Raw genomic sequence first — 101,345 nt, forward strand, 5'->3', positions numbered from 1 at the left:
AGCTGTGTGGCACAGTTGTTTACAGAGAGACCTGGACAGGTTGGAGAGGTGGGCCCAGGCCAACTTCCTGACATTTAAGAAGGCCAAGTATGAGGTGCTGCACCTGGGTCAGCACAATCCCAAGCACAAATACAGGCCCGGTGGTGAATGGCTGGAACACAGCCCTGAGGAAAGGGACCTGGGTGTCTGGGTTGATGAAAAGCTCAACATGATCCAGCAATGTGCATGTGCAGCCCACACAGCCAACCATGTACTCAGCACTGGTCAGACCACACCTTGAGTACTGTGTCCAGTTCTGGGCTTCTGGGCCTCTCAATTCAAGAAGGATGTTGAGGTGCTGGAACATGTCCAGAGAAGGGCAACAAAGCTGGTGACGGGCCTGGAACACAAATCCTATGAGGAGAGGTTGAGGGAGCTGGGGTTGTTTAGCCTGGAGAAGAGGAGGCTCAGGGGTGATCTTATTACTGTCTACAACTACCTGAAGGGGCATTGTAGCCAGGTGGGGGGTGGCCTCTTCTCCCAGGCAACCAGCAATAGAACAAGGGGACACAGTCTCAAGTTGTGCCAGTGTAGGTATAGGCTGGATATTAGGAAGAAGTTCTTCACAGAGAGAGTGATTTCCCATTGGAATGGGCTGCCCAGGGAGGTGGTGGAGGCACCGTCCCTGGGGGTCTTCAAGAGAAGACTGGATGAGGCACTTAGTGCCATGGTCTAGTTGACTGGTTAGGGCTGGGTGCTAGGTTGGACTGGATGATCTTGGAGGTCTTTTCCAACCTGGTTGATTCTATGATTCTATGTGCTGGGCTGCATCAAGAGCAGCATGGCCAGCAAGGCAAGGGAGAGGATTCTACCCCTTTACTCTGATCTTGTCAGACCTCACCTGGAATACTGGGAGCCCCCAATACAGGAAGGACATCGAACTGTTGGAGCAAGTCCAGAGAAGTGTCATGAAGATGATTGGAGGGTTGGAGCACTTCTGCTATGAAGATAGGCTATGAGACTTGAGGCTCTTCAGTGGTGCAGCAGACACGCTGGAGGGAAGGGATGCCATCCAGAGGGACCTGGGCAGGCTGGAGAGGTGGACACGAGCCAAACTCATGAGGTTCAACAAGACCAAATGCAGGGTCCTGCATATGAATGGGGGCAATGCCAAGCACAAATCCAGGCTGAGCAGTGAGTGGCTGGAGAGCAGCCCTGAGAAGAGGGACCTGGGGGTGCTGGTGGAAAAGAAGCTCAACATGAGCCAGCAATGTGCACTTGTAGCCTGGAGGGCCAACCAGATCCTGGGATGCATCAGGAGAAGTGTGGCCAACAGATTGATGGAGGTGATTCTCCCTCTCTGCTCTACCCCACCTGGAGTACTGCATCCAGTTCTGAAGCCATTATTACAAGAAGGATGTGGAGAAGGGCCACTGGGATGATCAGAGGGCTGGAGCACCTCTGCTATGAGGACAGACTGAATGAGTTGGGGTTGTTCAGTCTGGAGAAGAGGAGACTCCGAGGTGACCTTATTGTGGCCTTCCAGTATCTGAAGAGGGCATACAAAAAATCTGGAGATAGACTTTTTAGGCTCTCAGGGAGTGACAGGACTAGGGGGAACGGAGCAAAGCTGGAGATGGGTAGGTTCAGGCTGGACGTGAGGAGGAAGTTGTTCATCATGGGAGTGGTGAGAGCCTGGAATGGGTTGCCCAGGGAGGTGGATGAGGCCCCATCCCTGAAGGTGTTTAAGGCCAGGATGTATGAGGCTCTGGCCAGCTTGATCGAGGGTAGGGTGACCCTGCCCCTGGCAGGGGAGGTTGGAGCTAGATGATCCTTGTGGTCCCTTCCAACCCTGACTGATTCTATGATTCAGTCATTTTAGGATTCTTTAGGCTTCATAATATGCAAGATGCTTCTTCTGGTACTTTCTGCTGAGTTTCCAAGGATACAAGAAATGACATTCTATAGAATAGACAATGTGTACCACCCTACTAGCTGCACTAGCAATTTTTATTTCCATACAGTAACATACAGTAAAAAATAAAGTGCTTTCCCAATGTTTATCTATATTAATTAACAGCTATTACTGTTCACAGTTCAATAGAAAAAAAAAAACAACAGAGCTTTTTTTTTTAAAGGAAGAAAATAGTGCAAAAGGAGAGAATATATCTGTACCTTTATATGTTCTATCATTGACTGGAAACACAAGGCCTCATTTTCACCTAGTGTGAGTCAGCTCAGCTCTGTTAAACACTGATCCATGAGGAAAAGTGGCCTGTGAGTGCCGGTCTCATATATTTGCAATACTGTGGGTCTTTAGAAGGAAAAATCAGTACAACCATGAAAATTGTCTTTTTCTACAGCTTATAAAAGACATAAGAGAAGGTCTAAATTTCACCATTATTAAGAACTTAAATTTTGGTAACACTTGCAAGTAGCTAACTAAATAAAAAAAAAAAAAAAACAACATAAAATTATGTTAGTGTGAAGTAGAAGAATAGTATGGAAACGCACATGACCTACTCAGTCTGGGATATCCTCTACCAGAGAAAGTAGTCCCCAGTCTTACAAGCGCTATCTTTTTAATGTAAAACTAGCCTGTTGCTCAAATATCTACCTATGCATCTATAGAAGAGAGATGTAGAAGAATGAAGAAGCTATTTTATTTAGCATTTCAAGAGAGAAATAAGGAAGGAAAATTTACGAAGGAAAACTTACCTTCCTTTTCTTCAAGGACACTGAGCTGTGTTTAAAATAAAAAAAGAAACTAAACCAAGCCAATCAGCTTGTTTATTTGGCTTTTCTTCATTATACTATTTATTGTACTAGACACAAATCTTATAAATGCAGTCTTAATCAAACAATTCTTACTCTTGTGGCTGCAGAAATGCGTTGTTCAGATGCACAGCAGGTGAAACTTGCATTACAGCCTTCACTTACTGAGTGGGCTGCCCAGGGAGGTGGTGGAGTCACCACTCCTGGAGGTGCTCAAGAAAAGACTGGATGAGCCACTTAGTGCCATGGTCTAGTTGACTGGATAGGGCTGGGTGATAGGTTGGACTGGATGATCTTGGAGGACTCTTCCAACCTGGTTGATTCTATAATTCTAGTGGGAAATAAGGCATATAGTTTGCATGGAAAGAGGTGAAAAGCTTACTCTCCTCTGTTCCTTCTTCTTGTTACTGAAACTCCAGATTCTTAATCAGATTGTTGTAATTAAGGCCTTTAAATGGGTTAGGAAGTCTGCAGCCAGATCTTGACATGACAGAAATTGCCATAGCCTTTGAGCCCAAGGCAACAGTTACTGTGAGAGAACAACTTAATAGCTGAAATAACTAGCTGAAAGACAACTAACTGTGCAGGCCACTCTATTAAAAGGTGCAGAGTGGATCTCAGTTTAGTCTCCCTACAGAGTCCTTGAGATCTGTTGCCATGGTGAAACTAAACTTTCAAATTCTTCATTAGAAATCTCATAAGGTCTTCAACAAAATACTTTAGTGACAGGCAGAATCATAGGGCTAGTAAAGTATGCTATTTTGTATCCTTTGCATTGAAATCATCTCTCTGTGACTTTTTATAAGACAGTTTGTAGTGTGTTAAGCAGAAAGCTATTAAAAGTCTTTCTTTTTCTGGAGGTAAAAGCAAGTAACTTGTGGGGATTGGTTAGGGACAGCAAAAATAATTGCTTCTAAGTGAAACATGCAATTTCATAAGTTTAAACAGAAAATATGAAAAAAAAAATCAAACCAGGCCCAAAAACACTGATTATAATAACATGGGCAAGCCCCATGGACTTGTGCATGTTCAGATTCTTCAGGTGCTTACAAACATGATCTTCAATTATAGTGGGCAGGTCTTCCTTCTCCCAGTCCTTACTTTACCCTCTGGGACTTAGGCATTGTGTTTGGAGCCCTTGCCATTGAAGACTGAAGCAAAGAAGTCATTGAGCACCTTAGCCTTATCCATATCCTTTGTCACCAGTTCTCCCTTTCCCTTCTGGAAAGGTCCCTCATTCTCCCTAGTCTTCCTCTTCTCACTAATAATCCCAAAGGAATTCTTCTTGTTCCCCTTAATGTCCCTAACCAGACATTCCAGGGTTTTTTTCCATGTCACCCAGCCAAGGAGGTCCCTGAAGAGGTTGAAGTCTGCTCTTCTGATGTTCAGAGCAGTGACTTTGCTATGGACCCTCCTTGATGCCTTGAGGATCTTAAACACTACCATTTCATGATAAAGTTGACCCTTTCAATCATTGCTGCTTCCAATGCACATTTCAATTATTGCACTATTTTTGAAGTACATTTCAATTATTGCACTATTTTTGAAGTACAATTCATGTCATTATTAAGGAATAGACAGAAGGACCAACTCCTAAATGTTTCAGCCTTGTCACACTGCACAGTCAATGAAAAATCTCAGCTAAGCACTGTCCCAGTTTATGGCCCCAAGCTACCTGGGACTGAAGGATAGAAATGATACTTATTCTGGGAAGTAAAACTGAAAATACTGCACACTGATTGGAAATTTAAAGAAAGGAACTTTAAAGTTACAGACGTACAGAAGGCAATCAGGTACAATGATTCACACACTAGCCCAAGTCTATCAGACTAAAACCTTGTAGAATCCTCCACCCCATCCAACTGCAGCATGTCTGAGAGTAGGTCAAAACTGCCCTTCCCATCTCAGGCCTACAAGGCCTGAGCAGCCCTCATGACACATCTCAAAATCTCTTGCCAGCTACGAATCATCTCCCCTACATAAACCATGTCATAAGTAGAGATGCTCATAAAATCATAGAATCAGTCAGGGTTGGAAGGGACCACAAGGATCATCTAGCTCCAACCCCCCCTGCCAGGGGCAGGGTCACCCTACCCTCGATCAGGCTGGCCAGAGACCAACATCTCCACATCCTTCTTGTAATAGGGGCTCTAGAATTGGATGCAGTACTCTGGGTGGGGTAGAGCAGAGGGGGAGAATTGCCTCTCGACCTGCTGGCCACACTTCTCCTGATGCAGCCCAAAGTCTCTTTCAACCTGATTGATTCTATGATTCTATCATTCTATGATTTTTTTATTTGCTGTAATTTTCACAATTGGCATGGTCCAAACAGTGGACTCCTGGCAGTTCATCAACATGATCTCAAAATGCAAAACACAGGTGCCTCACATCAAAGGGTTTTACTTCAATCAACAATAAAACTTTATTGTTCAGCCATAAGAGGCAGAGAAAAGTAAGAGAAGAAAGGGGAAAAGTGAAGGGGGGAAAGGGAAAGAGGTGCTTTAGCTACCAAAAATGCAAGGGTCCCAAAAGACATCTCTTTGGTCTCAGTGTCCAGTCCTGCTCTCCTTCTGTTCTTCTTGTTGTTGTAGCCTTCTTTCTTCTTGTGCTGGGAAAGACCTATTCTGTTGTTTTTGTTGAGAAAGAGGGGAGGGAGGGAGGGAGGGAGAGAGAGAGAGAGAGAGAGAGAGAGAAGATCACCTGTTGCTAGGGAGACATCTTTTATATTTTACTTCATACATGCTGATGACTGAACTCCACCTCTCTCTGCCCCTCTTGCCCCCACGATGTTAGGTTTCCATGCATGCTCAAGAAGGAGTGACTAAGGCATTATCTGGGCCTAAGAAGGCATGCCCATGCCATGGTCTGTCTTGGAGGTGGGTAGCCTGAGTCCAGGAGGTGTGTTTTGGTATTGTAATGACATTATAATGAACAAAGTTCACTTGAGTTCATGGTTTCCTTAGCAACGCTAGAACATTAGTCTCTTACAATGGCAGCTCCATTCTTAGGATCTGAGACAATGATCCTAAACAGTGGAATTGTCCATCGTAGGTGGCAGGTATGGATTGTTGGTACCAGACCGGTTTCTTTCCATAGAGGCTTGCATCTGTATTAAATTCCATTGTGTGGGACCAGCAACTAAATCAGTAACTTATTATAGGGTAGCCCACTGCAGACTCAAGCTAAGATGCTAGCATGACTTCTAGTCAAATCCTTGAAGGTAAGGGGGTCCCAATTCTTGATGACAATGATGAAACAGATAATGCTCTTGAGATCCACCAGTGATTCCAGAAATAGTTATAGAATCTGTCCCTTTGCAATTCGATGGAAATTGGTCACACTTAGCTCCTGTGTCAGCTAAAGCCCTGTGTTTCTGAACTTCTGAACTGCCAGGCCACCTAATGAATACAGTCCAATAAATTTGGTTTTCTCCACTATCCCTTTCCTCCTCCTGGCTGGAGGAAGGGCATCCCTAATGCTGAACATGGCATGTGGGGTGTTGTTGTGAGAGAAACTGCAACTATTAGAATAATTGCAATTGCTCTGGGGAGATGAAGAAGTGACAGCTAACTTTCTGGCATTCTAGCTTCTGTTTCTGCCACTCTGCAATTCCCTAATTCTTTTCAAAAGAACTGAAGGAGATTGACCATCCCACTTGTTCATATTCTCACCAAATTGGTCATGCAGGATAATCCACAGTGACCCACATGATTGCTGATGTCTATGTGGAATTTGTCTCCTGAGTCAGAATTGCCTTGCAGGGGTGGGCATCTGTTCCCGATGGCAGAAACATGCACCCATTTAGATAATGAAGGAATGGTATCCTTCACCAGGTTGTATACGGAAGGTTTAGGTTCCTTCTTCAGTTCTTTCATTGTATCTTTTATCCCTGTATCCAGAGCTTTTATGGCAAAGATGTCAAGGAGGGGTATTCTGCCACCTATGCCAATTGTGGCGGAGGGGAGAAAATAATTGCTGTGAGATATCATTCTATAAAAATATATATTTATTAAATTCAATATTCTGAACTCTCACCACCCCCAACCACTGTATTGTAATATTAAAAAGATCTACACAGTTATGAAAGACGTTCTAGGATTAGTACCAAACCATATTAACTTTAGTTAATAACTTTAGTTAATTAGTACCAAACCATTAATTAACTTATTAATAACTAGCAAACAATTCAAACTATAAGCAGAGAGAGGAATTTTCCCTGTGGCAAACATCTCTTGGGGTCAATATGCTGCTTGCCCAGCATGTGGGCTGAAAGCTCTTTCTGCTCTATGGCAGGAGGCAATAGAAATTACAGAGGCATTAAAGCATTTACTCACAAATTCTTATTAATTATCAATCACCCTCTGGGGCTACATCACAGCCCATGTAAGTGTTCAAACTTTGGGGAAGTCTGCCCATGGACTTTGAGGTTGGAATCCTCCTGGCTTCAGGGCAAAGGGAATCCTCCTGGCTTCTGAGGAAAGGATAGTCTTTGACCTTGTTCTCCTGGCAACAGATGCAATCTCTGCCCTTGTCTCCTGGCTTCTTTTGGACGCTCTGTCCAGGGATTCTTAGGCAGGACCTCAGGTGCAGAAGGAGTACAGTGCTGTGCAGTGTCAGCACGGTCTCACGCTGGCTACAGAGGCCGATAGCGTGCAGACTATCGGGATCTGCTCCTGGTACCTCAGTGGCAGTGATGCGCACCAAGCAATAATAAGGCAGCAGGCATGCAATAGTGTATGCGGCTACACAGGAGTCTGAGCTCTGTAGGTAAAGGCAGGCAATACATAATCTAGCCCTGATAACTCACCACAGTGGCGTGCAGGTTTGCATGGCTGCCTGGGAGACTGAGCTCCGTAAAGGCAGATGCACTGCAGGTGAGCACACAGGCAGGCATAAGCAGAAAGCAGTGCTGGTGAGTCTAAGCGAGTGAGTGGGGGAACCCGAGCACTTTGTTTACCTGCGTGCCTCTATTTATCAAATGTGAGCTGAGATTAATGGCCCTTTGGACACCGGACACCAAAATGACCAATCAGCTTTTGGCAGTCAGCCAAACATACCATAACAGGCAAAAGCCACAGGCCTGGACCTTCCAAATATGGGAATCACACAGGCCTTACACTAGGCAGGCACAAGCTGGACGTGTGGATTTACACAAACATGTTTACACAATCAGGGGTCCTGAGGAGGCCGGACTTTATGGCACCAGGTTTGTTATGCTCCCTTTATCCATTTAATGTGTTTACCTCTGGTTTGGTAGAAAAACATGTCCAGGCAAGGCAAGGCATATGTAAGCCTATTTTTGGGCCTACGGGCCCTCCACAACAAAAGATTAGGGCAGAATGCGACAAGCTGTCCTCTGTCTCAGCTGGTCAGTGAATTCACCGGAAGTCAGAGGCCTTCCATTATCACTCCTTGATAGAAACCTGCTTGCCAAGATGTTAGCTTAGGATGAAGAAGCAAGCTTAGTAAGCTTCTTTGTAAGACCTGTTCCAAGAGGAATGTCACCAGGCTCATGTGTACCATGATCTCCATAAAGCACTCCCTACAGAAGCTTAATTCCTTGGTCAGTTGTGATCCATTTCCTAGGGGCCCATGGCAAATCATCTCAGGAAGAATATCTTATTGCCACAGACAATAGGAGGCACGTCTGCAAGCTAACCTTACTGAGAGTGGTTGCCAGGTATTTGTCCATTACAGCTTTGCACATTTGTCTTTGCACCGATAGCACAGCATCTCACCAGCCAGCTTAGGATTGGCTCTCCTGATTCCTTTGAATATTCCTTTCTAACTTCCCTGATCTCTTGGAGGGGATGGCTGGAATCTTGGATGTCATTCTCCTCATCTTCCTCTGGTTGTCCTACTTGTCCTTGGCCTAGAAATATAGATTTCCTAAGAGCACTCTTAAACTCCTCTGAGCCATCCTTCTTCTTGGCAACCAATATCATATAGCTCTTTTCATTGCTGTACTGCAATCTGAGTTAGTTGGTCAAATCTCTAAGGCTGTATTTCTCCTCTTCTTCCTCTTGTGTACTAGAGGTCCCCTCCCCTAAATCCTCTCTTGAATCACTCTTTGTCAAATACTTGGTCTTAGTTTGCACCTTGGCTGGAGCCAAAGAGGCTGTGGATGTTCCTTCTAACAGGTCTGAATCTCTGAGGGTCTGAACTGCTGCCTGTGGATTTTGGTCATTTTGGTGGCCAAAGCTCAGCCCATATTTGATAAATAGAGGTACACAGGTAAACAAAGTGCTTAGATTCACCACGCTGCTTTTTGTTTATGCCTGCCTGTGTGCCTACCTGAAGCCTCACCCACAGGGCTCACCTGCAGTGCATCTACTATTCTCTACGGAGACAATCTCCCATGGGCTCTTAGCCAGCTGTGCACACTTGCATGCCACTGTGGTGAGTTACCATGACTAGATCCTGGATTGCCTGTCTGTATCTACGGAGCTCAGTCTCCTGTGCAGCCATGCACCCTATTGCACACCCGCTGCTTTATCACTGCCTGGTAAACTGCACTGCTGCCAAGTTACCAAGAAGCAGACCCTGGATTGTCTGCATGCAACCAGCCTGTGTGGCCAGTGTGAGACTGTGCTGAGACTGCACGGCATTGTACTCCTTCTGCACCCTGAGGTCCTGCCTAAGAATCCCTGGACAGAGCATCCAGAAGAAGCCAGGAGAACAAGGTCAGAGACTGTCCTTTCCTCAGAAGCCAGAAAGATTCTCCTTTCCCCTGAAGCCAGGAGGATTCCAGCCTCAAAGTCCATGGGCAGACTCCTCTGAAGACTGGACACTTGTATAGGCTGTGATGTATCCCCGGAGAGTGATTGATAATTAATAAGAATTTGTGAGTAAATGCTTTAATGCTCTGTAATCCTCTATTGCCTCCTGACATAGAGCAGAAAGAGCTTGGGCTCACCTACTGGGCAAGCAGCATATTGACACCAAGTGGTGTTTGCTGTGGGGAAACTCCTCTTTCTGTTTAACAGTTTGAATATTTGCTAGTTATTAACAAGTTATTGTTTGATATTTTTCCTAGAATGTCTTCTGAGGTGAGATGTCAAAAAAAGAGATGACAAGGAAGTTAGAGGGAAAAGGGTTAGTTCAGATTCAAGTCAAGGCAGAGGCAGGCACAAAGACCAGATTGCCAGAAAGGCACAGCCCAGAAGTGAGAGTTGAGCAGTGTGTGAGAAGTGACCATCTTTTCTGTATTTTGACTAGTTGCATTTCTCAGCAGAAGAATGAGTGATATTCATTCCATGTTGGGTTTTTTTCTTTCTTCTCACAACTAAGGATTTCTCTCAGTAAAATATTTCAATTATCCTCAAACCAGCACAACAGCCTATAATCTATTTTTTTCTCATTAATATATTCCAATTAAACTCAAACTGGCACAAAGGCGATTTTTTGTTCTCAGTTTTACTGATTATGGATGCCATATAGTGTTTACACTCAAGAGTATACAGTAGAGAAGCTTTCACTGCTGTTTGTCCTGTGGTCAAGAAATAGTTTTGTGAATTGTTATATATTAGAGTATCACAGTATCACAGTATCACAGTATCATCAGGGTTGAAAGAGACCTCACAGATCATCAAGTCCAACCCTTTACCACAATTCTCAAGGCTAGACCATGGCACCAAGTGCCACGTCCAATCTTACCTTGAACAGCTCCAGGGATGGCGACTCCACCACCTCCCCGGGCAGCCCATTCCAGTGTCCAATGACTCTCTCAGTGAAGAACTTTCTCCTCACCTTGAGCCTAAATTTCCCCTGGTGCAGCCTGAGGCTGTGTTCTCTTGTTCTGGTGCTGGCCACCTGAGAGAAGAGAGCAACCTCCTCCTGGCCACAACCACCCCTCAGGTAGTTGTAGGCAGCAATAAGGTCACCCCTGAGCCTCCTCTTCTCCAGGCTAAACAATCCCAGCTCCCTCAGCCTCTCATCGTAGGGCTGTGCTCGAGGCCTCTCACCAGCCTCGTCGCCCTTCTCTGGACACACTCAAGCATCTCAATGTCCCTCCTAAACTGGGGGGCCCAGAACTGAACACAGTACTCAAGGTGTGGTCTAACCAGAGCAGAGTACAGGGGCAGAATGACCTCCCTGCTCCTGCTGACCACACCATTCCTGATGCAGGCCAGGATGCCATTGGCTCCCTTGGCCACCTGGGCACACTGCTGGCTCATGTTCAGGCGGGTGTCAATCAGTACCCCCAGATCCCTCTCTGTCTGGCTGCTCTCCAGCCACTCCGACCCTAGCCTGTATCTCTGCATGGGGTTGTTGTGGCCAAAGTGCAGCACCCTGCACTTGGAGCTATTGAACCCCATCCCATTGGACTCTGCCCATCTGTCCAGGTGGTCAAGGTCCCGCTGCAGAGCCCTTCTGCCTTCCAACTCAGTCACATCTGCCCCCAGCTTAGTGTCATCTGCAAACTTGCTGATGACTGATTCCATGCTCTCATCCAGATCATCAATGAAGATGTTAAAGAGGATGGGGCCCAGCACTGATCCCTGAGGGACACCACTAGTGACTGGCTGCCAGCTGGATGTGGCACCATTCACCACCACTCTCTGGGCTCAGCCCTCCAGCCAGTTCCTAACCCAGCACAGAGTGTTGCCATCCAAGCCATGGGCTGATAGCTTAGCCAGCAGCTTGCTGTGGGGGACGGTGTCAAAGGCCTTGCTGAAGTCCAGATAGACCACATCCACAGGCCTCCCCACATCCACCAAGCGTCTCACCTGATCATAGAAGGAGATCAGGTTGGAGAGGCAGGATCTGCCCTTCCTAAATCCATGTTGGCTGGACCTGAGCCCTTGGCCATCCCTCAGGTGCACAGTTATTGCCCCCAAGATAATCTGCTCCATCAGTTTCCCTGGCACTGAGGTCAGGCTGACGGGTCTGTAGTTCCCAGGTTCCTCCATCCGACCCTTCTTGTGGATGGGGATCACGTTGGCCATTTTCCAGTCTCCTGGGACCTCTCTGGTGAGCCAGGACTGCTGGAAAATGATGGAGAGTGGCTTGGCCAGCTCATCTGCCAGCTCTCTCAGCACCCTGGGATGGATCCCATCTGGTCCCATGGACTTGTGGATCCCCAGTCACGTACCAGTCATGTAAATGCTTTAGAAACTCTTACCCCATGTGGAGAACGTCCTTTGGACTTGTTTGATCAGGTTTTTTTTCCAGTTTGCCATGAGAATTGCGAAGTAGATATGAGATTAGAAACAATCTGCTGCATGACAAAATCACAGCAGTTTAAATTGAGACTGACTTATAAGAACTGCTGCTATTAGTATTACATTATAGAGCAGTGGAGCTATTTTGGCAAAGTACTCTTTTTGGGGGTAATTAAGGAAGGAATGAAGCTGTGAGAGTTAATTGCAGAATCTGCAGAAGTTAAACTTCTGCAGTCACCAGGGCTACTTCTAAACTAGAAGTGGGGAGGGAAAGTAGAATTTACTTCTTGACACTGGCATGCCCTATTGAAACTATATTGCACTCTGAGTTCACAGAATCAGAGAAAGTTAGGGGTTGGAAAGGACTTCCAGATATCAGCGAGTCCAGCCCTTCTGCCAGATCAGGACCATAATCTAGTGCAGGTCACAGGAATGCATCCAGACAGAATTTGAAAGTCTCCAGAGAAGGAGGCTCCACAACCTCCCTAGAAAGCCAGTTACAGTGCTTTGTGATCCTTACACTAAAGAAGGTCCCCCTCATGTTAAGGTAGAACTTCCTGTGCCCCGCATCCTATCACAGGGCACAACTGAGAAGAGTATGTCCCCTCCCTCTTGACACCCAGCCCTCATATATTTATAAACTTTATTAGATGCCCTCTCAGTCTTGTCTTCACCAGACCTTTAAAAAGCCCCAGGTCCCTAAGCCTCTCCTCATAGGGCACATTCACCAGTCCCTTAATCATCTTAGCCCTCTGTTGGACTCTTTTGAGTATATCCCTGTCCCTGCTGAACTGGGGAGCCCGAAACTAATGCAATATTCCAGGTGAGGTCTCAACAGGGTAGAGTAGAGGGGGAAGAGGACCTCCCTCAATCTATTGGACACACTCTTCTTAATGTGCCTTAGGATCCCGTTGGCCTTCTTGGCCACAAGGGCACATTGCTGTCCCATGGATAGCTTGCTGTCCACCAGGTCCTTCTCCACAGGGCTGCTTTCCAGCAGTTCACCTCCCAACCTGTACTGGTGCAGTTTATTGTTCTTTCCCAGGTGCAGGACTCTGCACTTACCCTTGTTGAACCTCATTAGGTTCCTCTGTGCTCAGCTCTCCAGTCTGTCTGAATGGTTGCATAGCCTCCAGGTGTGTCAGCCAAGCCTCCCAGTTTGGTATCGTCAGCAAATTTGTTGAGCAGACTGTCCCCTCATCAATGACATTGATGAAGATGTTGAACAGGACTGGACCCAGTACTGATCCCTGAGGGACTCCACTAGTTACAGGTCTGCAGCTGGACTTGGCACCATTGATCACCACTCTTTGCACTCTGTTGTGTAAGCAGTTCCTGATCCACTTCAGTGTCTACTCTTCTATCCCACACTTCCTGAGCTTGCTCACAAGGATGTTATGGGAGACAGTGTCAAAAGCCTTGAAAAGGTCAAGGTAGACTACATCCATGATTCTCTCTGCACCTACCCATTCAATTATGACATCATAGAATGCTATCAGATTAGTCAAGAATGCTTTCCTCTTGGTAAGTTGTTATGAAAGGGTAAGTAATTCTTGTGAGATTATATTTTTCCAAAATTAATATTGCTTATTAATTTTGAAAATCAGAACTCTCACCATCCCCAACTACTAATTTTAATAATTGGTTCTTCGCATGGTCATGGAAACGTCATACAAAGGAGTAACTGGATCTAGAAATAACTTGCAAAAATATACAAATATTAATTGAACTGGAAGAGAAGGTTCCTGCAGTCAAATACCTCTTGTCCACTAGATGGACTCAAGGAGCTCCTTTCTGCTTATAGAATCATAGAATCAACCAGGTTGGAAAAGACCTCCAAGATTATCCAGTCCAACCTATCACCTAGTCCTAAGCAGTCAACTAGACCATGGCACTAAGTGCCTCATCCAGTCTTTTCTTGAACACCTCCAGGGATGGCGACTCCACCACCTCCCTGGGTAGCCCATTCCAATGACAAATCAGTCTCTTAGAAGAACTTCCTCCTAATATCCAGCCTATGCCTCTCCCAGCACAACTTGAGACTGTGTCCCCTTGTTCTGTTGCTGGTTGCCTGGAAGAAGAGACCAACTCCCACCTGGCTACAGCCTCCCTTCAAGTAGTTGTGGACACCAATGAGGTCACCCCTGGTCTCCTCTCCAGGCTAAACAACCCCAGTTCCCTCAGCCTCTCCTCACAGTGCTTGTGTTCCAGGTCCCTCACCAGCTTAGTCGCCCTTCTCTGGACACGTTCCAGTATCTCAACATCTCTCTTGAATTGAGGAACCCAGAACTTATGACACAAGGCTATGGTGAATTACAAGAGGCTTTAAGTATTTACTCACAAAATATTATCTCCCAATTTGCAGGGCTAGCTACAGCTTCAGACAGTACCCAAACACTTTCAGGGAATTCTGTTACTGTCTTGTCTCTGAGGCTTCTGATTCTTCCCAGGCTTCACAGGCTGGGGAAGGGAGATAGAGAATTTCTGACCTCATCTCTTGGCTCCTCTGGATGATCTGTGTATCCAGGACTTCCCATCTTGGCAGAAGACTTTCAGCTGTAGGCAGAATTTCTTGAGATGTGCAGTCTTGGCACAATGTCATGCTGCCTATGCAGGCTGACCACATGGAGGCATTTAAAGCCTATTCCTGGTAAACTTGATGCAGGCAGATTCCAGGCAATTCAGGATGCACTGAGGCAGTAAGCAATAGCAGCAGGCAACAGCAGACATGAATACAGGCAGAACACATTGTGTTTACCTGCGTATCTCTTTTAACAATGTAGCCCGAGACTAATGGACCTTTGGACACAGAATAGCCAATCAGAATGATGAGAATGGCAGTTAGCCAAGCTTGACCATATCAGGTGAAACCATAGGGTTGCCTTACCCAAATTTGGGAAAAGCACAGGCCTTGTGCAAGGCAGGCACAAGCTAAGCATGTGTACCTTGTTTACCACCAGAGCAAAATAAGTCTGGACAGGCCAGAGTCCTTAGACTCAGTGGCTCCAGGTTCTTTGTCCTCTTTCCCACTGTTGCTTCTCCCCAAAACAGAAGAAAGAAAAGCAGAAAAACATGCCTGGGCAAGCCAGGACATATATAAGCCTGGTTTGGGCTATCAGGCCTCCTACGACATAAGTCCATACTGGCTACTACTGATAATCTTCTTCTCTTCCAAGTGTCTAGAGATGCCCTCCAGAATGAGCCACTCCATCATTTTTCCAGGGCTGGAGGTGAGCCTGACTGGTCTATATTTACATGGAACCTCTTTCTTTCAGGGTTATCTCTGTTTCAGTAAAATTGTTCAAAGGAATGGAGTTACTTTAGATGTACAACACCACAGGCATTAATAAGTGTTCCAGCATTCTGCAAACAGCTGTTATAAAAGAAAGAAACTGGTACAAGGAACAAAAGAAAATTAACCTACCAAGTCAAGCTTTTTTGTTTTCATTTGCTTGTTTGTTTTAAAGTGGCACAAAAATATATTTCATTTTTGTTCAGAAGGTGAAATTGCACTCCACTTGTTGTGGCAAGGTAAAGAGGACTGTTTAGGCTTTTAAAGCAAATTATGGTACATAAAATGCTTTCAAGGCCTCCTGCATTTGTTCTTCTATTTCACTTCTGCTTCAAGAAAATAAATTGCTAGTAAGGTAGTGTCTGGAAAATATGATTAAGATAATATTAATGAAAACATAATTTGTGTTTATTAATTTCTGTTTACTGGCTGAAGGAAGGAGTTTCTCTTCTTGCACGCTTGCTCAAATTCTCATCACTCATAATCAGAAAGAAAAAGAATTTTTCCACTTTTAATCTCATTGAACTTAAATTCTTCAAGTTCAATTCTTCAGTAGCTGCTTAATTAAATGGGAAATACCCATCTGAAAATTAAAACTTCGCTGGCCATTCCAACTAACTTATGGAAGCAGCAATTCTCCATATTGTACTTTCATGACCAGTCTATTAGCATGCCATTTGGTTACCTTGCCATTATAAACGTGACACTTATTGTTGAACAACATTGTCATCTTGCTGTATATTTACTTATTTAACTAAGAAACAATCTGGAAAGAAGAACAAAGTTTTCTTTTACTATTTCTCAGAAAACCCTTCAATACTTCCAGAATAAAAACCTTATGCAGTATTAACTATACAGACCTTTAATTCTACCTAAAGCAACATGCTGGTGTGGATCTGTATGCGTATAGCTAACTGTCAGAGATCACCCAGTAGATTATGAAACATACCATGCAGAGAATTAAAAAAGAGCTTTGTTTTCAGGAATGGCAAATAGTTTCCAGATTTCTATTCCTAAGCATTTATGATTCTGTTTTGCCCTGTTCGTGATCACCCTTATATTGGAATTCTTCCAGATCACACACATCCACGACATGAAGTGATCCAGGAGGAAAATACAAACCACCTACTCCCCACAAACTCAAATACCACTCTTTGATTCCAGATATTCAAATCTAAACCATAAAGCACCTAACATGTATTTTTTACAGAGTCTTCATATACCAAACAAATGAAGAAGACATTGGTTTGTTGTATTTTTAAATGTAAGTTCAGGTCTTTCTTTTAAAAAAAGATAAATTTAAACCCCCAAACAGTTACTTATCATGCATTTTACTTCTTACTGAATACAGCAACTCACTCGTAGTGAGAGGCAAACATGTCACCAGACTGATTCATATGGACTGCCATGTGCATGCACATAAATTTTCTCACAAATTTGTTCAATCCATTCCTAGAAAGGTCTCTATTAATTTTACAACTATTTATATTTTTAGGTCTGAGTCTTGAGACTGTTGTAACATTGAGCAATTTATAAAGCACACTCTGCTCATAAGTGCATAACTGCACATAGCTGCCTCTGGTTGGGATGGACTAGACTTTCTCCACAGCAGCCCAACTGGTGTCAAGCCTAGTGTCTGTGACCAAAGTAATGTTGACAGCATGCTCACTTTTCAACCATTGCAAAATGTGGTGGAGGGTCACATTGTCCTGGAGTCCTGTACCCCTAAATTCCTCTCCTGCCCAGACTTCGGGGGGAAAGGGGAAAAGCCGCCTGGTTTCCCCCCCTCCTCGCCTGCCCTGCAGCCGTGAAGGGGGCGGCGACTGCCCCGTGAGTTCCCGCGCTGGAGCCAGGCTGGGATTGGCCGTGCGCTTTCGCGCCTAAAGTGTGGTAACTCTGCCCTTTGTCTAGCCAAGGTTATAAATATTGGGGGTCTTCCCGCCTTTGGGGTTCCCGCTTTGGATTTTGCGTGTGTCTGGACGCATGTCTCTGCCTGAGTTTGTTCACTCCCTTGTGCCTGGACTGCAGAGAGACTAAGGACTTGCTTTGGTGTTAGGCACACCTTTGTCTGCCTAACGACCCTTAACGACCCTTAACGACTCCTGCAGCCGCTGGAGGAGGAAGACAGACCGCACGAGCCAGCCTGAGTGAGTTATTTGGCTTAGCTTAATTTAGTAAGAAACCGCTATTAATTAATAGCTGAGTCCTTTTCCAAAAACTGACTTCCAAATATATATAGTCAGATTATTAATGGTATCCTTGTAGATTTCTCACGCAACTTAACCTGTTTATCAAACGAAATTAATCTTTGTATATATAGTTGTGGGGGCGGGTTTTTGTAAAAATAAAAAAATATCTATTTTTGATAAATTCTCGACTCGGCCACGAATTATTACTGCCCTCCGCAACATTATGGCGCAGTGTATGCTGGGTAGTTCAATCATAGAATTTCTACAAGAAAAGGGATGCCTAATCACAGGTCTTGATTTAATTTGGGCTCAGAAAAATTGTAAAAATCCGGAGAAAATCCTGGAGAAATTAGCTGAGCGCTCAGACCCTGTGATTCCTGAGTCTCCAACGGAGCATTTCTCTGTTGTTCTGGGGTCAGTCGTGACCCAGACTCTGGCCGAATTTGAAAATTATGAAAAAAGAATTCAGGCCTTGGAAAAGGATTTATTAGCCGAAAAAGCTAAATGCCAAAGTATCTGGGAAAGCATGCTGGCGCAGACAAAGAGCCTGACCGCGGCACTGACTGCCCGGATGAAAGAAAGGCTTGTAACACCTGCAGACACTACCTCTTCAGTCTCCGTGTCTGAATTTGAATGGAGTGATTCGCAGGAATCGGGGAGAAAGGCAGAGAATGCCCCAAGGGGCTCTTCAGGGGAGAGGAGTTCCCCGCAACCAGGCACAAAAGACTCTGCAAGAGACTCAGAGAATTCCTCTGCACATGCCTCTGCACGGCAGAAAGCCTCAAAGCCACGCAGAAAGCGCAGGTCCCGACCGGACTTCCCCGTAGCTAGCGGTGAAGAGAGCTCCGGTGAGGAGGGCGCCACGGTGCACAAGCACGTGCTGCCTGTGATAAGAACTCAGTCCATGAAGGGCAGGAAAGGCGGTGCAGGGACCACCGTGATCAAAAAGCAGTTCACAGATGCACAGCTCAGTGACTTACAAGTCAAATATGCGAGAGATCCTGGGGACTCAGTCGCTGACTATGTGTATCGAGTGTCCCGAGCCGGTGGGGACCGGGTCCTTCTAGACTCGCAGGAAGCTGCTGGAGACTGGGGGGACGATGTGTTCCTGACACGTGAACCCGAGGGGACACACAGCCTCACCGCTCGGATAGCCTACTGGGCAAGCAGTGTCCGCCCAGCCTACCGGGGGGAGCCGACGGAACTAAAGGTCACCAGCTCCTCTGAGCTCATCACTGCTCTCCGCAGACTTGCCTGTGTCCAGGCTATCTATGATAAGGGATATTACGATTGCCCGTTTTATGCCCCTGTGGACCCGGAGAGACTGCACCCTATTATGAAGGGTTTGCCAGCAACTCTGCAAATCCAAGTAATGAAGAACGATGAGAAAATTGAACGTGTGATTGCAAAGAATGCAGAGGGTGATGCTACAGAGCATGTAATGACTTGGGCTGAACTGTTAACTGACTTGAATGCCCACGGGCTGCAGTTTGGGTTTGGGTCTCCTGAAGGAAAAGGGGCTGGGGAGAGACAGTCTCGTGCTTCTCCCCCAGAAAATCCCAGGACTCTGCGCAGGCAGGTCCAGCCAGTGCAGGACTGCCCCCCCAGGGGGACGGGTCTTGCAGGCTTCTCCCCGAGGGGAAGGGGCAGAGACCCACAGAGTGACTGGAGACCCAGAGGAAAGAACAGTTGGTATCTACAAGCCCTGACTTTAGGGGTACCAAAAACTGTTTTAAGGCAGCTGGCAGACTGGCAGCTGAAGGATCTAGTGCGGTGCCTTCAGAAGTCGGCTGCAAAATCCAGAGGCAGCCGCGAGAAGCCCAGGGCCAGCGACAGCGGCACGCCCAGCGGTGGCTCCCAGAGCGGCTCGCCCAGAAGCAGCAGCCCCCCCCGCTGGGAACTGCAGCTCATCCCCAGACAGGAAGGTTAACCCTTTCTCGTCTCCCATACGGGAGGCAAAACACTGAATTAGTGTAATAGTGGCTCGGCAGCTTTTAATGGTCAGCAGTCACGGGGAGAGCTACAGAAGCCCCCAGAATAAAGACCTGCTGCCTAGGTGAGCCACGTGGTCACTGACCACCTGCCCCAGTACAAAAGGCCAACCTATAGGGGTAGTGCCAATGACACGGGGTAAACCCAAAGGCTTATATGCCTGGGAAGCCCTAGATGCAAATGGAAAAGGCCACCGGATCAGTACACGATGGATCGTCCCCAATTATTAATTGTCAAGCCTGGCCTTTATAGGCCGAGGCAGGTCTTGTCTCCTTACAGGTTAAGGTCGAGGCAGAGGACCAGTTCCTGACCACCTGACCAGCACCTGGGAAAGGGAGAGCCAGCTACACGAGAGATGGAGTCATATCACCGGGGTGGCCAGTGGATGATGGCTTCAGGACCCACAGACTGTGACCTCCAGCCATGGACTCAGAGCATCTAAGGCTCTGCCATGAACTTGGTTGCTCTACCAGGAACAGAGCAATCTTCAAATTGACTGTGTAGCTTTATTAATACTGTTTGGGCTATTGTTAAGCCTTGTTAAATATTGTTAAATATTGTTGGGGCGATTAATGTATTACCTATTGTTAATGTTGGAAAAGGCTAAGCCATATATATATATTAATAGGTTCCTAAATTGAAGGGGGATCACTTCTCACTCAAGTTCTAGACAAAGATGCTCATTACCACCGGGGTGGGATGTCCTGGAGTCCTGTACCCCTAAATTCCTCTCCTGCCCGGACTTCGGGGGGAAAGGGGAAAAGCCGCCTGGTTTCCCCCCCCCTCGCCTGCCCTGCAGCCGTGAAGGGGGCGGCGACTGCACCGTGAGTTCCCGCGCTGGAGCCAGGCTGGGATTGGCCGTGTGCTTTCGCGCCTAAAGTGTGGTAACTCTGCCCTTTGTCTAGCCAAGGTTATAAATATTGGGGGTCTTCCCGCCTTTGGGGTTCCCGCTTTGGATTTTGCGTGTGTCTGGACGCATGTCTCTGCCTGAGTTTGTTCACTCCCTTGTGCCTGGACTGCAGAGAGACTAAGGACTTGCTTTGGTGTTAGGCACACACCTTTGTCTGCCTAACGACCCTTAACGACCCTTAACGTCTCCTGCAGCCGCTGGAGGAGGAAGACAGACCGCACGAGCCAGCCTGAGTGAGTTATTTGGCTTAGCTTAATTTAGTAAGAAACCGCTATTAATTAATAGCTGAGTCCTTTTCCAAAAACTGACTTCCAAATATATATAGTCAGATTATTAATGGTATCCTTGTAGATTTCTCATGCAACTTAACCTGTTTATCAAACGAAATTAATCTTTGTATATATAGTTGTGGGGGCGGGTTTTTGTAAAAATAAAAAAATATCTATTTTTGATAAATTCTCGACTCGGCCACGAATTATTACTGCCCTCCGCAACACACATACAGGCCCCAAACGGCCGTGTTTACAAATCTACTCATGCCCGGACATGTTGTCCCCGCGAAAGGTCCCCTGCCCAAACTTGGGGAAAACAAGTTAAGGGGGACAAAGGAGCACAATAAGCCTGGTGCCTTCGAGTCTGGCCTGCCGGTTTGCAAGGTTGAAGCAAACACGTTGTGTAAGCTCATGCGCCTAGGGTGGGGATCCACCTGACCCCTCTCCATATCTGGGGGTACCGGACCCATGGATTTCACCTTATTTGGTATGTTTTGGCCTGCCGCCAGACCCTTATTGGACAGCATTGTGGCCAAGGACCATCAATCTGGGGGTTGGACCTCATAAAAGGGACAATTCAGTGTTCCTGCCACCCTTCTCCACCCACTGCTTCCAGCCGCTTTTGGTGACCACCGCCACTGCATGATTCTGACCCACGGCACCTCGCACCAGCCCAGGGAAATTGACTAAGGTGCTCCTGGCCAGCCGCTGCTCCAGGCTGCTGTTCCCAGCGTGATCGTGCCCGTGGAATCCTCAGACAGTGCACCCCAATAATACCTGAACTGAACTATTCAGATCCACGAGGGTTAACAACGTGGCTTTGCCGCACATATTCGGGATCACCGAAACTGACTCCAGCCAGTGAGCAACTGAGCAAACTCGATTTAAACCAGCATAGACTTTCAGTAACTTTACCCATGGCACCTTTATTTATACCACAGAACTCTCTATCTAAACCTCTCCATAACCTTTGCTAAATTCCCAATTTTGCTGTAGATAGACATTCTGTAATATAATTTCACAGCCGCATACAAAGAACTTGTGTGGGGTAGATGTAAATAAGTTTGGGGAAGGGGGGGTTCCTTGTGTATATAATATTAAATTATTTAAACCCTTTTAAATTCGGCCTCATATTTCTTGCCTCCAAAACCCAGACAAACCCCCTTCACAACACCAAACAGATTCCAGGCTCTCCCATTCACATTCTGACCCTCCCTAGGAAGTAGGCCAGGGGTGTGAGGAGAAAGAACTGTGGCAGGTGACCCAAATTTGATGGAGAAATACCCCATAGAATGTTCTTATTATTGCTGAATGGTGCTTACTCGAGTCAAGGCCTTTTCTGCTTCTCACACCACTCCACCAGGAAGTAGGATGGAAGTGCTCAAGAAGTTGGGAGGGGACATAGATGACCTCAACTCACCAAATAGGTATTTCATACCATATGACATTATGCTCACCATATGAAACTGGAAGGAAGGGGGTATGTTTGCAGTGATGACCAATTAACTGTTACAAGTGACAGAGCTCTGTTCTGCTTAGCTGGAGATGGCTGAATACCTCTCTGTGGATGGGAAGTAGTGAAGATGTTTTGCTTTGTTTGCACAGATGTCTTTTGCTTCACCTATTAAAGTGTCTTTATCTCAGTCCCTGAGTTTTCTCATTTTTGCACTTCCATTTCTCTTCTCTATTCCACCAGACAGGAGCGTGTGAGCATCTGGATGAGGATTAATTACAAGCTAGGGTTAAACCACAAGGACGGCATTTTTAGCTTTCCAGAACAGACTCCAAGCTAAAAGCAGCATTCGCACCTCATTTGATCCCTGCCTCGTCTTCTGAGCAGCTTAGTGGAATCGTAGATGGAGTCACAGCTCGTTGCACGGATCACGCAGAGTTGCACCCCTGTGAAGTAAAAGTTGGCCACCCAGCTTCAGGGTATAAAACCAAAGCACTTTCGAGAAACCTAGCCTGGAAACTTGAAAACGATGGTGGTTTTCAAAAGCTATTACCACGATGTAGTGTGAGCAGCTGCCAAGCGATTTTTTTCACTTTGCTATAGTGACACCTGGTGTTCCAAGGGAGGGTTTTCCAGAGAGAAACGAGGATTCCAGCAAAAGCAACACTGGAAAGTCTCGCTGCTTTGCTCAACTATTTACCGTTGTTAAATTTGCCGATTTTAGAACAAACTTTTTTTATAAAGAGCTATTTCTTTTCTTTTCTCTTTTCTTTTCTTTTCTTTTCTTTTCTTTTCTTTTCTTTTCTTTTCTTTTCTTTTCTTTTCTTTTCTTTTCTTTTCTTTTCTTTTCTTTTCTTTTCTTTTCTTTTCTTTTCTTTTCTTTTCTTTTCTTTTCTTTTCTTTTCTTTTCTTTTCTTTTCTTTTCTTTTCTTTTCTCTTCTCTTTTCTCTTCTCTTTTCTTTTCTTTTCTTTTCTTTTCTTTTCTTTTCTTTTCTTTTCTTTTCTCTTTTCTCTTTTCTTTTCTTTTCTTTTCTTTTCTTTTCTTTTCTTTTCTTTTCTTTTCTTTTCTTTTCTTTTCTTTTCTTTTCTTTTCTTTTCTTTTCTTTTCTTCTCTTCTCTTCTCTTTTCTTTTCTTTTCTTTTCTTTTCTTTTCTTTTCTTTTCTTTTCTTTTCTTTTCTTTTCTTTTCTTTTCTTTTCTTTTCTTTTCTTTTCTTTTCTTTTCTTTTCTTTTCTTTTCTTTTCTTTTCTTTTCTTTTCTTTTCTTTTCTTTTCTTTTTACCTTTCCTTTCCTCTCCTCTTCTCTCCTCTCCTCTCCTCTCCTCTCCTCTCCTCTCCTCTCCTCTCCTCTCCTCTCCTCTCCTCTCCTCTCCTCTCCTCTCCTCTCCTCTCCTCTCCTCTCCTCTCCTCTCCTCTCCTCTCCTCTCCTCTCCTCTCCTCTCCTCTCCTCTCCTCTCCTCTCCTCTCTTCTCACCCCGCAATCTATGCAGCATCAAACCTTCCTGTCAAGAAGGCACCCACAAAACAGACAGCAACAGCCACCCAAAATGTGGATTTATTAATTACTCAGCACTTCTTCTGACACAGTTAAACTATAGGTTTGAATGTCACTCAGAGTACACTGCTGCACAACCAGTTAAGCTTATTAGAGAGAAATGAACTAAAATGTGTGCTCACACACACAGAAAGGGAAAATCTCTCACCCAGGGTACTCAAAATATATACCGTCCTCGAATAGCAGGGGTGAGGATTCCTCAGACAATGCCTCGTTTCAATGGGAGAGGATCCAACAGCCAGGCTGCTCCCTGCACAGAGACCAACTGAAAATATCTCCAAAGGAGGACTCCATTTACTAGAACTCTCTGGTCTGTTCTAATTATTTGGAGGGCTGAGGCCTCACAACCACACAAAAGCAGGGTGGGAGCTTTTGGGCTCAGAGGCACCAAGTAAGGACTGTGAGGCTCCAAGCTTGTGTTCATTGTCTGCGAGCAAGCCTCAGGCCTTTGTGCATGGCTCTGTCAGTTTTTGTGTTTGTCAGGACAGCAGTGCCTGCCACACTCTCGTTTGTACCTCGTGTACTGAAATAGCTCAGTGGGCAGCAATATCAATGGGTAAGGCACCAGCACAGGATTTTAGCGTCTATTGCAAGTCTTTTGCTGACTTTGTGTCTCCTGTATCTGTAGACCTCATGCATCTATGTTAGCTGATCTATGCAATATACTCTGGAACACCAACTGCCACACAGATTTGGAGTCCTTCTCCCTAATGGTGGAGAAAAGCACCTCAGTAAATAAAAACACAATCCCCTGCCCAACCTTCATTTGAATGACAAGTCAAACATGAAGCCCAGGGGACAATCTTAATGTGATCATGAGATAGTGGAGTTTTCAATATGCAGGGAGATAGGGAGGAACTACAACAAAACCTACACCTTGGACTTTAGGAGGGCAAACTTCAATTTGCTTAAGAAACTTATTTCCAAAGTCCCCTGGGCAGCAGTCCTTGAGAACAAAGGGGTCCAGGATAGTTGGACCTACTTTAAACAGGAGCTCTTGAAGGCTCAGGAACTGGCAGTTCCCATGTGCCGAAAGATGAGCCGCAGGGGGAGGCGACCAGCCTGGATGAGTAAACAGCTCCTGAAGGAATTGGGGGAAAAAAAGAGGGTGTATCACCTCTGGAAGGAGGGGAAGGCTTCTCCTGATGTGTTTAAGATGTAGCCAGATTATGCAGGAGAAAAATTAGAGAGGCTAAGGCCCAGCTAGAACTTAGGCTGCCACCTCTGTGAAGGATAATAAAAAGCACTTTTATAAATTTATCAATGCTAAAAAGAAGGGCAAGAAGAGCCTCCACTCCTTACTGGACCAGGAGGGGAACACTATAACTGATGATGAGGAAAAGGCTGAGGTCCTGAATGCCTTCTTTGCCTCAGTTTTCAACAGTAAGGAGGGAGGAGTTCAGGGCAAGTGGCCTCTTGAACTGGGGGATGGGGTCGGGGAGCGGTGTGTTCCCCTGGAAATTAATGAAGAATTAGTTCAGGACCTGCTTGAACCACCTGGACACCCACAAGTCCATGGGACCAGATGGGATCCATCCCAGGGTGCTGAGAGAGCTGGCAGATGAGCTGGCCAAGCCACTCTCCATCATTTTCCAGCATTCCTGGCTCACCAGAGAGGACCCAGGAGACTGGAAAATGGCCAACATGGTCCCCATCCACAAGAAAGGTCGGATGGAGGAACCTGGGAACTACAGACCTGTCAGCCTGACCTCAGTGCCAGGGAAACTGATGGAGCAGGTTATCTTGGGGGTGATAAGAGCGCACCTGAGGGATGGCCAAGGGCTCAGGTCCAGCCAACATGGATTTAGGAAGGGCAGATCCTGCCTTTCTAACCTGATCTCCTTCTATGACCAGGTGACCCGCTTGGTGGATGTGGGGAGGCCTGTGGATGTGGTCTATCTGGACTTCAGCAAGGCCTTTGACACTGTCCCCCACAGCAAACTGCAGGCTAAGCTGTCAGCCCATGGCTTGGATGGCAACACTCTGTGCTGGGTTAGGAACTGGCTGGAGGGCCAGACCCAGAAGGTGGTGGTGAATGGTGCCACATCCAGCTGGCAGCCAGTCACTAGTGGTGTCCCTCAGGGATCAGTGCTGGGCCCCATCCTCTTTAACATCTTCATAGATGATCTGGATGAGGGCATGGAGTCAGTTATCAGCAAGTTTGCAGATGACACTAAGCTGGGGGCAGATGTGGCTGGGTTGGAGAGCAGAAGGGCTCTGCAGAGGGACCTTGACCACCTGGACAGATGGGCAGAGTCCAATGGGATGGGGTTCAATAGCTCCAAGTGCAGGGTGCTGCACTTTGGCCACAACAACCCCATGCAGAGATACAGGCTGAGGTTGGAGTGGCTGGAGAGCAGCCAAACAGAGAGGGATCTGGAGGTGCTGATTGATACCCGCCTGAACATGAGCCAGCAGTGTGCCCAGGTGGCCAAGGGAGCCAGTGGCATCCTGGCCTGCATCAGGAATGGTGTGGTCAGCAGGAGCAGGGAGGTCATTCTGCCCCCGTACTCTGCACTGGTTAGACCACACCTTGAGTACTGCGTTCAGTTCTGGGCCCCCCAGTTTAGGAAGGACACTTGAGATGCTTGAGCGTGTCCAGAGAAGGGCGACGAGGCTGGTGAGAGGCCTTGAGCACAAGCCCTACGAGGAGAGGCTGAGGGAGCTGGGATTGTTTAGCCTGGAGAAGAGGAGGCTCAGGGGTGACCTTATTGCTGTCTACAACTACCTGAGGGGTGGTTGTGGCCAGGAGGAGGTTGCTCTCTTCTCTCAGGTGGCCAGCTCCAGAACGAGAGGACACAGCCTCAGACTGCGCCAGGGGAAATTTAGGCTGGAGGTGAGGAGAAAGTTCTTCACTGAGAGAGTCATTGGACACTGGAATGGGCTGCCCGGGGAGGTGGTGGAGTCGTCGTCCCTGGGGCAGTTCAAGGCAAGGTTGGACGTGGCACTTGGTGCCATGGTCTAGCCTTGGGCACTGTGGTAAAGGGTTGGACTTGATGATCTGTGAGGTCTCTTCCAATCTTGGTGATACTGTGATACTGTGATACTGTGATGTACTAATTGCCAATACAGCTTTAATATGGAAACAAGAGAAGCAAAACCAAACACAAAAGCCTCATTAAAAAGCTTATGAAATTACAGAGACAAAGTGGCATTAACTGTATTTTGTCACTGTGAAGGCAGCATTTCAGTTCCAGGAACATGATTCTTATTCTGAGTTATTCTTTTTAGGCAATTTCCATGTAGGCCTCAGGAGATGAAATCTGTCACAGAATAGTTACTGTCCATTAGAAAATTTCCTTAAGTTACTTGTAATATTAAAAAGACTCCAAAAATAACAAGGTGTTTCATTCCTTGGAGCCTGCTTGCAGATCTCATTTAACATGGTAGAGAGCAATAAACACTAACTTGTCACAGTAAAATCGGAAATTCATTACTTGGATTAAACATCATGCACAATGCAGTGTCAGCTGGAGACTGCAAAGAGAGGCAGTTGCAGGCCATGTGGACCTCTGTATTTCCATATTCATGACATTTAGAACAAACTTGGCTTGGACACCCTGCCTGACACACTTAAATACTTGTCAAAGACCCTCCTCTTGATTTAAACACTACCTTTCCTTTTGCATCATACACTGTGTTCTTATTAATGGCAAGGAAAATACTTCTGGTGGGGGAACAATGCACACTTTTAAATCAGTCTTTATAGTAGAGAGAGATCTGGAATGCCACATGCTTCCAGTGGTTGGGGATAAGAATGCCCAATGGAATGCATTTCTGCAAAGCACTGGCTGAGGTTACTTTTTTTTTTTTTTTTTTTAAGGTCAGCTGCTCTTGTGATTCCTTGAAGCAATTGTGGTGGTTTCGCTGTTACCCTCCCCGCCACACTTTAGAAAGTACCTCAGCTAACTAAGATGGGCTCTGGGAATATAAATGAAGCTATTTATTTACAGCTAGCACAATATACAAGCAGCTATTTACAGTATATACAGTTATAGACAGAAACATACGTAAAAATAATACAGAAACACAACTCCCCTCCCAGAAACCTGAGTCCCCAGAGGGGGCTCTCAACCACCCCTGCACCTTCCCCCTGCCCCTCTCAACCTTAACCCAGTCCTGAGAAAGAATAGAGGTTCAGCCAAGAGGTTAAGAAGCAAGGTTAGTGGCAGTGAGGTTAGGGAGCTGCAGCTGAGTCCAGAAGCCAGCCAGAAAGTGAAGTCAAAATGGCGAAAGTGTTATCTAATGTTTACTTTCTTGTTCCCATACCTCTCAGCGAGACTGTGAGGGAAGGAGACATAACCATTGTTTTCCTTTCACAGCCAATTATCTACTTTCTATCACCAAAACATTCTAGCCTGCTTCAAACTAGCACAGCAATGTAGACAGCCATCATCTTTGGTCTCCACAGATCTTAAAAAGTTGCAAGAATATAAAAGGGGCAACTAGTTGAAAGTGGTGATCCAAAGTGCAATTCTTTCTTGGTGGAGAGAGAGCTCATAATGTCGTTGCTACTTATACCCACACTAATACAAAAAAATGTCAAGAGTAGAAAACTTTCTGCTGAAACACAGTAAGAGAACAGCTCTGAAGTTGCAGTCACTATGCAGTCAAGTTGCATAGTTTTGAGATGGCTTAATCCTTCATGTAACACTTTCCTAATATAGGAAGATTTTGGCATTATGGCAACAGTTTTTCTAGATATTTATGCCACATTCCTTATGTCCTTTTTGGATCATAGGATTATGTTTTATAACATGTGAAGATATTACGCCTTTTCTCAAAATAATGCAGGCACAAGCTTATTTCTGAGAGGTTCTATGACTAACTTGTAAGAATGACCGAGCCACTACTGAAGAGTTATTACCTTTTGGGCATGAGATATTAGCTATTCCCAGAGAAAGATTTTTTAATTCTTGGGCCATGTAAGCAGTAGTAAATCTGCTGATGTTAAAAGAATAGATGTAGCCTGATTTTATGTGGTATATTTTTCTTGATTATTCTTCATTTCTCTACTATAACAAAAAATAATGTAGGGTGCTTTTATCCTTTCCTCCAAAACCTGCAGCTTCATTTCACTTCATACATCTCAAAACATTAAGACTTTGAAGCACACAGTTTGTTTTATGATTCTGGCATCAAATCTCCTGCTACTACTGGGAATTACCCAGAGTAACATATTGGTGCTGTCGGTCAGAGGCTGTTCAGCACTCATTCAAGCTAGCGGCTTCTAGACTGTCAAAGGAATAAAATAGTCAGAAGTTGAGTAAAGTCTACGAGAAATAAAGACAGAAATGGTTACAGATATACTAGTAATTACTGATTTAATGAATGCTCTATGTTTCATTGCTGCTACATATACTAATATGCAAGCTACAGGTAGTCTTTACAGATTTTTTTTTGCTCATTATGTGATACTTGACCACATAGGATTTAGGAAATAGCAAACCAAATGCACAGAGCATAGCTGTGACAAAACTGCAACTCAGAAATGCAAGCTGCTCTAAAAAAAAGTGGTTTCCGGCAAGTGTTGCCATTCAAGAACACACATAATCCATACTTTTTTTTTCTTTTTACAAAAAGTAAGTCTTCTGTGTTGCAGTTTTTAAGAAAAATATTAAAATATTTGGTTCCGTTCTCAAAGAACTTTTAGTTATGAGATTGTCGCGGAGGGGTATTCTGCCACCTACACTGATTGTGGCAGAGGGGAGAAATTAATTGGTGTGAGATAATATTCTATAAAAATATATATATTTATTAAGTTCAATATTCTGAACTCTTGCCACCCCCAACCACTGTATTTTAATATTAAAAGTATCTACATGGTCATGAAAACATTCTAGGATTAGTATCAACAGTAACTACTATAATAACTAGCATACAGTCAAACTATAAACAGAGAGAGGATTTTTCCCAGCGGCAAATACCGCTTGAGGTCTATATATTATTTGCCCAGCAGTTGGGCTGAAAGCTCTTTCTGCTCTAGGGCAGAGGCAATAGATTATTACAGAGGCATTAAAGCATTTGCTCACAATCCTTATTAGTTATCAATCGCCCTCCAGGGCTACATCACAGCCTATTACTAGTGTCCAAACTTCAGGGGAGTCTTTGCCTGTGGACTTTGAAGATGGAATCCTCCTGGCTTCAAGGGAAAGGATAGTCTCTTCCCAGCTTCTGGGGAAATGATGGTCTCTGACCTTGTTCTCCTGATGAAGGATGCAATCTCTGCCCTTGTCTCCTGGCTTCTCCTGGATGCTCTGTCCAGGGATTCTTAGGCAGGACCTTCAGATGCACAGGCAGGATGTCATGCTGTCTCAGCATGATGTAACACTGGCCAGACAGGCCAATTGCATGCAGACAATTCAGAGTCTGCTTCCTGGTTAACTCAGTGGCAGGGGCACTTACCAGCCAACGATAAGGCAGAGGGCGTGCAATAGAGTACAAAACTACATGGGAGTCTGAGCTCTGTAGGTGAAGGCAGGCAATACAGGATCTGGTCCTGATAACTCACCACAGTGGCATGCAGGTGTGCACAGCTGGCTGGGAGACTGTAGGAGATTCTGTCTCCGTAATTACAGCAAAGCAATTAGGCTTAAGCAGTGCTGGTGAGTCTAAGTCTAATAATGAGTGAGTGAGCAAGCAAGGCAGCCTGTGCTAGCAAGTGAGTGTGAGCAAGAGAGTCTGAGCACGCTGTTTACCTGTGTACCCCTATTTATTAAATGTGGGCCAAGATTAATGGCTCTTTGGCCACTAGAATGACCAATCAGGGTCCGGCAGTTAGCCAAACAATACCATAATAGGCAAAAGCCACCGGCCTGGACTTTCCAAATATGGTAATCACGGGCCTTACACTAGGCAGGCACGAGCTGGGTGTGTGGGGGCTTACACAACATGTTTACAACCACATTATACAACATAGACCCTGGGCAGGCCAGACTTTGTGACATTAGGTCTGTTGTGCCCCTTTGTGCTTGTTATGTGTTTACCTCCGGTTTGGGCAGAAAAACATGTCCAGGCAGAGCAAGGCATAAATAAGCCATTTAAACGAGGAGCGGCAGAGGCGAAGCCACAGCCTGGTTCGGCAAGAGTGCAGGACCCAGGCTAGCTCAGCTGAAACGCGCTTTCTCGCAGCCTTTTTTCTCCTCTTTTCTTGAGGCTCTCTCGCTCTGAGGAGCCCAGAGGGAGGCAGGGAGCGGCAAGCAGGCGCTAAGTGCTCGCAGGAAGGTGAGTCAGAGGGCGGTGCCTGGCGAGCGGCACATTTAAACGAGGAGCTCACTGCTGTCTCTGCTGAGCGCAGCGCGCGCCGCTGGGAAAAAAAAAAAAAAAAAAAAAAAAAAAAAAAAAAAAAACAAAAAAAAAACACCACACCTAACAACTCACACCGGACCTTCAGGATTGCAGACATGGTTCGAACTAGGTCCAAGCTGTATAATACTTGTAAAACTGTGGGCACCCAAACAGAGCCCACCTGTAGGAGTGCAGGCGTCCAGACGTCTGGATGTGAGGAGTGCTGGAGCCGGGCACTCGACACAGGCAATGGCTGCATTAGGTGTGAGCAGATTGATTGTCTGCTTAACCTGGTGGCTGAACTCAAGGGAGAGGTGGAACGACTGAAGGCTGAAAGGGAAGGTACAAAAGAGCAACATGCTCTGCAGTCCCCCTTGCCAGAGGGAGATGAACAGAGCAACCAAGAAGAATGGATGCAGGTGCCTGCCAGAAGGGGCAAGGGAAAACCCTTCCAGCCATCTTCACATCCCCAGCTGCCCTTACATAACAGATATAGGGCACTAGAGGTTGAGGATGAGGTGATCCTGGAGCAGGCAGAAGCATCACCGGCTGGGAGGGCAACTGAGACAAATCAGTTGCCCCCTCGCATCAGAACAAGTACCCAGAAGAAAGGGAGGAGGGTAATTGTTATTGGTGATTCCCTTCTGCAGGGAACAGAGGGCCCCATATGCCGGCCAGACCCCTTCCACAGGGAGCTCTGATGCCTCCCTGGAGCCCGGGTCAGGGATGTTACAAGGAGGCTGCCTACTGTAGTGCAGCCCTCTGATTACTATCCCTTATTAGTTATACAGGCAGGGAATGATGAGATTAATAACAGAGGGCTAAAAGCCATCAAAAGGACTTTAAGACACTGGGGAAAGCAGTTGAGGGAGCAGGGGCACAGGTAATCTTTTCATCTATACCCTTAGTCACAGGCTGGAATACAGAGAAGAATAGGAAAGCATATTTGATGAACAAGTGGCTCAGAGGTTGGTGCATCCAACATAACTTTGGATTCTTTGATATTGGGGAACTTCATCTTGCCACAGGTCTGCAATCAGCAGATGGGACACAACTATCACAGAAGGGGAGAAGGACCCTGGCACATAAGCTGGCTGGGCTTGTTGAGAGGGCTTTAAACTAGAATGGAAGGGGGAGGGGGTTAAACATGACAGCACCAGAGATAAATCAAAGGGAATTGAGGACGGTAGGCTAGAGCTAGGAGTAAAAGCAGCAGCCCAGCTGAAGTGCATGTACACTAATGCACGCAGTATGGGTAACAAACAAGAGGAGCTGGAAGCTCTGGTGCTGGAGGAAAACTATGATATTGTCGCCATCACTGAAACGTGGTGGGATAGCTCACATGATTGGAGTGCTGTAATCAATGGCTACAGACTCTTCAGGAGAGACAGGCAAGGGAGAAAGGGCGGGGGAGTGGCTCTGTATATTAGGGATGCTCTGGATGTCATGGAGGTAGAAATCAAAGATGATCAAGTTGAGTCATTATGGGTGAGACTTAAGGCGAAGGCCAACAAGGCTGATATCCTGGTTGGAGTCTGTTACAGACCACCCAACCAGGAAGAAGAGGTTGATTTATTACTCTTTAAGCAACTGGAGGCTGCCTCAAGATCACCTGCCCTTGTTCTGGTGGGCAACTTTAACCTACCAGACATCTGCTGGGACTTAAACACTGCAGAGAAGCAGCAGTCTAGAAGGTTTCTGCAATGTGTGGAAGACAACTTCCTATCCCAGCTGTTACGTGAGCCTACCAGGGGGGCAGCCCTGCTTGACCTGCTGCTCACAAATAGAGAGGGGCTGGTAGGGGATGTGGTGGTTGGAGGCTGCCTGGGGTCCAGTGACCATGAAATTATAGAGTTTACAATACGTGGAGAAACCAGGAGGGGCATCAACAGAACCTCCACACTGGACTTCCGAAGGGCAGACTTCAGCCTATTTAAGGAACTAATTCAGAAAGTTCCTTGGGAACTAGCCCTTAGAAACAAAGGGGTCCAGGAAGGTTGGACCTGCTTCAAGAAAGAACTCCTGAAGGCACAGGAGCAGGCAGTGCCACTGAGCCGGAAGATGAGCCGACGAGGGAGGCAGCCAGGCTGGATGGGCAGGGAGCTACTGAAGGAATTAAAGATTAAAAAGAGAGTGTATCACCTTTGGAAAAGAGGGGAGGTGTCCCAGGAGAAGATCAAGGAGGTTGCTAGGTCTTGTAGAGGAAAAATTAGAGAGGCAAAAGCCCACTTGGAGCTCAGGCTGGCCACGGCTGCCAAGGAAAATAAAAAGTGTTTCTTTAAATATATGAATGGCAAGAGAAGGGCCAAGGACAACCTCCAGTCCTAGAGATGGGAACATAGTGACAAAGGATGAGGAAAAGGCAGAGGTGCTTAACACCTTCTTTGCCTCAATCTTCACTAGTGGGACAGGTTGTCTCCAGGACAGCTGGACTCCTGAAGTGGTGGATGGAGTCAGGGACCAGTACAGTCCCCCTCTAATCCATGAGGAAGCAGTAAGGGATCTGCTAAGTCACTTGGATCCTCACAAGTCCATGGGACCGGATGGGATCCACCCTAGGGTGCTGAGAGAGCTGGCAGCTGAGCTGGCCAAGCCACTCTCCATCATTTGTCAGCAGTCCTGGCTCACTGGAGAGGTCCCTGAAGACTGGAAGCTGGCCAATGTGATTCCCATACACAAGAAGGGTCGTAAGGAGGAACCAGAAAACTACAGACCTGTGAGCCTGACCTCAGTGCCAGGCAAGGTCATGGAACAGGTCATCTTGGGTGCCATCACAAAGCACCTACAGGATAGCCAAGGGATCAGGCCCAGACAGCATGGGTTTAGGAAGGGCAGGTCCTGCCTCACCAACCTGATCTCCTTTTATGATCAGGTTACCTGCCTGGTGAATGTGGGGAAGGCTGTGGGTGTAGTCTACTTGGACTTCAGCAAAGCCTTTGACACTGTCTGCCACAAGAAGCTCCTAGCCAAGCTGGCAGCTCATGGTTTGGACAGATTCACTCTGTGCTGGATCAAGAACTGGCTGGATGGCAGAGCTCAGAGAGTGGTGGTGAATGGTGCCACATCCAGTTGGCAGCCAGTCACTAGTGGTGTTCCCCAAGGATCAGTACTGGGCCCAGTCCTGTTCAATATCTTTATTGATGACCTGGACGAGGGCATTGAGTCCAGCATCAGTAAGTTTGCAGATGACACCCAGCTAGGAGCAGGTGTGGATCTGTTGGAAGGTAGGAGAGCCCTGCAGAGGGACCTGGCCAGGCTGGATGGGTGGGCAGAGGCCAATGGGATGAGATTTAACAAGGCCAAGTGCAGGGTTCTGCACTTTGGCCACAATAACCCCAAGCAGCGCTATAGGCTGGGGACTGAGTGGCTGGAGAGCAGCCAGGAGGAAAGGGACCTGGGGGTACTGATAGATAGTAAGCTGAAGATGAGCCAGCAGTGTGCCCAGGTGGCCAAGAGAGCCAATGGCATCCTGGCCTGCATCAGGAACAGTGTGGCCAGTAGGACAAGGGAGGTTATTCTTCCCCTGTACTCAGCACTGGTCAGGCCACACCTTGAGTACTGTGTCCAGTTCTGGGCCTCTCAATTCAAGAAGGATGTTGAGGTGCTGGAACATGTCCAGAGAAGGGCAACAAAGCTGGTGAGGGGCCTGGAGCACAAATCCTATGAGGAGAGGTTGAGGGAGCTGGGGTTGTTTAGCCTGGAGAAGAGGAGGCTCAGGGGTGTTCTTATTACTGTCTACAACTACCTGAAGGGGCATTGTAGCCAGGTGGGGGTTGGCCTCTTCTCCCAGGTAACCAGCAATAGAACAAGGGGACACAGTCTCAAGTTGTGCCAGGGTAGGTATAGGCTGGATGTTAGGAAGAAGTTCTTCACAGAGAGAGTGATTTCCCATTGGAATGGGCTGCCCAGGGAGGTGGTGGAGGCACCGTCCCTGGGGGTCTTCAAGAAAAGACTGGATGAGGCACTTAGTGCCATGGTCTAGTTGACTGGCTAGGGCTGGGTGATAGGTTGGACTCGATGATCTTGGAGGTCTCTTCCAACCTGGTTGATTCTATGATTCTAAGCCTATTTTCGGGCCTACAGGCCCTCCACAACAGAGATTACACAAGATTCTTTTAACTTGAGTTTCCAAAGCTATATCAAAGGTGAATGAAAGTACACGCTACCCATACATGAAATTCAGGTCAAATTATAATGTGCTGGATGTCTCTGGCCCCTGTTTTCAGATCCTCAACTTTAAGATTCTTATAGGTGGCTGAATTATGAGTGTTATGCCTGTTACTAGAAGTAGTTGTTTTCCCAGTGACTTCAGTAGGAAAAAATACAACTCCTGTATGATACCTTCCTAACTATTTTAGAGGCTCTGACAGGAACATTTGTTAGAGAAAATATGCCAACTGTTTAATTTCTAGTCTATCACAGGTAACATGTCTGAGAACCTGTTAAATGTGTTGCCAGCCCTTAGACAGAGCTATCTCACTTCACATAAGTATATTTTCAAGCATTTTGAGGTTTCGGAACCCTGCTTTACACACTGTATGTGATGAGAGCATGTATAGAAAGCACATACTTTCTTTCTCATACACAGTTTTGTCTTTCACAGCTTTCAGATAGAGTGAATGAAGAGAAGCAGATACTAATAGTGTGCATGATTAGCTCTCTAAACATCTGAGCATTGAGAATGTCTCTCAATGCTGCTTACACATCTTTCCTCATTAACTCTGCAAGTCAGCCTGATGTTTCCTATACGTAGAGGCAGTTTTGCATTTTCTACCAGTAACCATTTACTTGTGAGAACACCTAAACAGAGAAAACACATCTAATTACAGGGCTAGAGGGTTACAAGGTGGCTCACATTTGACTGCCTGATGTATTTTCCTCTATTTTACTTGCTAATGTTACGATTTGCATTGCGTTATCCAAGCATATGCCCATTACAGGGAGAAAACAAGCCAACTTTTTCCTAATTAACCTTTAGCCCTATAAACTTTCAGAGGCTGGTATTATTTTAGTACTTTAGGTAGATACAGATTAACCAGTAGTGAAGACAAAAATAAAAGAACTCAGCTCATGCAAAACTAGAAGTAAATAATCAGGCAATGTTTTTTGTCCAAATGGATACTTCAAAACATCCGATGACAGGATATCTCAGAGATGCCTGTGAACTTTGATAGACAAGACTGTTAAGGAATTATGTTATGAGGCAGTATTACATTCATACTGGACTCTCCTCACAATGCAATAAGCCCAGATTGTCCTAGGAAATCGTTATATATGGTAATTTGGTTTTCTGGAAACCTTACAGATCTACAATGACAAGTTCCAACAGCTCAAGTCTATGAGAAGCATTTCCTCTTGTGAAGTAAGAATCATCTTGCATGTCTTGTCTTACATATGCCAACAGTTAATTATCTAATTAATTACTGTCAGTGTTGAGTCACACCAAATGAGAATTAGTAACTCTCTTAAGAACAATCACAGTTACCAGGAATCCAACTGTGTCAGCAGCATCACTGTATCGCCTTTATTCTTCAGATGGCTATGACTAATTATCAACATCTGTCATTCTCTTCTCCAGTAATGTGTTCCATAAGAACCCATGATGTTCAGTTAAATTCCTTGAACTCCAAATCAGTCATCTGAGGTAGATCATTTAAACTGCTTCTCAATATCCTGCAGGCACAATGGTACTGTTATTTCCCCTCTTTGGGAGTTTACAATCACAAATTCATCATTCTATTCAAACCTGGAAATTTGAAAATGCTACTTAAGTCTTAGAAAAAAGTACCTTCCTGTAATTGCACATATATTCTAACTTCAGTAAAAAAAAAAAAGAAATCTAAAAATGCTTTTATTCCTGTTGATGTTTTCACTAAAATAATCCTAATATAGGAAGTATGCCCCAATTCAACATTAGATATTCTGCAATCTGGCTCACAAGCATCATTCCACGTGGGTTTAGATGCAGCAATATTTTCCAGCAGTTCATTGTTTAAGGGGAGTTATAACCAAAGACAAGCATGTTTGCCAGAACCAAAAGCTGTCTTCACAGAAGCTAACACACCAGCAAGCCATCACTGCACTGTGCTCACTCAGAGCAAATTTCATCAACTGCAGTATCAACTGCCCACCTAAATTCCAAACAAAGCACTAGCAGCATGACACAAATACACTAATTTCAGTGTTCTCCCTAAGTCGTGCTTTGTTTGCTACACATCACTTACTTGTGTGGCAGTCTTCTTCCTGAGTACTGAGAGGTTGTGTCTCCAGTTTTGAAAAGAGAATCCTTTACCCTATTTTATCATTATACAGCTCCCGTCAGTTTCATGACACACTTCCCTGTATTTTCAGGATTTCATCTTACTTTTGGGAAAAGGGCTAGGCCATGACCAACGTTTCCCATACACATGTCACTTTTGATGACATTTATGGTTTCCCTTTCAGAGACACTCTCTCTAAAGCTAATTCAAATTACTTATTAACTCCTCTTTAGCCCCTAGAACAGTAATGTGCAGTGTGTGAGTCAGATATTCCATATTTACTGTCTTTATTGACAACAACTGTCAGGACAACAGGTGATGTCACACGTAGTCAATTTCCAGTCATTTCTAAACACACCAGATGTCTTTTTCCACCACCAAGCACTTTTTGGTGCTTTGCAGCTTCACTCTTCCAAAATAAACCATTGCCTTACCACAAATGTTACACTTCTGTATTTCTTGGGGTTTATTCATTGCAGTTAAAAGAAAAAACAAGCATTTTTAATCCATAAACTAGTGGTTTATCTTATAACAGGTTTCTAAAGTGAGTGAAGAAAGGAGCTGGGTTGTTTGGGTCATCAATCCTAGTCCTTTATGACTGGAAACAACAGTGTAATGAGGAACACCAGAAGGAAATAGAATAGCAGCAGAATACTTAGTAAACTTTAGACTTTGTCTCAGTGAAAAGTCACAAGAATCACCATGCATCGCTGGAAGAGAGAAGCCCAGCAGAATGTTTTTACAATAATTTGCTGCTAGTGGTTATCACAAAACACTTAGCAAAACTCAGCTATGTAACAGACCTCAATGAGACAGAAAAAAAAAATAGTTCTGAGATCATTACAAAAGCATGGTTGGGACAAATACAAATAAAATCCTAACCAGAGATCAGAACATTAAAACTTCTTCAGGTATATTAATGACAAAAGGAGGAGTAGAGACAATATGGGACTCTTCCAGAAGGGAAATGGAGAGCTGGTGACAAAGGATATGGATAAGGCTAAGGTGCACAATGACTTCTTTGCCCCAGTCTTCAATGGCAAGGGCTCCAAACACAATGCCCAAGTTCCAGAAGGCAAAAGTAAGGACTGGGAAAAGGAAGATCTGCCCACTATAATTGAAGATCATGTTTGTGAGCACATAAGGAATCAGAACATGCACAAGTCCATGGGGCCTGACAAGATCCACCCACCAGTCCTAGTCCTGAGGGAACTGGCAGATAAAGTTGCTAAACCACTGCCCATCTTATTTGAAAGGTCATGGCAGACTGGTGAAGTTCCTGCTGACTGGAAAAAAGGCAAACCTAACACCCATCTTCATGAAGGGAAAAAAGGAAGACCCTGGGAACTACAGACCAGTCAGTCTCACCTCTGTGCCTGGCAAGATCATGGAGCAGATCCTCCTGAAGGCTCTGCTAAGACAAATGGAAATCAAAGCAGAGGTGATTGGTGGTAACCAGCATGACTTCACCAAGGGCAAATCATACCTGATAGATTTAGTTGCCTTTTATGATGGAGTCACATCAACAGTGGACAAGGGAAGTGCAACTGACATCATCTACCTGGACCTGAGTAAGGCATTTGACTCTCTCCCACATGACATCCTGGTCACCAAACTGGAAAAACATGGACTTAATAGGTGGAGCATTGCTGGGTAAGGACTTGGCTGGATGATTGTATGCAGAAAGTGGTAATCATCAGCACAATGTCCACCTGAAGACCAGTGACAAGTGGCATCCCTCAGGGGTCAGTGCTGGGACCAGTGCTGTTTAACATCTTTGTCAATGATATGGACAGAGGAATGAGTGCACTCTCAGCAAGTCTGCAGATGACTCCAGGCTTTGTGGCAGTCAACTTGCTAGAGCGAAAGGATCCATCCAGAGGGGCCTGGACAGGCTGGAGAGGTGAGGCCAGGCCAACCTCCAGACGTTCAACAAGGCCAACTCTAGGTTTTTGCACCTGAGTTGGCATAATCCCAAGCACAGGCTTGGGGTTGTGAATGGCTGGTGAGCAGCCCTGAGGAAAAGGACAGCAGCTCTGTTATGAGGACAGGCTGAAGAAGTTCGGGCTCTGCAGCCAGGAGAAGAGAAGGCTTTGGGCAGTGACTTTGCAGTATCTGAAGGGGGCTACAGGAGGACTGAGGAGGGGCTACTGACCAGGTCTTATAATGACAAGATGAGGAGGGATGGGTTTAAACTGGCAAAGGAGAGATTGAAACTGGATGTTAGGAAGAAGTTCTTTACAGTGAGGGTGGTGAGACACTGGCACAGGTTGCCCAGGGAGGCTGTAGCTGCTCCCTCCCTGGAGGTGTTCACAGCCACACTGGATGAGGCCTTGAGTGACCTGTTCTAGTGAGAGGTGTCCCTGCCTATGGCAAGGGGTTGGAACCAGATGATCTTTGAGGTTCCTTCCAACCTAAACCATATATAAGAAACACTAATAAGAAACAAATTTACAAATAGTTTAGAAAAGGAAAAGGGTGTGTTAATGTACAACACAAAAGGTAAAAGAAAAGGCTTATTCTTTAGGCTGTATGTGCATTAACAAGCATCTTTAAGAAAAGAACAACGCAAGAGGTCACCATTTCACTACTGATTAGATTAATTTTGCTGTTGCTTGTTGTTGTCAATACTATATAATGCAATTATCCTTTGTATCAGAAGTTTCTAAGCTATTGCCTGCTGAGTGTCTTAGTACTACACAGATAGCAGAAGGTATAGCATATATTCAGATTTTCTTTAAAATTCAAGGCAACTACAGCAGCCACAAGGTGGCTACTTCTACTCATAGGTCAAAGTTTTGGTTATTTTCCCACGATGAAATACCCCAAAAAGAACTGACAATCAGGAAGAGAGTAACTGTATATACATCACTATACTGCATTAGTGTCTTCATATCTGAGCAAAATATATTAGACCTGGAACCAAAAAAAAAAACCCCAAAAGAGTCTGATAAAGACCTGTACTGAGAAATTCTAAGAAGTCTTCAGGTTTTTTCTTTTCAGAACATTCTTAGTAACAAAATCATAAATTCGTCATGCGTCCTTGCATATGTTAAATTATTATTAGGTGTTCTACTGGTAATAGCACTTAGGTCCTCTTCTATTTGCACAGAAAAAAAACAGCAGGCATAAGGATAACGACCACTTGCTATCTTGACCCTGTTTGTAAACTCACTGACGGAAGTTGCAAGTTCTTTTTTGTGCAGACTATTACAGCTTGTCTAGCTTTTTTTTTTTTAATGGCAAAACTCTGTATTTATTGTAAGCTTTCACATATAGAATTACAAAGTGGCATTAAACAGTCATGTAATACTGAATTTGGAACAGTACCACAGAGGGTTTATTCCAGAGAAACAGAGGTTATTACATGTATAAAAAAAAAAAGCTTCAAATTTCAATTTCTGAATATTTTCACAGGAAACTTTGTTCCTAATACCAAATGGGAAAAATAAAATATTCAAACTCCAAATTATACAGTGTCAACATTTATATGCAAGGAACTCAGATGTCAAATCAGCTTTCCAAAACAGTTTCAGAACAGCTTTTCAGAACAGTTCAACATTGCTTAACGCCTTTTGATTGCATATAGTTTCTATAAAACTCAATTTTTTAGGCTTCTGTCCTTTCAAGATTCATACATCTGAACTGTTCTTCAAGCACATCAGAATCTTCCTCACTTTCTGCACTACTCAGGTTCGCATTAAAATCCAGCTCATCCTCCAATCCACTGCTCTCTTGGTCATTTTTAGTAGTCACACTCTCAGTTCTGTCTTCTTTACCAATCCTGCAGAAAGCAAGATGATGTTATCACCATCCATTTTTTTGAACGAAGAAGAATAAGATGTAGAGTAGAATATTCTTCCAGGGACGGAAAAGCACAGGAGGTAGGGAGGAGGAGGACAATAACCTAGCTAATTTCACATGAAAGAGCAAAGGTATAAAAGATAGTAAAGGAACAAGTCTAGACAAAAAAAGCAAACAAAATAAGGTATGTATCAAGACTGACCAAGTAAATAACTGCTGGCCAGCTGTCACAAACTAGTAAATTAATACAGAATTACAGTGGTTGGAAGGGGCCTCTGGAGATCAACTCCTTTGCCAGAGTAGAATTATGTTCATTATCAGCCCATGTTTATTTTTTCCATTCACTAGCAACTGAATCATGAAATAACAGACAAATGTAAATAGTAAATTTACTTATGCATATGGGTTGCTTTATGTTGAAATCCATTTTGAAGTGCTTTGTTACTAATGAATATTTGCAACTTAACCTTTGTAGTAAAATTAAAATTGGACTGGACGATCCGGGTGGTCATTTCCAACCATAGCAATTCATAGTGATTAGATGTTGTGCTAAGGAATTTGGATAAGTCAAGGAGTTGTCAGTGTGAAACTAATGAATGGACTTGATGATCTTGAAGGTTTTTTCCAATCTAAGAAATTCTGTGACTTTCTTCTTCTACACAAAGTTGGGCATCACAGAATCAGAACTGTTTAAGTTGGAAGAGACTTTTGAGATCATTAAGTCTGATCACTCTTCACAGAGGTCTCCCTTGTTTAAACTGCAGTGCCATCTCAGTGCCCCCAGTTTTAAGTCAATGTCTTTTTCTCTGTCAAAGCAATAGAGATACACTTGTGACAAATTCCAGATATTACATATGGATGTGTACAATATGTGTAACCAAAGTCTTCAAGATAAGATTCAGGCCCATTTTGTACAGGTGAGGAAGCAAAGATGAGCAATGGTCAAAAACCAATGATACCAGTCCAGACTCTTTTTTGTCTTTTTGCCCATGTCTCAGAACAGATAAAGGAGCTTGAGGGTCAGATTAACTAGAATATTCCCATATGAGGAAACAGCCTCAAGTTGTACCAGGGGGAGATTTAGGTTGGACATAGGAAAAAATTCTTCACTGAAAGAGTAGTCAGAATTGGAACAAGCTGCCCAGGGAGGTGATGGAATCACTACCCCTGGAGGCATTCAAAGATGTGCGGACATGGCACTTTGTGACGTGGTTTAGTGGGCATGGTGATGTTGCGTTGAGACTTGATGATCTTAGAAGTCTTTTCCAACAGAAGCAATTCTATGATTTTTTTTGGCCCAGCCCCACCAATATCTATGGACATTTCAGCAGAAGAAAATAAGGGTAACGATTCCTACTGATTCCTGATAGGATTATTCACGTTATTGCACAAAGTACATCAAATTCTTGGCAGTTTCCAAAGAAGCTTTATTAAAAGGAGAAGAAACAGTGCAGTACTAGAACTGTGTGACCTGTGAGCTACTTACGGAATAACTATTTCTTCTTCTTTCCCACATTTAGCACAGACTTCTAGTTTACCAGCACATGGTCGACAAATAATATGGTAAGGATCCTTTACAGTCTTCTGGAGGCACTTTACACTGTGAAGAGGAAAGAAAACACAATTTTAAAAAATTGTGGACACTTACTAAACACACAATATTCAAAGACAACATAGACATGCTCTTCAGAAGAAGAAAAATTTATTATAAGCAGTTTCATACTAAAATGTTAGGCTTTTAAAAAGCAGCACTATCATTGCCTGTCTTCTGTTTCCTCTAACCTTTTCAGGAGGAATTATTAAAACAAGAACAAAAGGCCTATAAAAATCCTTAATTTTATATTCAAAAAGGACAAAAGAAACCTTTCCATTTATTTTTGTAGATAGTTTTACTTTAAAAACTACATAGCTGATTCTTTTAACAATAAAAGAAAGTACAAATATGGTATAAAAAGATGCATGCATTTTGCAAATAAAAAGCTTCCCACTTAAACACCATAAATCTTCCTCTTCAACTTCCGAAGAGTTTATAAAGACAGACAGTGCTGAACACAAGCCTTCATGGAACTGCATCCTCAACAAACTCAGCCTAATCATACAGAGGGGAGTTGGCTATTCTTTTTCAGGATATTATAAAACTCTACAGATTAAGTAATTTGTAGCATGCTACAACTTAACATTCAGATGACATTTTTTAAGTCATGTACTTCTGGTGAACAGAACTTGGAACTACTTAGCTCACATAATGCAGCTATTCTAAAAGATATTCTTTCTTGATTCCTCAGGCACACAAAAGCCTGTCAGCAAAGATTTAGCATATAGTTCTGAACAGTGTATTTGCAAATTTGACTTGAACAGGCTGAAGAAAAACACCAAGTATTTTTGCATGCCTTTTAAGGAGAGATGCGCTAACTAGCATCTATCAAAACAGAGTATTTATTTGCTTTCCCAGATCTCACTCTTAGGCATTATCACCTTCTCCATACTAGACTCTGCTAAGCTTTCATTGTTAGGAGACATGTATCCAGTTCCTTAAAAAGCTGTAAAATCACAAGAATTGCCATAGGATACATCTCATGAAAACAAAATCTGAAATGCCTGCTGTTTACAGTCTTCTTTCTTCCCTAGGAAGAAAAACCCAGGTGTCACTGAAGCACCTACTAAGTTGTCTGGTCATTTTTTTCTCCCTTCTTCTATGTTCAGATCCATTAGCACTAAAAAAAAATGTCTACAGCTGTTCCTAGCCATGTAACACCAAACAGGACCACAAAGAATGCAATGTGGATATACCTGGGATTTTTTTTTTCAAACATTTTAATTTGTTATAACTAAATATTTGAAATAAAAGTAAAATAGAGATAATATGTGGTTCTGCTAACAACCATAACTTTGGTTATATTGGAAAAATTAACATAAGGTGAGGTACAGAGTATTCTTCCATTCCCATCGCCTGTGAAATGAATTTTTTGTTTCATACAGTCACATTTAAAAAAAAAATCTCTATAACCATGTTAACTTTGCCTAGAAGCTTCACTCATTAGAATAAAGGCATACTCTTGCCCTGTCAGAACAGCAGCCAATCAGCCATGGTACTGCTGTAGGCTGGGGAAGCAGTCTCCACCTTTAGAGCTAAAATGTTCTACAGCCAAATTTACTTGTTAAAAAAATATTATTTTGTCATAAGCAACTGTCCCAAAAGGCCACTTTTTCTATTTCCAGTGCTCCTTTGATTTACATGCTTTTTTGCATGTGTTTTTCCCTTTGGGGGTAGACAGAGCAGAGCCAAAAGAACCAGATCCACTAACACAGGATTTGTTGCAGCTCATTATCAAACGATTAAGCGCATCTTGTTTAAAAGTAAAGAGTTAAAGACAAATTCCAACTTTATTTGTTGTGAATAGAACCCAGAATGTTATTTCAAGAACCAATGAGACTTTCACCTAATTTTTTTTCTTTTAAGGTATTTATCATCCTTGTTACACATTTATTCAAACTCATCTATTACAAAACCATAGGCAAATGCTAAATGTTTCGTCTTTAGGATTACAGTTGCACATACAAAAAGAGGGAACATACTAAGAGATAATGAAATGCATGTGTTGCAAACATCTTGTAGGAATTGAGGCCTTCAGAAATACTGAGAACAGCATTGCTGAGGAGATTTTATATGACACAGAATTAAAGCCTTCCTCTCATTTCTTTATACTAGACAGTTTTTGTGAACTACAACAGTGAAGAGATGTGCAGATTCCTCTAAAACTGATTTGCAATTAGGATATCATGTTACAGTCAGTTCAGGTGTGACTTTTCATTCAAGATACACTAACAGTTTTGGAAACTTAAGCATCCACAGTTCAAGCATTTTAACAGTGAACAGGGAAGCAGCTGCTTTTCCACTGTGTGTTTTTTTCCAAAAGGCTAATAAAAATCAACATGCTGTCATCACAGACTCCAGATCTGAAGATGTCACACCCTCATAGGTACTACTTGTGCGCTTCCACAGCTATATAGCATTTGCCACTAAGCTCACAAACTATACTATTAGTGAGAAACACCAATTATTTTAACTCACCATTTTTTTGGTTTTGATAGTAGTTTGTACTTGCTGAATTTTACCCGCCACTCCAAAATACCTTTGCAGTGCTGGCACACTCCATCATGCAGCTTAGCATTTATTTTCTGAATAAATGAAACAAGAATACATTGACAATTTCCTATGTTTATAACTCTGCTTAGAAAACAATTCCACCCATCATGTGATTAATACAGTATTTATAAAGATGTTTGTTTGATAGTAACATAAGCATTTACTGCTAGCAATGTTGTTCAGTGGAAAGAGTACTGAGGTAGTCTTTTAACCTAAGCAGTCTTTGTTGTTATCATGATCATTTTAATACTGTTAATATTAGTACTTTTTTATTCAGTTGTCGATAATATGCTGCTATAGATATTTTAGTGTTATTGTTTCATCTCTAGAGATCTTACAAAATAGGTAAGTAGAAATGAGCCCTGAAACACACATTTTTTATTTCAAGATGACAACTTAACATTTTACTTACAATTGCTCAAGCTACCTTTATGCTACACCCTTCAAGTATGTAGCCTCAGGACTTCTTTCTCAGATCACAATAAAGTAGAATCCACACACTATTTCCAGTTAAATCATTCAATGTATTCTTCATCATACATTTCCTTTATGAAGAAAGTAATACATTTTTAGCCTCATGAATCTAAGGTAGAATCCCCAAAATGGTAATTCCATCTACATTTTATTTTCAAAACAATGCAAACTTTACCTTAAGATCTTCTAAAATATTGTTCTAATTTACAGCTTCTCAGAGACACATAGCCCAGAGAACAAATTTAAACATATGATGTCTCCCCTTTTTGGAAATAAAGAAATAGGCAGAGAGTGAAAAGAGGTTAAGACACCCACAGAAAACAGTCTAGCACTGAGTTTGGAAGTTAAAAACAAAACAAAACAAAACACTTTAATAAATAAAAGGTATTTAAGGTAAGGGAGTTTACAGAGGTATAAGGGAAGGAAGACAGATTCAGAAAACACATACAGAACCAGATGGATGACAACAGATCGTCTGGATAGGGGTGGACTGCAGGAGGTAATTGGTCAGACACAAGAAATTTGCCTGCTTTCATAGTGCTGCAGACAGGAAGTGTCTGCAGCACTATAAAGGATTAACCTTTGCACCTGGGGGGACCTCCCACCAGGAGGGTCCAGGAGCACCTGGGAAGCTCAGGTTCCAGACCACACCTACCAGGAGGGGCCAGGAGGACCTGGGGTTGGGATTCCAGACTACTTCCCCCAAGGAGGGCTTAACCTGTAACAAACGTTTTGTGTCTACCTTCCTCAGGAATACAAAATATCAACTGAAAAGTACTATTTGTACAAGTTATTCTCAGATACAAGCAGTATCGAACCATGCTGCTGCCATAAATGACAAACACCGTATGCATGTATACTCAATCTTTTATTACTTCCGCATCTTTAACAACCAGCAGTAACTTTATCACACACTTATGTGTATTCCTTCATTAAAAAAAATTGCACAATGAAAAAACAATAATTCAGCCAAAACCATACTATTGTGTTTTTGTAAAGCAGCTTAAAAATGGTTCCTGTACCGAAATTACATTACCAAAAATAATCTAAACTACATCTATTTCTTAGACTATGTGATGGTTTTGGAGTTGCCTACCCCTCCACACTTAAGAAAATCACCCAGACTAGACTCAGCCGTCTCGAAGTTAAGTAATGAAGCTACATTTACAGCTTAGCACAATTTACAAGCATATATATACATACAATATTTAATGTTATATACAAATTAAAGGTAATACAGAAACACGATACCTTCCCAGAACAATCAGATTGCCAGGAGGGCTCCCGACCCAAACCTTCTCCACCCACCCAACCCTCCTCTCTTTCTCTCTCTTCAGAAATAACCAGATCAACCCACGAGTATCTCACATGATAAATCTGGAGATCTGAGTGAGATGTCAAAAAGATGACAAGGAGGTTAAAGGAAAAAGGGTTAGGTCAGGCTAAAGAGTTAAGGCAGAGGCAACCACACAGACTCGCGAGAGAGATGGAACAGAACAGAACTGAGAGCTGAGAAGTGAGTCTTACCTATATTTTGACTCACTTCTCAGCTCATTTCTCAATAGAACGAGGGATATAGAGTACAGTTATGTTTGTTTTTTTTTCTTTGTTCTCACAGCTAGGGATTTAATTTCTCTCAGTAAAATATTCCAATTAGCCTCAAACCGGCACAGATCACTAAAAGTTCATCAGAACAGATACCGCAGCAATTCAGACTACAGTTAGTATTATTTTTTAACAAACTGGATAGTTATTCTATGCATACAGTGGCTTCTGAAATTATTTCCTGTTTTTATGACCCACAGGATCTTCTTAATACTCTGCAAAGCTCTACTTCAAGACAAAAGAACAAGCCTGGCTTTTAAATTACAGCATCTTATTCTATTTTGAAAAATGTGGCAGAGGAAATGCTACTTAGGTGTGAGACTACACTACTGGACCTTGTTTCCATTGTTTCTATTTTCGCTAAACTTCAACCACTCAGTACAAGTTTTCCCATTGTGTAATTAACCTGAAGGAGTGCTGCTTTTTGGCTGTTTCAAATTGAAAGACAAGTGAACTTTTTTACAAATGACTGCATATAGACTTAGCATGTTAAAAAAAAAAAAAAAGATAAAAAGAAGGGGGGAAAAAAAGAAGGTTTTGCAGAATGCTTTAAGCTGAATACATAAACCTATGGTTCTGGTGTCAGCCATGCATTATGGATCATATTTTCCGAGAAACACAAACATTTGGCTAATGTGGAAATCTGAGAAGAAAATCATTGGTAAATTCTCACCAGGTATATGTTATAGGGCTGGCAATTCAACCTGCTGTCAGCACTGACTGGGTTTATTCTTTGAAAATTCACACAATTTGGAGATAAGCCTTCTTTTCACTGTTTGACTAGCACAAAGTAAGACTGGAAGTAGGAAAGTCTAAATAAGTTTAAAATCATCTGCAAATTAGCCTGAACTTCCTAGTTCTCCCTCTCACCCTCCTGATTTGCATTAATTAGTAATGCCAGGGAGTGGGAGGAAGAGAGGGAGGGAAAGGCACTAGACACAAACACTGTAATTTGTATTCTCAGGTGTTCTTTATACGAACTATTTTTAGACTCATAAGGTAGAACTCAATGAGCACCAAAAGACTACAGTAATTTAAGAGAGCTGGCTGACCTTCGAAAGGTACCTAGCTTCTTTTCTGAAAGCCACCTCGTTTTAAGTAGTACATCCTGATATCATGGCTGGGGATGGGAGTCTTGTTACCAAGTGATGCAGAGACAGGCTCAGCAATGTCTAATACACTTGGAATGCAAGAGGTCATACTCAGGACTCCATGTGGCATAAACAGTGTAGAGAAACAAAACAGGAACTACTTTCACCTCTCATCTGAAGGAAATCCAAAACGTGGAAACAGGCAGATACTACAAATTCTGCTAAACATTATCTGTGGAACAAGGAAATATGCATAATTATTGTTAATGGAGCTTTACAAAGCTTGTCACCCTCCCAATATGCTTAGCATCTAGCGCTAGAATCCACAACAGTTTTACAGTGATTGAATGTTGTTGGTGGTGGGTTTTATCAGACAAACTAATCACAGGCCATCCCAAATTTCCACGATGCCTTTTCATGTTGTTCTTAACATAAATCTTTCCCTGAAAATATCACCTCATAGCAAGACTAAGAGATATTCATGTGGCATAAAGATTGTATTACTGGGGTTTCTTCACCTTTGCTTCAAACAACAAAGGCCTGCACATTCTCTGATGCCCTCAATCCAAAGATTAGTCCTCCCTCTATTTTAACAGCTTTTTCACCACTTAAAAAGTTCTTTAGAAGATAAATAACACACAAGAAGCTCTGCAGTAAACTAAAGTTAGTGCAGTTTAGTTAGTGACAATCACATTATTCACATAAAAGCAATGAATCTCTAACACAGCTGGTCTATGTACTTAGATTACTTCTACACAGTCACATTTGGACTGTTCACTTCTCTTGGTATGGTAAGTGCAAAGACCAAAATTCTGCCCATGAGTCTTCTGACACCCAATGAAATGGGTGTCAAGAAGACCACATTATGTAGTCCTTAAGTACCTGAACCAGGCATAATGATGCCTGCACATACTACTTCAATATAGCCACCTGTAGGACCACAAATCTTACACAAGGACTAAAATAAACCACATGGGATCATGCTACCTGCTCAGAAGAAAGATTACAGCTTTTTAAGCTCTCATTTCCTTCTTCTAACAGGCATAAATACAGAACAGTCTCTTTCTCCTCTTCAGCAGTTTTCTTTATTTTTAACCCAATGTTGGTACTTGCAGCTACAGGGTGAGAGACCTACAATCCTTCTACCAAACTGAATTAGAAAGTCAGTAAGGAATGATGGATTGATAAAAAGCAAGGGAGCAAGGAAATTCACAGAGTTTAACCTTGACTCATGCTTGCCCTTTGGGTTTCTTTCACTCAGAAAAATATGTCTAGCATTTCAATTTTACTAAAACAAGTTCATAATTTACTGTGGTTTTACTAATTTATCATTTCCTTTGACAAGTATATCACTTTTCAGATGCAACATAGACTTGAAGCAAAGAAAACTACCCCTAATGAAAGATTTGGACAAGACAATTTTTTGGATTTTTGAGATCACCCAAGAACACCTGAAAGTTCTTCAGACAAACTGCAAGAAATGCTTTCCTAGTATCTCTGATCTCAGAATAGGGAAATTATTAGTTACATCAGGGAAATCCCTCTGCTGATTTCTTTTTCTAATAACTTTTAAATGCATTTTTGTATGTTGTTTACACTTTTATTTATTAGTATTTTCTGCCTTTTACTCATACAATAGCTTGCTTTCCTTGAAGGTTATTAAAAAACAACATCCTCAAAGATCTCTACGAAGTTTGCCAACTTTATTATTCCCTTCCAACTTTTCTACACAGCTTTCACGTATGTAGTTAGCTCTCATATACAAAGAAGTGGTATTGCTTATGGTCTGAAATAGAATTCTTTGTGTGAGAACTACCTTGACAGGTTAGACTCTGTAACAGAAGTTTCTCTATTTATTGGGGGGTTTGTGCTCATTTCCCTGTTTTGTCTCACTATATTTCCCTCCAAGGACAAGTGCAACTCAACCAGTGCTTTAAGTATATCTGTATATACTTCAAAGAAATTGCAGTTATGCAATACAGACATACATAAACAGTGCTAAAGTGTACAGTCACAAAATATTCCATGTGCGTAATATATACATATTGTTAGATCAACTGCATTAACAAAACAGCACTCTCTGTATACACATGTAACCCAATATTAAATCATTTAAACAACCTGCCAAAAGCAGTTTAGAATTTATTAAACACATGGACTACACCTACTAACTTGGCACACAAAATAATCCCCATTTTAAACTAGCATTAAAGCACTCGTAAGCAAGGTGTAATGATGGGGTTTCAAAGAAGCCTCACTGTCTGGAAGTTTCTAATAATATGTGATCCTATGGGTAATTTGAGTTACCCTGTTGGAAGCAAACTGACTCCTACTACCGATGACACATTCTGCTGTAAATGAATGTGATCTTAATGCCATTCATAAACTTCCTTGTCAGAAGCGCTGATGCTACTGCTTCCATCAACAAGGCTGAATACATTTCTGAGCAGCTACACTTCTCAGAAAAACAGAATCCTCATGACTACAAAGCAGTTAAAACAGATCAGTACAGACTAACAAACTGTGACCGTAGACAAGAGTTTCTTAGGGTTCTAATACGTTTCACACACTCAACTCAAGTCATAGAATCATAGAATTAACCAGGTTGGAAGAGACCTCCAAGATCCTTCAAAGAGTTTCACTTGCTCTCAAATTGCACCAATATTACTTTAAATTACATTTTCTACATAGATAACTTCTTATCTCTTTCTAAAGGGAAGCGTGTTTAACATTTTAATCGAAGTTTTAAAGTCTTCCTTACATGGTTATGTATGGAGGGCAATGTAACTAGCAGTTAAGGCTCATTTGTGCTTTATAGTCAAATTCAGAATGGTCATTTTGGAAGATCAAGTTGGTTAGGTTTTCCAAATCAGTGGGCATGGATCTCACAACATGCAAGTAACTGCAAAGAGAACACAGACATTTTGAAAGACCAACCATCAACATCCACCCTCTTTTCCACAAAGAACTGAATACACACAGGGTCACTATCACTTTCTCACCTTCCCAGGCCCACTGCAACCCTGCTCCTCTCATCCTGAGTTAAGTTAAAGCTCAAAATAGATGTTATGCTTGTTCCTCATTTTCTTATGTGAAAGTCTATAATCCAGGCCCGAACGTCTATCTGAACCCGGGAAAAATACAGTGGCTAGGACTTTAGTCTACCAAGCTAAAGAGGAGAAGTTAGACAAACTCTCATATAGTTATCTGACAATTTCAGATGGCTACTGATTTGTCTGTATCTTCTCCCTGAGTTTCAAGTCACAATCACTGACTCAGCGATTCATCTCTCTGTTTACCTGTACTCTTCCTACTGTCTTCCCACAATCTTGACCAGTGCCTTCACTGAAACAAGTTATTTACCCATACAGCTGAATGAGTAGATGACTTCAACACTGTGTTGAAGTTGGGGTTCAGAGTTAATGACCTCTGAAATTAGGATGATCATCTCAGGCACACTTAACTAGGACAGAAATGGAGAAACAGGTCAGTCATTTTGGAGTAAATATGAATAATTTTGTGGTTCACTATCTTATTACAATGGAGTTCTAAATGTTCTCATTGAACACTTGGCTTTCATCTCTAAAACTACTCTAGCTTCCATGCTGACTTATGTAATATACTTTACATAAAATGTATATTCATATCACATAATGGATATTACTCAGATCAGTGCCACAAACAGCTGTTCTGGAATGTGCTATGTAAAGCAAGCACCCATAAACAAATTCCAAGATTCAGTAGTGTCTTTAACCTGTTCTGGCTCTTCTTTCTTCAGGCCATCTTATAATGCAAACTTAACCAGCACAGTTGTAGGCAAATACTGCAGAGGGGCAGTGTACTTTGCTGTGGGGTGCTTCAACTAGTCTATTCCAGTGTAATGAAATAGTTAAGTCTGATCATTAGAGGAAAGACAGATGGATCTTTCAGTGTGTTCTACAAGTAACCAGATCTATCATCCTTAAGACTAAAAAATGGGTAACCAAGGTCAGTGTCAGAGAACACAAAGCTTTCTTAAAAACCACAGAACAACTGGGTAATTACTGCCAGCAGGGGAAAGTTGAAAGCCTGTTTAGATTAATTTCCTCTGCAAATACTGCTTTACTGAGAAAGGCAGCAATAACACCACAAATAACTACTTCACCCATACTACAACCGGAAGCTACCATAGTTACTATTCAACACCACTAATGCAGTGCACAAATGCAGCAATAAAAAAAAAATAAATTAAAAAATACTCTGAAGCCTTTCAAGGTAGTCCTGCATTGGACAGCATATAACATTAGTAAAAGACAGGCCTAATACCTAAGGAATAGAAATAAAATTGCCAGTAATTTACAGGAGATGCACCCTCTTTCATTAGCTCTGACCATTCTTCTCATCTACTGAACTAGAGAGAGGTGAAAGAATGGTGGAAGAGTGGTACACTCCTGTACTAGGATCAAATTGGTACTATTTCCTCCTTTCCCTCATCACATCTTGAACATCTGTGGCACATATGATCATACAGAACTATGCAAGACAGATGCAAAACTATCATCATTCAGCATAGTCTGTAGCTAAACTGCAGTATTAATCATTTACTTTATTTTTGTCAACTTAACTTCCTTTCAAAATTTTCAAAGGGCAGAATCAGTCTTAGTCGTCATTATAAAGACTCCTGTGTATCCCTTAGCATTAGAATTTGTACATGACAGGATGCCAAAAAGAAAAATGCATCCTTTCTCTTTATCACATGCTATCTAACACCCTAAAAGAAAGTATCTTCTTCAAGAAGCTTCTTCCCTGTGTTAAGCCATCTCTATGAACTGGCAGCGGCAGAGAGGAAAAAAAAAGGCAAATCAGTCCCACCTCTGTGCCAGGCAAAATCATGGAGCAGATACCCCTACAGGCCTTGATAAGACATAGAGAAAATGAAGAAGAGGTGATTGGTGGCAACCAACATGGCTTCACCAAGGGCAAATGATGCCTGATAAACTTTGTAGTTTTCTGTGATGGAGTTACAGCATCAGTGGATGAGAGAAAAGCAACTGATGTCATCTACCTAGACTTGTGTCAAGCCTTTGATACTGTCCTACATGACAACCTCATGACACAACTGGAAAAGTATCAATCTGAAGGTGGACCACTCACTGGTAAGAAAATAGCTAGGTGGCCACACTCAGAGAGTTGTTGTCAATGGCTTAATGTCCAAATGGAGACCAGTGACAGGGGGCATCCCTCAGGCACCAGTACAGAGACCACGGTTGTTTAACATGTTTGTCAGCGTTTGCAGATGACACCAAACAGTGCTGTGGGGAACAGCAGAGGTGCCTGAGGATTGAAAGAAAATGACACTCCAAACTTTAAAAAGGGAAAGAAGGAGGACCTGGGTAACTACATACAGGTCAGCCTCACCTCCATCCATGGAAAGAAGCTCCTTGGCTCTGTCCCTAGGTGTATCAAGAATAAGAAGGTCATTGTGAACAGTCAGCATGGTTTCACTAAAGAGGTCATATTTAACCAGCCTGAAAGCCTTTTATGAGGACATACCCAGGTAGATATTTATTCATGTGGATGCACCATGTAGTGCAGTGGATGTGGTTTATTTTGATTTCAGGAAAGCAATTGACATTGTCTTCCCCCAGCATCCTTGCAGCTAAACTGAGGAAGTATGGTCTGGGTGATCGGACAGTGAGGGGGATGCGAACTGGTGGAAGGAAAGAAGTCAGAGAGTTGTGGTCAATAAGATGGAGTCTAGTTGGAGGCCTGTAGCTAGTGGAATCCTTCAGGGGTCAGTACTGGGACCAGTACTATTCAATATATTCATCAGCAACCTGAATGAGGGCATGGAGCACACTGTCAGCAAGTTTGCTGATGACACAAAATTGGGTGGAGTGGCTGACACACCTGACAGCTGTGCTGCCATTCAGGGAGACCTAAACAGGCTGGAGAACTGGGCAGTGAGAAATTTAATGAAATACAAGGACAAGTATAGAGTCTTTTACCTGGGAAAAAACAACCCCATGGACCATGATAGATCTGCTGGAGAGCAGTGCAGAGGAAAGGGACCTAGAGGTCCTGGTGGATGGAAGGTTGACCATGAGCCAGTAATGTGCTCTTGTCACCACAATGGCATCCTGGGGTGAATTAGAAGGGGTGAGGCTAGTAGCTCAAAAGAGGTTCTGCTCCCTCTCTACTCTGACAAGACAGCATTTGAAATATCATGTCCAGTTTCCAAGTCTCTTAGTTCAAGGTCAGGGAGCTGCTTGAAAGAGTCCCGTGTGCAGCCACAAAGATCAAAGAATCATAGAATCAACCAGGTTGGAAGAGACCTCCAAGATTATCCAGGCCAACCTATCATCCAGCCCTGGCCAATCAACTAGACCTTGGAACTAAGTGCCTCATCCAGGCTTTTCTTCAACACCTCCAGGGATGGCAACTCCACCACCTCCCTGGACAGCCCATTCCAATGGCAAATCACTCTCTTTGGGAAGAACTTCCTCCTAACATCCAGCCTATACTTCCCCAGGCATAACTTGAGACTGTGTCCCCTTGTTCTGTTGCTGCTTGTCTGGGAGAAGAGATCAACTCCCACCTGGCTACAACCTCCTTTCAGGTAGTTGTAGATAGCAATGGGGTAACCCCTGAGCCTCCTCTTCTCCAGGCTAAACAATCCAGCTCCTTCAGTCACTCTTCATAGGGCTTCTGTTCCAGTCCCCTCACCAGCTTCACTGCCCTTCTCAGGACATGTTCCAGCACCTCAATATCTCTCCTGAACTGAGGGGCCCAGAACTGGACACAGTACTTGACATATGGCCTGACCAATACTGAGTACAGGGGCAGAATAACCTCCCTTGTCCTACTGGTCACATTGTTCCTGATCCAGACCAGGATGCCATTGGCTCTCCTGGCCACCTGGGCACACTGCTGGCTCATGTTCAGCTGCTATCTACCAGTACCCCTAGGTCCCTTTCTTCCTGGCTGCTCTCCAGCCACTCTGTCCCCAGCCTGTAGTGCCACTTGGGGTTGTTGTGGCCAAAGTGTAGAACTCTACACTCTGCCCACCCAATCAGCCTGTCACAGTCTCTCAGCAAGTCTCTCCTACCTTCCAACAGACTGACACCTGCTCCTAACTTGGTGTCATTTGCAAATTCACTGATGATGGACTCAATCCCCTGATCCAGATAATCAATAATTATATTGAACCACCCCAGGACTGATCCCTGAGGGACACCACTAGTGGCAGGCTGCCAACTGGATGTGGCACCATTCACCACCACTCTCTGGGCCCTGCCCTCCAGCAGTTCTTGACCACTGTCAGAGTGAATCCATCCAAGCCATGAGCTGCCAGCTTGGCTAGGAGCTTCTTGTGGCAGACAGTGTCAAAGGCCTTGCTGAAGTCCAGGTAGACTACATTCACAGCCTTCCCCACATTCACTAGGTGGGTCATCTGGTCATAAAAGGAGATCAGGTTGGTCAGGCAGGACCTGCCCTTCCTAAACCCATGCTGTCTGGGCCTGATCCCTTGGCCATCCTGTAGGTGCTTTGTGACGGCACTCAGGATGACCTGTTCCATCACCTTGTCTGGCACTGAGGTCAGGCTGACAGGTCTGTAATTTCCCGGTTCCTCTCTCTGGCCCCTCTTGTGGATGGGCATCACATTGGCCAGCTTCCAGTCTTCGGGGCCCTCTCCAGTGAGCCAGGACTGTTGAAGGCTTCCCTTGCCCATTCTTTTGCCATTAATATATAGAAACATTTTTATTCTCCTTTACAGCAGTGTCCAGCCTAAGTTCTAAATGGGCTTTTGCCCCTCTAATTTTTTTTCCTACAAGACCTAGTAACATCCTTGAACTCTTCCTGTGATACTTCCCTTTTTTCCAAAAGTGATACGCTCTCCTTTTTTTCCTTAATTGCTTTATAAGCTCCTTGCCTGTCCAATCTGGCTGTCTCATTCACTGGCTTTTCTTTCAGCACAATGGCACAGCTGCTCCTGTGCCTTCATGAGTTCTTCCTTGAAGTAGGTCAAACCTTCCTGGACACCTTTGTTTTTAAGGGCTCTTTCCCAAGGAACTTTCCAAGTTAGTTCCTTACATAAGCTGAAGTCTGCCCTTCGGAAGTCCAGTGTGGAGGTTCTGTTGACGCCCCTCCTGGTTTCACCACATATTGAAAACTCTATAATTTCATGGTCACTGGACCCCAGGCAGCCTCTGACCACCACATCTCCCACCAGCCCTTCTCTATTTGTGAGCAGCAAGTCAATAAGGGCTGCACCCCTGGTAGGCTCATGTAATAGTTGAGATAAGAAGCTGTCCTCCATACACTCTAAGAAGACTGCCTCTTCTCTGCAGTGTTAAAGCCCCAGCAGATGTCTGGCAGGTTAAAGTCACCCACAAGCTACAAGGGCAGGTGATCTTGAGGCAGCCTCCAGCTGCTTAAAGAATAATAAATCAACCTCTTCTTCCTGGTGGTCTAAACCAGACTCCAACCAGGATGTTAGATGATTAAGGGAGTGGAAGATCTCCTTCATGAGGAAAGGCTGAAGGAGCTGGGGTTCTTTAGCATGGAGGAGATTGAGGGGTGAGCTCATTAATGTCTATAAATATGTGAAGGGCAAGTGTCAGGAGGATGAAGCCAGGCTCTTCTCACTGATATCCAGTGACAGGACAAGGGGCAACCAGTGCAAGGTGGAGCACAGTAGCTTCCACATAAACATACTGAAAAACTTTTTTCACTGTGAGGGTGACAGCACTGGAACAGGCTGTTCAGAGAGGTTGTGCAGTCTTGCTCTTTGGAGACACTCAAAACCTGCTTGGATGTGTTCCTATGTGACTGACTCTGGCAGGGAGCTTGGACTAGTTATCTCTTGAGGTCCTTTCCAACTCCTATAATTCTGTGATTCTGTGTGGTCTGGTTAGTACACTGGAGGGAAGAGATCCCATCCACAGGGGCTTGGACAGGCTAGAGAGCTGATTCTAAGCTACTCATGACATTCAATAAGGTCAAGCACAAGGTCCTATACCTGGGCCAGGACCATTCCAAGCACAAATATAGGCTGGGCAGGAAGAGGACTTGGAGGTGTCAGTTGATGAACTACTTAACATGAACCAGCAACGTGCATTTGCAGCCCAGATGGCCAACCACATCCTGGGATGCCCCAAAAGAAGTGAGACTGGCAGGATGAAGATAATTCTCCCCTTTCCTCTGCTCTCCACCTGTAATACTGCATCCAGTTCTGGAGCCCCCAGCCTAAGAGGGCCACTGAATTGCTGGAGTGGATCCAGAAGAGGGTCACAAAGACAATCAGAAGGCTTGAGCATCTCCCCTAAAGGGACAGGCTGTGAGAGTTGGGGCTGTTCAACCTGGAGAAAAGAAGGCTCTATGGAAACCTTATAGCAGTTTTCCACTATCTGAAGTGGCCTTTAAGAAAGCCAGGAAGGGACATTTCACAAGGGCTTGTAGTGATAGGATGAGAGGGAATGGATTCATGTGTGAGGAGGGTAGATTTAGATTAGATATTAGGAAGAAATTGTTTACAGTGAGGCTAAGAAGGAGACACTGAAACCTGCTGCCAACCTGAGGATGTTCAAAGCCAGGTTAGATGAGGCCTTGAGCAACTTGGTCTAGTGGAACATGTCCCTGCCCATGGCAGGGGGCTGGAACTAGATAATCTCCAAGGTCCCTTCCAACACAAACCATTCTATGAAACCATTTCTTCAAAACAGAAAGGCAAAAGACACAATCCCAAATCAGAGTTTATGCCTACCATAAATCTCAGCCACAGTCAAAAGCTTTTTAAAAAGGTATTTTGAGTGCATGTTATTGTGCAGCCAGTTCCCTACAATACAAAGTGTTTTAAAACGGAAGGGTACTAAAGTGACTACTTCCGTTACAGAAACGGCATCACAATTCAGCTTCTCTTTGAAGACTTTTTAAGAGACCAACCATCTAGGATATTTTTGTGTGTTTATGTGTGTGTGAGCCAGACAGGGAAATACTATCAGCGATCACACTGTGACTCGCACAATAAACAACAATTAGAGCCCCAGGAAAGCAGCTTATTCAACTGAGGAAAGCAGGCTCTTAAACTGGTAGAACCGGTGCTACAACTCTGAGACAAAACCAACAAACAACAACGATAAAAATCACAAACAAAAAAGCCACCAAGCAAAAAAACCCACATAACCAAAAACCAAACCACACACAACAAAAAAAAACCAAACACCAAAAACCTCTTCTGTGAAACTGCTTTACAATTTTCTTGCCATCCTCAGTTCTTTTTGACAATTCAATCAGGTTGAGTAAAAGGATTGACAGAACAGCAGTAACACCAGGAAAGCCTCTTCTAGAATGCTCATCTCTTGTTTTGTTTTATTTATCTCAGTTTAGACTGTAAAAGAAAACATCCCAGTTTCATGCCGTTACTGCTCAGGCACACAGGCTGGTCTTCATCCTGTGCTGCACTGCTATTATGTTACCACAACTACAAACACACACAGCATGTTCCAAGAATATACTGTAAACCATTTCCTTTTCCTTGCTTAGAAACAAGCGAATAACAACATAGGACAACAATGATCTTCTGTAACAATAGTGTAAAAATATCCAACTTTAACAATAGCTGTATATTTTCATTTTATATATGTAAAATGGTTCTTAATGACATGGGTTAGTGGTGGACCTGACTGCTAGGTCCACAGTTGGGCTCAATGATCCTAAAAGTCTTTTCCAACCTGAACAAGTCTATTTTATAATTTATGTAGCAAAAGTACTGATAAAACAGGTGCAAATACCTTTCTCTCAGAAAAGTCTCTTAAGATTCTTTTAAATCCTTGTGTTTTAGAGCAAATAAGAGACTTTTACAGTTGTCTCAAAAGTATGCAAAGTGAAATTTGATATTTATATGGGTGATTGGTGGAGTTGTTCAAACTAAATTCTCAAAACGTATAGATGTCTAAAGAAAGACTATGTCTTCACTGTCTGAGTAAACACAAATTTCTCAAGAAGTCACAAGCATAACACTGCAGGTAACGTTTACTTAGTGCCCAGAATTAACTGCTTTATTTCAGTCTTCCTCTAAATACTTCTTTCGCATAACGAGAGTCTTTCATGTCATAATTTAGGTATCACGCAGTGTTTCTGCATACATAATAGCTTAAGACATAGGGCTAAGTGACAATTGGCTAAAATAACCTCTCCGGATAACTTCCTTAACAGGGCAGTGCACCGTTTGGACAGGCCCAGGCGAACGGTTTCTCCAGCACTAAAATAAAGGGTGTTCAGTGTTCCATGAATTCCTTTGCGGCCCTGAAGCTCTTCAAGACCTCCTGGCTGAACTACGTACAGCCGCAGGCCATCGCTTCACGAGCACCTGGCAGGCCACAGCGGCTCCCTTGCACGCTTTCAGATCAAACGCCACCACAGCCCCACCACCACAGCCCCGCCGCCACTCCGCTCGCCGCCACCCCGCCCCACAGCCGCTTCGCCGTCGCAGCACGAGGGGGGCCTGCTGGGTGCCTTCCCGCCCGCACAGGACGCGCGGGAGAGGCGGAGGCCAATGCCGCCCGCGGCCGCCTCGCCGCCTACCTTGCGCCGCGCGCTCGTGTCGTACTTGTCGTTCCTGAAGGAGCGCGCGTTCTGGTAGCGCTGCGGCCGCGTGCGCGACACATTCCCCTTCTCCGAGCTCATCCCCCGCGCAACCGCCGGGCCTGCCACACTTCCTCCGGAACCGCTCTCCTCCCCGCCCCCCATCAGTCCCGCGGCCTCACATTGGCCCGGAGCCGGCCTCTGGAGCGCCCCTCCGCCCAGCAGCCTCCCGCCCCCCCGCTCTTCGGTGGTAGCTCAGTGGCCGGAGCAGCGCTGCAGGCTGAGCTTCTATTGGTGCGCTACAGCCGGCAGCCGTCCGATCCCGCCCCAACGCTCTTTAGCCGCTCGGCAGCCGCCCGGTCTGATGCATTTGCGAGGTAAAGAGAGGCTTGTGCTGTTTCGTTAGGCCGTGCAGAGACCAGCTCACTGGAGGCCGCTCATTCTTTGGCCGCGGAGCTACAGGCGTCGACTGAAACCGGGGAGCTGACAGTCCTCCCCGCCGGGCCGTTACTCAGCACAACCGGCACCCCTCCCCCAGCCGAACCGGAGTTCCAACGGTGGCGGTTTGGAAAGTGCGGGGCCGCCTCTGCTGAGCGGAGCGCCAAAAGCAGGTATGGGCTCTCCTTTCCCCCGGCAGCAGCGGGGCCAGAAGAGGGTGCGTGGATGGACGAGGTACGGCGAGGGGATGGTGGGGAGCAACCAGTGCGGCCCCGTCTCGGTGCTCGCGAGGGGGTTACGGTTCCAGCATCCGCTTCCGAGGTGTGGTGACGAGTTGGCCCCTCGGTAGGTCCGGTCGTTTCACTTCTCTCCTTGCTTATCTGTGGCCCTTCCCCACTGTCTTTGGAGGGCGTGTGACGTCCCTCTCTCGGGCCGTAGCGTGGAGCAGAAGGAAAGGCTGTGGCAGAAACTGGCTTTTCTTCTGTGAGGGAAGCCGCAGTTAGGCTCTGGGACTTAAACCGGGACAAGTCGGTGGCAAGGCCGCGGTGACTTGCCTGCCTGCGTCTTGGCTGTGTGCTCGGGGGCCTCTGCCTTGCTCTTATCAGTGTTCCCCATACCGGGACAGGGGGAGTGTGGATTGTCACCTGCCTCAGAGGGCCCTGAGGCAGCCCTGAGTGCTGCCGTTGGTCTATCACAAGGCCCCCGTCTCCATGCTTTTGCCATGGACGCTTTTGTTCGGCAAACGGGCACACTGACTTTTAAAACCCATGTTAAATTTTAGAATGTATTGGGTGTAAATAATGCCTCAGCGTCGTTGACTTTTGCAAAGTTCTTTTAAGATACAGACATCTGAAGAGTTTTCTCGCGAGCCTGATTTTTATTTATTAGCTTCTGCAGTTGATGGCAGGAGTGATATACTGGCCTTAATGTTGCTCTCGGGTATTAATTTTGAAGCTTAAAGTATTTGGTCTGAAGGTAACTGGTAGAAAAAATGACTGCAGAAACCAAAATGGTACCGTCTGAGGGTAGACCGGTTTTAAAGGCGTAGCGTCTTAACTAGTGATTGACTGGCTGGTGCAGGGAACCACCAGACTAAAGTGGCTTAAGTGAAGGAACCTTCAGCGCCTGTCAGCCCGCAGAAAGTATCAGAAGAGCAGTTTTCCGTGGTGCAGTCTTGCTTGAAGCACGCAAAACATTATGTAATCCGTTTTAATCCCACAGTTGCCTCAGTTGCCTCTCTGGGTTCTTTCGAAGGCTGGTGTGTTCTTTAGATGAGAAGGAGTAGCTAGATATTTTTTTTTTCCTCCCACTTAGTGTTGCACGTACTCCCTTTGCCAAAATTAGGTTTTGAGGTATACAAAGTAACAAGCAGAAGAACAATAATGATTTTAAATGCAAGTTAAGGTTTATATCGTTAGAATTTGTGAGAATATTAAAGCTGTATAAAATTGAGCTAACAAATGAAGTTTTGGTCTCGTCATGCTTCTTTGGTTTTATGTATATTGTTTTGCTTTTTGAAAACTATGTTGAGAGTTACTGTGTTTCTTCGTATGTCTTTTTTATTACTGAACAAACTTCCTCTGTATTCTTTTCCAGACCTACAGTGTATTCTTTCTTAATAATTCTATTAGTTTAATCCTTCTGCAGAACACTTACATAGGCAGTGTTTTCTTTCTTTTTTGCTAAATATTTTGTTGCTTCAACTACTGTAGTAGTTGGAGGATGTTTAACCCTTCTGTTCGATTTTTAAGATAATGTGGATGTTTAAATATGAAAGCTTCAGTAGTGGCTAGAACTCAAGTTTTCATTGCATTATGCTCAATGAAGGGGTGAGAGCAACTCATTTACTTCCCTATTTCAATAGCATATGATGCAAATACAGTTTATAAACCAAAACAACAAAAATAACAACGAACTACCCAAATAACAAACAAAAAATCCCCAACCCACAACAATTTGAATATTTTGCTGCTACAGTTAGAGTACTACTGAAATTTAAAAACTAGCAGCTATATTTATGAGTTTGACTTTGTTCTTATGAATAGTTTCATTAAAATGGGTAATTTAATTTAAATACATACTTAGAATAATTTATATTTAATGTAAATGTAAGATTTCTAGATAAGTGTTTGCAAGGGTTGGGCTTTGGAGGCTAATACCTAGTGATATGAATAATAGGAGTCACTTTCTTGTTATGATCTGCAGAGGAAGGAAGACAGGAATAATTGCTTGTAGGAAAGAAGTAACTTTGTGTTACCTTAGGAATCACAAAGTAATTTTTTAAGGTGTTCTTTCAGACTAGATGGTTTTTACCAGCTCTTATGTTGGACCTAATGAAAAAAATAGTTGAAGAATGAATTTCAATCACTGTCTATGGGCAGTTTTGTCTTTTTCTATGTTACTTTTTTTATTCATAAGAGAGTTAGAGATCAACTTGATAAAACGATCTGTTGTTTACTTAAAGCTATCCTAGAATGTGTGGGTGATGCTACTTGAGTCTGTTTTACTTCTTATCATTTCTTGTTGAAACAGAAGTTTATCTGTTCTCCATTGTGTCTTTCACAGAATTTTCCTACTTCATTTCTATGAAAAAGTAATATTAAACTGTATATGTTTTTTCTTACTATGTTCTCTGGTGTTTTAATACTTTCACCAGCATTAAGAACTGTGCTGACTGTCACTGTCATCTTTATTAGTACTGAAATGACAAATGGTGAGATAATTACATTGTTGGGATATGCTTAAAACTGTTGTTCTTCACAACTTTTACCAAGGCTAGATGATATGAAATGAAGGGGACAATTGTGGCTTTTAATTTTTATTGTAATAATTTATATGGGTGAATAGTTAGGAAATCATGTTATATTTTCTAACTTTATGAACATTAAAAAGTGCTATTTGAGAGGGTAACATTAAGTTTATTCCCTCACTGAAGTATCTGAGCAGTATGTATTTTGAGGAAATATCATGCCTGTATAGTTAAAATTAAGACATTTTGTGGATAAATATTAGGCTGAAATAATGATTCAGTTGAATTTATAAACAGTGATATCAGAATTACTCTATACACCCTGGGGACTCGCTCATATCCTGGTTCCATTCCAAATCCGGAGGTGAAAACACACTCATGTGAATACAATGAATGACAAACCAGTTCCAGTATAATGGAAGCATTGTTTACATTTGGGTGAAGTTATCCTCCTAGGGAGGTTCAGTAGGTGTTTTGTGTCAAATTTCTTCAGCTAGTGATGGTCTGCTGATTTTCTTGAGCCTCTTAAGTGAAGGAAGTAGCAAGTGTTTCTTTTAAAGATAAGAGTTCTTGCTAGCCATGATATAGGTGAAGAACTCTGGAATCGGAATCTTCATGTTTAGTAGGCAGTTTCCACTGGATAAAATGAACATTAAAGTTTACATTTGTTTAATGTAGTTTGGTCATGGTCTGTGGTGTAAGTTGTTTGCCATACATGGCAACAGACCATTTTTAGCACATTTCAGCTAACTTGGGGCACAGTACCACCTCAGCTGATTAGCTGTGATTCCTGCAGTACTGCTTAATGTGAATTCCACAGGCCATCTTCCAGTCTTCTGAAATGACTTTGACAAATAGCACATGTCTGTTGAGTGAGATCATATTTGTAGTGTGGCTGAGCTGTTTATAGATATACATAATATAAGCTCTTTTTAAAATTCTTTCTGACAAGTGGATCGGGAAGCAAGAAATTCTATAACTATCATTGTGTGCTGGAATAGTTTAGTGTGCTTTTCCTGGCCAGAATAGGCTATTTATACCTCACTTTTAGAGGTATGTGTGCTTCGCATTTTTTTTTAAATACTCCTAGTACCAGCACCTTTCCCTCACCTCCATTCTTGGAAAGAAAAATGTCCTTTTGAGGCACCACAATAATATGAACTTTATAAGTAAAGATGAAACAAGTGGCTGCTTTGGTGCTCACAGCTGTAAGAAAAGTAAAGAAGCAAAAATGGTCTTGCATTTTTCCTGTTTTTGTGATAGCCCAGACCTTTTTCCAGTCCCTAGACCTCTTGCATAAACCTACTGCACTTCTCATCCTAACTTGCAGGTTAGTATTAATGCCCAGATAACCTCATCTGATAAAGAACAGCTGAGATATTCAAAATTTGAATGACTACTTCTTCTGCTTTCATGTTATTTCTTTAGCCAACAGAGATATGGTTATTTATTCAGGATCCTGATTTAAGAGTCAATCTACTTTCTTATAGGAGGTGATCAGTACAGTCTTCAGGCTATCTCTTCTAGTTGGTATTGTTGGTCACCTATACCTAAGAATCTGTGATTTCCCCACTATTTTAAAGAAAACTGGACTCAAGGTGAAAGCACTTGGCTTAAAGCATCCTTTGCAAAAAGAAACCATGGTATTTGTACCCTACACTGAGTAGCATTCCAAGACAGCTCATGGAGCCTATTGAATTGTCTTGCTTTGCCTGTATTTACTACTCCACAAGGATGCTCTGTATAGCATTGTATGCAGTATGCATTCATACTCTTGAGACTATTCACATATGCAAAACATGGATAGTAGTTCTGCCACTTATATGCAGAAGTGCAAATGTTCTTGAAGTTTTTCTAGGGAAAAAATTGTGCAGACATGAAATCTGTGTCTGTATACACATTAGAGGACAAGCTTTGATATATCATCAAAATATTGCCAGATATTATGGTTATCAGTAAGATTTTATTGATAGATTATGTAACCAAGTATTTCTGAAACTATTTGGGGTTGTGAATATCAGAAATCAGCCTGTTTTATCCATATGTAAATTTGAGTCTAGCAGTCAAAGTTGGTACACTGTAAAAGTGTGTTTCTGTTTGTGGTGGAACTGAGCTTGAGACCCATACGTAGATTTGGGAGGGAAAAGTTGTTTAAGCTGGGAAAAGGTATCTGATATTTAATAACAAGAGAAGGAGTATTAACACTTATCTCAGGTGTGCTGATATGCAGAATGGCTCTTGGAAGATTTCACTGCTCTTCTGAAAAAAGTATCATCCCAATAAATGGAGTTCTATCCCTCTGCTTCTCCTTGATGTAAATTAAGGAAATAATGATGGCTTTTCTGAGCAGCTGTATCTTTACCTAGATTGTTTTACGTGTGTCTTTTTACTCTTATTCCTCCCCTCATTCTCTTAACCATTTTTTTAAATTCATAGTATATATTATACTGATTTGCCAAATATCTGTAATATAAATATATCTGTGTATATAGATTTGGTTTGGCAACTTTTTGTTAAAGCACAGAATAAATATAGTAGTTTAATGTAATCCGAATTTCTATGTGCAGTACAGGAAACCTTAGCTAATAATTTCTTTGAATATTTTTGAAAAAATTGTCAATGAATATGTGGAACAAATAAGAGTTTATGGCTAGATTTTAGTAGGTCTTAGTGTTTGCTAAGCCAGCAAAAGCATCTTGTTTTGACCTTCATACACCTTTCATACTGCTGATACTTCTTGCAGAAACCTGTAACTCATGATTGCAGTATATATTCTCTGTATTTAGGAAATTACCATAGTTATTCTTCTGACTGCAGTAATCTGCATAGCACTAGTATCCTGCAAATACTGCAGCATATTGTAATTGTTCTTTACAACATATGTATTTATCACTGAGATGAGCACTTCCTGTAATGGCTTAAGATGAGTGACTCAATTTTCTCCAAAGAAATGCCAAAACTCATGGCTTTTCTTTCCCTTGATAATCCTGTTTTAGTTGCAACATCTAGCAAGGCTTTAGAGTCATCACTCTTCCTTAATAATACATTTATTCTAAACTCTAATAATATGAGATAAGCTATTCCATGCAAATTTACCTAGTGAAACTCTTCAACAAAACATTTAAATATTAATTTTATATTTATAAAATAAATATATATGTATTTTGTTATAATAAATAAATATATTACTTTCTAGAGAGATGTTACATTTTTTCCAGAGTTTTTGGTTTTTTTCTTCTTTAAGGGATTCTAACATTCTAAATTGATAACATTTTCTCTTTCTATTTCAGACTAGAAGATGAATAATCTTTCCTTTAGTGAACTGTGTTGCCTGTTCTGTTGTCCACCATGCCCAGGGAAAATTGCCTCCAAATTGGCATTCTTACCTCCTGATCCCACATACACACTGATGTGTGATGAGAGTGGTAGTCACTGGACTTTACATCTCTCCGAGCGAGCAGACTGGCAATATTCTTCTAGAGAAAAAGAGGCCATTGAGTGCTTCATGACTAGAACAAGTAAAGGTAATAGGATTGCCTGTATGTTTGTGCGTTGTTCACCTAATGCCAAGTATACTTTGCTCTTCTCGCACGGAAATGCTGTTGACCTAGGACAGATGAGCAGCTTTTACATAGGACTGGGTTCACGGATTAATTGCAACATATTCTCATATGATTATTCTGGATATGGTGCAAGTTCTGGGAAACCAACAGAGAAGAATCTGTATGCTGACATTGATGCTGCTTGGGTGGCTCTTAGGACAAGGTAAGACATTAGTTGCTATTTTTCTTTTACAGCATACTTTTCAAATCATTGTGTTTAATCTGAATTGGTAGCTTAAACAGAAGTGGTCTATTTTGGGATTAATGGACTCATATCCAAACTGATTGTTAATGCTTTATGCTGAAAGCATTGTCAGTATATAATACCGATCTTGAAAAAGAATGGAATTGAACAAGACATGTTTTGGTCCTTATTGTCACAGTTTGGAATTTCTCAGTTGGAAACTTCAAAAGATAGGAAAAATGTGTAATTGATTCTGTAGTAACTGAGCAACTTGTTTTATGTGAGTGAGAGAAAATGCAGATTTTTTTTTTTCCAGATAATGTCAGCACGTAATTTTTATGTAGGGAGGGGCAGTGGAAAGGCTTCTACAGGAGAACCTGATGGGACACTGTTTGGGTTTCTGTATGTGTTCAGGCCACCTTTGCTTCAGAATTAAAAGTAGTAGCTGCAGCTTTTCCAAAGATAGCTTTCTATATAAAACAGATAAGGTTTTGACTTAGCAAAATAAAATGTGTGGAATAGGATATACATGTGTGATGGTTGAAACAAAACCCAGGAATTAGTCGTATTAACTCTAAATCCCTAAAACTAGACATGTAAAAAAGTGCAAATTGGAAGATATTGTTTCAGCAGTTTCTGTGTTTGAAGCTTCTAGTTTTATGGAGATGAAATAGTAAGAAGAGAGACTCTGGAGACGTTGCCTGATATAGATAAGAATCCTAGACAGCACAAAGTATAAATTTCTTAAAGTTGAGAGTATTTTTCACTATAGTTTACTCCATTCAGAGCAATATTCTTCTTGTGTTACAAGTGCTGAAATTACAAAAAGATTATTTTTTAGAATACTATGCAATCATAAGAAGAGCTGTGTACCCAAAACCTTCTGTCATACTGTGTATTCTGTGCCAGAGAGCTGTGAAAACCTGCATTTAATGTGGAGCAGCATAATACAGTTTAGTCATTGCAGCTTGAGCAAAGTATTTCATAATGTGATATCAGGGGTGTGATTTAGTGTAAGAGTATGTAAAGACTTTAATTCCTGGAGCCTGGTAGTTGTCACAATTAATTTAGTACTCAGTGTAATATTAACTCTTTTCCTGTTACTCTGGATTTGATTATCCTTCTTCAGTGTTTTAAATACACATGTAATGTAAAAGAAATGCAAGACAATAACAAAGTGATGGTATTTTTTTAAAGAAGCATATTTTATTCTTATATTAAATAGGGGAATGCTTGTTATCACAAATTTTATACAACCACAGGGTTTGATATTCAGCCTGTTATAGTCTAAACCATGTGTACTGTGCTGTTAGACTAGATTTTGTTTTGATTACAGTAAAAAGTTGAAATACAATCGGACATCCATTTGATGAACCAATAGCTGCACCAGGTGCACTGTTGCCTATGGTTTGTAGTTGGTAGGTGGTCTGTAGTAACCACATTAACATTGACCAAAATGTTACAAGACTTGTGAACAACGTGGAAGACAGTCTGGATTGTTTAAAGTTCCAGAAAATAAAAAGAAACTAGATGGCAAAAGTAATTTATCAGTTTACAGACTCTGTTCTGTGAACCAATTTGTCCTTTCCTCTTCATTTGTGATTGAAACCCTAAAAGAAAATATGATTGTGGCTTAAACTGTTGTGCCATTTTTGGACAACACACAGTGTACTTTCCCTAATCAAATACATTTGTTCACTATAATATTTCATCTGAACATGCCCTTTGATGTTGGATGAAACACTAAATACATACTACATCCATCTACTTTATTCCATTCAGGAATGACCTCTCCTCAATCCTGTTTGCTGTCTTTGGTAGTGTTTTGTGTAAACCTCCTTTGGAAATGCGTGTTTCTGTATAGCGTACAAAGCTTGTATTGGTCTCCCAGCTTGCAGATTTCATAAATGTGAACTGAATTTTTTTTTCTACTGCATAAACACAGTGGTTGTTAGTTTCCACTGTAGTACTTAGAACTTTCCGTCTGGCAAATGTGGGCTTATCTTTGTATTTAAATACCAAGTGCAGCAAGCAGAAACTCAGCACATGTCTCTCAATATAGTGGCTCACACATTCTGGTTACCAGTCCATGGTATCTGAGACAATGCTCAGCTGTGTTTAAATATTTAATAAATATCTGGAGCAGAATGAAGCCTTTGAGCATTTAATGCAGCATTGATTCACTTTTCTACCATACCCTGATCTGTTAGAGTTGCACTGGCACCATCTTCAATGTTTTATAATATAAATGTTCTGTAAAAACAAATCAGTGGATTGCTTGCAGAGCAGATGTAAGTATAACTCCTTTGAAAGTCACGTTGATGGGATGAGAGAAGAAAAAGACCCTAGACTTTCAAATTGTGTTTCACAGATTATGATGGGGTGGATAATGGAGACATTACCTATAGAGGTTGATCATAGCCGTCCACAGCTCACTGCATACTCTGTTTGGAGAAACAGTCATAGAACCGATCATTAAAAGATGTTTCGGGGGTGATTGAAATGGTTACATGGACTTTGTTATACAGTTGACACAGCTGCTTGTGGTGGCGTGTATTATTATATTATGGTTTATGTCTTGGTAGAACAATCCAGATGGTCATCTGTAAATTGACACAAGTATCTTAATGTGGACTGAACACTTAGAGTGAAATAGTCTGGAGCTAGTATTGAAGGTGATGGTGAGGTTGGTAACACCACTTCTAAAAAATGCTTGCTCTAAGAGTATAAGATTATTGTCATTCATGTAAATAAATACAGAAAGGTAATTTGGCACCAAATCAGCAGATGATGATTCTGAATTGTGTCCCTATTCCTTAGTTGCTTTGAGTATTTTAGTAGGGAGCCACAGCTATCTGTGTGGATGCTGACTGTGGAAAAAGGCAAGGTTGCCATCATGTTTGGGATTATCGCATGTTCATATGCATGGGACTATATAAAAGCTGCAAGTGAGGACATTCTTTTCTCAACTGTCATAGCTACGAAGTGTGGAAATGTCAGTAGTCATTTTGGGATACGCCTATTTTCTGCTGTCTCTGAAGGCCTTCGATGACACCCTAGCAAAGGTGGAAAAGGTTTAACCAGCCTCAGGCAAACATGGGCCAAGTGGCTCTTGTTCAGAAACCTGAAGACTTCCTCGAGTTTTCATTACCAGATTTACCTTTAAGAAGACAAACAGCCTTTTTCTTGTTGCTTATCATGGATTACATAGTAACTGAAAAATTGAAAGGGAAATCTCTGTCAGACTGATGTTTCAAAGGGGACAGTGTCCATAATTTGAGCAGCCAAATATAAGAATAACACCAAATCTATTTGGATGTTGGCTGAAAGTGTTGTGGTTTGGTTTTATTTTGTTGGGATTTTTGTGGGTTTTTCTTGTTTGTTCTTTTGGTTTTTTTTTTTTTTTTGTTTGTTTGTTTGTTTTTCTCTTTGGTTTGATTTTTTTGCTTGTGGTTTTTTGTTTGGATTTTTTTTAACTTGGAAGCAAGGTATTTTCTTGCTAGAAAATTAGGAGCCTTAACTTTCAATATGTGAAGGAAAGCTGAGCATTTATTTAATTTGATAGAGGAAAAGCAGATCAATTTGTCTTCATGATGTATCTTGCCAGTAAAACAAATGTACCAGTAGCAATAGGTACTTCGAGCAGGCCAAACTCTCATGAAAGCGACAAAGAAGTTGCAGCTTGTTGATTTAGTAATCATGCATGGGCTTGCCTCTTAAAAAACATAGTTTCCTTTTTCTTCTAGCAATGTTAAATGTTGCATACAGAAAAAGGGAAATGTGCATTCGAACTGAGGAAGAACTGCTTCTAAATTTTATTCATGGCCTGGAATGTTGATAGTTGAAGGTGTGAAGAATGTCCATGCCCTTCAGGTTCTGCAATTTGCAGCTCTAATTTCATATGTGGAGTGTGTGATGACAAAAGCTTCTGAAATGTGCATTGAAAATTCTCTGCAGATGTTCAGCTTTGTTCCATGTGCTCCAAGCTCTCCTGTCAGCTGATTAAATGTGTATGTTGCAGTAGCTTCACAAGCAGTAGCCTCTCTAGATCATCTGTTGCACCTCGTCATTAGTGTGGGCCTGAGAGGTACTAGTGAAAATGTACCCTCGTATTGCTGATCTTACTGATACATTATTTTATCATTGTGATATAAAGACTTACAGTTTAGCAGTTCAGAAGTAGACCACATTAATTTATGCCTCTCTTGGATGTATCAAGGGCAGGTACTGTAAGCATGGTATGGTTATTTCAGCAAATATTTGATTGTTAAAGGTAGATGAAGTGTTTAAAAAAAACAAAGCCAGATATGCATTTTTTAATTTGCATGTTCCTTATCATGGTTTATGCAGTGGAAATATGTAGTATGAATTTATAATATTCATCATATGTAAGTGATCTATGATATATATTCAATTAAAGTGTTCCTGCCTATGATGGGGGCTGGACTAGAACACTTTCTAACCCAAACCATTCCGATTTTGGTAAAAGAAAATGGAGGACAGAGGAGTGGGAAAGAGGTGGGTTGCCGTTAAGATAGAGCTTTGATAAAGAGCAGGATAGGTCTTCATACAGACACAGAAATAAAAAGGAAACAAAGAAACTCTTACAGTTTCTGTTACAGCACAGTGTGAAGTTTATCACAAAGAGGGGGTGGGGGGGAAATCAATTCTTGTTTAGTTGTTCTTTTCCTGCCTGGTTTTCCTAACTTGTGCTAGAAGTGCTCAGGGTTGCCTCTTTCATCAGACTGCACCTATATCTGATCTGTGATTCTACATAAGCTGAAGTCGATACTGTCTCCATTAGCCATCCAGTGTTAGCATAGACTGTTTCTGAGAAGCAGTCTGATGGTATAGTTGCAACCATTTATTGGCTTGCTCCTTTGTTTAATTTACCAGTGGCATGGTATTTCTTCCCTGGTTCTAAAGACAGCCAGCACAAAAGTGTAGAAAAGCATTTGTTCCCCTACACTAATTGGCAAAGCCAAGTAAGGGGCAACATGGGCTGAAGACACAAATCAGGAAGCGATTCTCTACTGTTTAGAGATAGCTTAGCTTTGTAGTGACATTAATCTGTACCTTAGTGTGATGATAGCTCTGTATAAAAACTTCTCTCCGAGTTTCATGTACTTTCCAGGCAGGTAGTCTTTAGTTGCATGTATATAAAGGATGATTCAGATGTTGAAAGGAGTTGAAATCTCATTTGCTGTGGGAAAGAGAAAAATGTGAGGCTTCTTTAAATTGCAGAAAATATCTATCTTAAGTTTTTTATGTCATATTCAGTCCAGAATCAGTTGTACCTTTTCAGAGAAAGCACCATTTCTCAGGGATGTTGCTGCACAGCTACTTTTAAGATTTTTGTTCCAAGGTATTTTCTGGAATTTAGGGCTTAAAAAACAAGCAAACCAGACATGAATAGACCCAGTAGCAGCAGCAGCAACAGCAAACTGAAAGCCTGTCTATTCAGACAAGTTATCCAAGATTACCTGAGTAGACAATAGTGTTTGCATTATTCCTTTGATCAACATAGTGAGCTTTCAGAGTTATCAGTGGTTCTTACAGCGTGTTTTTTTGAGATCATCACCAGAACAGCAGGCAATTTAAAGCATATGACTTTGTATCTTTCAAATTCCCCTTCCTCAGGAGGATGTGTAATTTTAAGGCACTGATTAAGAGAAAAGTATTATTGCTACTTTTATCTTGATCTGACATTTCCTTACTTGGGAGATCAAGTATGTAGTTAACCATTTTCTACCAAACTTCTCCAAGTTTACCTGGAATTTGCAGGACTATCAGGAGGAGATGATGATGAAATTTATGACTAGGGAACTTAAAACAACAGTTATATTTTCAGTAATTTTTTGATTGAAAAATGACACTTGGAAGAGAGGAACTGATAAACAGTTGGGCTTATGTTTTTTTCCTAAAACTTCTCAGAAGCCTGTTCAAGAGAAAAGGGACAATGACAGACACAGCAGAGGTTGTTCTTGAGTTTCCAAGTTTCCTGATTTTTTTTTTTCCAAGCCAGAAGCTTTGACAGTTAATTGTCTCATATTTCAATTTCCAGATTGCAAAACAAATTAGTTTCTGGTGGGTGCTTTGGAGGCAGTCTGTTTGACTGTGATGGAGAAAGGATTGCTTAATCCATATATAGTGAACTCTTGTATTAGACTTTTTGTAGCTATTATTTAGCAATCTTTAGGCTGAAGTATTTGAATCCAAAAAATAAAAAAGACTATAATGAAAAAGAATGTGCTCCAAAACATAGTTATAAGTTTTGCTTAAAATTTCTGTGCAGTGCTCTGCATCTTGTAAACCTCAGTACCTGATGAAATGTGAGTGTGATGACTTGCAAGATTTTCTATTTGACAACTGTATTTTGTGGTAGCATGCTGTGTAAACTGCATGCCACACTAATGATGCAAGGTGAGTTTTGTTCAGATTATATGTAAGGGATAGAAGACTATTCTGTACTCTCAGAACAGACAAATGTGATTTTAATTACTTTGAATTGGGACATAAATTGCAAAAGGATAGGTGCTAGGTTGTTCTCAGGTGTTTCAGAATAAATACAGAGAAAATTAAGTTCTTTCATTTTGGTTTCAAAGCTTTAATTTACTATATTTTATTGTGCTGGGATATTGAGAATCTCTGAAACTTTTTTTTTTGTTTTAAATCCTCTAACTGTGAGGTGGAGAGCTTGTCTGAATAGGTGTTAACTAGCTTTCGCACAAGATGTAGAAGAGATAATGGTTGCACTTTATCCAAATGAAAAGAGCTGATAATCAGTCCTTTTAGTATTATAGTCAGTTGGCAAGCTTCGTGCTATTACACACTGATGTTAAGTTAGTCTGCCCTATCTCTGGTGAACAAGGTTCTGATAATACATGACAATAGCAATTTAAATTTTATTTGTTTGTGGTGGTGGTGTTTGAGATGTTTTTATCTTTGTATTTTTTGGGGTTTTGTTATGCAGTATGGTATCACTTTCTATTAAATATACTTCCTTTCTCGAATAAATTAAAGGATCTAGATAGATACACTTTTGCAGCTGAACCAGTACTAAGAGTGCTTTGATAGTGTAGATCCATGCATCGGCAGCTCCCTTTTGCTGTGGGCACTGTTTGCCAGTTTACCATTCTCCTTAGAGGCTTTTGCAGTGTTAGTTGGGAAACAGTTGTTCTTTGTATCCACAGTAATGCAGAAAACTGCGTTAGAGCTGAAAATAAATATTTCATGACTCTTGTCTACCTCAACTGGTTAGAGAAAAATTAAGTATTTTCATTTTACTAGGAGGGAGGCTTTGACTTTAACTTCGTAGTGCTTATTGGGCTATCTGAACTGTGGTTTAGGTTGGCTATTTCTCTTGCTAGCTTGCATGTCAAATCACCCATGTTAAGCCATTACACAGAATGCATAGTATTCTGGTCACTGCCTATATGGAATGCTTTAGGTCCCACTAATTTGTTGAGCAATGTTACCAGCTTGTGATTTTTGTCACGTATAAGAGTGAAGATGACCAGATTTTTGCGGGTTAGACAATACTCCACTTGGTGATAACCTTAGCACTTGTAAGGCTCTAATCGGTTTTCTGCTGCAAGTCCACTAGTTACCAGTAAAGGCTTTCAGCTAATATACCAATCACATTCACAAATCTGTATTTAAAAAAATAAGTACTACAAATACAGAATAAATAATTGTCCCTTTGAGTCGGAAATAAACATTCATGCTCTTCATCTAACTCCTGCATCACAGCTTATCCTTATCAGGAAATTTTTATGTTCAGAAATGCTTTTTTTTTCCCCTTCTGTGTACTTGTGGTTTTGTCTGTTTCAGTTTATATCCTTCTTTTTAAAACATTTTTCATTTTCTAGGTATGGAATCCGCCCGGAAAATGTCATTATATATGGCCAGAGTATAGGAACAGTACCATCTGTGGATCTTGCTGCTAGGTATGAAAGTGCTGCTGTAATTCTTCACTCTCCACTGACCTCAGGAATGCGAGTAGCTTTTCCTGATACAAAGAAGACCTATTGCTTTGATGCATTCCCAAAGTAAGTTGTAAGACTTTTTATTATGCATGCTTTTTTCTCTATTACAGCTTGAGTAAGTAAACAACTAATAAAGCAAATTCTCTAAAATTTCTTTCAAATGTTAAAATAATGGAGAAAAGTCAAAGTAAATAACAAGGAACTTGGTTTGAAGGAGCTCACAGAACTTTGTAAATCTTCTGTTTTTCATGTCTCATTTCAGTGAGTATCTGTTAAATAAGTGATTATTTTTTTATTAAGTCCCCCCTAACATCACTAATTCTAACAAGCAGTTCTAGTCCAATGAATTGATAATCTGAGTAACTGTGGACAAAGTCTTTCTTTTTCATACATTTCTGTAAGTAACAAAAACTGGAGAATGAAGTAGACTTTAACTGAAGAAAATTCATGTCACACACACATATTTTGGATATATGCCACTAGTTGGCCATTGCAAACTGGTACACTTGTCTCGAAGAATTACTTGTATGTCAATCATCTTACTTCAAAGACTTTTTTTTCCCCATACATGGTCACACTTTTAAATGCTAAAATTCTTTCACTTCTGACAAGCACCTTTTTACTGGAAAACTCCAAAATACTATTTTCATCAGTCCAGTGACCTGGATTTTGTTTTTTTTACAGGGAATATGGTAATGAATGCTATTTTTAGATGGATTGGTCTGACTTTTGGTCCTTACAATTTCTAATAGCGTTTTTGCTTTCTGTGTGGTTGTTCATGGGCTACTGTAATGGCTTCAAGGGCAGTGCTAAGATCTAATTTTATACAACTTCATACTTAAGTTAAAACTGCAATTTGTAATTAAAAAGTGAAATTTACAGTCTGGTCCTTCAAAAAGAGTAATCATGATCAGTGTGTTTATAGATTTTTTTTTTTTTTTAACAGCATTGACAAAATTTCTAAAATAACATCTCCTGTATTAATAATCCATGGGACTGAAGATGAAGTAATTGACTTTTCACATGGCCTAGCATTATATGAGCGTTGCCAGAGGCCTGTGGAACCACTGTGGGTAGAAGGAGCAGGCCATAATGATGTGGAACTCTATGGACAGTATCTTGAACGATTAAAACAGTTTGTGTCACAGGAATTGGTGAACTTGTAATTTTCTTTGTATATTTATGATTTTTCGTTTCACTGCTGAACTGCAGACCTTGGTAAGTCATAACATAAAACCTGAAGGTTGTGTTTTCAAATGATCCTGGTTGCCTTCATTAAATGTACAGATAATTATTTGTCAACATAATTAATGAAGGGTTTTGTGCCAGTATTATAAACTGGAATTACATGATCATGCAGTCAAGCTTGGCAGTTCATATTACTTTGTGTGAGTTTTTCTTCTTAAATGTAAAAAAAATAAAATCACAAGAAGTACTGTATGAAATTCCAATTATATAAAATCAAATGCTGTAAAAGTGTTGCCAAATGCTTTAGCATATCAAGCCAAGTTTATAAATATTTTTTAAACATCTCAAAACGTACTGTGACTTACTCTGTTGCACAGGTTTAAATTTAAAAAACCAGACTTCTAAACAGATGTTCTGTAAAAATATAATAGCCATGAAATTTGAGCAAATACTAATGCATGTAATAAGAATAGAGAGTCACTGGAAATGACCCATACCCTGTTATAGGGGAAGGGAGTCAAAATATATCTTTTCTGTTTTTCATATCTTTTGTGCTTAGTTTTTCTTTAGTCATTTTGTTCTTGTATTATCGTTTTTACTTTTCAGGTTAAACCAATTTACCAACTCATCTTCTCAGCAGTCCTAATCTTGCCAAAATAATGGTGCAAATTAGTATTATTGTAGCATAAACATTATCCATGTGATTGCTACTGAGGACACTATGTTACTTCCTCAAAACCAATAAGATTTTCAGAACCTAGAAGGCTTTGTGGACAATGTAGTTTTAAACATTGCTATCAAAGAGATATGGTTTCATTAGAAGGAATAAAAAAGTGTATCCAGTTTTGTAATAAATTGCAAATTCACAGTAAGCCAGATCAGATGTTTAGTTTAAAAGCTTATTGGTTTTTGAGTATTGTATGGGGATATTACTAATTGCACCTGACTTGATAGGGGAGTGGCAAGAAGAGAATGTTGCCATTTTTGTATTAATAGCAAAATAAACTTTGTAAGTTGCCTTTCCCTTGAATGCATTTTGTGTGAATGAAATTATGACAAATAAACTTTAATTATTTGTAGCCTATTTGTAAACAAAGTAATATTCCAACAATACACACTGTGCTTCTATTTTTAAGGCCTTATGTAGTTTACTTGTTCAGCTTGTTTTTTGTGATTGAGACTATTGTATACTTAAATGTAGCTTCAAGTATTGTGAAAAGTTTGGTTAAGATATGTTGATTAACAGTAAACAATATTCCACACACTTACTGTTCTTTTCTTTTTTAAAAGAAAGAAATAGCAACAGTTGCTTGCAATGTGAAAATAATAGGTAAGTATCCATTTACTTTAGGAAAACTGAGAACTAAAGCAGCAACACATTAGGAATTGTTGGCACATTTCTTTATCAGTAACTGTTTGTGTAGTAAAGAACTACCATAGTATCATAGAATCATTTTGGTTCAAAGAGCTCAAATCCAACTATTAGCACTAGCATGTAACCACTTAAATCATGTCCTTCAGCACAACATCTAGAAGTCTTTTAAACACCTTCATGAACAAGGAGGTGTTTAAATACTTAACCTTGACAGCTGATTCCAAATCTTTACACCCCTTTTGATGAAGATTCAACATTAATTCCCTTTGTGCATCTTGAGGCTGCTTCCTCTTGTCCTATCACACACCCACTCCATCCTTCTCTCAGGTAGTTGTAGAGAGTGATAAAGTCTCACTTCAGCCTCCTTTTCTCTAGGCTAAGCAACCCCAGTTCCTTCAGCTACTCCTCATAAGACTTGTTATGTAGACCTTTCACCAGCTTCATTGCCCTTCTGGGGACATGTCTGGCACCTCAGTATCCTTGTAGTGAGGGGACTAAAACTGAATACAGTATCTGAGGTGTAGCCTTAACAGTGCGTAGTGCAGAGGTACAATCACATCCCTCATCCGGTTGGCTATGTTATTTCTAATACAAGCCAGGATGCTCTTGGCTACCTAGGCACACTGCTGGCTCATACTCACCTGGTTGCTGACCAATGCATGACCTGCAAGATTGCCGAGCCTCATTGTACTTCTTTGTGCCATTCAACATATAAGTTTTCTGCTGCAGCCCTTAGAAACGTACTTCTGTAATGAATTCAAATTTTATTTTCTTTTAAGTCATCACTGCCTTTTGTCTTGCACTCTTTCATTTGTTGATTGAATAGAAAGAAATTCGGATTTCTTTTCAAACAACTGAGTTCTTATTTGTCTTTTTGATCAAGGATGCTTCAGTGTGTTTTGCACTCCAGACTAGTATTCAGGCACAATAATGTTAGACGTTAGATTTTTACATATGCTTAAATAGAAATGCATTTAGATATATAACTGAGCTTTAGTAAATCATACTGTATACACAGTTTGATTTCACTGCCTTCCAGCATCTATCTCTGATTTCATTGGAAATCATTACCACTAAGAATTTTAAGTGCTTTCTTTGTATGGGGTCTGTTTTGAGAGTCTTCTTCAGAAAGTTAAAAGGAACGTAGAACCGCAATAAGAAGCAGTAAAGATTGAATGATAGTACTGCAAATTGCAGACAAATTATCAAGTGTCATTACTAGAACTCTTCTGATTTTGCTGTGGAGTATTTTGGCACACAGTAGTTGAAAAGACACTAAAGGTGGCATAGCAGTTTTGTTGCTTTTGGTTTTGCATTTTGCTGAAGCAGGACAGAAGTCCTGACTAACAGTATTTTGTCTTCAGTAGATGAAACTGTGCTGAATTACACTGGTGATTAAAGGTTCTGGCATCTTTGGGATCAGTTAATTACTGCTAGCTTGTTCTGATTTCTAACTTTCAGGCAAGTTGTTTATTGAAGGAATGTAAATTTGTTTTAGACACATTCTAGCTTATACTGCAGATCTTACTAAGTCAGCAGGCTTGTTAGTGACGTAAAGGAACTCGGGTATTGCAGGTAGGATGAAAACATTTGACATGCTGGTTATCTTGTTCTTAAACCATCATTTTGGTGAAATCAACAATGGGCTGTTGTTTCATGTTATAAATGCAATTGTCTTCTGATGAAAAAAGAGTTGTTTCAGCATTCATTAATGGGACAATGTCTATATTTTAGGGAAAATGAAAAGAGCATTTTGTGAACTAGAGATTTTTTTTTTCAGTAAGCTGTCTTTTTCAGTTGTGGAAACTTGGGCAAATCAAATTTCATCCACATAAAAAAAATGAGATTACCTCATAGGATGTCCCGAAAGAACTGATATTTTTGCTGTCTGACATTCCAAGCCCCACATGTTAAAACAAAAAAAAATGGAACCTCCTTCTCTTTTCTGTCTGCTCATAGCAGCAAAGAGTTCTGGTTACTTTTCTTATCTCAAACTTGCTTCCCTTTCAAGTGTTCTTTAGTAGGAAAAAAATTGCCTGTTTACTTTTGGCATCTTTTAATGGGATGACATTGTGTAGCAGGGATAGCTATTTGGTACCCCTCACTATGGAATATTCCAGGTCCTATAGATACAAATTTTTCTCACTACACAACAGGCATTGTTAAAATCCTAATGACAGAAACAATGAAAACAGTGTTTGAGAACAAGAGGAAAAAGCATGCTGTGTAAGTAGGGGGCTGATTGCTTGAAAGCGTCTTTGTAAAAAGGGAGCTTGGGACCCTTGTTGACCATAAATGGACTATAAGCCAGCAGAGATGACCAACACAATAGTCAGTTGCGTTAAGCAGAGACTTGCCAGTGGGTCAAAGGAGGTGATCTTTTCTCTCCACTCAGCGCTTTGAACAGAGACCTGTCTGGAGTGCTGGGTCCAGTTCTGGGCTCTACTGTAAGGAATGTACAAATGTACTGAAGCAAGTCCAGTGCAGAGCCACAGTTGTAATTGATGGACTGTAGTACCTGACATAGAAGAGGCTGAGACAGCTAGGGCTGTTCAGTGTGGAGAAGAAAAGATTTTGGGAGATTCTTAACCATGTGTTTGAATATGGAATCATAGACTGGTTTTGGTTGAAAAAGACGTCTAAGATCATTGAATCCAACCATCAGTCTAGTACCACTGTGCCCATCAAACCATGTCCCAAAGTGCATCTACACTTCTTTTTAACATCTCCAGGGATGGTGACTCCACTGGGTAACCTATTCTAATGCCTGACCATGTTTTTCATAAAGATTTTTTTCCTAATGTCCAGTCTAATCCTCCCCTGGAACAGTTTCAGGCCATTTCCTCTCCTTCTGTCACCTGATACTAGAGAAAGGACTGTCATGGAGGGGTATTCTGCCACCTACGCCGATTGTGGTGGAGGGGAGAAATTAATTGGTGTGAGATAATATTCTATAAAAATATATATTTATTAACTTCAATATTCTGAACTCTCACCACCCCCTACCACTGTATGTTAATATTAAAAGGATTCTACACTGTTATGAAAGACATTCTAGGATTAATATCAACAATGACTGGTTAATAACTAGCAAAGAGTTCAAACTATAAACAGAGAATTTTTCCTCATGACTTAATGCCGCTTGGGGTCTATATACCATTCACCCAGCAGAGTGGGCTGAAAATTCTTTCTGCTCTAGGGCAAAAGCAATAGCTTATTACGGAGGCATTAAAGCATTTACTCACAAGTTTTGATTAATTATCAATCATCCTCCGGGGCTATGTCACAGCCTATTACTAGTGTCCAAATATTCAGGGGAGTCTTTGCCCATGGAATCCTCCCAGCTTCAGGGGAAAGGAGAATCTTCCCAGCTTCAGTAGAAATGACTGTCTCTGACCTTGTGCTGCTGGCTTCTTCTGGATGCTCTGTCCAGGGATTCCTGGCAGGACCTCAGGTGCAGAGGCAGGATGCTGTGCAGTCTCAGCATGATCTCACGCTGGCTAGCAGGCCGATAGCATGTGCAGACAAATGGAGTCTGCTCCTGGTTAACTCAGTGGCAATGGCACTTACCAGGCAATGATAAGGCAGCAGTCATGCAAGGTGTGCACTGCTGCACAGGAGTCTGAGCTCCGTAGGCTAAAGGCAGGCAATACAGGATCTGGTCCTGATAACTCACTGCAGTGGTGTGCAGGTGTGCACAGCTGGCTGGGAGGCTGTAGGAGATTGTCTCCATGATAACAGCAAAGCAATTAGATATGCAGGCATAAGCAAGAAGCTGGTAACTCTAAAGCCTAACAATGGGGCCTGAACATGAGTGAGTGTGAGCAGGGGAGTCCGAGCACGTTGTTTGCCTGTGTACCCCTATTTGTTAAATGTGGGCCGAGATTAATGGCCCCTTGGCCACTAGAATGATCAATCAGGTTGGCAATTAGCCAAACAATACTATAATAGGCAAAAGCCACAGGCCTGCATTTACCAGATATGGGGATCACATGGGCCTAGCACTAGGCAGGCACGAGCTGAGTGGGGGGAGGCTTACACAACCTGTTTACAAACAGGGGTCCTGAGCAGACCAGACTTTATGGCACCAGGCCTATTGTGCCCCTGTGTGCTCGTTATGCGCTTACCTCTGGTTTGGGCAGAAAAAACATGTCCAGGCAAGGCATAAATAAGCCTAATTTTGGGCCTACAGGCCCTCCAGTACAAGGACCAAACCCCAACTCACTATATCTTTTTAGGTAGATGCAGAAAGTAATAAGGTTTCCACTCAGATGCCTCTTCTCCAGACTAAACAATCCCAGTTTCCTCAGCTGTTTCTCATAGGACTTATTCTCTAGACCTTTCACCAGCTTTGCTGCCTTTCTCTGGACAAGTTCCAACAACTCTATGTCCTCTTGCATTGAGGGGCCCAAAACTGAACACAGTGTTCAAGGTGGAGCTTCACCAGTGCCAATTATGGGGGCACAATCAATTCCTCACTCCTGCTGGCCATACTATTCCTGTTACAGGCCAGGATGCTTTTGCCTTTTCAGCCACTGAAGCACATTGCTGAATGACATTCAGATGACTGTCAGCCAGCAGCTCTAATTCCTTTTCTGCCTGGAGAATGCCCAGCCACTCTGTCCCAATCCTGTATTGTTGCATGAGGTTGCTGTGACCCAAGTGCACGACCTGGCGTTTGGCTTTGTTAAACCTCAACAAAACTGACCTTGGCCCGTTGGTCCAGCTTGTCCAGGTCTGTTTGCAGAGCCTTCCTACCCTCAACCAGATCAACACTCCAAACCAAGTTAGTGTTATCTGTAAAACTGACTGAGAGTGCACTCCATCCCCTCATCCAGATCATTGATAAAGATATTAAAGATAACTGCCTCCAATACTGAGATGTAAAGAATACATCTAAAAACCAGCCACCAACTAGATTTAACTCCACTCCACCACTCTTTGGGCCCAGCCATTCAGCCAGTTCTTAACCTAGTGTATTGTCCACCCATTCAGGCCATGAGCAGACAGTTTCTCCAAGAGGATGCTGTGGGACAGTATCAAAAGCATTATTAATGTCCAGGTAAACAGCATCCACACCTTTTCTTATCCACTTAGCATGCCATCTTGTAGAAGGAGACTAGGTTCATCAAGCTGGACCTGCCTTTCCTGAGCCCATGCTGACTGGACCTTATCATCTGGTTGCTCTGGCACATGCTGTACTCAAGACAACCTGCTTTGTGACCTTCCCTGGCACCTAGTTCACACTGAGAGGTCCATAGTTCCCCAGGTCCTCCTCAACCCTTTTTGTAGATGGGCATTATATTTTCCAATGTCCAGTCAGCTGGGACCTCTGTGGCTATCCAAGACTGCTGGCAAATGATGGAAAGTGGCTTGGTGAGCACCTCTGTCAGCTCTCAGTACCCTTGGCTGTATGCCATCTGGAACTATAGGCTTGTGCATGTCTAAGTGGTGCAGCAGGTCACTAGCCATCTTCTCTTGGATAGTGGGGGCTTCATTCTGCTCCTCATCCCCATTTTCCAGATTAGAGGATATCCAGCAAACAACTGGTCTTAGGACTAAAGACTGAAGCAAAGAAGGTATTGAAGCTTTTCCTCATCCTTGACCACTATGTTACCTCCTGCATCCAAAAAGAAGACAGTGATTCTCCTCAGTTCCTCAGTCCTCCTTTTGTTGCTGATACATCTGTAGAATCTGTAGGATCTAAAGGAAGCAGGGAGCAGTGAGAGACTTGTGCCAGTGCTGTCCACTGAGAGAGAAAGAGGCAATGCGCATATGCTGGAAAGTGGGAAATGGTCAAACACTCAAAGTGTCTGTGGAGGTTCCATCTTCAAAGATATTTAGAACCCAGCTGAGCATAGCTCTGGGGAACCTGCTCAGCTAGCTCAGCTCTGTTTGTACTAGACGGTCCAAAGCAGTCCCTTTCAACCTCAGCCATCCTGTGTATTTTTAAAATACGGCATACAAATCTTTTAGATGGTTGTCACCACATGTTTCTGTGCCATCACTGTATACCAACCTAAGGGTGAAGACTGTTGAGTTTCAGGGACTATCTTTGCTTAGTTGTCCCCTCTCTTGATGGTTTCTTTTTCAGCAATTGGAAGTAACAAAAAGATTACTGTTGCTTTTTACATCTTAAGACTGCCTTTATATCTCAACTCAGACCATCAGTGTTTCTGGTGCTATCAGAAATCATGTTACCATCCTACTACACAAGGAAGGTTGAAAAGCTCAGTATATAGGCATGTGATCCTGAAAAACTGCCTCAAAGATGTTTCAAATGTCCTCCAAGGTAAGAACATTACATTCACAACCACTGTTATCACATGTGCTTGGCTGGAGACTGGAAGATTGTTGAATTAAGTTGTTTTAATAAAATTAGTTAATGAAGCCTGTTCTACTTCACTTCAATAGTGTTTGTAAAGCAAAATGAAAAGTTGTTTATATTCTAATTGGGGAAATAAAAAAAGGTCTTTTATGAGCTACTAGCTGTATATGCATCAGAGTTTTTTCCCTTCACTTAGTTTAGCTAACATGTGACTCTTTCCAATCTTTAAAAGTTGGTGAAAACTTACTGAGTTTAAGTAGCACCATATTGGAATTTCAGCATGAAATAGCCTTACTAGTCTTATGGAACTTTTTAACCAAATTAGCATTGGGAGAATATTAACTGTAGAACAGTCATAGAAAGAAACCATGCTGTGAAGAAATGTCATTGTTTGATGATAATAATTCTACACTCTACCTTCCTTTTTTTTTTTAAATTTTACAAATAAAAAAAAAATCTGGGGCAAGATCTCTTGCTTTTTCTTTCTGTAAAAGGAAGTATAATTCTAGCACATTTTTTGTAAAATATCAAGGAAAACATTTTAAGAAAGAGGAGAGCATAAAAGGAATGTTCTTTAAAACAGAAGGAACCAACCTTGAAAATGTATCTCAGCATGAACTTTTCCCTGGAGGTATTAGTAAGGTATCTCAGTCTAATAATCTATTTCAAAATAATTGGAAAGCCTCAAATGGATTGTGTTGCCTAGAAGAGGTTTTGTGGTTGGCAAATGAGGCATCATATAAATGGTTGTAATTTCAGCATTTCACTCTAACATTTTATTTGCTCACAGAAGGCAAATGGTTTTCTAACCTTCAGCAATGAAGGGAAGACACTGAAGTAGGTAGCTGTACCCGGTCTCCTAAAGCACAGGGTGTATCTGTACGAATGACTCAGGCCCTCATATTGAGACATGTTTTTTTCCAAAACAATGTTTTTCCTGAAGTTTTCTTGTGGAGTCAAGCAAATAGTGAATTTACTTATTGTTATAGAACAGAATTATACCAAATATACAAAAGAAGGCTTAACAGAAAACAGCATTTTAAGTTACTAGATCAGTAACTCAAATAGTACTTCCAAGACATAATGGCAGTGGAGTCTTTCTCAAGCATCTTAAGCATTGCAAAGGTCCTAGGTTGGGCAAATCATCTGCTTTTAAATATCATGTACTTTTAATGACCCTGTAAATGTAAAAAGGTTGTAAGCCTTCCTAAGGAGAATGTGGTCTCAAAATCAAAAAAAAAAAAAAAAAAAAAAAAAAGAAAAAAAAAGCGTTATTATGACAAATTGTAACACATTATGATTTTGTGCAGTCTTGGTTACAATAAAATTGCCAGGTCCATCTGGTAGATGCTGCTATTCAAAGCAGGAACAAAACTCTGCTGTCACTGGTTTGAAATGGTTTCCTAGGCTGCTGCTATTTTATTATGTTAATAGTGATGTTTTAATTCATTAGAAGCACATTCCTGAAAGATTTGGTTAATAAAGCCTAACTGGTGACAAGAGGCATGGTGGTTTTCAAGCTTTTCTGCTAACCAAAATGGCATGTGGTGGTGCTAAATAAGTATTTTACTTTGTTTAGTGTTTGGTCAGGTCATTATAGTCAGCTTTGCACAACTGTGTTTCATAGTAATTTTGTTAGTCTTTGATTCAAACTTTATCACTTGTTCTGAGTTGTAATTACTAATATATGGCTTTGGTGAACAACTGGATTTTAGAAATAACCAGGAATCACTAATGTGGTTAAGGTGTTTAAGCATTTGATTAATATTTGTAAGTATACATATTTCCCAGTCTCAGTGCCCTTATCTATTGTATAGTTTCACTGGAGCCAATCGTGTGGTCATTTATTTGTAGTGAATGATTTATCTGGCTGCAGTTCTTTTCTGTGCTTTGTTCATATGATTCATAGGGCTTTTTTTCTTGTTACAGAGGTCTAACTGAAGAGGCAATTTCATTATGATGATGGGAGCAAATCCACTTTGTTAGGCTTCCACGAAACACACAAGCATCTGTTTTCACATTGAGATTTCATGTTGTGGCAGCTTTCTGCACTGAGTGGACTGCACACAGAGCAACAGGATATAGATACTCAATATTTTTTTTTTATTGAAGCAGATTCATGAAATTGTTATGTGTCAATTTTTCTGCAATAACTCCGTGACATAAATGCAAGATTACTTATGCTTCTTTCGTTTAATTGTATCACACTCATACATGTGTCAGAACATGCAAGCACATTAGCAACTAATGCACTCCTTGCTGTAAATTATCTTAAGAAGTGCCTAGTGTATCAGATAAGTTGTTCATCTGTCCCAGTATTCTGTCTGCAACAATGATAGGATGCTGTTAAGAAAGAGATTGCAGACCTTGGTATTCTCTGCTGTTAGGTCTTCTTATCGTTCACTGGCATCCTAAATTAAAGAGCTAGAAATGCTGAAGAGTACATCCAAATTACGCCCTTTGATACCTGGTTTTTGTATGCAGATTTTTTTATCCCTTTTTTAAACTTAATGATACTGTTACTCCATGTCTACAAATCCTAGAATGTCATTACTCACTCTAAAATAAATATCTTCTTTTCTCTGTTTTAAACCCATTTCCTAAAAATTTCACTCTTGAATGAGTGTCCTCCCTTTCATATTTTCAAGATTTGGTGGACAGTTTTGCCATCATCTTACCCTCAGAAGACTTCATTCCTTTGTAAAGCAAATGCCTTCTCTCCTTAATCACTTTAGTTGTGCTCTGCTGCATCCCATTTGAGATGCAGTAATTGGAGTGCACAAAGAAACTGCATTATTGATAATATGTGCACATACTTGTCCTAGAAGGCTAATAGGCCTATTAGATGTCCTGGCTTGCCTCACCCTTCTGCTGATGGGAGAAGCAAGGGCAGGAGGAAAACAAAGGCTTGAGCCATTACGTCTCCTCCCAAAGTGATAAACCCACAGGTATTTAGGTACTTGTTGGTGTCTTGCCCAAATAAGGGTGAGCAAGCCCTGGTTTCATCTAATATGGTCAGTTTTGCAAAGGCCATTTTGATTGGTGAATCTCTGTGGCCAAAGGAGCCATTACACTCAGGCAAGTAATACAAATTGAGCTAAGTTGCAAGCAGTTGAGCTGCTTCTGCCTTGCTGTCTCTGGCTTATAGCTCTTGGACGTGTTCTGCTCTGCCTCATGCTTCAAACCACATTAGCCCTGATGTTTTAGGCTTGAACTACCTGGAAAATTTAGTGTCTCAAGTTTCCCAGGGGAAGGCATTTAAGTGCTTCATGACATAGTGTTGCGGAGAGGAGTTTGTCTGGGTTTTTGGGTTTTCAGGGAATTAAATGCGAGGCAAATTTTATAAAAAAGTTTAAATGATATAATATATACACTAGAAATCCCCTTCCCCAAACCTATTTACAACTATCCCACGTAAGTTCTTTATATGCGGTTTGCAAATTAAATCACAGAATGACTATGTACAAGAAATCAGGAATTTAGCAACAGTTTGTAAAAGGATTTAGGAAGAGAGTCTGTGGCGTGAAAATGCTGCTGTTAGGCTTATTGAGATAGTTCACTGGAAGCTTGAGAGATTATTCAGTCTTTAAATTAAGTTCGTCAGTTACTCACTGTCCAAATGCAGTTCAGAGAAGTTTTAGAGTATTATGGATTGAGGCGCGCTGTTTGAGCTTCCGCAGGTCCGGGCCGAGCCGGACGCTGGCTTCCGAGGCTCGTGGGGATCGGGACGTTGCCTGGAACGGTGCCGTCTTGAGCCAGCTGTAGTTTTATTGCTGCAAATGCCGAGCAAATGCTGGTCTGTGCCGATGTGTGTGTGAGCGTGTGCGAGGGTATCCGTCAGAAGGAGAGCGAGCAGAGCAGGGTAACAAGCAAAAAGGGGGTGCAAGGCAGGTAAAAGGGTGCTCAACTAAGGTAAATGCAGCATTTTTATAGTGTCCAAAAGAGGTGTTTCTTACCAGACTGATGCTAATACGAGTGTACAGTACTGATTGGTTTAAAGTTATAATCAATTCATACATTGGATAATTTTTACCAAAAACAACCTGTAGAACCACCCAGGGGTCAGCCCCCAGCAGATGTTCATCAGGTGGTCACCATGTCTGAAACTCCAAGGCCTTTATTTCAAAACAGAGCCTATATTTACATTTTTGCCCCCCCTGGGGGAGAGATCTTCCCAGAGGCTGCACAGCTGCTGGGACAGCAGCTGTTGTCATGCAGGCAGATAGAAACATTGTTTTGACTTTTTCGATGGCTGGCCTTTATGTGAGCCACAACCCTGTGTACAAATGAGGGTTTTGCAAAAGGGCAAGAGGGCTCTGCTACCCTCCATGACACATGGCAAGTACAACTGATATCGTGCTCTCTGCACTTCTGCAAACCTCCATGTCAGGAGGAGCCAGGATCATGTTAGAGATCATCTGCTTCTTTCCTAGCACCCTGGGAAGATCTAGAAGCCTTTCAACAGCTGAGCAGTTCCAACACTGCCACAAAGAAGCCAGGGACTGTATTATATTGGAGGCAAATAAAGTAAACTGAGCTAAGCTGCAAGCAATTGGGCTGCTTATGCCCTGCTGCCTCTGCCTTACAGGGCTGCATCTGCCTCTCTGATCTTGGACAGTATGTTCTGCTCTGCCTCGTACTTTGGACCAGCTTAGCCCTGAGTTTTCAGCTTGAACTACCTGGAAACTTAAGTGCCTAAAGTTTCCCAGGAGTAGGCATTTAAGGGCCTCGTGACATGGCAAGAAGTGCCACTGACAATTGTGCTTTCCATACATCTGCAAGAGATCCATGCCAAGAGGAATCATAAGCAGGTCAGAGATTGTCTGCCTCTTTCCCAGCACCCTGGGAAGATCTAGAAGCTTCTCAACAGCTGAGCAGTTCCAACACTGCCACAAAGGAGCCAGAGACTATCTTGAAATTTCTACTCAACTGCAGTGAGTAGCACAGACTTTCCCTAGGGCTCCGGGCTGCTTCTTATTTGTAAGTGGGGCAAAGCCATTCTGTGGCCAAACCTTTTCCAATTTTCCATTCTCCTAAATGAGTGAATTGCCCATAAGCATCCATGTGAAGATTTTCCTGGCTGAATTGGAACCCAAATTTAACTAATTTGTATATAGTTGTGGGCAGGGCTTTCTGGAAGTAAAATTCACTACATATTTTATAATTTTATAATTCCTGCCCCATTAATTGTTCCAGCTAAATCCATACTTTCAAATAATCTGATAAAGGGAGAGGACCCAGAGTGTACTAACAAAGAAATTAGCACTTGTTGTACATTGTTGTGATGGTTTGGGCTCTTACCCGCCCCCCCACACTTTGTATTTGCCCCAGCTAACTCAGACGGACCCTGGGAATATAGATGAAGCAATTTATTTACAGCTAGCAGAATTTACAAGCAGCTATTTACAATATATACAGTTATATACAATTATATACAGAAATATACAAAAGGATAAACAATATAAAAGCACAACTCCCCTCCCAGAAACCTGAGTCCCCAGGAGGGGCTTCCAAACCACCCCAACACCTCCCCCGGCCCTCTCAACCTTACCCCAGTTCTCAGGAAGAAGAGAGGTTATCAAGTTCTTTTACCAAAACATTCCATCTTGCTTCAAACTAGCACGATTGTGGATCAGTATACCTATAGACATGTTTTTACTGACTTTTGAGACTATTAACTTAAAAGCAAGATGATATTTATAGAATGTAGGTATTAAGGAGAAGCTGAGGGAGCTGGGATTGTTTAGCCTGGAGAAGAGGAGGCTCAGGAATGATCTCATTACTGTCTACAACTACCAGAAGGGAGGCTGTAGCCAGGTGGTAGTTGGTCTCTTCTCCCAGACAACCAGCAACAGAACAAGGGGACACAGTCTCAAGTTGTGCTGGGGGAAGTATAGACTGGATATTAGGAGGAAGTTCTTCCCAAGGAGAGTGATTTACCATTGGAATGGGCTGCTCAGGGAGGTGGTGGAATCGCCATCCCTGGAAGTGTTGAAGAAAAGCCTGGATGAGGCACTTAGTGCCACGGTCTAGTTGAATGGATAGGGCTGAGTGATATGCTGGACTGGATGATCTTGGAGGTCTCTTCCAACCTGGTTGATTCTATGTTATTGTTTCTACAGAGGAATTCTTGACAAAATGTGGTTGGAACTAAATATGTCAAAGAAAAGAAAAACTTTCTTTACAATGTTTTTTTAATGCAGTTAAAGCAGTTTGAGGACTAATTTAAATACTTACTAATATTTAACATGTTGGCAAAGTGATGTGTACTTGTCGTGGAGGGGTTTTTCTTATTCCTCCTCTGTTAGGGGGAAGTGAGAAATTAATTTGAGGCAGTATGAATTTTTTATAAAATTATTTATTAAAATTAATATTTACACATTTGTACCACCCCCAACCACTATGAAATCAGGTTCATTATGTGCAGAGTTATGAAAACAGCTTGGGATATATTTACAGGGATTGATTATTAAATGGAAATATCAAATTATCAACAACTATAGACAGAGAGAAAGATTCCCTTAGGCTTAATGCCTCTTAGCAACTATACTGTTTGCCCAGCAAGGGCTGAAACTGTGTGTGCTCTTAAGACAGAGGTAACTTATATTACAAAGGAATTAAACTTGCTTAAATGTGTTGCTCTTAAGTATTAATCATTAATCACCCTCCTGGGATTGTGTCACAGCGTGTGCCCAGTATTCGGGTCTTGGTGAAACTGGAATCTGTCCCAGCTTGCAGGGGGATATTAAGGTGTTCCCAGTCTCTGGAGTAAACAGGATTTCTCTAACCTTCTCTCCTGGTGTGAAGTGGTCTCTGCCTTGGAGCTGTTGCTTCTTCTGGATGCCGTGTGTGTCCAGGGATGATCAGCTGGCAGGATTTCCAGATGCAGGAGAAGGATTTGTCCGTGCAGCTTTTAGTTTCTGACAGTCAGTCTCACAGCTAGCAGGCTGTGTTTGTAGGTTAGCAGACAGACTGAGAGTCTGCCGGGCCTAGAATTTTCCAGGCTTACAATACAGCTGATAAGCAGTATATGCTGGGCAAGCAGGGTCTGCCGGGCTGCAGGGAGACTTGAGCTCCGTAGATAAATGCAAGATAACAAGCCAGTATGTATGGCTGCTGTAGGCTTAGGCAGGGGGCTCTCAGCTCCCCATATACATACCAAATGCAGGCGTGCATGCACTCTGCTTCTCAAAGGGTTCACAGACAGCTTAACTGCGCCTTGAGGTTAATGCTAGAGGTCTGAGCCTCATAAGTATGCAAGAGAGTAAGGCCTGATCCTGTGTCTAGGCCACGCAAGCAGGTCACGGCAGCAGGGTGCTGCTATGTGGATCAGAGAGCTGAGTCTGAACGCTCTGAATGCTCTGAACTTCTGAACAGTCTGAACATGTGGTGCTGCTATGCACCCCTCTTTATAGACTCTGAGCCGAGATTCGTGGCTCATTTGGCCATCTAAAGTGACCAATCAGGCTGGCAGTAAGCCAAACCCTACCTTAATAGGCAGTAGATGTTTGCCTGGACCCTCCCAATAGGGGATTACTTGGGCGGACCCCAGGGGTACACGGACTGGGTGTGTGTGTGTTATACAACCTGTTTACTGCCTCGTGGGTCCTGGCAGAAAAACATGTCCAGGCATGTAGAGGCATAGAGAAGCCTCAGTTTTGGGGCTGCTGCCCCTCCACCACAGTACTATAATATATCAATGGGACATTTTTGGTCAAAATTACGATATACATTCCTATAGTGACCCTTTCTTTTAATTCCAGAATTCTTTCTAGGAAAATAAAATACAAAGTGCTTTAGTATCTACATTAATATTCATGGCTTACACTTAAATGTAACTGATAATTGCTTATGCCATTATTTATGTTGAAACACGTAGGGTAATGACTTTTAGAGAATTGCTGCAGCAAGCAATCAACTAAATAAATAATTTCAGACTTCAAAGGATTTGACTGGGAAATCACATGTTGCCTGACTGCTTGTTGTAGTTATTGCTGCTGTAACAATATTTGAATTAAAGTGCTATGGCATGAACTTGCCACCTGCAAACACAGCAAGTCTTTGCTTGGGTTTTAGATGGTCTTGTTTTTTAGCAAGAGCTTTAATATGCACACCTGCCCATTTCTCACTGCAGATTCTGGGACAGTCATATATATGATCCTTCAGCCTCATCATGGTTGAATTTTCTGAGTTCTTGTCATCCTATTTTTGCCAGCTTCAAGGATGAAAATTAGATTTACAAAAACTACTCACACCTTACTGAAGGCAGTGGCCACGACTTTGGAAGTTACTAGTCCTGCTACAAACAAATTAGACTTAAAAGTCTTTGCTAAAGACATTGAGAATTTGATTCTATTTAGGAATATTCTAGATTTTTCTAAGATTCTTTCCAAAGTAGGATCAGTAAATCAAAGTGACTTGTCCCTGTTTCAGGTATAACATTTCAGGTATAACACATTTACATGTGTTGACTTTTCATACTCAAACACATATAAAGTAACACATTAATGTGACATTCAAAACTTCAGTAATAAATCATACTGGGGTTTCTTGAGTTGGATAAGCTTGCAAACACCTGCCTTAATTTTGTCATTTTCCCATGTCCTTTCCTGTGGTAATTCATATAACAAATGTTATGGGAAGGTAACAGCTGTAAGAACATAAGCATAGACTGGTCAGGCCACACCTTCAGTACTGTGTCCAGTTCTGGGCTCCTCAATTCAAGAGAGATGTTGAGGTGCTGGAACATGTCCAGAGAAGGGTGACAAAGTTGGTGAAAGGCCTGGAACACAAACCCTATGAGGAAAGGCTGAGGGAGCTGGGGTTGTTTAGCCTGGAGAAGAGGAGGCTCAGGGGTGACCTCATTGCTGTCTACAACTGCCTCAAGGGAGGTGGCTTCTTCTTCCAGGCAACCAACAATAGAACAAGGAGACACAGTCTCAAATTGTGCTGGGGGAAGTACAATCTGGGTGTTAGGAGGAAGTTCTTGACAGAGTGATTTGCCATTGGAATGGGCTGCCCAGGGAGGTGGTGGAGTCACCATCCCTGGAGGTGTTGAAGAAAAGCCTGGATGAGGCACTTAGTGCCATAGTCTAGTTGACTGGATAGGGCTGGCTAGGTTGGCCTGGATGATCTTGGAGGTCTCTTCCAAGCTGGTTGATTCTATGAAATTCTATGATACTATATTTAAAGAATACCTACTTATTTCAGTTTAACAACATTGATGTTTAACATTTATAAAATACATATTTTTATGCCTTGAAGCAACAATTTCAAGTTGTAAAAAAAGGAAAGTGTTGATTGTAAAGCAGAAGCGTGCTAGAACAGTGGACTATTTAAACACATTTTAGATTAGATTGCAACTGTAAGCTTTCTAACTTTCTTTATGCCCTCTGCTGACATATACCTGAATTACCAGACCCAAAAAAAAAAAAAAAAAAAAAAAAAAAAAAAAAAAAAAAAAAAGCTTTTCTTCAGTATACTTCCTTGTAGTGGCATAAGCCAATTCCTCTCCACTTTGTTTTTAAGTCACTTTGTAAACACAAGTCCATCTTATTTTAATCTGCTGAAGTACTAGGTGGAGTAGACTCAAAAGGGTTTGTATCCTGTTACCCTGCAAGTACTTACTGTTCGTGAGACAATACTGTCAGAATGATAAGAAGACAATACTGCATTGTGAATTAGAAATCATATTATCAAAGAGATAATAATAAAAAATCCTATTAAACTGTTTGTAGATAGTGTATCTGGAGTTTAGTTCCAGATAGAATACATTCTATAAAGTTTTATAAGAGATCTGTTTTCCTGAGGATGTTTATGAATCTTCTCAAGAAGGAAGAACTATCAAACTGAAGCCCAGCCCAATCCGGTATATTAAAAACATGTGTTGGACCACAAAAAGTGCTGTGTTTGTCCCTCTCCTTCAAGACAAACTATCCCAAGCCCAGTTCTTTTGATTGTGTTTTGAACATGCAAAGGACACACAAGTGACCTAGTTTGAGCTCTAACAGAAGTAACTCGGTTCAGTAATTTTACTTCCCAGCTAAAGCCCTTCTAAGTCACTGCACTAGCTGAAGTTCACAGCATAGTTTTGTGAACAGAATCTGCTCTAGAAGCAATATAGCTTGATGTTTCTAGCTTCTACCAGGGATTGGTATGCAGAAGGGCTCTTATTTATACATAGTCACTGCTAAGTCTTGTGTACCATACTTAGGGTGCCATAAAGCAAGAAGTCACACCTACAAAAAGGAGAAAACAGGACAGGTGACCCAGAACTGTCCAACATGGTATTTCATTCGATATATATTATGTTCAGTGCAAAGCTGAGGGATCACAAGTGCCAAGCTCTCTTTTTCAATGGGTGGTGTCTGACTTTGCCCTTTCTTCTGTCTGATCCAAATCCATGTATTCCTGAATCCAGTTCCAGAACCTAGCTCTGAGTCTAGTTCCCATCTGCAACTAAGTGCAGTCTGGGACTTCCCCAGTGCCTAAAGCATTAATGTTGAAGGTAACATAACTGCCACCAGAGTGTTTGTGCTTAATACTTGGTTTGTGTATATGTCTACTTTTTTGAGAGGGAGAGGAATGGTAAAACCAAAGTTTAAATATTTAAGACCAGGTAAAGCCATATATTTGAAAATAACAGAAGTCCCTATTGGCAAATAATCAATTAGCCTTCTGTCTAGCAACATGTTGCTGAGTGTTTGCTGTACTGGGTAGATGGATCAGGCAATATTACTTCAAATTTAATGATATTCTATGAGAAGACATCTGAAATAGCAGTATGCAAAGACACTTGTGCCTGTTACCTCATTTTAATTCATTGCTACTACACCAAATAAACACTGCATTGAAGATCACAGTATCACAGTATCACAGTATTATCAGGGTTGGAAGAGACCTCACAGATCATCAAGTCCAACCCATTACCACAGAGCTCAAGGCTAGACCATGGCACCAAGTGCCACGTCCAATCTTGCCTTGATCTTTTAAATGTGAAGGTGATTTCCGTACAGACTTTCATACAGTTTATGACTTATTGTCTCATTTCCCTGATTCTGAAAGAGCATTTTATTCTGCTGGTTAATTGTGAGAGGCAACACGAATTGTGAAGCTGACTAGAAGTAAGCTATTGCCAAAAATGCAAAATAAACAAGGGGATGCCTTTTAAAATCATTTCTACTACAATAGCATGCCACAAAGATAGATTATATAACTGTGGTATGTCAACATTGGCTGAATAGCAGGTGTCCACTCAGCCACTCTTATCCCACTTCCTTAAGAAGACAGGGGAAGTGAATGAAAGCCTCATGGGTTGACATAAGGACAGGGAGAAATCACTCACTAATTACTACCACAGCAAACAGACTCCATTTGAGGAAATTAATTAAATGTATTACCAATCAAGTCAGAACAGGATAATAAAGCCAAATCTCAAAACCACATTTCCTTCACCCCTCCCTTCTTCCCAAGCTCAACTTCACTCAACAATTTTCTCTGCCTCCTCCACTTGAGCAGCACAAAGGGACAGAATAGGAGTTTTTGTTAGTTCATCACATGTTGTCTCTGCTACTGCTTCCTACTTGCTCTCTTCTCCTGCTCCAATGTGAGTATCTTATCCACAGGAGAACATCACCCATGAACTTCCCCAGCACAAGTTCTTCCCATAGGGTATAGCTATTAATGAACTGTTCCAGAATGTGTCCTTTCCACTGGGTGCAGTCCTTGAGGAAGAGACTGTTCTAGCATGACTGACCATGGGATCACAGGTCCTGGCAGAAAATTTCCAGTGTGTTCTTTCAACAGAGTCACATCTTCCTTCAGGGCACATCAAATGGGTATCTGCTCCACCGTTAACCTCCAAGGACTGCAAGGTGACAGCCCACCTTACCACGGTTTTCACCATAGGCTGCTTTGGTGCATGTCCCCTCCTCCTTCACTGACCTTGGTGTCTTCAGATTTCTCTCTCATACTCTCACTCTTCTGGATGCTGCTCCATAGTAATTATTTTCACTTCTTAAATGCATTATCACAAAGGTGTTACTGCCATCACTGATGGGCTCATCTTTGGACATTGGTGGGTCTGTCTTGTAGCTAGCTGGCCTTGGCTCTATCAGACATGAAGAAAGCTTCTGGTGTCTTGTCACAGAAGCCACCACTGCAACCCTCCTGCTACCAATACTTAGCCGTAAAAACCCAACACAATAATTTACAGTCAGGAATTGATTTTTGTCTTTTGAAAAGTAGACATTGAAATAGTAATGTCAAAAGTGTTAGAAGTTAGACTACTGAAATTAAGTAAAATAATAATTATTCTGATAACATCTACAATGGTGTAATAATTCTTTGCTCATAGCAAGAGATTTGCCCTAAAAGCATCTGCAGCTTTGGGAAATAGCAGTATTCCTCTCTTTGCCTTTTAAGTTACCAGGACTGTGAATGTCCAATTAATCATCACTCCCAGGAGATGATACAAAATTTCTCAGTCTCAGGTAGATTCTTATTTTGACCAGTCCTACTCAAGAACACCTTCTTTTCTGACAGTCTAAGTAGCTCTCATAATACACATTTAAGTATTTGTTTAGTAAATCCATTTTTTTACTCATTTGCTCTTAATTCCTTAGTACTAGAGCATTAATCTGCTTCATGTACAGGTGGAAGCTTAGTCCAAAACCTGCATGAAGCTCATCCCTGCAGCTGAGGTGAATGAGAAGCTGCTGCATTGCTTAGACCTCACCAGGGTTTTTATCTGAATCCATGGAAAAGTATAATCGCCACTTAGTTTAGTGGAAAACATCAATTAAATGAGTATGGTAGAAAGACTGTGTGATACGTAAAGCCAGCAGAAGTTTTTTTTTAATTCAATATTTGTTCCTGTGCAGTCATAACCTCTGATTCTCTGAAGGCTTAGTTTTGTGAGGATTTTTTTTCAGACCCTCAACTCTTAGCATTTTTTTTCAGAGGGCTTGCTTGGCTTAAATTAGTTCTCAGTTATTCATCTCTGTAATGTTTGTGGTTTGTGTCATCTCATTCAAACATGAAGAAAATGGATGTGACAAATACTATGAGACATGAGACCTGTATGCTCAACTTGAAGCTTCAACTGAGAAATCATTGTCTAATCTTTGCTGAGTTTTGCACATATTGTTTACAAACATGAAGTATGTTCCCAGCTGTAGCCTTCTTCCCTTTTCCTTTTTTTTTTTTTTTTTTTTTCCTCTTCTTCCATGCAGCTTGCTCCATGGAATTTTTGGAAATAGGACTTAACTGTAAAATGTTGGTGTCAGTCCAATATGTACATCTGGCTTGCTCAGTAAATGTGCTTCTGCTGCATTACAATAGGCATTAGGGGAAGGGACTGGAACCAAAAAGCAAAGGAGAAACAATGAACAATAGGTCAGTAGCAAGAGAAACTAAGAGGTCAGCAGAAAAGAAACTTCCTGATCTAGTGGTATCTATCCTTAAGTGTATAAAGCTTGCACTAAGAATACTGTCTTGCCTTAAGCATACATACTTCATTAGGTTTTTTTTTCCTGATTTAATTCTCCTATCATTGTTTCTCTAAAATAAAGTAACTGTTTGAGTGGACAAGAAGGAAGTGATGTTCTGCTGGTGTGTTGCAAAGGTTATCATTCTTGCATTGTTCCTATTTCATAACTGATAAAACATGCAGTTATGCAGAAGTTGCTTCTTAAAAACTGACTAATCTGACCGTGGTAGTGTATGGCACTTACAAGGTGTTGGAAATCTTAAGTAAATTTTATGTACACAACTGTGAACTGTAAATAGTTAACATTCAGAAATAAGGTCTTGGCATTACAATGAATATTATTAAGTAAATCTCAGCTCAGTATTCAGTGGTGGCAAACAAAGCAAGAAGACTTTAGAGATAATTTAGAGACAGAAGAGAATTAAAAAAAACCCAAACAAACAAAAACAAAACAACAACTTTTTTTTTGTCTGGTTGGTTGGGTTTGGGTTTTTTTTTTTTTTTTAACCCAAGTTGACCATATTCTGGAGCCTACTGCAATTCTGATTCTGTCATCTTAAAAAACAAACAAACAAAACAAAACACAGCAAAGCTGGTAAAAGAATAATATGGATGGGGAGACACGAAACAGCTTTCATGTAAGGGACAAAAAACCACCTATTGTTAATATGGTTAGTTTGGAAAAGGGATGGTATGGGAGAAAGTGATGATACAGATAAGGTGAATAAAGAGTAACTGTTTCTTTCAACATAAGAACTATGGCGTATCATGAAACAAGTAAGCGGAAACCCAACGGAAAGAGGTATTTCTTCTACCCAGAAAAAAATATGTTGCAGTTTATGTTGCAGAACAACTTGCTACAGGATACCACGTATGCTAGGAACTTACGTGAGTTCAGAAAGCAACAGATTATTTTAACAGAAGCTGGTAAAAGAGTATATGAATGGTGATAGAGACCTGCAGATCACTGGAAGATGGGGAAGTAGTCCACCAAGTGCATATGTATGTTTACTTTTTTTTTTATATACACTTACAGTCTTGTTATCAACTGCTGTTAGAAACGAGATGCTTTACTAGATGAACCTGTAGTCTGGTACAGTGAGTTCTATTTTAATATTTCAATATTCCTTTTCAAAAATGGATTTAACACCTTGAAAATGAACATTATTTTAGAATCCTAAAATTGCAATTTACCTACTACATTTTTAAAGACACAAAAATATTCCTACCTGTGTTTCTTCTTGGAGGAGGTGAGTTACCGGCAAATACAGGAATCATAGAATCAAGCAGGTTGGAAGAGACCTCCAAGATCATCCAGTCCAACCTAGCACCCAGCCCTACCCAATCAACTAGACTATGGCCTCATCCAGTCTTTTCTTGAAGACTCCCAGGGACGGTGCCTCCACCACCTCCCTGGGCAGCCCATTCCAATGGCAAATCACTCTCTCTGGCAAGAACTTCCACCTAACATCCAGCCTATACTTCCGTCAGCACAACTTGAGACTGTGTCCCCTTGTTTTGTTGCTGGTTGTCTGGGAGAAGAGACCAAGCCCCACCTGGCTACAGCCTCCCTTCAGGTAGTTGTAGGCAGCAATGAGGTCACCCCTGAGCCTCCTCTTCTCCAGGCTAAACAACCCCAGCTCCCTCAGCCTCTCCTCATAGGGTTTGTGTTCCAGGCCTCTCATCAGCTTTGTCACCATTCTCTGGACATGTTCCAGTATCTCAACATCTCTCTTGAATTGAGGAGCCCAGAAAAGGACACAGTATTGAAGGTGTGGCCTGACCAGTGCTGAGTACAGGGCAAGAATAACCTCCCTTGTCCTACTGGCCACACTGTTCCTGATACAGGCCAGGATGCCATTGGCTCTCTTGGCCACCTGGGCACACTGCTGGCTCATCTTCAGCCTACTATCCACCAGTACCCCCAATTGCCTTTCTTCCTGGCTCCTCTCCAGCCACTCTGTTGCCAGCCTGTAGTGTTGCTTGGGGTTGTTGTGGCTAAAGTGCAGAACCCTGGACTTGGCCTTGTTAAATCTCATCCCATTGGCCTCTACCCACCTGTCCAGCCTCTGCAGGGCTCTCCTACCTTCCAACAGATCAACACCTGCTCCTAGCTTGGTGTCATCTACAAACTTACTGATGCTGGACTCAATGCCCTTGTCCAGGTCATCAATAAAGATGTTGAACAGGACTGGGCCCAGCACTGATCCTTGAGGCACACCACTAGTGACTGGCTGCCACCTGCATGTGGCACCATTCACCACCATTCTCTGGGCCCAGCCTTCCAGACAGTTCTTGACCCAGTTCTTGACCCCTGACCAGGCTTTCCACACTTTTCACATCTGTCTTTGGCAACCATCTGGAAGGATTATAGCTCTATTAATGCTTTTAAATTACATAGCATTCCTGTGCATTTGTACTTATGAAAGTATTTATAATATTATCTCTTCAATCAGATAAGCAATAAACAACCATAAAAGGAAAGCACATTTCTCTACAGTGGAAGTCAAACTCTTCCTTTTCCTCCAAGATTGAAACCACACAGTTTTGTCATGTATCTGGCTTATTTGTATGTATCTGCCAGCATGAGTGCAGATCAGAAATCTGTGGTTCAAGCTCTGCTTTTCTTCTTGTGAATTTTATAGACTTTTAAGTAAAATCATTCTCTCTTAATATAAAAATAAGATAAAAATAAAGGGGGAAAAATCAGGACATTAATTTATTGCACAGAAATATGAAAAGTTATTGCAGCAAGCACATGAGATGAAACACAAACGACCATAGATATTCCAAATCTCAGCTGAAGTCTGGCAAGCAATTTGTAGGAAATTACATACTTGATAATTTTTAGTATCTTCATGGATTGTAGAATGCCTCATAATCTGTTGTACATCCAAAATTTCTGACATATGGGTCAAGGTCTGTAAACTGTAGAATTTGACTTACAAGCACAGCACTTCAAACTCAACTCTCACGTGGCTGATTATTCTAACAGTGTATGTGGTTAAGTATTGTTCACATTCATTCACCAAACCAGCAAATAGGACCAACAGTCTTTGTGGCTTTGTTTCTGGCAACTGATTTAGCAATCAGTTTCCATCAATATTTTCATTAAAATGCAATTCAAATTCACCATTATCATTTGCTAGTAAAATTGGGGCATAAATGTCAACTTAATTCAGGTTAAAATAAATGTTGAAGTGACTTGGAAACTGGATACTATTCATAAGAAGCCTTCCCAAATTAAAAGTGATTAAATACAGAAGACATTCACCATCCTATGTATTTAATAACATTGAATTAAAATGTAAACACAGTAAGAAAATTTTATCTGTGTTTCCTAACACAAGTGGAGGAATTGGTTAGGTAGGGAATTATGGCTTTATTTGTATGGTAACAATGATTACTACAGTATAAATTTGTTGCATTTTGTCTTCCATCAAAATGACTCCATAAGAAGCATAAAAGGCAAGTATAAATTGAACCCTGTTGTTTATTTACTGTACTGATGCACTCTCAGTGTCTGATGGCAAAGCAGAAAATCCAAAGTCACTAAATGTTTATCAGTTTATGTTGTTAGATTTCAGCAGTTGCTTATCTTTATATAACCTCAAATCCTGAAATTCTGGTGTGTGTTTCCACTGTAAAATTTTTGGTAACAGCCAAAGTGAAGGCAGATAAGAAAAGGTAAGACTTAGGCCAAATTTGGTAACGGGTTGCTAAGGGAAACTCAGGGAAGCTAGTAAAGTCCCTGAAGGTAAGTATGGACTAATCCCAGATATCAGTCTCTTGAGTGAATGTGTTTGCCACATAACATAGTTTTTTGTTGTTTGCTTTTAATGTTATTCATTTCAAAAATAAGAAAAAGCAAATTGTTGTACATGGGGTTTTTTTTGACAAAAAGAAAGAAGCATCATCTTTCAATGAGCTAAGGCAGGACACTGAAACTGTTCTCTACTGAAATCTGGTTACAAATCACCTCTGCAGTTCCCCAGCGTACATTTGAAACTCTTGCCCTATCCTTTAAACTTCGGCTGGAGTGCCATGTCAAAGTAAGAAAAGGCTTTTAAAACCAAGAGCAAACCTCCCCTCAGCCTCAGTCAGGAATTTACTTTTTTCTCCCTCCTCCCCCCACCTGCCGATGCGTTAGACTGCCAGAAATGTAACTGCAGATGCATTTTAGTATGATAAT

At 41.9% G+C, this 101,345-nt stretch overlaps 2 protein-coding genes across 3 annotated transcripts; one reads left to right on the forward strand and one right to left on the reverse strand.

Annotated features, from left to right (window-relative positions):
- Positions 1-37,396: 37,396 nt before the first annotated feature.
- CZH9orf85 (chromosome Z C9orf85 homolog) lies at positions 37,397-59,974 on the reverse strand. Its single transcript, XM_064176656.1, has 4 exons — positions 59,813-59,974; positions 45,003-45,109; positions 42,417-42,530; positions 37,397-40,910 (listed from the first exon to the last, which is right to left on the reverse strand). Exons 1-4 carry the CDS (start codon positions 59,912-59,914, stop codon positions 40,736-40,738), a joined length of 498 nt encoding a protein of 165 aa, XP_064032726.1. The 5' UTR covers positions 59,915-59,974; the 3' UTR covers positions 37,397-40,735.
- An 18-nt stretch (positions 59,975-59,992) lies between these two features.
- Positions 59,993-77,225, forward strand: ABHD17B (abhydrolase domain containing 17B, depalmitoylase). 2 transcript variants are annotated; one of them, XM_064176655.1, is made up of 4 exons: positions 59,993-60,423; positions 66,290-66,764; positions 74,657-74,734; positions 75,720-77,225. In XM_064176655.1, exons 2-4 carry the CDS (start codon positions 66,298-66,300, stop codon positions 75,937-75,939), a joined length of 765 nt encoding a protein of 254 aa, XP_064032725.1. In that variant the 5' UTR covers positions 59,993-60,423; positions 66,290-66,297; the 3' UTR covers positions 75,940-77,225. The 2 variants fall into 2 exon arrangements, with proteins under 2 accessions (XP_064032725.1, XP_064032724.1); XM_064176654.1 differs by having other exon boundaries at positions 60,001-60,423; positions 74,657-74,836.
- Positions 77,226-101,345: the final 24,120 nt, after the last annotated feature.

Source organism: Pogoniulus pusillus, chromosome Z (assembly GCF_015220805.1).
Source record: "Pogoniulus pusillus isolate bPogPus1 chromosome Z, bPogPus1.pri, whole genome shotgun sequence".
In the NCBI taxonomy this organism is placed as follows: Eukaryota; Metazoa; Chordata; class Aves; order Piciformes; family Lybiidae; genus Pogoniulus; species Pogoniulus pusillus.

Coding starts and splice junctions, on each gene's coding strand:
- CZH9orf85 (XM_064176656.1), bottom strand. CDS start 59,914: ATGAGCTCGGAGAAGGGGAATGTGTCGCGCACGCGGCCGCAGCGCTAC. Junction 45,110..59,812: donor ACACGAGCGCGCGGCGCAAG/GTAGGCGGCGAG, acceptor TCATTTATTCAG/AAAATAAATGCTAAGCTGCA. Junction 40,911..42,416: donor GAAGAAGAAATAGTTATTCC/GTAAGTAGCTCA, acceptor TGCTTTCTGCAG/GATTGGTAAAGAAGACAGAA.
- ABHD17B (XM_064176654.1), top strand. CDS start 66,298: ATGAATAATCTTTCCTTTAGTGAACTGTGTTGCCTGTTCTGTTGTCCA. Junction 66,765..74,656: donor TGGGTGGCTCTTAGGACAAG/GTAAGACATTAG, acceptor TTCATTTTCTAG/GTATGGAATCCGCCCGGAAA. Junction 74,837..75,719: donor TGCTTTGATGCATTCCCAAA/GTAAGTTGTAAG, acceptor TTTTTTTAACAG/CATTGACAAAATTTCTAAAA.